We start from the raw sequence: 128,770 nt of genomic DNA, 5'->3' as shown, positions 1-128,770 counted from the left end.
CCCCGCCCCCCCGACCATCAGCTGTTCTGCTGTGCCGGGAGATTTAGATTTGCTAGAAAGCAAGAAATGAATCTAAAAGCAGAGCTGAACCTTCCTTAGGACTGAAGCTTCTGTTTTTCATTGTAGACTCAGGCAATAGATTGCAGAAAGGTAGATCTCTGAGTGAATCTGTGATTCTGTGAGCAACTCAATTTGCCTGCCTGCTTTGCCTGATTTTGGGTAAAGTTGCTCTTTTTTAATAAAAAACTGATATTTACATAAATATTTACAATATTTACACAGAAGCCACGCCCAGCCAGTCATGTGACCACCAAGCCATGCCCAGTCAGCAAGCCACACCCACAAATTAGGCCATGCCCACATAATCGGTTGTTAAGAAATTTGAATCCCACCCCTCACTGATAATTACTATAGTCTCAAAAAGTTTTTATGATAATATGTTTAGCTTTAATGTTGACAATCATTCCGTCATGCAAAAATTGGATTGCTGCTTCATAGCTACGTATATTTTTTTGAAAGATACCTGCACAGTTTTCTTATCCCAGCCCTATCAAATCAATATGTGTGCTTAAAGTTTCTTTGAAAAAAAGAGGGCTTAGAATAATTGGTTGGCATTTCAAGGCCTTTTGTCTGGTCAGCCCAGTAAAACCAGGTCTTCTGGTCTCCTCGCCCTCCCTTGTCAACACCAGTGGCCCTTTTCGCTTCCCCTCTTGAGGTGGGAAAAGGGTTTGCTGCTCCCGAGCCCAGCGTCGTTTAGTCATGCTGTATAGTCATGCTCCATACATGACTATGGAGACGTCTTTGGACAGCGCTGGCACTTCGGCTTTGTAACAGAGATGTACACCACCTCCTAAAGCCGGAAATGACTAGCATGTATGTGCGAGGAGAACCTTTACCTTTTACCTTTATAGCCTGCCTCAATAATAAGGGTGAGTTATTTCTTTGTTGGATTTGTTTGTTGGCCATATTGATAGGGCTAACTAAATCCATGATGACACTGGATCAGGGGTGGGATTCTACCAGTTCGCACCTATTCGCTAGAACCGGTTATTAACAATCTAAGCAATTCGGAGAACCGGTTGTTAGAAGAAATTACTGGCCTAATCCTGTAAAGAAGGCAGGAAGGAAACATTCTGGTGTTCCTTACAGAAACTGCCTCTCCGTTATCCCTTATTACATTATTGGCAGGACTAGACTTCCTGTCTCAGGAACTTCTCTGGAGTTTTTTCCCCCTCCTTTGCTGGTACTTTGCTTGTGTGGAGTGGCCATTCAAAGTTACAATGGCACTGAAAAAAGTGACTTATGACCATTTTTCACACTTACGACTGTTGCAGCATCCCCACAGTCATGAGAGGCCAGGCGAGGAGATGCGTGCCTCAATGTGAGTGATGTTGAGTTGGCCACACCCAGCCAATAACATGCCCACCAAACCATGCCCACCAACTAAGCCACGCCCACAGAACCGGTTGTTAAAAAATTTGAATCCCACCCCTGCACTGGATGGCACATATTAAAAAGAATTAAAAAAACACCTAATGAATGTTCCAAATGGGGGAGGGGGGAACTATTCAAACATTCAGAATCCTACAAAAGATTCATCACCCAACCTATGCCAAGGCCTAGGAAAAAAGCCAGCTTTTTAGAAACCTTTCTAAGCAGTCAAGATAGCAGCCAGATTTTTAAATAGTTTTTAAACAGTCAATATAGCAGCCATAGCAACTCTTTTCCGGATGGCAGGCATAACGACAGAAAAGGCCTCCTTCCTGAGTTCTGACAGATGACTTTGTTTAATTAGTGAATTTGGCTCAAACCAAGTTTATCTGATGGCATAGAAACTATCGGAGAGTATTTGCAGAGACTGTTGGTTTGCAAATAATACTGTCCATATTGCTCTAAGTCAGATAATTTAAAGGCAATGATTAGTTGAGTCCCCTTGATACATTTCCCCTCCCACAAGATCATCGGCCCCTACGACAATCAACCACCAATTGCTTTCCTTAATGCACAATAAAGTGGGGATGAATGTGACTGTGTGCCTATTCCAGAAGCTTCAGCCAGTTTTCAAGTTGCTTGGTGATGCCCACATTCAGAAAGAGCCTTCATAGTAGGCACTTTGCAAAGTGGGTTAGCCATTATGCGTCCAGCCTTTCTTCCAGCCCAAGCAAAATTGACCAGAGAAGACAGAGCCTTCTCAATTGCAATGATGAGAGGGTGACCCCAATATGAGCTGGGTAGCCACTGCTCCATCATCACCAACATTATCGATGAAATGTTGCAAACTGTCCATACAGCAAAAACTTGTGTTATAAGAGGGAGAATATTATTTTAAGACTGGAATGGCTAAAGCAAATGGCTGCCTCTACCGTAGACTAGGCATGAGGCAAAGGCAATATTCTTATTTACACATATTAGTAACAGGGTGGGTGAATGATGGACAAATGTGTCATTCCACCATTGCTGGTAGAAGAATCTGAGTATGTTTATCCATTCACTCTCTATACATTGCTTTCCTTGATTTAAAGTCAGCCTTCCTTCCCCGTAGGAAGACTCTGGTCAAAACTCATTCTTCTATAGATCAAGGATTCATTTACCCAATTAGGATGCTACATTTGATCACTGTTATATCAGTTATATGTGGTGGTAGTGATCATTTCCCTGCAGATATCACAATCTGGAAACTGGCAAAACAGTTGTATTCTGATCTCTTTTGTATTTTCAACATCATTATGAATTCAGTGGTCATCCCTTAACCAAGGCAGAATTTATTTATTTTACTTATTAATCAAATTTATATAGCAACACATCTCACAAAAAGCAACTCTTTTCTCTAACCCAAGTTGACCTTAGAAGTCTACAAGTCTGCCAGCTTACTCTATGGGAGAAAGGTTCACAATTTTTCCAAAACCCAAATTATGATCTTTTCAAAGGAATGGAAATGTTGCAAATACCGTTGGGAGATAAATAATGATCTCATACAACAGCTTTAAATAGCACAGTCCAGGGGAATCTGGCCTGAACAAATTAAATCTATTTCTTATAAGTCTAAAAAAATGTGCTAGGGCCTTCTTGGGTTTCTTTCCTATCAAAGGAGAGGCAAGAACATACACACATTTCCCAGTACTTATAAAGCTCTCCTGTATATGTATGTAATAACCTAAAGCAGGCATACCCAACCCATAGCCCATGGGCTGCATGAGGCCTTGGTTGGCTAGTAATGTGATCCCACAAGATTGTAAACTTTTATTATGCAATTTATATACATTAACTATATGATACATTTTCTATACAGCTGAAGACTTCACTCAATAAGGCCCAGGCAAGCCAAAAGGTTGGATACCCAGGACCTAAAACTTAGATATCATCCAGATCCCTAAGAGTGCTATTCCTATTACCTGGTTGCACCTCAAATGAAGCACTTTGCTTCGAAACTGGGATGATTCTGCAGTTGGAGCTGGAGCTTCCAGCTTTATTTTGGTCTCAAGTTCCATTTTTCTAGAGACTCCATGGCTGCTGTGGTCCTTCTTGGTAAACGTTCTTCTTCCTGGAAATCATGAAAGTGATCTGTGACAGCAGGTGTTTAACAAACATCTCTAGAGTACCGTAGGGTTGATTTAGCCATGGATACTGACCACATATGAATAGGAAACCTTTCGCATCAGTGAATATTCCATACTGCAGAGCCTTTTCTGTAGCTCGCTTAGCTGCTTGCAATTTTGGAGATGTATAAATAATACTTCTTTTGCAGAATGAACTGGCCCCAGAGATCTAGACTCCAAAGGAACCTGAAATTCCAGCAAGTGTGCCTCTTGAATGTTTGTTATATAACATCTTATGTTTTCTTCTTACAGTTCCACTTGCTAATAGTTGTCCCAGTAATTCTGAGAACTTAATTTCCTTCCTATTGTTTAACAGGAACCTTAATATATCGCAAGAGCTGTACAATTTCTTTGGGAACATTGTTTTACACAGGAAATTGCTCCCTAAACTTTTAGGACCCAATTAGCACTATTTCCAATTCTTTCCTTTTTCCTTTCCAAATGTGTTATCTGCTGTCTTATGTTTTGGGTCTTTATATTTTACTGATCACTCATCCTTGTAATACTTATACATGCATACATACATGCATACATACATACATACATACATACATACATACATATGAATATTTGCACAGACTTGCTCAGCAGTTTGGTATTAAGTGTGTAAGTATTTAGTTTTTTATTCATATTTAGATTCTTCAGTATCATCTGTGTGTATGGCATTTTAGTTTGTTATTTTACACATTTTTATTGATTTTAGAAAATGTACTTTTTAGCTTGCACTTTGTATATCTTATTAAAAACTGCACATAATATTGGTAAATTATTATAATCAAATTAACTAACTGACTAACTAACTAACTAAGCAAATAACTAAGTATTATCATGAGGATACGTCTTCCCGAAATGGTTAGCCAATTGTTTTAAATTGGATGGTTAATAAGTTGAAGAAATAAATGAAATATAGATTTATATACCAGCTTCACATGAGGATTGCCCAATGTCTAGCTTTAATGACTATACATTACCAATGGATATTTATGATTATTCTCTGATCTTTGTTGTTAAAGAAATACGACAGAAATACTATTTATTTTTCACAATCCTATCAGTTATTGCCTTCTTCCAAAGAGTTGATTCATAGCTCCCTCTGGTGGTCAAATTCATTTAAAACACAGAGTGAATTTTGTACTTTTCCCATTTTATCATGGACTGGAAATAAATCTGGCCCTGACATAAAACAATCAAACTCTTGTTATTATATGGTCAACTTTTGCATAAGTTGAATTTGTGGCAGACCCGTGGGGGTGGCGGTGGATTGGGCTGATGATTTTCTCAGCCCTGCTCTATTAGGTTATTAGCTATTAGAAAAGAATAGAAATAGAAATAGAAATAATAGAAATAGAAATAGAAATGAAATGGAATAGAATAGAATCAGAAATAGAAATAGAAATAGAAATAGAAATTGAAATAGAATAGATTAGAATACTTTATTAGCCAAGTGTGATTAGACACACACGGAATTTGTTTCCAGTACAGAAGCTTTGGGTGTACACGCAAAATAAGAAGTACTGTATTTTGGGGGTATAAGACGCACTCACCTGCCCCAAAGTAGGTGGAAATGTCTGTGTGTCTTATACAGCAAATGTTGCTGAAGCCCCACGCACCCGCCAGCCCCCACCCCTCGGCCTCTGCCTCCCAGCAATTTGTGCCCTGTTTTCAGCCTCCACGCCCCCCGTTTTCAGCTTCTGCCCACCCCATGGGATGCACGGAGGCCAAAAATGGGGTGCACTGAGGCCAAAAATGGAGCACACGGGGGCTGTGATAGATGATAGTGATCCCTGCAGACTGGAACAGCTGACCTTCATTATTCTGGGAGGCAGATCCAATCGACAATCAGTTGCTCATGCTAAATCTGAAGCTGACCAGGCTCAGAGGTGGTATTCAGCAGGTTCTGACCAGTTCTGGAGAACTGGTAGCAGAAATTTTGAGTAGTTTGGAAAACCAGGAAATACCACCTCTCACTGGAGGTTTTACAGCATCTTTCCCCTGCCCACCAAGCCATGCCCACAGAACCAGTAATAAAAAAATTTGAATCCCACCACTGACCAGGCTGTTTGCTGCAAGGAGGCAAATTTTTGGGAGGCAGACTTTCCCCCCTTGTTTTCTCCCCAAAAGCTAGGTGCATCCAGGGGTGGGATTCTACCAGTTCTGACCGGTTCTATAGAACCTGTCAGACTGTGCTCCTTCTAGATCCCAAGAAAGAAATACTCAAACTCCATGGTGTAGAGCAGAATTTATCTTTACTGGAAAATGAATGGTAGCAAACAGAATCAATTCCAAACTAAAATATTGGTGGGTAAAATGCATCTACAAAGGGATAGAATTGCTCCCCCTCCAGAGATCAAATGATTCTTCCAATTAAAACTTCTGAATAGGATCATGTGGTCATCTCTAGGTGATGATGAGGCTACTGTCAGTGACCTTGACATATTTTGATAAAAGTTCGCAGTTGCGCATATAAGAGGACAGAGGTTAGTGAGAGATGGAAAGTTACAACAAAGAATCCCCCTCCCTTTCCTTACTCAGCAAAGGAATGCAAAACACCTCCTGCCTTCTTCCCTTCGAAGATTCCCCCTCCCACCGTTTCATGACAGCCGAAAGAGAAGTAAAAAGCATAGCAACAAATGAGCCATAATTAGGAGCGGAGATATCTTGATAGGTAGGGATGGATATCTCTTGAGGCTGACATTCGGACCCCCTAGAAGAAGGACATTAGTCCCTATAAGAGAAAAACAATCATGTATTAACATTGGCATACATTCCTAGGGTTTATCAGGGTATTTGGCATAAAACTTTTTAGCAAATCAGGGCCCTAATGTCCTTTTCATTAACCCATTCAGCTTGGGAAGGAGGAAAATGTTTCCACGCTACAAGATATTGGACACGACCCCTCCATTTCCTAGAATCTAGAATTTCTTTAATCTCGAAATGTTGTTCCCTCGATTAACAGGGGTACGGGAGGATCAGACTGGGTCGGCCGCAAAGTACTGGTATGTTCTGGTTTCAACAAACTAACGTGGAAAACAGGATGAATACGACGAAGAGTCTTTGGTAAAGTCAGTTGAACAGTCACCGGTTTACAATCCTCTCAATGGGAAAAGGTCCCACGTACTTAGGACCCAACTTTTTCGACTTCTGAGTAGTCTGCAAATATCTGGTCGAGAGGAAAACTTTATCGCCCACCTTATACATCATCTGTGGGGCTCGCTTTCTGTCAGCAAATTTCTTATGAGATTGGTGTGCCTCGTCCAGAGCTTTACGAACGACCGGCCAATTTTGTTGAAGCTTAGATATCCAATTGTCCAACGATTGGATAGTGGGGTTTTCTCGAGGCAGTTCAGGTATGGGCACAAAATCTTGTCCCGTGGCTACTTTGAAAGGGGTAAATCCCGTACTACTGTGTACAGAATTATTATACGCCACCTCCGCAAAAGGCAGTAAATCCACCCAATTATCTTGCTGATAGTTTATATAACATCTGAGGTACTGTTCTAACACCCGTTTGTCCTCTCACAGGCCCCATTAGTTTGGGGATGATGGGCGGAGCTTAGGCTCTGGGCGGAGCCTATCAATTTCAAGAATTCTCTCCAAAAGTTCGAGGTAAATTGGACCCCCGATCAGAAACTACACGCTCAGGAACGCCATGCAACCTGTAGACATGTATAATGAACATTCTGGCCAATGATTTCGCTGAAGGAATCTTAGAGCAAGGGATGAAATGAGCTTGTTTGGAAAACAAATCAGTCACTACCCAAATGACAGTGTGTCCAATACTCTCGGGTAGATCTACTATAAAGTCCATGGAAATTTCCTTCCAAGGTGCCGTTGGCCTGGCCACATTCTGCAACAAACCTGGTGGTTTACCAGGCGGCCTTTTCGCTGAAGCACAAACTGGACAGCTCGCCACATAAGTCTCAATGTCCTTTTTCAGTGAAGGCCACCAGAACTGTCGTTTCACCAAATGTAGAGTCTTCACAAACCCAAAATGACCAGCCGCTTTAGAATCATGAGTTTGTTGTAAAACTTGGCTTCTCAGGATTTGGGGTACATACAATTTTGCACCTATCCAGGCTAGACCATTTCGAATAGTGCAATTATTCGCATTTGCTAGGAACCACTCATCTGTTTTCAAAGCCTCTTTAAATCGTTCCATCAGGTCAGTGGACAGATCCCTCTCCTGGTCTCTTTTTGTGCTCTGGTAATTACAGGAGCAGCCAACTGTGTAGTGGACACGATTGGTCTTACCACTTCTTTTCGGATACTGTTGTATTGAGGCATTCTAGACAAAGCATCCGCCATAAAATTTTTTCCCCTGGGATATACTTCAACGAGAAATTGAATCGCTTGAAAAACTGAGCCCACCTAACCTGCTTAGGAGATAGCTTTCGAGGAGTCTTTAAAGCTTCCAGATTTTTATGGTCCGTCCATACCTCAAATGGATGTTTCGCTCCTTCCAAAAATTGTCTCCAGGTTAGAAGAGCCCAACGGACTGCAAAAGCTTCCTTCTCCCAGACGGCCCATCTCCTTTCAGTGTCAGTCAATTTACGGGAGGCATAAGCACACGGCTGTAGTGTCCCCTTCTCGTTTAATTGAAGTAGAACCGCCCCATCGCCACATCGCTTGCATCAGCTTGGATCACGAAAGGGGCATCCATGTCGGGTGTTTCAATACTGGTTCTGCAGCGAAAAGTCTTTTAGCTTTTCAAATGCGGCTTGGCATTCCATGGACCAGTTCAACGGTTGGCTGGGTTTTGGTTTCGCTTCCCCTTTGTCTTCAGAAGGTTGGTGATGGGCATTGCTATTTTTGCAAAAGACGGGATGAATTGCCGATAGAAGTTGGCAAACCCAAGAAAACTTTGAAGTTGCTTCTGGGTTCTCGGGGGCCCATTCCAATACAGCTCGCACTTTCTCTGGATCCATCTCGATGCCCTTGGGAGAGATACGATATCCCAAGTAGTCGATTTTTTCTTGATGGAACTCACACTTGGACAGTTTGGCGTACAGTTTGGCTGCCCTCAGCTTGTGCAAAACCGAGCGTACGAGTTTCACATGTTCGTCTTTATTCTCCGTGTAGATGAGAATATCATCAAGGTAGACCAGAACCCCTTGTATAGATGTTCGTGAAGCACTTGATTTATCATTTGCATGAAAACAGCGGGCGCCCCTGTAGGCCGAAAGGAAGAACGTTGAACTGGAAGCAACCCATCGGGCAGTTGAACGCAGTCTTCCACTCATCGCTTTCTTAATTCGGATCCTGTAGTATGCCTCCCTCAAGTCCAACTTTGTGAAAATCTTCCCTTCGCCAGGTGGGCTATCATGTCCTTCATCAGGGGAGGGGGTACATATTCTCCACCGACACGGCGTTAAATTTCTATAGTCCACTACGAGACGTTTTGAGCCATCTTTCTTCTCGCGGAACATTACAGGGGCCGCCACTCGAGGTCTGGCAGGCGTGATGAAGCCACGTTTCAGGTTTTGTCGATGAACGCTCTCAGTTCTTCCAGCTCCCCGGTGTCATCGGATACAGCCGGTTTCGGGAGCGTTACCCGGTAGAAATTGATGCTGCAATCAGTTGATCGATGGGGAGGGAGCTCGTCAGAGGCTTTTCACTAAACACTTCTCTTAAGTCCCAGTATTCCTTCGGGTTTTCTCCTCCCCTCCACTCGTTCGACACCTGCGAAGCTACCTCGGCCGGAACTTGGGGCTTCGGATGGGGCTTCTCCTCCCCTCCCAAGAGTGGGGCTCCTCCCCTTCCGGTGGGCGATCGGTGCGGATGCGTATCCACCCTTCCCTCCAGTTTATGTGGGGTTCCATTTCCGAAGCCAAGGTAGTCCCAGTATTAAAGGCTGTTCCATCCCAGGGCCACAATAAAGCACAAAATCTCGCGGTGAGTTCCCATGGTCATTTCTAAGGGTTCTGTTATAAAGCTTGCCGGGCTACCTCCCGCCACAGATCCGTCCAATTGACAGAAAGCTATGGGCGTTTTCAAAGTTCTCAGTCCGATGCCCATGTCTTTAACTACTTTCATATTAATTACACACCTCGTGCACCCCGAGTCCAACAAGGCTAACATCTCTCCTCGGTCCCCGATGTAGGATCCCTTAACTTTATTGGGATGGTCATGGGCCCCTGGGTAGGACTTACCGAGGCGTCATCCTCCGAATCGGTCTCTCGGTAAGGTTGAAGGTCCCAGCTCCTCCCCGCCGGAAGGGCGACCTCTACAACCTCCCCGCCTTCAGTCCGGTCTCGCGGGCTTGGTTGGGGTTTACCGGGCTTCGTCCCTGGACCCTGCGGCTTTGGTGGGACCAACTTGCTCGGCACTCCGCCATCCGGTGGCCCTCTTTCCCGCAACGGAAGCAGGCTGTGGTCTTGGCTCTTGCTGCCATCCCTCCTCTTTGGGGAGTGGAGGCCTCTTGGGGGCGTGGGGGGTTTAGATTTCTCCAGCCAGGACCCTTCTGCGCCTGTTTCGAGCCAGATCAATATCCACCTCTTCCGCCAGCAAGTACCACGACTGCAAATCACGTGGATCCTTCCGGGAGATGCACATGTGGTATACATCTTCATTTAAGCCGTCTTTGTAGGTTTCCACCAGGGCCTCTTGGGGCCAGCCTCGGAGACAGGAGACCAACTGCCTGAACTCCTGGGTGTAATCTGCCACCGATCTCCCCCTTGGGTCAAGGTTTTCATTTTGATTCTAGCCCTTCTCTCTGCCAGGGGTCTTCAAATCTTCTCCTCAATGCAATCATGAAAACATCGAGGTTTCGCAGTTGGGGGAGTTATCATTGAACAAAGACACCACCCAGTCTGCTGCCATCCCTTCCAGGGTCCTGGTGACACATCTCACTTTGGCTGCTTCAGAAGTGAACTCCCTTTCAAATTCTGCCATGTAGCTTCCCACTTGCACCAGGAAAAACCCCAAGTCTCTGGGATTTCCTCCAAATTTCACATCTAAGGGAGGCAGGGGCGCCTTCCAGGAAGCACACCTATTGCTGGGGCTCCCCAGGCGGCAGCGGTGGCTGCACTGGCGCAGGTTGGGCTAGGGGGTGGGGTTTGCTTGACTTCTCCGGGCTGACTTCGCTCCCTCTTCCCCTCATACCTTTGAGCCGTGCCAGGCTTTTCAGAAGCATCCATAAGGAATCTGCCGCCTTGATCCAGCCTGCATTCCATCTCCTCCCCCTCCTGCCACAGCCGTTCCTTCGCACCTCTTCGTCTTACAGTGATTCTGGGAGGAGGGGGTCGTCCCGATCTCTCCAACCAACCCCCAACGACCATCTGGGCATCTCAGCTGGGGTTTCTTCCAGAGTCAGGTCGGCCAGTAAATCAGCAGCCGGCATCTCTGGCAGCAATAAAGGCTGCCCCCCACAGCTCCCTGGTCCTCTTCATCGCTGGCTGAAGACGACATGAGAGGAAGCCCCTCGGAAGAAAAGTTGCTGTTTTCTCTGGGTGGGTTGATGTATTTAGAGTTTGAATAATGTCAGACTGTGCTCCTTCTAGATCCCAAGAAAGAAATACTCAAACTCCATGGTGTAGAGCAGAATTTATCTTTTACTGGAAAATGAATGGTAGCAAACAGAATCAATTCCGAAACTAAAATATTGGTGGGTAAAATGCATCTACAAAGGGATAGAATTGCTCCCCCCCTCCAGAGATCAAATGATTCTTCCAATTAAAACTTCTGAATAGGATCATGTGGTCATCTCTAGGTGATGATGAGGCTACTGTCAGTGACCTTGACATATTTTGATAAAAGTTCGCAGTTGCGCATATAAGAGGACAGAGGTTAGTGAGAGATGGAAAGTTACAACAAAGAATCCCCCTCCCTTTCCTTACTCAGCAAAGGAATGCAAAACACCTCCTGCCTTCTTCCCTTCGAAGATTCCCCCTCCCACCGTTTCATGACAGCCGAAAGAGAAGTAAAAAGCATAGCAACAAATGAGCCATAATTAGGAGCGGAGATATCTTGATAGGTAGGGATGGATATCTCTTGAGGCTGACAGAACCCCTTGTTAACTTTCTAAGCAGTTCGGAGAACCGGTAAGCAATCTCTTTTTGTTTGTTTCCACCCTTATTACATTCTTGCCACTACGCCTAGACTTCCTATCTCTGGAGCTTCTGGGGCTTGACTTTCTTACTCCTCACAAAGAACACTTAAGAAGAAGCTGTGAGGGGTTAGTCTTTACCAGAAATAATTGTTGGCTTTGGCTTACACTCCCCTGGCTTTGACTGGTGCCTTGACTTGCTCTTTGCCTTGCCGTGGGGAGTTTGGGGTGTTGGAAGTCCACAAGTCTTAAAGTTGCCAAGGTTGGAGACCCCTGCTCTAGAGGCCTGCTTTCCTTGACCACCTGGGTCATATTCAGTGGTGGCATTCAGCAGGTTCTGACTAGTTCTGAAGAACCGGTAACGGAAATTTTGAGTAGTTCGGAGAACCGGCAAATACCATCTCTGTCTGGAGATTTTACAGTATCTTTCCCCTCCCACACCCACCAAGCCACGCCCGCAGAACCGGTAGTAAAAAAAAAAATTGAATCCCACCACTGGTCATAACAGAGACACACAATTTAGAGCTATAATAAAGCATTTCCCTAATTCAGAGGTGGGGAAAGGTGGTGATAATGCTTCAGCACAATTTATATTGGATAAACTGACTGACCTCTAGAGAAAAAAGTATGCAAATCCTACACAAATTGTTAACTGATTATGCCATTGAGTTGGTGTCAACTCTTAATGACCATGTAGATAAACCTTTTCCAGGATGATCTGACTCCAATCTGGCGCTTTAGGTCTTATAATGTTGCACCCATCAGTACTGTAATTAAAATCCACCCACTTTGATGCCAGGGGTCTCTTCTCTTTCCTTTTACCTTTCCCAGCATTATACACTTCTAAAGGGGATTAGGTTTTAACATAACAGTCCTGGACATGATAATTTGAACCTGGTAATTGTGCCTCAAATGAGAACTCTGAATTGATTTATTTTTATGAACCATTTATTTTCCTGGCCATCCATGGTATTTTCAGGAGCTTTCTCCAATACCAAAACATCAATAATCTCTCTGTCCTATTTCTTCAAAATCCAACTGTTGTGTCTATGGAGTGTCACAAAAACCACCACCATTGACTGCACAATTCAGATCATTATAGATATAAACATGTTATTTTCCATTGCTATCAGATGCTAGTCGGTGATTGTCTGCTTATTCTTTTACTTATGATATTGATCCTAAAAGACAGAAATTCTTTACCACTCCGAACTGTCAATTCTTGTGGTTCTTGCTAGTTTGATCTTTATATTTAATCTTAGTCCCATTTCTTATTATACTATTTGGCTTTAATCAATACAACTTGAAGATCCTTTGAATTTTCAGCTATCAGATAAAAGCTTTAGCATAGCTTGTTTCTGGTGTTTTTTCCTGTCATTTTAAAACCATGCCATTCCTAAGAGGTCTGTAAGGGGTGTGCGTAAGTGCACAATCATGCCTACCATCCCTGTCCTATTGTCCCATTTATTTGTATCTATTTCCTGTATTCATACTCATGTTTATTCTTATACCTATTACCTTGTAAGTGATTGACAAATCAATTAAATTTTTTTAAAAAATGTTCACCTTCTTCCATTGCAACTTCCCTCAATATATAGTACATTCAAGGGAGGACATGTAATCTTGTATCTGTCAACTCATAAAACGTTTTCTATGGTTCCGGGACAATTGACACATCTTAACAAAGAGATGACCTAGCGTGGAAAGGGACAAAACTCTACGTCCCAGAATCCCTATGCAACTTTCTCTTGCCAAACAATTGTTCTATTCAGACAATAGTTCTCCTGTCTTTTATATATAGATTTTTCATGAGCACATTGAGAGATTCTAGAGTTCCGTTTTCCTAAGTACAGTTGAGATAAGGCACAATCAAAAGTCGGTTTAAAATCAATGAATAAAGTAATATAATTAAATAAATATTGTATTATAAATATAATAACATAAATAAGTAAGGATTTAGGAAACAAGTTATAGATTTAGTTGTAGTAAATTACTTTAATTGACACTAATAGAAATGTACACTATGAAAATGTTGCAAAATGTGAGAACGTTTCTCTTTTTAAAGAAAATATTTTTTGTTTTTAAACTTTGAATAAACATTATTAAAAAATTAAAATCAATGAAGAACATACTGACTTTTTTTTGGCATTCTCGGTTATCCAGTATGCATCAGTAATTGTTTTTTCTTTTTTCTTTTGCCTTTTCTAAAATAAAGTTGGACATCAAGCATTTCCTTTTCCATGTATGGCTGTAATCCATGTTAAATGATCTATACATTGTTTTGCTACAATGTGAAAGTAAAGGGTATATAAATGCTCTCCTTTCTTTTGATATGTAGACAGACCTCTTCCAATGTGTTGGCCATTGTGTTGTTCTCCAGCTTTGTTGGCAGAGTTTGATTAGAATATTTACTGATTCTTCCATGAGTTCCTTTAGCCTTCAGACATACTAATAACCAGAATACTTATTTAAGTCAGGCATGATATTTCCCTCAGAAAAAAAAATCGGGGCCGGCCAAAGAAATCACCCGCCCGCCGCGCGCTCCGCTGCGCCCTCCCGCACCGACCGCCTGCGGCGTGCTGCCCGCCGCCGCCCGCCCCTCGCACCGACCGCCCGACCGCCGTCACCCGACCGCCGCGCGCCCGCTGCTCGCCCGCCCCTCGCACCGACCGCCGCTCACACCGACCGCCCGACCACTGCTCGCACCGACCGCCGCGGCTGCGCGCCGCCCCGCCGCCGCACCGACCGCCCCTCACACTGACCGCCCCACGCCACGCGCGCTCCCACCTCCCCTTGCACCGACCGCCGCGCCGCCCGCCCCCGCCCGCCGCTCGCCCGGGCAATTCCGAAAAAAATCGGAATTCCGATTTTAATCGGAAAAATATCATGCCTGTTAAGTTCACCTTCTTCTATTAAATGTTCTCATAAACAGAGAACATCTTCTGGGTATCTTGAACAATGAGATCTCTACTACACATTACATACTCTACATACACATCTTCCATTCTGGTTGAGCGTTTTTGAATTTGTTACTATCTGTTCATTGGCAATTTTAGGATAAGAATTCAACGTTAGACCCTTCTTCTGAGTTTTCAAAAACTGTATTTTTCCATCTTCACATATATTGTTTGTTTCTTTCTAACTATTCTCAGGTTCTTCCCGAGATCTTTGCATCTTTCTTGGGTTTGGCTTCTCTTGCAATTTCTACCATTTGTTCTGATTTCCAGTTTGCTTTTTTTCTGTTTTTTGATCTTTTAACAGTCTCTTTTCACATTCATCCTTAAAATGTGTTTGATTTCATGCAGCAATTTCACTGTTCCCTATCAGCAAGGTTCAAAATAAGCCCTGATGTTCTCCTTGAAAATGGTGGATATATGCTTCAGATCATATTATGGTAACTGCTTAGTTTTTTTTCTCCCATTTTAGCTTGACTTGGAACTTGTACATAAAGAGTTTGTAATTTGCTTCACAATTGGCCCCTGGAAAGATCTTCGTTGTTATAATTGAGTTCTTTCACTTCCTTGTATCAATAATATAGTCGATTTGATTTATCGTACACTATCTGGTGACCACCTTGTGTATACTTGTCCTTTTAGTTAGCAATAGATTAGCAATAAAGAAAGCACTGTTTCAGATCTCGTGTGTGGCCTTCCAAAGCTCCATTTTCACTGGCAAGAGGGTTGCAGGAGGCTATCCCAGCCAAAAATGGAGCTCACAAGGGCCACACGCAGCCCCCTCCCACCTGAGCTTCTTTTTTGCTGGCAGAGGGTTGCAGGAGGTCGTCCCAGCCGAAAATGGAGCTCGGGAGCCCGTTTTCATTGGCAGAGCACTCGGGCTATCACAGGCACCCCCAACATGAGTGACATCATGCTGGCTGTTAAGTCCGCCGATCGGAAAGAAAGGCGCGAGTCTCAGTGATTTTCAGCTCTTTATTCATTCCGAGATCAGCTTGGCTCGGCTAGGGTGTGTGGCGGCTTATATTGAACTTGCCGGCCAAGCCGCAGCCAATGACACCACTTTGAATCTCCCGCGATCGGTTTCCTCCAATCGCGGGGGATTCGCAGCGGGCCAATCAGTGCAGCTCGCTCAGCCAATCGAGTCGCCGCGCGCCCTAGCCAATCAGAACAGTTATTTACAAGAATGCTAATGTACAATACAGAACACCCCTCCCCTCTTGGTATGGTCCTACGTGACGTAGTCCCGTAGGTAGGCGGGGCTCCGTACTTGCCTACTGGACCTGCGCAGGTTAGTTGTTGTCTGGTCTTCGAGCGGTTCGGTCGGGTTCTGTGTTGCTCCTTGCTTCATCGATGGAACCGCCTGGAAGGGTGAGCCGGGCCTTTCGCCGTAGCTCCCTCCCGGTCTACTCGGGTTGGTCGAGCTGCTGGCTTTGTTGCTCCCGCCCGGTCTTTCCGGGCTGGTTGAGCTGGCTTGGCTGTTTCTTCCAGGCGAGGCTTCGAGTTGTTCGTCTGCTCCTGTTTCGGTTGGTGAGTATTCTTGGATTCTTTCTTGTTGGGTTTGTTTATTTTGGTTCCCGGGGTTTTCCCTCCCCTCTTGGCTGGTATTGGGGTTTCCCCTTCCCCCTGTGGTTTCTTTTTCCGTGTGTGCTTGCGTGTCGGTTGTCTTTCCCAGTGTTAGTTCTTGATCTTAACTGATCGATGTGTCTCTTCCATGCTCGTCTGTTGGTTGTTTGCAGCTGGTACGAGCGGGGACCTGTTACCTGGGTTATGGTTGCTGGTACCCAGAGTGGGTCCCCTGTGAGGTTTTTTGCGTATACTGAGTCGCCCGGTGCGAATGTTCGGTGCTTGCTAGATGAGTCGGGGTTTTTTTCTGGGTTGTATGTGGGGTGCAGCCTGTCAAGTGGGGACATTAATTTTCTCCCCATTAATAGTTCTGCCGGGCTTTTGTTGGTTGTCGTGTTTGGGGTTATGTGTTGTATGAGTAGCATTTTATTAATCTTTTCTTGTATTTCCCCGGTTTCCATTTTTTGGATTGTTTTTTTTGTAAATTGGACCATTTGTTCCGCCCTCCCATTTGCCGCCGGATGTGCTGGCGGTCAGCGCATGCCGTATTCCCCGTTCCGCTAGGAATTTTTCGAATTCCAGCGAGGTAAATTGGGGCCCATTATCTGATACAATGACATCTGGGAGGCCGTGGGTTGAGAATAGTCTGTTGAGTTCTTTGGTTACGGCCTCCGTGGTGGTGGTTTTCATGTTGCTTACCTCCAGCCAGTTGGAGTAAGCATCTACTGTAACGAGGAAGGTGTGTCCCTTTGTAGGTTCGGCGAAGTCTATATGAATCCTGGACCAAGGTCCCCTGGGGGTCTCCCATTCCAGGATGGGGGCGGCGGGAGGGCTTGGCCTGGATGCTTGGCATTGTCTGCATGTCGCCACCGAAGCCTCGATTTGTCTGTCCATCCCTGGCCACCAGGCGTAACTCCTGGCCAGGGCTTTAGTCTTAACAATGCCCGGGTGCCCTTCATGCAATAATTCCAAGACCCTTTCTTGTAGTTTTCCCGGGATGACAACCCTATCCCCCCATAGTAAACAACCCTTTTGTATGGAAAGTTCTGTTTGCCGGTTCTGAAATGTCCTGAATCGTCGTCTTTTTCCGGCCACTCTTTTTCTACCCAATGCAAAACCCGCGCCAGATGTTTGTCTTTATTGGTTTCGCGGGCAATGTCTGACGCGGTTACGGGGAGATTGGGTAGTCTCTATGCTCAGGGTGGACGTTGTGGGTGCTGGTTCGGCATCCAGGTCGGGCAGCGGTGTGGGGCTCAAGGCGTCTGCGTGGGCAATGGTCTTACCGGGGCGGTAGGTTAGCCGGTAAGTGTAGGCGGCAAGGAATTCGGACCACCTTGTCATTCTTGGGGATAGAATGTTCGGGGTGGCCTTGTTCCCTGCCAGGATTCCCAGCAGCGGCTTGTGGTCGGTGTTAATGGTAAAGGTCCTGCCATAGAGGTACTCGTGGAACCTCTTTACAGCGGCGACGATTGCCAGGGCTTCCTTATCCAGCTGGCTGTAGTTTCTTTCTGGTTTTAAGAGGGTTCTTGAAAAGAAGGCTATGGGTGCCTCTTTTCCGTCCGGGAGAGTGTGGCTGAGGACGGCTCCGACGCCGAAAGGTGATGCATCGCATGTGACCGCTAGTGGTAGGGTCTCGCTGTATTGAATGAGGACAGCGTCTGATGTGAGTAGGTCTTTTGTCCGGTTGAATGCGCTTTCCTCTCGCCTTCCCCAGTTCCAAGTGGCCATTTTGTCGAGTAGCCTATGCAAAGGCTCCGCCGCAGTCGCCTTTTGGGGCAGGAAAACATTATAGAAGTTAATCAGCCCAAGAAATGCTTGCAGTTCGGTTTTATTATTTGGCCTGGGGGCTTCTTTGATGGCTCTGATTTTTTTTCTGTGGGGTGGATTCCGTGCTGGTCCAGGAGGTACCCTAGGAATTCGACTTTCTCGGTGCACAGCTGACATTTTTCTTTTTTGACTTTCAGCCCCGAGTCTTTGAATTTTTGTAGTACCTCCCTTAGGTGGCTTTCTAATTGTTTCATGTTGGCCGCTGATACCAGCACATCATCAAAGTAGCGCACTACCCCCTTGATGCCTTGGAGTAGCCTTTCCATAAGGCTCTGGAAAATTCCTGGTGCCACGCTGACTCCGAACTGGAGTCTCTTGCAGCGGAAAGCCCTCCGGTGGGTCACTATGGTCTGCGCCTCGGCGGTTTCTGCGTTGACTGGCAGCTGCTGGTAGGCTTGTGCTAGGTCGAGCTTCACGAAAACCGTGCCCCCCCCCCAGTGAGTGCAGTAGGTGCTGTACTACCGGGATGGGGTAGGCGCTTTGCTGTAGGGTGCAGTTTAGGGTGGCCTTATAGTCCCCGCAGATTCTCACCGACCCATCGGGCTTGACCGGGGTGACTATGGGGGTCTCCCATCTGGCGTGGTCGATCGGTTCTAGCACTCCCTGTTTGATGAGCTTGTCTATCTGCTCATCGATCTTGGGTCTGAGTGCGAAAGGCACTCGCCGCGGCTTAAGGCGGATCGGGGGGATGCTGGGATCTAGGCTGAAGGAAATAGGGGGCCCTCGGTACTTGCCTAGGCTGCCGTCGAAGACCTCCTGGAAGTCCCTCGCGAGTTGTTCCTCCCAGTCTGCTTCGGTGATGTGGTCGATGCCCGTCACTCCGATTCCGAGTGGCGTGAACCACTGTAGTCCCAAAAGGCTGGGTCGGTCTCGGTCCACGATTGTTAGGGGAAGTGCTTCTGTTCACCCTTTGAAGGTGATTTTAAATTGTCCGGTTCCGACTACGGGGATGCAGTTCCCTTGGTCGTCCTTTAGAATTAACTTTTGGCTTTCCAGTTCCCTTTTGTGGATGTTGGGCACCAGGCGCTTGATTTCCCGCCATGCAACCATGGAGAGGTAGGACCCGGAGTCCACCTCCATTTTGCATGGCTGGCCCTCGATGCCCACTTCCACGTGTACCTTGCGGGCGTCCCAGCTAGATGAATGGCCAATGATGACCGTCTGATGGGTCTCCTCTCTTTGTCGGTTCTCGCCATTTCGACGGTTCCGTCCATCTCGGCTCCACTGGCTCTCGGCTTGGCGGTCTCTTGCCTGGGGGTGCTGTCTCGTCTTCGGCTGCTGCTGTTTGGCTGTCGGGGGCTGTAGTTTCGTTTGAAATGGCAGACTCGAGCGATGTGCCCCCTTTTGTCACAATGTCGGCAGATCGCATCAAGAAAACGGCAGTCTGCCTGAGGATGGTCACCCCCGCACCCGGCGCACTGTAGCCCTGACTTACGACTCCGCCGCTCACGCCGGTCTCTTTCCGCTTGGAGTCGGTGGATGTCCTCTTCTTCATCGGTGGTGTCGGAAGGGGAGTCTAGGTCGCCATGATGGGTGGTGGTGGTCGCTTGGCGGGTCGCCTCTGGAATTGTCTCAGGTGTTTGGGTTGTCTCGGTGGCCGCGGGTCGATCTGCCCTGTCGATTTGTCGCATTCGGGCTGCGGACTTCCGGGTTGCCTCAGCAAGGGCGTCTGAGAGGGAAATGTCGCTCCTCGCCATCAGCCGGCTCTGTAGAACGGGGTGTTTGAGCCCAAGGACGACGCGGTCTCGTAGTGCCTCGTCCATGTCTGTGAAGCCGCACATGCCCCCCAGGTTCCGCAGATCCGCCACGAAATCGCCGATGCTCTCACCCTCTCTCTGGTCCCAGTGGTAGAAATCGTGTCGCCTGATGACTGTGGGCATGGCGGGGGCATAGTGGCCCCGCAGCAGAGGCTCGAGGTCGGCCCAGTCCATCGCCTTAACATCTTCAGGTTTCGCGAGGGCTTTCGCCATCTTAAACACTGCGGGCCCGCAGTGTGTTAGGAAAACGGCCCTTTTTTTCTGCCCATTTGCATCCTTGAGGTTGCTACTTTCCAGGAACATTAGGAATCGATCTATATACGATTCCCAGTCCTCAGTAGCTTGGTTGAAGGGTGCGGGTGGCGCGATGTTGGCCATCTTGCTGGCTGCCTCTATCTTGGTGCCACGTGCTTGGTGGGTATCAGTTCCACGATCCCATCCTCGTCGCCAGTGTTAAGTCCACCGATCGGAAAGGAAGACGCGAGGCTCAGTGACTTTCAACTCTTTATTCATTCCGAGATCGGCTTGCCTTGGCTAGGGTGTGCGGCGGCTTATATTGAACTTGCCGGCCGAGCCACAGCCAATGACACCGCTTTGAATCTCCCGCGATCGGTTTCCTCCAATCGTGGGGGATTTGCAGCGGGCCAATCAGTGCGGCTCGCTCGGCCAATCGGGTCGCCGCGCGCCCTAGCCAATCAGAACGGTTATTTACAAGAATGCTAATGTACAATACAGAACACTGGCCATGCCCATCCCACCCCGCGGAGGTCAAACACAATCCTGATGCAGCCCTCAATGAAATTGAGATCAGCACCCCTGGACTAGATTGTATCCAAATTTGTATTATTTATTTATGTATCATATTTAAGAATTTCTCTCATAAGGGACCTGTCTTTGCTATATTCTGCTTTATGAAAGCATTCCATTCCTTGTTTTTCATGTCTTGAGTAGTAAATGATATGATTCTCTGATTAAAGCAGCATCAGTTGTGATATCTTTGTTCTGCATAGTAGTATTAGGGGAAGGGTATCAGGTGTGGCACCTCCTAGGAAACTGGTAGTGGCAGGGGGAACTATCAAGTTGCTATTCCAAAGCAGGTGGTGGGCCAAGACCACTTGTGAAGACTCATATGACCACTTGTGAAGATTCATACGGTTTGGGGAAAATTTTGAAACCTCCAGGTTTCCATTTTATTGGCTCAGCTGTTCTGCTACAATGATTTACATGGTTTATTGCACCAGGTTTTTTTAAGGAGTTGATCAGTAGTTGGATTTGAAAGAGACTGAGAACTTCATTTTTTCCCTTTGTAATGGTATGTGGGAAAGACCTTGAGACTGGACAAAGAGACACTGCCAAGAAAACAGTCTGATAAGAGACAGCGTAACTTGCAGCCAGATAATGAGCAAAGCAAGAGGCTCAGTACCATCCTAGTTTCTTGGTCTGTAAGGAGATGAGGGAGAGGGAATCTTCTTTCATACAGAAGATTAATGTTGGCCTCATGAGGTGAACTAGGTAGGAATCACAACTATATGAACTAATAATACTGTATTATACAGAAGATTTATATTGACCTTATGGGTATATCAGACAGGAATCAGATAAACTAATTTTGTTATTGTAAAACTACATTGACAGAAACTTGCAAGTATGAAAATATAATGTTCTCCCCACCCACTCTCCAGCTCCTTTACAGCCCGAGAAACTAGGGTTTCTTCTGAGTCTCTTGCCTTGCTCATTGTGTAGCCAAAAATTATATTGCCTCTTATCTGCCTGTTCCATGGCAACATCTCTTCCCATATACTATTACATCCTATGAATAATGCAATTCTGTGTTTATGGCATTTTCACAAAATGGCTGTCATGATTGTTGTGGCCAATCACAAAGCATTCTCTTATTAGGAGTCAATCGGATGAGATTGCTCAATGTTATTCCCTCTAACATATTAGGCCATTCTGTGGAAACTCAGGCTTTAGTTGTGATATTAGATTATTGTGAGCTACTGTATTAATTTGATGCACTGTATTTTATAATGGCTTAAACTACTATTATTACCTCACCTTATTTGTTTTTTAACTTGGATAGGTGGGCATACTTCCAATTACTCACTACTGCAATTACTCACTATTTTATTTTCTAAGAATGCTTCTGGGAATTTTTGGAATATACATTATGAGAAAGATTGGAACTTTTCTCAGAAGCAGATAAATCCACAAGCGTGCTAATAAAGCTGGTAAGCGAAAATTGTTTTAATTTATATAAGAAAAGATGCCTATAAAATAGAAAATAGGTATCTATACCTGCATATTGTAAGCAACCTTACTGATTATAACTGAGGCTGAGACCACTGATCACAGTAGTATGGTCATACTGTTATGTATAGAGAAAATGAATATACAAAACGTTTGGAGAACCAGGAAGCTACTGTAGCTCCTCTGTTTCTACTAAACTTCCATAATAAACTGGCACAGAATAGTAGATATGTCGTTATAAATACTATTGAATAGACTGATATTGGTTCATATCAATAAAATTACTTTTAGCACCTTATGACCAAAAATTACATAAAATGTCTGTACCTCTTCATAGAATTTATATTTTGTCAAACTTAGTTTAAAAAATCTGCATTCAAATAAGCAAACAAAAACCCTATCCTTAAACATAAGACTTTCACTGTTGCAATACAAGAAATTCCTATTGCTAGTTAATAGATCTACAACTGAAAAATTCTCGAAAACACAAGCACCCATTTCTTTGAATCAAAATGGAAAATTCTTCTGCCCCAAATGTTGTGGCAAAAAAATAATGTAATAGCAAAGGACCTTTAAAATCTTTTTTTAAGGGCCATAAATAAATCATTACCTATAAAAATGTTCTAAATATGAACATGGAATATATAAAATGGTTATATTCTTAAAATCACATTTGTATGAATACAAACATAAATATGCATATTCCCAAGTTTTTCTCGATTTGCTTTTTCATCTTGATATTCTTTATATGTTTACACATACACAAAAAAGATTAAGTCTACATTTCAGGAGTCTTGACAAATTGACTTTTATCTGAATAAAAAAAATATGAAGAATACATCTGAGTAATTCTATGTATATGAATGTTATGGTTAAACACCTAGGCATAGCACCTGCTGTTTGTTTTTCCTTTGCAGGAGTATGAACATTTTTCAGAAGTTACACTGCTGCTTTTCGACTGATTGAGAGAAAAAAGATCCATTCTCAGTGGGCCAAATCTTCTCTTTTTGGTCAAACATGTTAATCTTCATTCTAATCATAGCTGTCATTTTTTTTTATTACGCTGCTTTGTTAATCGCATTGCTATTTTCTCTACCAGAACGAAATCAAACGCAATGCTACCCTTCCAAAATGTCCGTGGCCTTTTCTACCTCCATCACTTGGCTTTCCTTGTTGCCTGGAACTATCCTGTCACCAATCAGTCACCCAGTATTGTTCTCTGGAACAGTTACAGCCATTGCTGAAAGAACACTGCAAGCAGCACATCAGGGTGGATAAAAGAAAGAAATAAAGCAAGCCTTCCCGACTGAAATACAAACAAATATATTTGACGCCGGCAGGTCGATCGCGTCATCTTTTCCCTTTAAATTTGCATTTACAATCAATCGTCTGGCCGTTATTGTCTTTGCAAACCTCCGAAAAAGCTGTTCTCGATTGGGGCCATCAGATCGGGTAATCTGCGCCCATAATATTATTTTGTTGTGGCGGCGGCTGGCTCCCGGCCGGCTGAGAGATGCGGCGAAGAGGGAAGCAGCAGGCGAAGCCGAAGTGAACACCTCTGAAGGCTCCAGACATTGCAGAATGAGTGCGTCAGACCCGGAGAACAGAGAGGGAAAGCAGATGGGGAGGGAGGGAGGGAGGGCGGTGATCAGATCAGGCGCCTGCCTGACAGAAGCCGCGAGGGTAGCAGGAGGAGGAGGAGGAGGAGGTGAGCCTAGGTGGACTTAAACCGGGGCAGCCCCTCTCCAGTCAAGAGCTCCACTTTTCTTTGCAGATCGAGCAGAAAGCGGCTTGGTCAAAGTGAGTGGTTGGTTGCACTAAAGGGCCGTTAGAGAAGCCAGCTCGCTTTGGGCTGATGATAACCTGCGGATGCCGAGGCATACCCAGTCTCCTCCCCCTCTTTCCCCCCCGCCCTCCTCTTCTGGGGAGCCAGGCCGACTCCGAGGCTGGCGAGGCGTAGCAGCACCCAGGCGCGCGGGGAGGCGGAACAGCCCCTTGGTAGAAAAATCCCCGACTCGGCACTGTGGAGTAACGCAAGAGTTTCGGTCCCCTCACTTGCAGGGAGGCCGCTGCGCCAGTCCTCAAGACAAGCCAGGTGGTGGGCGGGGGCACCGGGCGCTGAGGCGAACTCTTCGCTCGCTCGTGCTTCTCCCTCCCTCCCTCCCTTCCCCACCCCCTTTTTTTTACGCGCGCTTACGCCCGCCTCTCCCAAGGCTCTGGGCCAGTCTGCTGCTGGCAGGTAGGCTGCGAGCGCCGGAGGTGCGCGCCTGTTACACTAGGAGTGCTGGTCTCCCGTCTCGCCCTCCCCCTCTTCCCGTAGGACTCCGCCCGGCGCGCCTCCGACCTTCCCAGGAAAGGGCCAAAAGTGCGCGCTTGGGGCTTTCACGCCCCTTCCCCGCCTGGGTGTTTTTTTCCTTGCACGCCCACCTCTCCTGTGCGAGGGCAGCGGTAGGACGCGGCGCGCGCTTGGGGAGGTCTTGGCGTCGGCTTCAGCTGTGGAGAATGAATTAAAGCGGCTTCCCCGGGAGCAGCGGCGGCGGCGGGGCGCGTCTCCGGTTACGGTGCGTCTTTCTGATTGAATGAAAGGTAACGGCTCTCCCACGTAATTTGGGGGAGGCGAGGCGTTGTCTGGGGCGAAATTGCGACACCCCCGCCTCCCCCCCTCCCCAGGTCGCTTTTGGATCAACCCTCCGCCTCTGTTCCCTCTGTAGCGCGATCCTATCGGGTAGGCCAATGAATGTAGTTAAAGGCCGGGCGGCGCTTGTGGTCCGATAAGGCTCCGGGCGGGGAGAGGGGGAAATATGTGCACTACTCCGTTTGCAGAACAGGATGTGCAATGCCTACGTTGGAGGGACGGTAGAAGGGTTTGCCGGTGCTCGGTGGGTCTTCCATAGCGACCTTTTGCAGGCTGGTGATGCCTTCCGCCCCTGTAATTGACAATGCCATCTTGGCTGGGAATTCTGGGAGTTGAAACCCAATACATGGGGAAGGGGATTCCAGTTGGAGAAGGCTTCTTTTATAAGAAAATTGTTGTTTAATTCTTAACACGTTAATTACGTTTATTGTACTAAATTAAGGAGGGTTTGATCCACATGGCTGTATTGTTGTCCAAATCTAAGCACGTTATATAATAGACTATATGGGTGTACCTATTAGATTCTTGCACAATTTATGCAAATTCATATCAGGAATGAGGGACAAGCTTTTTTTTTGCATAATACCTGTTAAGTAGCAAACACCCCCCCCCCCCAATTTGTTAGGCCTAATAATAAGGACAGTAACTTTTACTATCTTTTGGGGAATTTATATTTGGCTCATGAGACATTAACATACTCAATCTGACTTACACAGGGGCCTTGATGGTTTTGTGAATTATTGCAATGGAAAGAGGCCCTGTACTTTACCAAAATTAATACTTTTACTTTTGTTACTTATACAGTGGCAGCTACTAACACTATCTTTCAAGAATGTGAGTAGTGTTAGACTATCTCCGTAAAATTACTGTTCAGAAAGTCCTATTTGGGGTCGTTTCTCTTCTAAAAATCTATAACTGATATAGAAGGAGGAGAGAGTATTTATTGCAGAGTAAGGAACACTTTTTAAATTTATTTTACTTTTAAAAATAAAAATATCCAAAGGTTCTACTAAAACTTTTGTGCAGTGTCAAGAGCTATTAAAAATCCAAATTTTCACCCAACGGAGTGAAAGCTCTTCAGCTTATTGAGCTCTTTTCAGTTTTCTTAAATCCTTTCTGTTGAAAATATAGAACATTGCTTTTTTGGAAGTTTTATGTTGATGGAAGTACCAATGTTACTGCTTGGCATCATTGCTTAAAAAACAAATATTGATTTGTTCTGAAATACTTGAATTTTGCAAATAATGTTGAGCTGCATTCCATATTTACTTATTTAGTTGCAGTGGGCAACTGGGGAAGCGTATTACAATTATGTCAATATTTTGCAAGGCAGGGAGGTTTTTTTTTCCCCCCCAGTGACAAAATTAGAAGTTCTGGATAAAATCTGGAAAAAAAAAATCCTATCGAGTACTTTCTCCTTTAGAATAGTTGAAATGTTTTTAACGCACATTCAAAATATATCATGTAAAATTTCTCGTACATAAAAATTGAGAGAATTAAAGGATAACCATTTTAAGAACAGTCAGAAAGACTGAGAGGGGAATCTAAATACTTTTAAAAAATTTGTTGAAAATTTGGGAAAATAGATTTTAATTTTATCTAGATTATGTTTGTGGAGAATCTTTATTAAAATATTTTTTGTGAATTATCTACCAAGATCACTACAATTCCTCTGACATTTTCATGAGCGAATAAAAAAGGAATCAGTGTCTTGTCTGTGAGTGATCTTGATCACATTTGTAATCAAGTGTATAGCGGTTCTGTTGTTTTCTAGAAATATGGCAGGCTCAAATTACTGAAAGTGCTCTGGAATAAGCAGTAGTGCATTATTCCAGTGGAGATTAGATAGAAAGAAGGAACTTTTGATCTTGATTACCTAGTCCTAGACAGAACAAGTCTAGAGCTTTGGATGTTGGAAGGAACTTCTCTTGATGTTGTAAGTTTATTTTGAGAGCCACAGATAGAGCTAAATAGAGCTGAAATACATCATTGTTGCAAGCAAGAGTTCTGAAATCCTTATAATAAGTTCTAATAAGACTATTTTATGATATTCAATGGGAAACCACTGAACACCTTTACCATTTAATTGTACATAATACATTGAATTTCTCCAAATTATGCTAAAAACAAAGGATCGCCTGGATTTAAAAAAAAATCTAGAAATTTTATATCTTTATTTAGATCTAGCAGGACCTTGAATCCTGGTTTTCATGCTTTTCATACCTGGACCAGATTCTTACCTTTTTGATCATGACTTTACAGTACTGTCATTGCTACCATTCATATTTAAAGCTGTGAGTCAAAAATACAGTCTTTGGTCAGATATCATTCAGATGAACTACAATTTAAAGAATTTTCAGTCATTGTGAGCACTGATTTTTTTAAAAAAAATTCTGGAAAATCTTATGCCTTGAGCTGAGATTGGCTCCCACCCTCCTGATGTGTCAAAAGAGCCTTAAGACCTGGCTCTGCCAGATGGCTGGAGAGTCAGTGGGGGAGAGCTTCATACTAAAGGTGGTTGACTAATTAAAATTCAACCCCCCTCACCCCCATGTGTCCAGCTCTCTTCTTTGACATCTTGTGTCCTTGAGTTTACCTGTTAATGTTTTTATTTGCTGTGTTTTGGTAATAGATGATTTCAATGTTTTGATGTTGTTAGCTGCCTAGAGTTGCTGGATACAAGATGGATGGCAAATGATTTTTGAGGGAGGGAGAGGGAAGAGGGAGATCTCTGAAGGACTGATATATAGGAGGAAGAGTTAACTTGTTCATTGTTGTCCAGAAGACAGAACAAGAAATAGTGGGATTAAATTACAAGATATCAGATATCAGAAACAATTTCCTAACGGTAAGAACTGTTGAACAATGGAACAGTCTGACTTGGAAGATGGTAGACATGTGGATGGCTCTCTAATAGTGGATTCCTATACCTATGCACAAGGTGTCATGAAAGCTATCTAAGCTATTTAGTTGTCACGTTATTTAATTTTAAGATCCTGTAGTCTAGAGAGATTTTTCAGAGGTGCAGATGAGGAGATGATAGTTTTTCTTCTATATATTCATGTAGAGGGTAAGAAGAATGACCTTGATGGAGATATGCAAGATCTGTTGCCAGTGCAATGGGAGATAACTTATTTTAAACCCAAAATAAACAGATAATATTCAGGAGTGACCTGGGCAGCCATCTTTCTAATTTACTGAACAATAATCAATAAGTACAGCACAACAGACTTGCAAAATTCTTTTTATAGACAATCTCAATGAAAGCAGTTTTCATTGAATAGTTCATCCATCCAGTAGGCTGACAAATTCTTAACTTTACACTCAAACCCAGACAATGGGTTTTGAGGTAGAAATGCATATGGCATTTATAAATCAGTATAAAAATCGAATGAGATACATGCTAGAAATATGAAGAAAAGAACAGTAGTTAATGTTCAGGCAATTGATATGTCTGTGTTTGGGAAAAAAACCAAGTTTACTCTACAGTTTTGGTATCTGCTTTGAAGTCTTCCAGTATTCCTTTTTTGTTTGTTTTATTAAAATGTTCAACAAAAATAATGCATTTATAAATTCATTGAAAGAAAACAATTGTCAAGTTTTCCTGGTGTCATTTGAATAGAATGGGACTACTTGCTGGTAGTTGTAATTGCTGATGCAGTGAAAAACCCAAATGATCCAGTTTGGGATATGAGAGATTGGCAATAAGGACAGTATCATTTTTTTAAGATAACTGGTATTAGCAATATGTACCAGCTGCAGTAACTAATATTTTTGAACAATTTTTTTTTTCAGAGAATATCTAGCAACATTAGGTTTAGCTGTTCCTGGCATTTCTTGAAGAACTCTTCTTTTATTTAGTAGTTTCTTGTAGCAAATGGTTTTCAAAGGGATTTATATAACTACACACTTTAAATTTTTTTTAAAAAAAAACATATCGGTAAATTTAGCACCAGATATAGTTAAGCATTATAAGCAAGAATCACTAAATAATTTAAAGCTTTGAAGGTCACTTTAATTAGGAACAAGTCATACCAAAACTTCCATGTGGATGATTGGACGGGAAGGGTTCAAATTCCATTCCCCTTTTTTTTTTTTTTTTTGCTTTGTGGGAGGGCAACTTGTACCGTAAATACCTATGATAATAACTATCAGTAGTTACAGTGGGTATTAAGTAGAACTATCATTTACCTGGGAGAGTTTTGGGACATTGCATGAATAAGGTAGAGAGTTTAGATTGGAACAGAAGGAAATGATTGATCTGTAGAAGAGCCTTAATGTTATTCTCCATATTTTTTTCCTATGGATTTTAATTGGGAGTTTGACCTTGGTTGTTTTAAAAAAATAAATTTAGCCTGATTGAAATCTCTTTCTACTTGGTATTTGGTTGTGAAGTAACCAATTTATTTTGTTAATATGGCTTGATTGTACTGTTATAGTTGAAAAAAAATCTTTTTACTGAATTATTTATTTTCAGGTGCTAAAGAAAACATAATTATTCAGTTGCTTTTGATTCTTCATGACCTGACGGACATTTTTCTGGCTGGCTTATCAAACAGTAACTGCTGTTTGAGTTCCTTGTAAGCTTTTCCACTGACTCTTGCTAGTTTGCATTATGTGCCCACAGTATTTTACTTTTATTTACAGAATTACTGCATTTGGGTGAGCAGCCTGGTTTTACTTCAGTTAGTATTGAATTGTTTGTTCTTTAGGAGGGCTACAGTACACTAAAAAGATTTTTCTAGCACTACTGTTCAAAGACATTGATTTTTCTCCATTCATCATTTCTGATCATCCAGCTGTCATAATCATGTACTACAGTTGAAAAAACCATGGAAGTGACAATATATTTTGTTTATTTATTTGTCCAATTTATATAGCTGTGCATTTCACCAAACAAGCGGCTTAGATAAGCCAGCCAGTGTCAATTAACAAAGCTAAAGTTAAAGCAATCAATAGGTATCTAAAGCCATTAGCATTACTGATTATATAAAAACATTAAAAACTAGAGAAACTAAAAAAAATCTGTACTCTATAGATTTATAAATCTCTCTATATAAAAACGAAATACCACTCATGCATCATCACAAAATCTCCACAACCGTAAAGCCTTCAAACTTGAAATTTGGCACGTATGTTCCTCTTGGCTTCTAGGTGCTCACTTAGAAAGGATTTTTTGAAATTACCATCAGAGTATTAGTATTTTGTATATTATTATTAACACGCTCTGATGCGAAGAAGTTCTACTCCCCCGCCCCACCTGAAAAGAAATCTGTTCCAAATGCAAAACACAAGCAGAGGAGAGGAGTTTCAGTTTTAGTTTCACAGCAGCAACCAGCTTTAGTACAGAACAGTCAAGCTAAACCATGCCCAGGCTCCTTGCTATCTCCTTCTTGCTCACACAGCAAATAACTATTTCAGTTTTCAGTTTCAGTTTCCAAACAGTCCTCAGCTCTCACACTGATAGGACGCTAGCCAGATGAATACTGATAGATGCTGGTAGGCAGAGACACAATCCCCTCCTTATTTTCCTCCCCCCAAATTAAGCCTGGTCGCATAGTTTCGTAGCGAAGCACGGGTATAGAGCTAGTCTAATAGATAACTAGTATAACTTGTTACTAGTATAATGTATGTTTCTAATCTAATCTCTTCTGGAATAAAAGAAATACCAGCATATTTAATATCCTAGTGTTTTTTGAGCAATTGTTATTCTAATTTCCATTTCCAGCAGTACTTATTATATATTTTGCATAGAAGTTAAATAATGGGACATTCTTGGTGGTACTCTTTTCCTAATGTTTAACCATTTAGTTTCTCTATATCACACAAATTCTTCAATGGTCTAATGAGATGACCTCATGTACTCACATTTTTAACAGGTATCTGTAAAACCACCGTATATATCTCACTGTTCTTATTCCATGTATTGTTGAAGAATTGCAAAATCTTAAGTGTTGTCTTGCTAGCATTTGAAATAAGTACAATTGCTTAGTAGTTTGAGTATTCCCTAGCATTGGCATTGTGTATTACTATGTTTTCTATACCTGTTTACCAACCACAAACTGCACTGTATGTTTGTAAACCTTAATTGTAAAAACCTTTCTCAGTACTATGAATGTGCTAGGATTGTATAATTTCCCAGTAAGCACAAATGGTCAAGAAAGTAAAATTTTAAAATGCTATTTTGGCAATAATTTAAAATATGTTAGAACTACTAACACAGTGAGAAAAAACATTGGCTGCCTGGCAGCTCCTTTTTGCATTCAGATTGAAAGTTCTGAATTGTGTCTCTTGCTAATCTATAAAAGCATAAGCTTCTTCTGGAAGATTATCCAAAATATGGCAGGTATGTTAATCCGAGCTGCTTGGTTGATGCTTACAGCCTATTTTTATACCAGGCGACCAATATTTTACTCCTTTTGTACCATTTGGCTGGCTACATTGAGGACCAGAAAATATTTTAAATCATTTCTGTTCTGCTCAACATCTACAGAAAATTGTTGGGGGAAAAACCTTGTACCTTCTAAATGTTAGAGTTAGATTACAGTTCTTAGCCTAAAAAGTGGTTGACCATGCTAACTGGGAATTTTGAAATGTAGGGAGGACATTCAATTGTATAACAATAGGTTATACAATTGTTAGACTACATAGTCTGTTTTTATTTTTAATTTAAAAAGCTGTTTTACGAAAAGATATGCTCCCTGAGCAATCTGTAGTGTAGCTCTACAGATACTGTTGAATCCACATTCCCATTAGGCCTACTCAGCTAAGCTAGTGATAAGATTTGATGAAATTTTTCCTCAGATTTATGATTCTTTTTGTAAGTATTCTAAATTGTTCCTAGGAACTTCTGATATTTATATTCAGTCTTTCGTGCCGAAGCTAAGTTAAATTCCTATATTAATTCTGGAGCTAGGGAATCATATAAGAATCTCCCTGTCATGCTAAATACTTTTATTATCATAACTATCCCATGCTTGGTACACCAGGTTATAGGCAGATGATTATGGAATAAATATTGGTGGGAGTGTGGTTTTCTTCCTGGTAGTTTCTTTTTTCTTTTTTGTAAATTTTATTTGAGTTTTCACAAAAAAAAATACAAATAAAACATCTTTTCTGAAAGTAGCATAATCCTGGGTTACATTTCTTCATACAGACACAAATTCAATTTCATGCTCATTTTTATGTTCTATTCCATATCTTATTACTGTTTTACATTTTCTGCATAGCTTCTCCCATCTTTTAATTTTCTCAATTTTATTTTAATTATCTCGTCTCAATTCAAATCATTGTATTTATATTTTTTATCTGTCCTGTTTCAATTATCTATTATCTTTTCTCATTAAACAAAGTTTCTCCTGTAGTTACTGATTGGAGTATGATGCCTTTATATCTTTTAAGTTTATCGATTTAACTCTTATTTAGGCTTCAATATATACCCTAAAGTTATAACATTCAATGTAATACATAACTTCCATTCGGATTTTGCTTGGTACATTCTTAAAATACAAACTATATTCTTAAAAAAAGAAAAAAATATAAATATATGTAATTAAAACAACACATTCCATTCCAATTCAATTCTATCATTAATATTCATTAAAATCTTAACTTCTTTAACATTACTTTTCAATTAAATATCATACTTCTATGGGAACAATTATAAGCTTTCCATAATTAATTCCCCCCCTCTTCACTTATATTTTATAAAACATTAACTAATTAAAATGTTCCCATCCCTTCCTGATTCAGTTTTCTCATTTATTTTATTTCACTTATTTTATTAACAAACATTTCACTAAATTACACTAACTATTTTCCCCTCATTTTAATCATACATTATTTCCAATTTTCTAAAGTTATTTCTATTACTAATATAACAATACAATCTTATGTACTTTTACAGAATTCCTTTTTCAGTTAAATTTTCACCCATTATCTCTAAATAGGTCCTGTTTCTCTATATCTTGTTCCGGTCCTTTGTAGCTTCTTTTCCTTTCCTTCTTCCCTCTCTTCTCTCTCCCCTTTTTACCCCCTTGTCTCTCTACCTCTATTTCTCTCTTCTGTATTCCCCACTTCTGTTGCTTTCCAGTATTATACTTATTTTTCGAATTATTTTTCTTTTCTTTGGTTGTTTTTTTAAGTCTTAAATTCTTTATTCTCTTTCCCCCCCTTTCCTTTTTCTTCCCCACATAGAATCACTTGTTCATTAAAGATGGCTTCTTCTTTGTCCCAGTCTTCTTGTTTTGAAGACGTTTCTTGTTGTTTCTCATAGTTCCAAATCTCCATTTCTAAGAATTGAAAAACGAAGCCAAAAGAACCCTTCCCTTCTTGTGCATCTTCTTTGTACTTTTTAAGTTCCATTTTCAATTCATCCAGAAGTAGTGCCATTGTATAAATTTTTAAACAACCACCCGATTAATTTTAGTCATTCAAATGCAATAAACAAGAACCCAAAGATCGCCAAGTAATCCAAATACACGCAAGTTGTTTCTTTTTGCTCTTTTTTTTCACTTTCTCTTCCTGGGGTTCTACTGTTTAGTTACAAAGTTTCAGTAAAAATGTATCTTTTAGAAGTCTTGTTGAACTTTTACTGTAGATTCTTTTTAATTCCAGGCAGTCTCCTCCCTCTTTCCAGATCCTGCCCTTTTATTCTTTTTCTCTCCCTTCCTGCTTATGAAAAAAAAAATTAGTGTCCAGAAATCTTTATTATCCCTTTGACATTTTGTTTTATTTTCAGCTTAATTGCCTGTTGATATCACAGTGGATTTTTCCGATTTCTTATTTAAGTCTCTTAGTTGTCAGTATAGGGAAAGGGAGAGAAGAAAAAAACAACCCCGAACCTTTCCCTTTTCACTTTCCTTCGCTGCTTCTGACTCTTCTTTGGGAGCGATGTTATTTTTTTGTAAGTTTAAATTCCAGGGTACCTTAGTTGTTGCTTTTGCAATTTAACCCAGTCAGCCAAAACTTTCACTTCTTATCTTCCTCCTGCACATTCTTTTCCGGTCGAGTTCTTCTTTGAGTTAGCCATTTCTGACCACCGCTGCAACCGCCTTTGGGAAAGGGAGTAATGGCCAGCTGAGGAGGAGAGATGCGGCTCTCCTCAACCCTGCTGGCAGTCTCCCCCCTCTTCACCACCTCTACGGGGTGTCTTAGCCCCAAAACCAGCCGGCTCAGGGCGCTCCAGCGGTGAGCCCGGACCGAAACCGCGCACGATCGCGGATTTCTGTCTGTCGCCGAAGGAACTCAAACCGGAAGACCTTCCTGGTAGTTTCTTGATTAGGACATTGCTTTTTGCTTGGTTATTTGTCTGATGTTAATCCCTGTTTATCTTGGTTGGTTGCTGGAGAAGATGTTTTCTGATCTTTTTGTTTCCTTTGTAGATTTTTTTATTGTCTCTTATGAATGGCTTTTAAATGTACTTTATCTCTGTGTGCCTATAGATGGTGATTTTTCTGAATGCTAAGCTTCCAGGAATTCCCTAGGAATTTTGGATTTAGCTTGGTCTAGGATGCTCACACTCTAACAGTTAAAATTATGGTTGGGTCTGTCCATCTTTTATGAGATCAAGGAATTTTTTGTGTGCGTCATCTGACTGCTAGTTGGTATTCGTGGATGCACTCTGTTAATCGTCTGCATTTCTGTCCTACACTGTGCCTATAACAGCCTTTACATTTCATATTGTAGATGACTTTGTTTTCTTGGGGCTATTTGGTCTTTTGGTTTATGTAAGATACTTTGGAGGAATTGAGTTGGTTTGTGTGCTACAGTGATGCTATGTGATTGTAACAGACTGTTGGTTGTTTCTGTGATGTTTTGATATATGGCCGTGTTGCCCTTTTCATAGCTTGTCTTGAGCAATGAGGCATTTTTTGATAAAAGTTGTGTTGCTATCCATTTTGTTAGAATATTTTGTATTAGATAGTCTGTTTCCTGCATAATAACACTACCGTATATGAAAAACATCTTGGAAGCAACCAAAAGGCTACTACAATCAAATGGCATCACTGTAGCACATGTACATAACTAGAAAAAATAGTTTTTATTATCAGCTGTACTGACATCTAAACTAATAAAAGAATTTAAGCTAATGATGCTCATTTATCTTATAATACATTTCGGTTCTGTATTGGAACAGACAACAGTAGCTTATTCACTGACCATTGGACATGCTTTTTGTAGCATGGGCAATTTGGATAGTTGGTAGAGAGGATGACAATTCAGTTGCTGTCACAGAGGGAAGCAGCCCTGTCTGCTGAATCTTAGTACAAAGGAACTTTTATATAACCCTCTGTTTTGTAATCTCTCCCTCCCTCCACCCTGTTATGATTAACTGAGAATGCAGCCTTGCTTCAGTGACAAGTATAATGTGTTTACTAATTTTAAAAGATTTAAAAAAAACCACTTCTATCTTCCTACTTGCATTTTTTGTTTACTGTTTTGTATAGGTAGCCACAATAACAGTGGCAGGATGTTTAACGCTACATTGCATTATTCAGTGAGCCAGAATATTAACTGAGTAATCAGATGGTTATCTTATAAACAGGGCATAGCCCAGAGTGTGATACGATGAGGATTTGACTTGACGTTTTATTGGGTAATGTGCGGAAGCTTAAAAGGAAAAGAAGAAAGATACTTTCCCCTTCTCCTTTGGAAGAGGAACCAAAGAAGAAATCTTGTTGCTGGTTTCTTCCCCTGCAAAGCTTTGAGTACACAAGGAATATACCACACAAACAGCTGCTCTTCCACATGTGTGGTGGAGCTGAGTTAGGGCGATGGCTCATGTGCCCACAGAGAGGGCTCTGCGTGCCACCTGTGGCACACATGCCATAGGTTCACCATCACAGACCTAGGATCTCAAAGGCTTTCCTAAGGAACGAGCATCTCCAAAGCAAAGAGCCTGCTCAATCTGTAAGTCTTCCTCTTCATCCAAGGACAGTGAACATTCCTCCATAATCAGACTTTTCTTAAAAGGAAGATATTGCAAGTTGGGGGCAACAGAGGATGGCGACTGGGTGTGTCTCCCTCATTTGGGGCTCTACCCCTTTTGCAATTCAGACTATGTGATTTTGGAAGTTCTGAGAACAGTTCTGGGACAGTGAGGGCTATCATCTCTCTGAAACCCAAACTCTTATTTCCTTCTCTGGATGATTGAATTAGTCCACCCGCCCTCCCCTTCCATTGCTGGGCCAAACATTTAACTGAATCGCTCCCTCCAGAGTAAAGAGAGCCTAGGCCAGATCACTGCCTTCCTGGCAAATACTAATCTGGAGAATGCTCAGTTGTCAGCCAGAGGCCTTGGTGGCTGGTGTGGACACCAGGAGGCAGTCATACTTCAAGAAATGAATATAGATCCTAAATCCGAATCTGGCAAACTCTAGGGAAAGTGCCTAGATGAGATCTAGGTTTAACGAAAGCCCCTCTCTAACAGCCACAACAAAACATTAAGGCAAAGGTAGCAGAACACCAGGCTGTCCTTCTCATTTCCAGCTGCGTACAAAGTAGATTATGTGACCCGGGAGCATCGACTGGACTGGGGAGAGGCAAAGACCTCAAATATCTCAGACTCATCTGAAGGTCAGTCCAGAAAGTCTTGTCACAGCAAATCATTTCCAGGGAGTCTAGAAAGTGTCATACTGCCTTAACTGGTTCCTTAACTGGAACATCAACTCCGGTGTGTTTGAGCAGATTACATTGACATTTGGAGGACCAGAAAGTTCCCTACTAGCCACGAGGCTATGTGATTAATCTCGTGCATGAGAACTCTTTCGAGAAACGGCCCAATGGATCTAGACCTCTTACACGTCGTTCCAGCGATCCCTGAAGTAGAGCCAGAATCTGACTCTAGTAGCGTTCAGTTGGTCCAGGAGATTCTGTCCTTGAAAATTCCTGGTATCATCAGACCTGCAGGGCTAGAGGGAAGTTAAACCATCCCTATTCCATCCAAACAGTTATAAATACAGGTAACCCTCAACTTACGACCACTATTGAGCTCAGATTTTCCGTTGCTAAGTAAGAAATTTGTTAAGTGAGTCTTGCCCCATTTTAGGACTTTCCTGGCCACATTTGTTACACGAATCACTGCAGTTGTTAAAAACTAGTAACACGGTTGTTAAGTGAATCTGGCCTCCCTGTTGACTTTGCTTCTCAGAAGGTGGCCAAAGGTGATCACGTGACCTTGGGACACTGCAACCGTCATAAATGTGAGTCAGTTGTCAAGCATCCAAATGTAAATCGCATGCCCATGGGGATGCTGCAATGGTCATAAGTGTGAAAAATGGTCAGAAGTCACTCTTTTCTGTGCTGTTGCAACTTCAAATGGTCACTAAGGGACCTGTTGTAAATCGAGGACTACCTGCATACGTTTGGAGATTGAGTGGGGCTATCTTTTCAGCCAAGGGTGCTGTAGCCAAACCATACAGACCATGAGCCACCGTGGTGCAGTGGTTAGAATGCAGTACTGCAGGCTACTTCTTCTGCCTGCCGGCTGCCTGGAATTTGGCAGTTCAAATCTTACCAGGCTCAAGGTTGACTCAGCCTTCCATCCTTCTGAGGTGGGTAAAACGAGGACCCAGATTATTGGGGGCAATCAGCAATCTGTCAACCGCTTAGAGAGGGCTATAAAGCACTGTATATAAGTGTGTAAAGTGGTATATGAGTCTAAATCCTATTGCTATTATAGCTTCCTCAAGACTTCAATTCAGATAATAAGAATTCACCTGGACCAAAAGGGAGAAACCGTCAACAATGAGTTTCTGCAGATGGGCCAAGGAAAAGAAATTTCACCTCAGCTTCTACTACTATAGAAAAGCCTCAGCAAGGGACTCCAATCAAACACCCTCAATTTATTAAGTCTCAGCCCTCTCCTAGACTTCAGTAGTGGGAATCAAGGCAGTTATCTTCTGTCAGGATCTTCCTGAGCAGTGATCTCCTTATTCAAAGACTCACTATCTACTGGTATCTGTTATGGGAACTTCAGCTAGTACTTCAAACTCTAACTTAAGACTTGTTTGAAATTTTAGACAGGTTAATCTTAGAGCAGGGATGTCAAATTCGATATCATTGAGGGCCGCATCACCATTGTGTTTGGCCTCAGGAGGTGGGGGTGGCCAGGGTGGGTGTGGTCAGCTCAACATGACTCCTGTCGGCGCCTGTGGGGGCGCCAAGCTCCATTTTTGGGTGCCACAGCCTCCTGTAACCCTGTGCCACTGGCAGAGGGTTGCAGGAGGCTGTGGCAGGTGAAAACGGAGCTTGGGAACCCATTTTCGCTGGCAGAAGCACTGCAAGCCATCCTTCACTGTTTCCAGAGCAGCCCCGCGGGTTAGATCTAAGTACCCCACAGGCTGGATCCAGGCCCCGGGCCTTGAGTTTGACATCCCCCTCTTAGAGCATCTGACCTACAAAGTACTGTTTCTGGTAGCCAGAACCCTGTCAAGTGGGTGTCAGAAATCATGGGCGCTCTCAGCAAAGAAAGTGTTCAGCATCATCCAGCTGGACACCGTCATTCTGTGTTAGACCCAACCTTCATAACTAAAGTGAAGTTGTTTTTCACCAGGAATCTACCCTTCTGCCCTCTGATATCCCTACTTAGGCTTGAAGTCTTAATCTCCAAATGGATCAGGGTTTGCATCAAACTAACATATGAGACTCCAAATAAGTCCACCCCACCAAAAACTCTTCATTTTAGACTAGGACAACCACATTAGGTATCCCCCACTTAAATACCTCTGGCAGACAGTAACTACGTTAGTCCTCCATATTCTCCTTTATAAAGCATATAAATTTAACTTTCATAACTTGGCTGCAGGTTCCATTTAGCCAGGGAGAATATTACAGAAAATAGTTCCCAGTGGAGATTAGAGGCCTTATGATTGTAAGATTCCACCCTTTGGAATAGCTTTGGTATGTCCCACTATAGAATTTCCTGGCTCCACTGTATGAAAACAGCACATTTTTCTAGCTTTGCCTCCAGGGCTATTAAGAGGGAGATACCGATGCTCTCTTTAAACAAAGAACCATTGCAATAGTCCAATGGATAATTTTGTTTTTTGAAATTGTATTTTTGCCTTTTTTTGAGGGGGTGGTCCATGAAAGAAACAGCAAAGGGGAAGATCTTTAAACTGAGCTCCTGGAAAATAGATGGGTAACTTCTATTTTATTTCTTCTTCCTGAGCATTTCAGTAATTGAAAATGATTGTAAGTCATTCTCATTCTCATTCATATTCATTCATTCTCATTCTCTCTCTCTCTTTCTCTCTCTCTCTCTCTCTCTCTCTCTCTCTCCCTCTCCCCTCCCTCCCTCCCTCCCTCTCCCCCCCCCTCTCTCTCTCTCCTCCCTCCCCCCTCTCATATTCTGGGTTCTGTTTTCTGTTTTATTAAAATAAGAATGACTAGAAACTTTATGTAGTGACAGATGATTGCTCTTTTTTGAGGCAGTCAAACATCACCATAGAAACTTCAGCTGTGATATTCTCCTTTTTGTTAAAATGCTAATTTTTATTTCTTGTGTTTTAATCACAAATCATGTATAAACATGTTTTATCTTTAAATTGGTTTCTGTTCCTTAATTTGTTAACTATTTTAGGGAACTTTAATTAATAGAGAATACCTTTAAAATATATGATGGCTAGATGAAAAGATACTTGTGAATTGTACTTTAGCTGTAAGCTGTTTGGGAGTAGACCCACATATTTGTGTGTGTGCATGTGTGTCTTTGTCTATGTGTGTCAAAGTTCATCCAGTTTACTCTTTAATCCTAGCTTAGTAACTTTTTTAGAAATGACGTGTGTATCCTCTGGAACATTGTTGGCACATTTTTTTTTTAAATTATGGCAAAAAGTCCCATTGCATTTTCTGTCTCTAGATTAACTGGCTCATATTTTGAAATGCTGTCCTGGTATCTGTGAACCCAGCCTTTTGTATCTCTACTGAAGTGCTTTAGGTGTTAGTTCAAGGCTCAGGCAATTAATCCAACAGGTGTGCCTTTTCCCTTATGGTGGACTTTTTCAAACTCTGATTTTGGAAGTCCCTGCCTTAGATTGCATTTCTTAACAGCAATAGCACTTAGACCTATACACCGCTTCATAGTGCTTTAAAGCCCTCTCTAAGCAGTTTACAAACTCAGCATATTGCCCTCAACAATCTTGGTCTTCTTTTTACCCACCTCAGAAGGATGGAAGGCTGACTCAACTTTGAGCTGGTCAGGATAAAAGGAATTGAACTCCTGGCGATGCGCGCAGAGCTAGCCTGCAGCAATACTGCATTCTAAGCACAGCGCTACCACGGCTCTTAATTTTTTAGGCTTCACCCTTTATGCAGGCATTTTTATCTTTTGTGCGTTTGCTGGTAACTGCTATTTGTGTTGTTGCACATTCTGTTTGTTTGTTTTTTGTTTTTTTTTTGTTTCTAAGAAAACAGAGTACATAAAATACTGTAATGTAATTCAAATAAGCAATGATGGAGAGCAAGAGGATATGGATGTTGCTTCTTCACCTGAAACAATAATTACTTTGCTGGGAAATTTGAGCCTTAATCCATTTTTTGTTAAATTATCAAATTTCAGGAAATTATTTTAAGAAAATATCTAGATGGAAAATTGCAAAATAGGGCGGTGTTACTTTTGATTTTTCATGGATACCATCCCCAATCTCCATAGGTATAGATTGTTATAACCAAATTTATATACAGAATAATAAAATATGGTGCAGTAATTAAAATGTTGTACTGGGACTGGAAAGACCCTGAAAAATATCTCCAATTAATTGTGGAACTCATTGGAAGGCTTTTTGCAAAACATTGTCAGCTGGCATTGTTGGTGGTGGTGAGGTTAAAGTGAAAGACAATTTCATATAAGTTGCTATGAGCTCCTTAGAGGAAAGGCAGGATCTAAGAGGGCTCCAGAAAAGATGGAGTGGATTAACTGAAAGCATGTAGATCTGGCTGCAATATCTTAAAGCAGGGCAGAGGTTTTTTTAAATGCCCTCTTTCAGAGCGTGCAAATTAAATAAACACAGTAACTAATTTTGCAATATAATTCTTGGGCATTAAGGGAAACATTTGATTTTTCTTTTCAAGTCATGAAATGGAAGTAGGGAGAATATAGATTTAAATAAAGATTATTATCAATTGCATAATAACAAAAGAACTGACTTTCCCCCAAACTTAAATTATGTTTAATTTAAGTTATTAATTTGTTTAAAGGCAACAAATGCATTTTTATATAGAGGATATTTTCTTTCTCTTGTATTAATGAAGCTTAGTATAATTTTTTCAGCTCAACATTTGCATTTTTCATTGGCTTCAGTTGGTAATTTTGATCTTATTGTCCTTGTTATATAGATACATGTTGGTTGAAAATTTGGTTGGATAATGTGAGTTAAATGCTTTCTCTGCCTGATATAGAAATACATTCTGATAATAAGAATGTTTAATTCCTTGCGCAAGGAGAATTAAAGAGTTAAGAATTTATTTCAAGTGTTTTCCCATTTCATAAATGCAGGTTAAATGAAAATGAAGTTAATATGGTAAAGATGGAATATGTGGTTCAGAGTAGTAGGATCAAGCATGGAGTTACTGATGTAGTTAATTATTTAGTCTTTATCAAGATACAATTCTACCATAGCTAGTCCTCGGCTTATGCCCATTCATTCAGTGACTGTTCAAAAAGGCAGTCGTGCTGAATGAGCAGACTTATAGTCCTTGGAGTTCCGGGCTATCACAGCATTCCCATGGTTGTATGATTGCAATTTCTGACATTCCTTGCTGGCTTTCCACAGTCAAAGTCAATGGGGAAGCTGGCAGGAAGTTGGATGTTGGTCATGTGAGGTCCTCGCTTAATGATAGTAACCAGCGCTGCTGAAACTCCTGTCCCTAAGTGGTATGATAATGTGATGTGTTTTATGATCATGTTACTTAGCAATGGCCATTCCAGTTCCAATTGCTTTTGTAAACTGAGGACTACGTGTATATTCACATGGGAATTCTGAGCTGCTGCATGTATACTTTAGATAACATGTTCTAAGTGGGTACAAAAAGTGAGTGGGATAGTATGCAGTTTTTTTTTAAATTTCTAAGTAGTTTTCTCCAATTTCACACCTTGAGGATGTGTTAGAACTAAGTTGCAAAACCTAGCCTGTCATTGCTAAATGCGTTGCAGTTCCTAGACATCCGGAGACTATCAGTTTGGAGAGGGCTATCCTGATATACATACAAATTTTAAAAACTCAGTTTGGATTCCCAGGATGTAATGATTACAGCAATAATCCTGTATGTGTTTGTGAACTCTCCCAAAGGGATGGCCTTCCCTGTGGATCTCCTGGATAAGTACAGTCATGAAGATCTTGAGAGTTCTGGAGAGGATTATCTATCTGAACTTAGATGCGGAGATCCAGAAAATCCAGAATATCTCTCTCTTGTTGATAATATCAAGGTAAGGTTGGAATAATTGTTATTTCATTTTAATGTTTACAGATACTCTTTATTTCTGTAATTTAAGATGGTTTTCAAAATTCCCTTCCAGATTCCTGAAACTGTAGAAATGAGCACTAACTGCAGGCTCGCTAGTCACCATCTAGACTAGGAAGAAAAAATCAACAAATAATCTCCAGTAAAAGAAAGTATAGCACTGAATTGTGAAATCCTTGGTGCACTCTGAGCTTGGTTGTTTGCTTGCAGACATTTCATTACCTTACCTGATAACATTATCAGTGCTATTGAATATGTGGTTTGCCCCGTTTATATGCAGTAGCTTGCCCTGCTGGTGTTGGTGAGGAGGTCTTAAACCATTTTTACATGCCATTCAAAAGAAAACTAAGAAGGAAGTAGAAAGACTAGAACACATCCTCTCCAGCAGCCAATATCTTGATGAGCAGGGATCAACTCCAGGCAAAACAAACAAACAAACAAACAAATAAATGCTCTAATTAAGAAACTGAGTACTTTCCTAAACCAGGGGTCACCTGGTTTAATACATTTTTTTAAAAAAAGATAATATATTTAATATAAAATATTTTTATATTAAATTTAAATTTAATATTTAAAAATTAATTTATATATATATATGTGTGTGTGTGTGTATAGATAGATAGATAGATAGGTAGATAGATAGATAGATATAGTATTCAGCTTTGTTCGGGTATTTTCCCACGTCATTATAGTTGTGCTTTTAGAGTTGTAGCAACGTTTCGGCAGAATCTCATCTGCCATCATCAGGCTTCTGTATTGTGTTCGTCTGTGAGTCAGACTTTTACAGTTGTTTCAGTTTTAAATTTGGGGATATATTTATTTATTTATTTATAACAAAATTGTAAATGCTTAATTATAACTGTGGGGCAGAGCAAAGGGAAAGAAAGGACTTCTCTCATCCTTACTGCTGGGATTCAAAAGAAACCACATGGTGCCTGGAGGCTGGGAAGTAACCGGTTCTCCCTCAAATGGAAGAAAACCAGAGCCCCCACAAATCTTGTCTCCTGTCATTTCATATCTCCCCCTCTCACATTACCAGGGTCTGTGGCCAGCCACGCAGATGAAGCAATAATCACAGAATCCAAAGAAATAACAGTGGTTTATTCCATCACAGCTGTAGCGGTAGGAAGAAGCAGTGAGCATATGTAAATATGTTCATCGATCCCAGCGTTCTATTTATCCCACCCGGTAATCGCATCCCCACTTCCGGCAGCCCCGCCCCACAGGTAGCCAGCATCCCGCTCCTAATTGGTGACAGCTAACTCTGCTGTCCCACATCACAATGTGCCATCACTAGGCTGTGCTACAATAAGTGGACCTCTGATTCCCTCCACCAAGTTAACACGCTGCCTGCCCTCCGTATCGGCTCAGCGATCTTCAGTCAGCTCGGATCCATCGTGATGATGCAATCAGCTGGGTGTTGCATCATGGCTAGCTGATGCCGTGCTGACATATATTGTTACCGCCTGCTGCTGCTGTGGGACAAGAAGGGGACCTGAAAATTTGTAATGAGCTGAAATCATAGCTGGCCTGGAGAGTTTGTGGCAGGGTTCACTTGCGGCTATCCTTCACCAGCCGGTACACGTGATGGTGTCGAGCTGCGGCTTGAGCTGAACACGACACGGGAAGGAAAGGAGGTGAAACAAAGCTCGCTTTCACCGAGACCTACAAAACGCCAATCTACCACATTATAGGAATTTTTTGAAACCATCAAACACTCCCACTCGTTCTTGTGCCTCCTGCCTCTTCGAGCGACCGTGGAGTCAGGTCCCTGAAATGCACGCGCCAACCAGCTCCCACACATGGCAGTAGCAGCAACAGAATTAATGGTGAGAAATGACAGTGGGCACCGGGGGAGGGGACTGTTGTTGCCACCGCCACCATGTGTGAGAGTTGGTTGGCACGTGCATTTCAGGGACCTGACTCTGTGGTTGCTTGAAGAGCTGGGAGACGCAAGAACTGCACGGCTCAGATTAATTGCTTTTGGGGGCCATTTCTTCTGTGGCTCACCACAATTTTTCTGTGGCCCACCAGTTGACAACCGCTGTCCTAACCTACTTGTGGTGAAAATATCCCTTCAACACTACCATAGGAGGGCAAGCAACTGAATATAAATAAGGAGCAATCTACACACCTTCTAGCACTGATGAAGTAACCTAGTTGGGTAATGAAATGTCTGCAAACAATCAATCTCAGATAGCATCAAGAATTCCACAGTCTTCTGTTATTGCTGTTTCAGCAGTTTAACACTGGACTTTTATTTTTAGATTGCAGCTTCGATAATTGATTCAGCAAAACAAAAGGCCAATGCTTAGTATTTTGTGTGTTCTTTTCCCATTTAATCTTGGCCTTTAAATGCTGGAAGGTTGGGGCAAATGAAATTATTATTGTTTCTATTATTTGTCTGAATGATTTGTTTTACTTATTTAAATCAATTTATTTAATATTTAATAATATGTATGCCAGCCCACTACAACTCGAGGAAGCTTACAATAAATATCAAATATTTACATAAACAAAACCAGTTAAAACTACTAAACACTGTTAATAAATTATTGCTAGCGTTAAGCATATTTTTTTTTTTTTTGGAAAAATACTTTATTAGTTTTACCTTTAAAAGAACAACACAACTACAAATTATGTACAACAAAAAGAAAAATAGGCCTTGGCATAGACCAAGAGGGAGAGAGAGGAAAGCCTAAGAGAGGGGAAAGGGAAGAGTAAGGGAGGGGAAGGATAGAGTAGGGAAAACAGTTAAAATAAAACCATATTTTGTGACTGTCTGTAAGATCCTTTCTTCTTCAAAAGTATCATCGGCGGTGCTTTTCTTAAGCATATTTTAATGGACTGATTTCACCATTCTGTGAAAAGTCATCAGAGTGGGAATGCATCTGATCTCTGCAGGGAAGCTTTTCCCCACAAAGGGGCTACTGCTCAGCATGTCATTCTTGGATCCCAGCTGCCCTCCAGTCCTTTCGGGATGGGTAACCAGAGCATTCTTTCCCTGTTAGATTGTATAGGGTGGGCATATCGTTGCTCCTGAAGGGAACAATGCTCTAAGTCAGGGGTGTCAAATTGGTGGGCTGTTGGACGGATGCATCACGCGCAGGCCACGCCCACCCCGGCTTCGCAAAGGCAAAAAACCTTGTGATGTGTCACATGACGTCATGTAACACGATAGAGTTTGACACCCATGCTCTAAGTCAGGGGTGTCCAACCTTGGCAACTTTAAGACTTGTGGACTTCAACTCCCAGAATTCCTCAGCCAACAAAACACCCCTGCTCTAAGTAAAAGTGGATCATACATATGATGACCAGTTCAGCATAGAAGCCTATGGGAGCCAACATAGGTAATATTCTTCTAAATTGACTAATGCCACTCCAAAAGCAAGCTACTGTACTATGCTACCACTTCCTTCAAGGACAACTCCACATATAAAGAATTGCATTAGTGTGATAACCAGGGCATGAGTCCCTGTCTTCAGTGTCTCTTGGTTCAAGAATGTACTGTGTCAGCAATTTACAGATCCAAATGAATAGAAGTAACAATGATGAACTTTTTCTCTCTTTCTCTTAGGTTCCAATTTGTTTGTCAACTGTAGGCTTCATCCCCCTTTATGGCGGAGAAGAAAGACACAAAGTCCTTGCTTTATTTGCACCGGAGGATTCACTTGCAGGTTTCTCTTACCTTTTGAATTGAAGCATTGTAGTATTCTGATCTGAGTTATTCCTTTTTCGTTTCCCAATGTTGTATGTTGTTTTTGATATGAAAGATTTAGAAATACTGTAGAAATCATGATAAAATGGGGACGCAATTGAAACTGGGCAAAAAGCCAGTTTGGTGTGAATAGCTTCTCCCTTCCAGTTTTATAATGTTTGAAAGACTTGATTCAATCATTTTCTCAACCTTTGATTGAACAGGTGAAAATAAGCCTGGAACTGAAGATTCAGGGTTCCGAAGGTTCTCGTACATGAAAAAAGTAAATGGTGTGAATCCAAGGTTACTTGTTCTTACAAGAACAGACTGTCATTTTTTGCCATTTTGTTGCTATCATAGTATTGTACTTTTTCCTGGGGTATATTCCTTTCCTTAATTTTAGTTAGAGAGCAATAGTTGATGAGGGCTTCCTTTGATTCAAGTAAGTACAGTGGTTACTTATTCAAATAAGTAGTTTCTTTAAGTTGATAATTTAGAAGTTGAGGTGGAACACAATGTTTCAGCTTCCATTCTGTTCAGAAGAAGTCTCTTGCATGTAGAACCCACAGATCTTTTGAAAATGAACATATGATGGGATAACCTAGCTGGAAGTGACTGCTTCTAAAATGGAACTGATCTCAGCTTTTTAAGAAACACATTTACCGAACGTGCATTTAGTATTATAATTAAGAACAAAACTAATAATTATATATCTCTACAACCAATGATATTTACTAGGCATAATTAGAATTGAAACACTGAACACATTCTTAGTTTAAATTCTTTTCCTTTTTGAGCTGTTGCCTTGTTTCTGGCTGATCAATGGTGGACTATCGATGATATTTTGAGAACATCATCTCCTTCTAGAGAAGGTCTTCTACGGGTAAGTTGTACCTCTAGTAAAGTGTTTGATAATGCAACCTAAACTTAATATAAATAAAAGAAATTTCTGGCTTATTCAAGTGTGCAGTCTGATTTACTTGGAATAGAATTGCCTGTCTATACAGTGACGTTGTGTCAAGCATTTTGAATTGTAGTGATGAGTAGTTTATAATATGGACAATGCTTTGAATAAGGATTTATGACTGCAGTTGTTATTCTTAGCATCTCTCATAATTGGTCAGGCTGGCTAGGGCTGCTGGGATTAGCAGTTCAGCTGTGGGTTTCTTATTGTTTTACTGTATAATCCAAGATAACTTCGTTCAAATTATTGTATTTCAATGAATTCCAAGCACTGAAGTATTAGCAGTCTTATCCCAACATTATAGGATTTATAAGGTTTTCTTTCTAGTTACTGTTTCCTCACTTTTGAGCCACTTTAAATCAAGTTCATAATATAGGATTGCCCTACTGGGATTTTAATCATTTCCTCATTTTGATTTTATTAATAGACATGTATATCTACTTTCTCCTAAACTGTTTCAGGTGCTTTAGAAATGGAAGCAAATTAACTAATAGTTAAAACCATAATCAAAAATAAAACCCCATTCTGCTTTCATTCTTTTGGAAGTATAAATATGGATTTTAGTTATATGAGACTTCTGGCTATGTTTTCTAATTCATATGTGTTTTTGTAGGCGAAATCAATTGGGGAGAGAGTGGTTCTTTATGTGCTGAACAGAATAATTTATCGTAAACAAGAAATTGAGAAAAATGAGGTCCCATTCCTTTGCCATGGTAGCCATGATTATGCAAAAATTCTGTGGAAGAAAGGAATGGCTATTGGTTTTTATTCTATTAAACTGCCAGGTAAGAGTATTCTTTCAAATGGAAAAAGTAATTTAATGTGAGGAAAAACAACAACAAGCCCATGTTTTAACTTCACTTGCAAAGAACTAGTCTATGTCCACAATTTCCTTGCATTTTTATTTTGGAAATGGCAAGGAACACTTTTACCTATCCAGTAGAATACAGAAAAGTAAATTTGTCTTTATAGAAATCACATACTGTAGTTCTAGGAACCTAGGGAATGGCTTTATAACAAAATAAATTGATAGAAAGAGGTGATCCTTAAAGTTTTCTAGTTCAGAAAAAATGTTTACACCTATCTTGATGAGTTTCATTTTATTGGCCCCAACCCAAGCTTTTACTGCAGCTGTGCATTGATAACAGTATTTGTCATACAATCTGACAGAAGTTTATGGAAGGTTTTGGGCTCCCATTCATGATTCTACATCTTCAGATTGTATGTCAGCATGGATGTCAAGCTTCTCAGCATTGTATCTGTGATTAATCATGTTGGTTCAGACTGAGATATACTGGTAGCATTATGCACATTATGAGAATATAAGTTTATATTTATAAATGTATTTCCATTCTCAGTGCCAAATATAGATACTCGAAGTTGGAAATCAATGAAAACAGGAAATTAGAAAAGTAAATCAAATTCTTACAGATTAAGCCAGCGTTACCGCCTCAGTTCTCAAATCTACTTAACCCAGATTTTAATGCAGTTGAGTGACATTGATGTCACCAAACTCTTAAAAATTAAATCTGATTTAAAGTTATAGGCTCATTTGCCTGTCTTTGCAGATTGCTAAGAGATAGGACAGATCACCAGTGTCTTTGTTCCTTTATTGCTATTCTCACATGGACTTTAAACTAATCTATTTTAATTGAGGGCCTCAATGCAGACTTCCTTTTCTTCTTTCTTATTGTAAGCAGAAAACAATCCTCCTTTGTTCAGTTTAAAATTGCAATAGTTTTAAAAAGGCCATGTAATGAATGTCTAAAGAACCTTGGTGGATTAGTAATGATCGCTTGTTCTCTCTCTCTCTCTCCCCTCCCTCCCTCTCTCTTAATTTCCAAGGAAATAAGTTGCCAAGTGCAACAAATTATATGGCCTTGACAGCTCTTAGAAACTTGATATTTGGCCAGATGGTCCTCCCTTCTGCCATGACTTGCCAAACCTTGGGGGAGGGTAAAAAGCAGAGGGCAAGGGATTCTTTTGTTTTTGTTGCTGATATTTGGACCTTCTTGAATAATTTCGTGCAGGGTTTTTAGACTGATTAGAGGACGGGTTGCCTATTTTTGGAATTGTACATTCCTATTAGTAGAGAACAGTTTTGCCTAACCTGCTCCATTGTTACTTGCAGGCTGGAGCAATGAGGATCAAATTCCATAGTGCAGGTTGCTTTCATACTACTTGCTCCTAGTTTGCCAACCCTGATTGCATCTAGGATTGTCATCTGTATTCATGTCATCACTTTGATAATGCCTGGTCTGGAGTAGCTGTGGTAGCAATAAGAAGATAAACCCACCCTGATTCTTGACAAAGTTTAGGGAAGACTAAGGTTTTGTTCCTGGGTATAAAAGGAGATTTTTTTAAAAAAACCAGACTGTATGATTTCATAATGTATAACCGGACCTATTAGCTTATTCTAATTTGAAAAATGTGAAGAGCCAGCTAAAAACTAATAGGCTCATTGTGCCTACAAACTGTTAATTTGGATTTTGCTTGAGTTACATGCACAATAGGACAGGTCCAGTGGAAAAGACAAAAGATCTAAAATGTGATGGACTTTAGAGCAGGGTGATTGATTGCATGGCCAATATTATGGAGCCAACTATTGTTATTAAAGTTCAAAAACATATTTTCATAAATCTTTTAGAGTTTAAAGCTTTTATAGATTTTATGTATTTTATTATTGTTGCCCAGAGTCCTTGATATGTATATTTGAAAACTTAGGGAAATAAGATGCCTCTGGTATGTAAAGATTACTCCTTCTGAAGTACTAATTAGAATTGACTGTTGTGTTTGCAGGGAGCATTTGTAGTGCCTTTCTTACTCAGAGCTACCAGCTTCCTGTTCTGGACACAATGTTTGTGAGGAAAAAGCATCAGAGCAAAGACTTTGGTCTTCTGATGCTGGAAGATTTTGTGGATTCTTTCACAGAAGATGCCCTTGGTTTGCGTTTCCCTCTGACATCTTTCATGCGTACTGGTAAGACCTGAAAGATACTTCAGAATGTTCAATGTTTGCAATTTAGGAATAGACTAGAGTTTGATATTCTGAACGGATATTGCATTTCAGTTATCAGAACATTTTTTTTTTGCATTCTTGCTACTATCGCTAATTTTAACTTCAAGTCCATCCTTATACACACAAGAAACAAATATCTGAGAAATGTAGGTACGGCCTGTAATCTTTTAAGAACATTTTAAAAGGATTCCCTGAGTTTTAACATCCTAGATATTGAATTGCTTAGATTCAGCACTGCTTTCATTGGTATATTATGCAAGGCAAACATTTAGCAGTCCAAGAGCTCTCTGTGGCTTTTAAAGCAGTTCTACACAGCTAAGATAGGTGTACTGTATGTACCTGTTCTCTACAAATTGAAGAGTGCTCTTGTGCTTCTGTTTGTGACGCAGTTAGGTTTTTAATGCTCCCTTTAAAGCAAATGCTAAAATAAAAGTGTTGCCATATTTGGGGGTAGAGAGTGGGAAGCTTGTAAAATAAAATAAAAACAAATCTGGATGGTTTACTGAATGAGTTCTATTTCTCTTGCTCAGCTTGCCAGAAGTACTTTGAAAGGTATCCAGGGGATCGTGACCTTCTGTGGGAGGTTGAAGGCATAGGCCACTGGCACCAGAGAACACCTATAGCTACTGTTTTGCAGAGAGAAAGTTTAAAACTCAAAGGTAGGAGGTATTGACATATAATGCAGTTGGGCAAAAATAGAGACTGAGATTTTTTTACCGGCTTGTGGGTGTTTTCTTGAGGTTCTAGAAAAAAATGTTTTTTTAAGAACATCAAAACAAAAACAAAAAAACCCTACCTTGCTAACCAAGTTGTTGAACTGAAGGAATATTGTTTGGGGTAAGGGAACCAGAGCAGATTTGTCGGTGGAAGATTATTGTGCTGCCGTAAAAAGTCCCAGCTTCTAGGTCTTGGATAACCTGCTGTGGTTAACTCACCATAGGACTACTTGCCAGGGGAACCTTCGATGAGGTGTCCTGTAGAGCAGTGGCCCCCAACCTTTTTTGTGCCACGGCCCGGTACCGGCATCACAAAATGATCCGCGGCCTGGTACCAGCATCAGCACGCATGACAAGGCAAGGTGAGCTGAGCGACCGGCCAGCCAGCCGTCCCCCGCTTCTCCCCTCCACCTTCAACTCCTCCTTTGTACCTTTGTTGATGGGCTTCGCTTCGGGACGGCTTTGGGACGGTCGCTCGGCTCGCCTTGCCTTGGATGCTGAAAGAATCCTCGCGCCTTAGTTTTGTTCGAAGCCGCCCCCTCCCTTCGATGAAACTAAGGCGCGAGGATTCCTTCAGGACCCAAACGCCACTTTCCAACCGGAAAAGCTCACCCGGAAGCACTTTCTCGTCAAACAAGATGGCGGCGCCCAGCAAACCGGCGGCCCGGTAGGAAATGTTCCACGGCCCGGTACCGGTCCGCGGCCCGGTGGTTGGGGACCCCTGCTGTAGAGAGTTGTCCCGTGGCAAGAGGGCCGCAGCGAGTTGTCCCATTCCGCCCACCAGATGGGCTCAGAGTTCTGTGCCTGTAAGGACTATTGTACACCTTTGTATAGTTGACCAAATGGGGGTTTCCGTAATGGTTGTAGCGGAAAAGAAAACCGAGCCTGCTCTTTTAGTTAGCTTAAATAAGCTCACAGAAAAAGGCATAAAAGAATTTTATTATTAGCAGATACTAGGGGATAATATTTTGAAGTGGTTGCATTTTTAATTTTTTTCCCTATGAACAAGAAGCCCTGCAAATAGAAGCTAACACTTCCCAGAATGAGGAACGTTTTCTGCACTCTTCCACGGATAACAGCCCATCGCGTGAACAGGCAGTTGACCCCAGTGAAACACACTTAAGTGTAGGTATAAAATAGCTTCCTTTGAATTATTTAGTACCTGCTCTGTGTTTTATAAGTACACATAAGATTTTATTAAATTTGCCTTTTCAAAATCCTCAAGGTTTTTACTGAAGTGGAAAAATGGGAAACTTCCTACAGTATCCAATTTAACTTGCATTGCTTTGTCCGCTCCCTAGAGTTTATAATATTCTTGAGTAAATAAATTAGATTTGAAGCAGTCATGTTTAAGGCTGCTTCTCTTTACAGGCTGCAAAGAAGGCCTCAGATTGTGTAGCACTGTGGTAAGCAGGCATAAAAAGGCAGAAGACAACTGCAGGTATATCCTGACTTTAATTCAGTTTCAACAGTGTATGACATTTCTCCAAATTACACTGTTGGAAATCATCAGCAAATTGCAATTTTATAGATGTGGTTTTTCAATTTGCAGCAGTAAAAATGGGATCAAAGACTTTAATCCTCCCCACCATTCAAGTCTATAAAAACCATAGTGGAAAAGGAATTGAACCTCATTTAGCTATAGTAACAATTCCTAATAGATTATCTCAGCTTGTACAGATGAGGGTACTGGTGGCGTATAGTTTTAACATTTTGTATTTCTCCTTCAGTTCTCTCATATATGTTAAATTTCCTGGTCTTTTTTCCCTTTTTCTTTTCCCTTTAACTTCTGTATTTATTTTAACTTTTCATATTGATGTTTTGTTTAATAAACTAAAACTCAGTATGGATATGTAACTGAATGAATGGAAGAAATCTATTAGCAGTGGTTTACTTTAAAGAATTTTGGTTTTATATTATGGATTTATAAACTTAAGTCTTCCTGTTTTTAGGTTGATGTCCATAAAAATAAAGATGGCTTTGATGTATATGAAGGTACCTCTGAAGGTAAAAAAATGCATTATGCATATTTTTGGGAAAAGATTTTTCTTCTGTTATTCACTTTGTTCATGAATGCATATGATCAGAGGAGGTACTTCAAAAGGAAACTTATTAATAGAGGAGCCCTCAATTATGTGTATGTGTTTTATAAAATATTCATTTATCGTCTCCCTCAGTTTGGGATTTTACACACACACACACACACACACACACACACATACACTTTATTATGATACTACAACTGCAGAAAGCTTCAGTATATGGATGGAAAAATTCAAACCAAAGAGTAAGGTTCATGTCATGTCTGTAAGGCTGGAGACAGCTGGACTGCCTGGTTGAGCATGAGATGGAAGGAAGCCTCACTGTCTCTGCACTCCAGAGTTCTCTGACACTTCCTTCCTGGTATAGTACGGTTGATAGATAGGTTATTGGACTGCCCTTCTATCTCCTTGGGAGATTCTATTATCTGGCTTCTTACCTTTCTTCCAGCCCTGTATAAGTAGTGATAGGACTATTACAGCCTGCATCTTGTCTTCTGGAGAACATTGATGATGATGATGAAGACAAGTCTGCAAGTCCGCCTTTTGACCCTTACACATTTGAAGCATGTGGTCAGAAAAAACACTACTCCCCCTCCTTTGGATGGGTTGGAACAAAAACAATGTAATTTAAAAATCAACTGTGTTAAAAATAAGAAGAAAGAAAATGTAAAATTATATATTTTGGTAGTCACATGCATACCGGTAGATGAAGTAAGGACCATACGGTTGATAAAATCACAAATCGCTTCTTAAAAATCAGTCTTCTATAAAATGCTGTTAGCAGGTAGCACAGATTTGCAGTTCAAAGATGGAACAAAAATATAAGAACTGATTTATTTTACATAAATGCAGTGGACTTCAGAAACAAATGTTAGTAGAAATGATAAAGCCAGTCAAATTCACAGGAAATGAAACATAAAATATAATGAAAAAATAATAACCTAATCAACAAAATAGAAACTGCCCTCCCAATCTTTTGAATAGAATAGAATTCTTTATTGGCCAAGTGTGATTGGACACACAAGGAATTTGTCTTGTTGCATATGCTCTCAGTGTACATAAAAGAAAAGATACATTCATCAAGAGTCAAGAATCATAAGGTACAACACTTAATAATAGGTATAGGGTACAATAAGCAATCAACTCATACTAGGAAACAGTCAATAAAAATTGTTAGGATACAAGCAACAATATTACAGTTGTACAGTCGTAAGTGGCAGGAGATGGGTGAAAGGAAGGATGGGAAGATTAATAATAATAGTAATGCAGACTTAGTAAATAGTTGGACAGTGTGGAGGGAATTATTTGTTTAGCAGAGTGATGGCATTTGGGAAAAAACTGTTCTTGTGTCCAGTTGTTCTGGTGTGCAGTGCTCTATAGTGTCATTTTGAGGGTAAGAGTTGAAACAGTTTATGTCCAGGATGTGAGGGGTCTGTAAATATTTTCACAGCCCTCTTTTTGGCTCATGTATATGACCAAAGTCAAACCCAACTCCTTTCTTTGCTTAATCCCATTAGATCCAAGTTGACCTCCCTATCCCAGATAACCTCAATCGCTGCAATCCCATCTAGACCTATACTAGAAGTCTTCCCACCAGCTCCAGCCCAGCCCAAGGGCAGTCCTTACAGAGAATTGCAAGCTAGAGAAATCCCAACATTCCATCCTTTATCAGCTGATGACCTAAACATTCCTTTAACAAAGGACTTTCCCAGTTTTGCCCTCTCCAAGAGCCACTTTGCCTAATAATAGAAATAGTCCTGGTAACAGGAAAAAGGACCTGCTTAGCTTCTCCAAACTGGCCAGCAAATCATATCCCTAAAATTTCCTCCCTCACATTCCTCAATTTCCATTTAAAAAATTCATTTTTCATTATACTTTCTTCTAAAGTAGGCACCCAGTTGTTGCAATAAACATGTTTTTTTCTCAGTGTTTTTTGCTTCTTCAGCAAAAATTAAAGGGCAAAACTGGCGTAAAATTTGTACTTGTGCAAAGGTCCTCCCAGCTACAGCTGCCACTTGTTTTTTAGCAAAGTTGTGCATGGGCATGACCCAGGTAAAGGACCGGGGGACGCACACCCCCTTAATCTAAATGCTTTAGAGCCCTGCAACACAGCCAAAGGCATAAGACCCCAAAGTTGTGCATGGGGAAGTGCAGTCCTATTCAAGACCAAGGAATGTGACATCCCTGATACTGAGGGCCAAACAGGCACATCAGTTTTGAATCAAAATCTGTTCCACTCCATCCAGATCCAAACAGCTTCCAGACATCGGATTGAAATACTTCAAAATTGGCACATCAGATGTTTAAGTGTTTACAGAGTGCGGTAAAAATATCTCCAAGACATTAGTAACACATTGTTAAAGCAATTATATATTTTGAATTTGTCATATATCTTGGTATTATTCATATATAAAGTTACGTTTTGAAGTGGTTTTTCCTTCTCCAGAACTTACTGCTTTACCAATTCCTACTCGATCACGAAGCAATAATCTGAAACGTCCAAAATTGGGAAAAAGAATGCAAGAACCTGGGATTTCTGAAACTGAAGACGTAAATACTTCTCAAACATCGGGAAACAGGTACAGTATGTGATTCAATAAAATTACAAATGAAAAATATCTGAATATGCCTTGCACATATTTATAGAGAAAGACTGTATGTCATTTCACACTGAATAATATATATTTATTATTGTTAAACTGTGAAATTCAGCAAATGAATGTAAAGCTGCATAAAACTTAGCATCAGTAGCAGGGCGATACCTTTTGTCAAGTTCAATCAAAGTAGTAAAAAGCAGTCTTGCAAGCTTTAAAGTTCTTCAGAACTCTTCACCAGGAAAGATGTTACAAAAAGTTCCGATTGGGAAGAAAAACAAAAAGAGTTTAAATATTAGACTAGATATTTCACTTGTGATGACTGTAAGTCATAATCCATCCCAAGTTGAGAATGGAAGACACTATCTGGAAAAGATAATAAAAAAACAGATCTGCCAACATCTAGAAACAAGTAAAGTAATAACTAGCAGTCAGCATGGGTTTGTTAAGAACCGATCATGCCAAACCAATCTTATTTCATTCTTCAACACAGTGACTAAATTAGTAAAATACTGTGGACATAATATATTTAGATTTCAGCAAGGCATTCGACAAAGTAGACCACAACCTACTTCTTAGTAAGCTAGAAAAGAGTGGAATAGATAGCACCACCACTAGATGGACTCGCAACTGGCTGGCAAACCGTACTCAACGAGTAGTCCTTAATGGGTCTAAGTCTACATGAAGGGAAGTAAGCAGTGGGGTGCCACAAGGTTCCGTCTTAGGCCCAGTACTCTTCAATATCTTCATTAATGACTTAGATGAGGGAATAGAAGGGGAACTTACCAAATTTGCAGATGATACTAAGCTGGCAGGAATAGCTAACACCCAAGAAGATAGGCTCAAGATCCAGATGGATCTTGACAGATTAGAACACTGGGCCATATCTAACAAAATGAAATTCAGTGTAGAGAAAAGTAAAGCCCTACACTTAGGCAAGAAAAACCAAAAGTACACATATAGACTGGGTGAAACCAGGCTCAATAGCAGTAACTGGGAGAGGGATCTTGGAGTCTTAGTGGACAACCAGCTAAATATGAGCCAGCAGTGTGCAGCAGCAGCCAAAAAAGCGAATGCAATCCTAAATTGTATTAACAGAGGGATACAATCAAGATCAAGGGAAGTACTAATACCACTCTATAAAGTCTTAGTAAGACCACACCTAGAGTACTGCATCCAGTTTTGTTCACCACATTATAAAAAAGATGTTGAGATTCTAGAAAAAGTACAGAGAAGAGCAACCAGGATGATTAGGGGACTGGAGGCTAAAACATACAACGAATGGTTACAGGAACTGGACTTGGTTAGTCTAGTAAAGAGAAGGACCAGGGGAGACATGATGGTGGTCTTCCAATATTTGAGGGGCTGCCACAGAGAGGAAGGGGTCAAGCTATTTTCTAAAGCTCCTGTAGGCCAGACAAGGAATAATGGATGGAAACTGAACAAGGAACCTGGAAATAAGGAGAAACTTTCTGACAGTGAGAACAATCAACCAATGGAACAGCTTGCGCTCGGAAGTTGTGGGAGCGCCATCACTTGAAACTTTCAAGAAGAGATTGGACTGCCATTTGTCAGAAATGATGTAGGGTCTCCCGCTTGGGCAGGGGGTTGGATTAGATGACCTACAAGGTCCCTGCCAACTCTGATTATCTGTATTATTATCTGTATCTGTATTAGGTAGGTATTGTCAGTGTTGTTTTACAAATAGCATTCTTGGATTTCCTGGTCTCCAAATAATTTGTTCCCAATATTTTTCCTGAATAATGCTTGTATAACCCAGCAGATCTGAAGGTGCCAACAATTGTTCTTTGCCAGTAAATAATGTATCTAACTTAATACAGTATTAAAAATCAAGTTGTGCATATTTCAGTATAATTCAGTTGCTATTGGCTGTTTTACATTTATTTTTGTTGTTTCTCCTGTTGCATAGATTGGATCCTATTGCTCATGTATCCGAACATTCAGAAGAATTGATAGACGAGATGGAAGAAAAAGTAATGGACAGCGAGCAGGAAAAGTTAGTGGAGAATTCAAAACAATCAGCCCAAGAAACACTCCAGCAGTGTATTCCATCAGAAAAGCAAGATGATAGAGAGGTACATCTTTAAAAGTACAGATTATTTATTACTAATATTTTTAATCCTGCCTCTATGACAGTTGTCTTCCATAAAACCACACACCATTTTTAAAAAGTGAGATTCCTTGCCATAAAGTTTAGCAACTAGAGGAGTATAAAGATACAGGATGGAGAGGAGGCGGGGGAAGAGGGGACTGACTTACAAAGAAAATTGGAAGAAAGATACAAATAATAATACTCAGTTTTGCCAAGTGTGATCTTTCTTTGTTGACATCCTTTTTGAATAGTGGTTAAAGTTCAAGTAACTACACAGATACACCAATCAGCAGGAGAGTCCCACTTAAAAATGTTTGAGTCAGTTGGGTACACTGGAAAGAGCCTTTGCATGGATTGCTATGCAACCAGAAGATATACTCCATCAGAAGTTCTGTTTATTCCCCACATTCCAAATTTAGAAAAGGAATCAAGCCATTTTTCTTTAGCCACGTTTTTTCACTTGAAGTTAATTATTTTCACTAATTATGTTTTGTTTTTTGTTTTTTTAATTTTTTCAGTGCCTTAGGAGCAAAAATGTAAGAACTCAGTTAAAATGAGTGATAACTAGGATCAAGTCAACAAATTGTTGGAGAAACTGATACCGTATATACTTGAGTATAAGCCGAGTTTTTCAGCACATTTTTTGTGCTGAAAAAAACCCCCTCGGCTTATACTCGAGTGAGATTCCCCTCTGGGAAAAAAATGGTGTGGAGCTCCGGAGCTGGGCTCTAGGCTCGCGGGCTCAGAAAACAACGCGAGCCGCCACCACCTCCTCCTCCTCCCGAGCAGACTGAAAGCAGCTGGGGCTGAGGAAATGAAGCCAAGCAGAGCCGAAGCCACCTCGGCTTGCATTGTTTTCTGAGCCCGCGAGCCTAGAGCCAGGGCGCTTTCATTGCACGGCAAAGCTTCTTGTCTCGGGAAACGCCGGGTGTCGTTGCTGCCCCCTGAGGGGAGGGTGATTCTGGGCTGCGTGATTGGGGGACTTCGTGGCTTTGGGTGGGTGAGTGGGAGCGAGGACGTTGACTTTAAGCGCTGCTGACCGAGTGTTTCACAAATACCAGTGGGACCTCCGTCCACCACCCCCTCCCTCTTTTGCCTCCTTCCTTCTGATCAATCAGGTTTTCCCAGTATTTGCTCACAGTTGCGTTTTCTCTTCTGCTGTGCTAGGCGTTGAACACGGGGATTTCTGATTCCCCTTACACGCGCGTGGATATGCCGCGGGCGTTTCTTCCAAATGCCCCACGGGCAGAGAACACTGACTTTCATGATAGTGAGATCGTTTCCCAAATTAATTGATTCACTAACCCAAAAGAAGAAGATGATGATGACAGTGGGAGGCAGGAGTCACTCCCTCCCTTGCAAGCCCCCAGTGCCCGGCGCTGGCGAAAAAAGCAAGAGCTTGCAAATGCAAAAACCCCGGGATTTTGCATTTGCAAGGTGCAAAGCGGCGGCGGCGGCGGATCGCGCGTGCTGGAAAGGGCTTGACTGTATTACGGGGAGAGAGAGAGAGAGATCATAAGAATGGCTCTTGCTTTTTTCTTGCAAGGGAGAGAGTGACTCCTGCCTCCCACTGTCATCATCATCATCTTCTTTTGGGTTAGTGAATCAATTAAACTTTTCATGATAGTGAGATCGTTTCCCAAATTTCCCTTAAATCAGGGAAGAAATCAGAAACAAACCTTTGGACTGAGAATAAGCCTGTTCCTATGATGCCATTTTTGTTCACTGCAGTGTGAAAAGTGTGAAAAAACACACTTCTTTTTCTTCATCTTCTTGTTCCCTATTTACTGGTCTCTTTCAAAGAGGAAATTGTGAACATCAAACTTATTCTCAACTGTCCTAGTGAAAGTTTTAATTGGTATCTATTTTTATTTTTGAAATTTACCAGTAGCTGCTGCATTTCCCACCCTAGGCTTATACTCGAGTCAATAAGTTTTCCCAGTTTTTTGTGGTAAAATTAGGTGCCTCGGCTTATATTCGGGTCGACGTATACTCGAGTATATACGGTAATTCTTCCTGGCATAGAAATAGGTCATATACTGTACTCTTTCTTTAGTTTATGGTTATCTCTCATTCACCTGGATGATGTTCCTAACAGTCACAGGATATAGTCTTTCTCTGGCTCATAGCAGAAGCCAGATTGATTAATAAACCTATTTCTATCCATTATTAGAAATAAAGTATTATGATAGCTTTTATTTAACATTGGCATTGGCCGCCTATACAGAAAGTAATAGTTGAGAAGACTTTACAAAAATCTTAAGATTCAAAAAGGGCTTAGGTACAGAGCTGCATCCATGAAATTGTTTTCACCTCTCTCATTTTGGATATAGTGGAAATAAGAGAGTACATTAAGAAAATAATTATTCAGTACTACAGTGTGAATGTCCGGTTGTGTCTGAATTCTTCTGGTTGATTCTGTATGGATGCATCACTTCAATGTGCTCATGTGATATTTTTTTTTAGGAAACAGATATGGAGCCAATTAATGGAGAAATAATGGAAAATGCTATCAAGGTATCAATAGTGACTGAAGGATCAACAACAAATGAAGTTCTGGATGGAGAGTCAAAGTTACAATCAGACAGTTCAGAAGAAACAACTTTAACTTTACTCGTCCCACTAATCCTTGATTCTTCAGGAAAATCCACTGAAGACAGTGATGACAATATTTCAGATAAGGTGAGGGAATGTTAAAACAATGTTTTCATACTATTTTACACTTGGCCCCTAATTTAATAGCTTTTAAAACCAGGCAGTGGATTTTCTTTTTCTTCCAATACTTTGAATTTTACGTTCTTATTTAGGTTGCAGTGTGATCTTCCAATTATCTTTATCACTGTTTTCCTTGTCTCTCTTCACTTTTCTTGTTTATCTGCTTTTCTTCTTATGTACTCATTTTAACCATTGCAGTATGTTGAATGGAAGTTCATTTGGGAAATGTTCTGCTTTAACAAATGAAACAGTGTTTGCATTTCAGTTTTCCCAACATTAAACAATTCCATTTGAAAATGACTGCTTCTGTCCCTCTCTGCCTCTTCATCCGTGCTGGTTTTTATATAGAGACTTCAGACTTGCATCATCTTTACTATTGACCTGATTTTTCTCTGGTCAAGCCTTAAAGTGAACATTTTAGATAACATATTTTAGCTTTAAGCTAATATACCTAATAATAGAAATCTATGGCAGAAACATTGTGAGAATGAAGTGAAGAAGTATTCTTTGGATTAAAAGCAACATCTATGATATTTCATTTCTTACGAGTTTTGTAGTGCTCTATATATATATTTGACTTTACAGTGGTTTTTTCTTTCTTCCTTAGGTTGAGAATTTAGCAGATTCTGAGTTGCCTGCAGAAGAGGAGCAGGTTACACAAAGGAAAAGAGGAAATGCCGATCCTGTTTCAGGAACAGAAAAAGAATATTCTAATAACGGTCTTTCAAACTCAGTAGCAGGGGACGCTCCAGAAGATGCCATTTCTGAAAATGTGTCTCCCAACACATCCTCTTCCTTGGAAGAGCAAAGTGAAGAGGGCGGATCTGATTCACCAGAAGCCCCCATTACTCTGGGTCAGGGGGCTCTGATGATGGTTGAATTGGAGGACATCTCTTACCAACAACATTCTGAGGTACAAAAGAACCAAATGGATGAACAGTCTGAAGAGTCAGCTGAGCCAGTGTCTGAGAGAGCTGCTGACAGCAGTTCAGAAGAAGCAGAAATTGAGGTGCCCGTAGTAGACAGGCGGACCTTACGAAGAAAGGCTAAAGGATACAAAGGCCCACCTAAGAAAAAAGGAAAACTAATTTGAACAGAATTGTAGTCAACCTGAGTGGGAATGATTGCCATTTTCATTGTGTTTCTTTCTTCACAGAAAAAGCTGCAAAATTACAAACCACTTTAGGACACACATGTATTTAAATACTGGAATCATTCCCAGTTTTTTATAGTTACTTTATGTTACTTATTTTGTTGTTTAACCACTACATAAAAGGAATTGAACTGATATGGAAGTAAATGTCTACTTTTGCTAAACAATAATAAAGACACCAGAAGTTAAAGTGGGGACAGTAAATTATTTTAGAGATGTTGAAGGTCCAAACAGATGCCACCTTAACAATTGTATTGTTAAGCTGCCTCAAGTGGTTATTTGTAATCCCTTGTGTACAATAACACATAATCTGTGAAGTGTCAGGCATTTTCTTCATCCCATAGTAGTTAATTGCACACCTTGATGTTTTTTCATGCTTAGCAGGGATAGGTATATATAATTATAGTTTCCCGCCCCTCCCCCCCAAAAAATCCTTTTACTGTTATTTTGTAGTAAATTTACAAGCCTGCTTTAAACAGAAATATAAAATACTTGATATTATTTGTGCTTAGTTTAAAATACCCTTCAAATTTTCTATGGATACTATATACCCATGTTAAAAAAAACCCAAGATTATATGATCCTAGCTAAACCTGAATCTTCAATCTGTGTTGAAGTATTCTGATTATTTTGCGAGTGAATAAAGCTCCTAATATATACATAGTAAAGTGAACTCCTTCAGAGTAATTATAGATTAGACCTTCATAAGAACGTACGGTTATCATTTTCTAAGTATTACCAGTTGGACAGATTCAGTCTTCGGTTTGAAGCATATTCAGTCTTCGGTTTGAGTATATGCTAGTATAAATATTCATTTGCAAATATGTGAAAATGTTCATTTTATTCTTTTCAGAATTGGTCTGTTCTGGTTGTACAAGCTCTCAGGCTTCTCAGTAATAACTCAGTTGATTGCTTTTTTAAAAAATAACTCCTTGGCATAGAGATTTAGGTGTTTTTTTTTAAGAGCGTTATGAAGTTTTGGCTTTGAGGTTTATGGAGTTGCCAAGTTGTTTGGCTTTTCAGCACGATACATGTTTTTCTACCAGTATACATTTTGTATATTGTGTATTAGAATTTGTGCAGAAATCTTGGTTCTGATATAAAAAACCAAGTACTCTATGAAGTACATAAAGCAGCTTTTATCTTGTACTCCCCCCTTTTTTTGGTAAAATAAGACATTTTGACCATTTTAAGATTAGGTCAGGTTTTTTGCTACTTAGTGCTAAAGTTTTCGAGATGGACAAGGTTAGATAAATTTTTTGAAAGGAACCATAGGTATGAATGTTAGATGTATTGACCTAGATAAACATGGCAAGGGGCTTGATAATTCTCATTCTGTAAAACAAAAGAATATTTTGTGAAGTGGTTAAGTGTGTATTTCTATTATGGCTTCTGGATTGGTGGTGATTTACTATACTAAATGTCTTTTAAATCAGTGTTTTCCCCAAATCATAAATTTGATTTGTACATTTAAATAAAAAATTTATTCTCCATCTGTAAATTAAATTGGTCTATATAACATCTAATTGCAAAGTTACTTCTTACATGAGAGCTGAGCTTAACTATTCTAGGATATTCAGTTATAAAATATTAAGGAAATGTAATTTTGACATTTGTGGTCACCCTAGATAACTTTTTCATTGTTTTGTCTATAAACCAGAAGGATATTTTCCCTTGTATGCACAAGAAAAACATTCTGCAGAAAGCAACCTAATAATTGAAATTATTCAAAAAAATCTCTTGGAGCACATATTGTTCATAAAAATGTACAATGCCTGTAGCAAGGGCTCAAAACATTAAATTAAATACTGATTTGTTATGATAGCAAATATTTATATGTATCATGCAACTAAAACTTTTTTCCCCCCTCACTGGAATTAGGTAACCTTGCTTCAGCAATGTGCTATTGGTATCTTATCAATTATTGTCTTGTAACTTTTTTTTACATTGCAGCAGTTATTGAAGTAAAACACTTAAATTAGGCTGAGAAATTAGTTAAAAACAAATTTGTAAAGCCAAGTTAAAATGTGCAGTTTTGTGCAGCTTCACAAAGGAACATGTTTTCAAGAGAATTATTATATTGTTTAGCTTAAATAAGTGAAAATGATTATTGGATCTGCAAAGAACAAAATAGACCAGTTTTTGATAAAAGTTCATAGTAGAAGTGAAAAAGATACTGTACAAAACAAAATTAAAAAGCAGTATTATGTTTTTAGTTTATAAATATTTAAAGAAAGCATGTGAACTCAACTTTGTTTTTAACAATATAGTTTTCTAGGATCTCATTTATTCAGGTTCTTACTGCTTCCAGTGTCAAGGTGTATTTTACATTTCATGCACCTTATCATTTTCAAGTATGATTTCATGAACTGTTTTACTGTACCTATTGCATGAAGTATGTAGAATCTCTTCTACATAAATTTAATAAAATGTTTACCTTTTAGTTCAATAGAAATGTTGTGGTTTATTTTTGTTTATTCACATCACTTAGTCATGAAATTGTAACGCAGTGTAAACTAGCAGTAGAACATTAATTTTTCATCATCATTACAGCCTATGCTTTTAAAGAAATTATCTGAAGAGTTGTATTGTTGCAGAATCCAATCTGGGTTGGTCACTGGAACCAGAGGATTTGTCTTCAGAGCTTTTCTTGAAATGGGTTCCAGCATGAGCCCGAAAGCTTGGAAGACAAAACCTCCAGTCCTGGTGACCGACCCACATTGGATCCTGCAACATTAACCTGGGACACATGTATTTGCCTTCATTCATGAGTTGTGTATTGTTGATAAAATGTTTTAATACAATTCTGTCTTAAATTAATATGTTGTTTCTCCTTTATGGTGTGTATTGTTTCTAATTGGTTAAACTTACACTTGCAGTTTTCTTATAGTACTTATTAGCTTGAAAAATTCCTTTCTTCCTACTCAGAATGGGTGAGCATTTATCCAGACGCCCATTGCCCAATACAACTTGATGGAACCTAACTAGACATAGTAGACCAATAGAACAAGGGATCAGTGATGTTTACCTTGTAGCTGGGAAAACCAATCCCTTAGGTTCAATAGAAACTTTGCTCCAAGTCTTGAATGACTGAGAGATTATATGCAGCAAAAGTCTTCCCATAGTCACTGGGAATAATAGATTTGAATGCCCCGTTTCTATAAACCATCAGAAATATGTGGAAAGCAGAAAAGCAGCAGAAAAGCGAATCCTAGTCTCTTGATCACAAAATGAAATTAATACAACGTAACATGTTATGCATACTGGACATAAAAAAGAATGTTAAGATTTGTTGCAGAAGCATTACTGGTAGACATGCAGTTCAATAATTGTTCTACTAATCTATATTATTAATATTCCAGGCTTTTGATCTTACCTAACCTATCCAATCTTGAGTAGGTCAACCCTCCTTGTATTCTGAAGATTTGGGGAACTCTGCAATGGTAATAGGATTGACATTAATCCCAGATTACAGAGGAAAGTGTAAGATTCTAACCACACTTCCTCTCAGAGGGAATTCTGATTCTGCATTGATAGCAGCAAACATAGTAACTTCAGCATTTCATTAACACTATATGCAAAGAAAGAAACATTTTAATTAAAACTCTTAGAAAGTGGAAGTATGCACTAGGCTAATACAGAATATATTTTAACATGTCAAATGAGGTTCAGTCACCCACACATTCCCAGGTTAAGAATATTTTGTATGTATCGATAATTTTCTAATAAAACCAATGACCTGCAATATACTATGAATATGCTTTCTCACTACAAAGATGCTCCTTGATATTTGCTAAATTGGAATATTCTTATATTTCAACTTGTGTTCCATGTATGTGAAATTTGGTGCAAAAAGTTAGTTTCAGCTATTACCTGTCCATACGTACCCTACTTTCTTAATACTGGAAAAACTGACAGTAAAGAATGTTACTGTATGCAAGAAATAAGGAATACAGATACTCTGTTTTCTAATATAAGTTCGGGTTTTGTAAGTCTATTTACGATGCTAATCAAGAAATTTGATCAAGAAATAATATTTTATTTTTGGTAATATTTGGAGAAAAGCCAGTTCTGCAATAGTCCTTTGTCTTCAGAGATGGCTGTTTTGAAACAAATTCTTTTATCTGAAGTCTGCAGAGACACATATGTGTGTAAAAAGCTTCCATATCCATAGCGGCAAATGTCACTATACAAGTAGAACTGCATTAATGCACCCATCATTTTCTGGATTATTGGTTACTTGTGCATATTTTCCTGAAAAAAAACAAGTTTTATTGAAACAATATTTATAATGGCAGATTCTTAATGACTCAGTCTACTACTGCAGTACTTTTTTTAAAAAAGCACCCCTCCATAGCTGACATTTAAATACATCATGACAAAACAACCACTTAACGAGTCAGAGGAATAGAGAATAATGGGCCTTTATTTTTCCCAACTGAAAAGTTACTTCTGTGGGACTGGACAAACCAACATTAACATTTGTTACAATAAAGTTGCATAAGGTAACTTTTGAATGAACTGCATAATTTCCTCTGATGTTGATTAGATGGAGACTATTAATTTTGCTAATGAAATGGAGAAAAATCAGAACAGAACATCAAGAGAGAGTGCTGGTATATGAGACATATTAAATATATATGGATGTTGACTAGGAATCAAATGTATTACTGGAGCAGGAAGGAAGCATTAAATATAACAAATTAATGAGATTTTTTAAATCATAAGATACACTTGAACTGCTGCTGGGCAAATTTAGACAAACGCCATCTGATTATCAAGATCCAAGCAAATTGTGATTTTTTAAAAATCTTGCTAAGCAAGAAATACTTATTTACTCATTAGATTTGTGTGCCACCCATCTCATTTAGAGGTGACTAGATATCCTGTAGTTTTCATCCTGAAAACCTGCAATTTCATACAATTCTGACATAATATCTAATTGCTTAAATGCTTCTTTCATCAGCATTGTTATTCATTAGCATTAATAGGAGCCTTTGTGGTACAATGGTTAGAATGCAGTACGGAGGCTAACTCTGCCCATAGCGGCGATTTCCAATTCAGATCAACTCAAGGTTTACTCAGCCTTTCATCCTTCTGAGGTCAGTAAAACAAAGACCCAGACTGTTGGGGACAATATGCAAATAATGTTTACATTATAAATCGCCCAGAGAATGCCATAAAGCACTATGGGCCTTATATAAGCCTTATTCCTATTGCTATTCATTCTTATTAATAAAAGTATTTGGTTACTTACCCCAGATAACTTTTCCCCCTTGGGTGACGAGACCAAGCTCACTCACGTTTACCTCGATTACTGTACCTCTTGTGATTACTCCCAAAGAAGTATAGAGGGGGGAAGACGGATTCTTTTTTACACCAAGAATAGGTAGGCAAAATGTAGCTTTAAGTTCTGGATGTGTTACATGGGCTTTCTTAAATCGCAAACCCTGTTATTCAACAAAATAAATACAAGTCTTCATAAGCAACCACAGAAAAAAAGAGAATTAAAACTAACACATGCATTTATTTTTTAATCCCAATCCCACATAAATGGGCTCAGTTTTAAACCCCAAAAAGTTAACAGCGGTTTATTTAGTTTCTTTTACTTTATTGTCATTGCACCTCATATAACGAAATCAACCACCATCTTCAGTGCATATCATGACCATGACCATGAAAATAAACACAAACACACATCCTTCACCCTTCACACATTGAACTGGAAACCCCAGCACCACACCAACACTGCACTATACAGCAGAATTCAAAAGAGCTACTACCCTGGGATAGAAGCTGTTTTTCAGCCTATTTGCCCTTGTTTTTATTATTCTGTACTGTCTGCCAGATGGTAATAGTTCCAAAAAAGGGTTCCCAGGATGAGATGGATCTTTGAGAATGTTTTAAACTTTCTTAAGGCAGTGGGAGCTATAAAGTTCTTCCAAAGAGGGGAGAGGGCAACCAATGATCTGGGCAATGACATTAACCCTCTGGAGTGCTTTCCTATCTGCCACTGTGCAATTGGCAAACCATACAGAGGTGCAGTATGTTAAAATGCTCTCTATGGTGCAGCAGTAGAAGGTCACCAGCAGTTTCTCATTCAGTTGTTGTTTCCTGAGAAGTCTCAGGTAGTATAATCTCTGCTAGGCCCTTTTGACCAGGGCTGCAACGTGGGCATTGATATGAGCTTTCATGACTGATTCCCACCAGCTTGGTGGACTACAATTGTGACCAGTTCCAGGTAGTTTTTCCCTTTTTTTCACGATCGCTAAATGTACCATTATGTTTTTCTCATTTATTTTACTTATTTATTTATTAAATTTATTGGCTGCCCATTTTATCACAGGGTAATTCTGGCTGATTTACAATATTAAAAAGATAAAACTATAGAAAATTTCTAGACAATATAAATTAAATACTATAAAAATATTCAGCTCTAACTAAAAGATGGGGATGGAGAGATTAGGATAAGCAGGGTGGGAGGTGGGATCTATTTTTCATCTATCAACCATCTCAATGTAAAACCCCTCCATTGAAACTCTAAGCCAATTGGCAGAGCCAGGTCTTCAAGCTCTTGTGGAAGATGAGGAAGGTTGGAGCTGACTTCAATCTGGGTGGCAAGATGTTCCAAAGAGCAGGTGCAATGGCAGAGAAGGCTGCCATCCTGGATCCTGCCAGCCAGAACACCCTGGCCAATGGGACCCACAGCATGCTTCTTTTGCTGCTATGGGCAGAGCATCTTTACTGAAGATTGAACATGAAAAAGCAAATTAACTATTAACCTACTACAAAAAAATATTTACCATTGGTCGAATGAAGCGCTCGTATTTTGGAGGTTTTCTGGTAAAGCCGTCCCCTACAAAACACACTTTGGTAACCATTCTTTTCCAAGCCTTCTTCTTTCGTTTTCCTGTGCGAATCACTTTGAGCACTTCCGTTTCTCCCTGGGCCCGGACTTTGGGCACAGGAACCTCCCATTTCCCCTAAAAATAATTTGTAATGTTAGGGAGCAAAAGATCGGAAAGGACATGGACACACACAGCTTCAATAATTTTGTAACATACTAGTTTGTCTGACACAATAATAATTGTATCTGTATCACAAGCCATTGAGGAAGTGTAGACAGTGTCCCAAATATTGAGGCTTTTTGCTAATGGTTTGTTTGATTATAAACTGTATGTCCCTTTCAGGTTTATTTAACAGTCCTACTTGAAAGAACAGCTCACTGGGAATTGAATCACAGATTGTCCCATTTCCTTCTGGGCTGTAAAATATACACTGTAAGCAGAAATACTAAGGTTAGAGTCAGGATAATCCAGCTAAGAACCATATATTGAACAGATTGGGGTATCATGAAAATGTATTTATCTGATTCATTGCATTTACCACATATTTTATTATTGTATTTTCTTTTTATCTATTTTAACCTGGAATTAGAACTTCTATTTTATTTTCTTTGAAAGGATTATCAATTAATAATCTACTACTACTCAAGTTGGATTTTATCTGTGTGGGTAATCTGTAAAGTGTGGTTTGATTGCATAGACAACTGTTATTTGTTCTTCCTATCAAGAGAATGTTAAGACTGGAAAATTGTGTCCAAATAGGTTTTGCAACAGGCAGAGGAAATCTTCCAATACTCAGAATGACATAAAATTCCTAGCATTTATACTGGATAGTGGAGCAATAGGAATTTATATTAAATATTGTACTGCACGTTTGAAAAAGCCAGAAATGGTTATTTTTCCCACGAAGGGGAACAATACAGAAAATACATAAGTATTTCTTCCCAGCAAAAGCTAATTTCTTGTTTTCTAGCCATTTCCTGTATACCAATTTAATTTTGCTTAATACAAGTAATCAGGTGTTTTAAAAAGATATATTCATATTTCAAAGTTGGAGATTTAAAAGTACAGTACAAAGCAAATTAAAACATTTCCTCAGATTTTTGGACAAATCCAGTAACTCCCCATCATATGTGCAAACTAGAATGGATACTAGAACCATTATTTTGCAAATCAGTATTTTAAAGCAACAGCAAATTTTCTGGCAAATTATATTAATTTAAGCATATGCATGACTTACAGCCTTTTCTTTTCGTTTTTGTTTGATCATGTTGGAAAGAACTTTTGCTCGAGACTGGCTCTCCCTATCCAGCAAATATGCTGGTACAGCGCCTTCTGGGGTTTTGTCTTCATTCTTCTGTTTGGTATTTCTCTTTTCGTGCATTTTAATACTAGAGAGATAGATACAAGAAGATGCTTTTCATATTTTTTTCAAAATTAATCTAGCATTAAATCAGCAACACTGCCAAATGAAAATAGCTTTAGTAATAGAGATCTTAAATTGCTTCCAAAGCTTTTTCAATAAATACAATATAATATGGAATCATACTACTTATAGGCAAAATATGCAACATTACTGTGAACTGTAACATGAAGCACATTTCCTAATAGGTACCTTAAAAAAACTATTAATGTCATTGTATCTAATGTCTGAGCAATGGATATACACAAAAATAATCAGCATACATTCTAATAAGTCTAGATCACAGCAGTACAATATTATATCAAAGTCTTTATCATAAAAGTTGTCTCACGTCTTTTTTATCTGTATTTTCTCTGCATGGCGCTGTTTATGATACAGTTTAGCTTTTAATCCTATCATTTTCTTGGCTTTCTTTGAACGCTCATGAGCCTCACGCCCTTCTTTCTTCCTTTTCTTCTCATGGTAATCCAAGCGGTAGCCATATCGCTTCCGATGTAACTCTATATATTCGTTTTGTGGCTGTGAATTAGATAAAAGTTTAGAAATTAAACTGTTAAAATTATACCGATCACTACATATTGCCATTCATATTTAGTCTCTAAGTAACAAATTTAAATCTATTTTAAAAAGCCACTTTAAAATACCCTCAGCTATGCATCCATTTTATTTCCACAGTTTTCATTCTGGCTATTTTAAACAAACAGGCGCAAAAATATTTCAAAGTGAAACTCCAGTACGAAACATTTGACTATCACTGGATAAGTGAAAAATAGTTTATGCTATTGCAAGTGTTAATTAGCTTACGAATAGCAGTTGCCTGTATTCGGCTGAAGATTCTTAACAAATTTGTGTACGGTATCATTTTGCATTTCGTACCTCATATATTTATTCCATTTTGTAATGCATTATGCAATTAAAGACACGAACTTTAATTCATGAAAGCATACAATTCTGCACAAATACGAAATGCAGCCCAGGAGAAATACACACATACAAAAAAGAAAGAATAGATTATTTCTAGTAAAAAATGTAGGAGTCTGCGATCCACTGAACAGCCGGCGTTGCTGGAAAAGATAGTTCATCAACAGCTAAAGAGTCCCTAACTGCCTAGTTCTGCTTTAATTTGTTTCTGCTTTTGAATTAGCCAGAGAGTAAGCAGGCACCTTGTGCTGTAAAATGACGTCAGTTGTTAACAGGGAAGTACAATGCAATGCAGAATGACGTTTGTTGATGTAATAGTGAACTACAATGCAATGCAGAATGCAAGACTACCCAGATGTCTGAGATCAATAGAGATCAGCTGCAGCAGAGGCCTCCAAACTTGGCAACTTTAAAACTTGTGGATTTCAATTCCCAGAATTCTCCAGCCAGCTGTGCTGGCTGGAGAATTCTGGGAGTTGAAGTTCACAAGTCTTAAAGTTGCCAAGTTTGGGGACCCCTGAGCTGCAGCCTCCTCAGCGATGCGTAGGATGAGACTGAAGTCCGAGCTACCACCAGCCCGGATTATAAACGACGAATAACAAGCGGGGACTTCCGAGGACCGGCTTCTCCTCTTTCTCTTGGTCCTCCCCATGGCAGCTCCCTGGCTCCCTCCAAAGCCTCCCCTCCCCCATCCCGTTCAAAAAAGCCCACGGTCAGTCGACCAACCATTGTAGATCAGCGCCCGAAGCCCAAGCAGACGCCGGCAGAGAACCACCCTGCTTTCCAGCCAGAAAGAAAAAGGAAGAGCAGCAGTCAAACCAGTCCGGGTTGATATCCAGTTCCACTTTCGCCCCGTTCCGCCGACAAAAGAAGGAGCTCTGATGTTGTTTGGCTATTCCGCTTCTCTCCCGCCGCTCCGGACCGTCTGAAACGGAAAGATGAACGGCTGAGGGAAAACGAAACGAAACTGTTGCGGACTTTTTTTTTTTTTTGGATACTTCCCGGAACGCATGGAGGGAGAGGGGAAAGAAAAGACGCAGGCCCACCGCGAAGGAAGTGAGGCCTTCCACGTGGGGAGTAAAGCGGAAGCTTCTCAGGCGGACTGGAGGACCCTTGGTTGTCAAAGGGCATCTGGTTACGACCAATAGCCGTGGCGTTGTCGTATGGTTTGTTTGGTGCATCGATTTCCATAGCACGAAGTGCTTTCTATCGACACTATAAGCCTTTTTTTTTTTTTTGGTAGCAGCGATTTACATGGTTAGGCTGGTCGGTGAATATGCTACGCAGTACAAGAAAAATGATCGTGCCCCCGCTGCAAGGGGTACGTTTATACGGCATGGTTTTTCAATATGCGTATGAAATTGAAAACTATTAATTCATGTTGCATGGATGAAATAGCGGTTCATGGTACGTGTGTGTGTGCAGCAATGTAATTGTCAGCTCTGAGATCAGCTGCCACAAGAAAATATGGGAACAACGAAGGGGGGTGAGGGAGTTGAACAGTTCAAGGTTATTATGTTGCATTAAAAAATTCCAGCTGCAGTTAATTGGTTCTCCTGATTTATCAAGTGTAGTATGTGGGAGGAGATAGGGTGAAATTTGTGAGACTCGCTGGGAATGAGTTTCAGTTTTGGAAATTTCCATAGACGTAGTAGAGCTGTTCCTAATAAATCAAATGGAGATTATGCTTGTCTCGGAGTGATTGATTACTATGGATAATTTCTGGGTGCCTAACAGTAATCACAAAAGAGCCCCCATATAATCTAGATAGAATAAATTAGTATTCTCTTTAGTGACATGTGATATGCTGTTAATGCTTTAACAAAAAGATTTCAAAGTAATGACTGTTTTGATGGGTATTTTGTCTTCAAAGTGTACACGTTGCAGAAAAGCAAGAATTATCACCATAAAATGCTTCAAAGACTTTTTGAATCTTCAAAGAAATTACATTCATCCAGCAGGTAATTTCTTGACAAAGGTAATTCTAAATCTATATTGCTTATAACACTGCTATAAAGATAAAGAAATAGTAGTACCAGTTCGAATATTGCCTTCCTTTCACTCAGACATATTGTATGGTTAGTGCTTTCTTTTAACAGTGGAATTCTGCAGTCAGAAGAAGATAAAAAGTTCCTAATTTTTCAAGTTATTTCCTGATATTCTGTGAAATATTTTAAAAAATATTTAACATGATCCTGTAAAAATATTATTTTATCCAGAATACATGCTGCACAATATCTACACATCTACACATGCACTGTTGATAGGGGATAAATCCTCTGTGAGCCTGTTATATATGTAGTCAATTTGCTAAATAGCTAAGTGGATTATCAAGTCTAATTGCTGATATTTTTTGTGATAAAATGAATTTAGACATTCTTACATTCCAGATTAAGTACCATTTTTAGAGTAGACAGTGTTGTTTTTAATGAAAAAAAGAGCACTCTGGTTGGAGCCTGCATGTACTGTAAACATGATGCTTTGTATTTATTAAGAAAACTACAAATGTAAATGTCAACAACTTTTCTATTTCACAGGTGAAGTAAAATCTTTACGTTCTGTTTTAACTCCACCAATATCTAAGTAAGTAATAATTTTTTTAAATATAATATGTAAAATCTAGCAAGACTACTTGGTTATATGACTGGAAAACTCATTTGGCAACAAATGATTAAGTTACATTCAATTTTTCTTTGTTTTTGTTTTTATGCCAATCTTTAAAGGAAATTTTAAAAAATGATAAACTGATTCTTTGGACTTTACTTTATCCACTTTATGGAGTATAAGGGGCAATATATACTACTTCCCCCCCAAATTAGTTCTCATTAATCATTATCAAACCAGGGATAGCTGATCATTTGTGCTATCCTTCCCTTCTGAAGGTGAACATCACCATGCAAGATGATTTATAGTAAAGCCAACAATTTCCTGAAAGAAAAAATTGGTAGTTTGTCTTCCACCAGATGCCTGTTGATATTATTTAATTAACAATTAATTAAGGTTCCTCGCCATTTTCTGTTTCTTTGCAAGCTCTTCTATGGGTTTGTAGAAAGTATCATTCACACTTTTTAAATCAGACAAGTCATAGTCACCACTAACAAAAATACTGTTTTAATTCTTCAATTTTTAACTCAAAACGTTCTCTATGTTCATTTATCAGAGTTTATATAGGTAAAGTCTTTCATTTTGGTTTTAATATTGACATTAAATGGACAATTTAACTTTGAAGTTCTTGGATAGGAGTTAAGATGCTCATCAAGAAATAAACCTTGCACACTGGTTTTAACTTGCTGATTTTTAAAAAATATAAATGTTTGCATTTTAAAAGAAGGAAGAGAGAGGATGCTTTCATCAAAACATTTCATGTATTTCAAATTATTTCCATCATTCACTTATACATGTATTTATTTATTTGTTAATTAGATTTCTATGCTGCCTAAATTATTACTACAGCAACACTGGGCAGCCTACAATATAATAAAAGGTAAAAAATAGCTAAAAAACAATTAGAAAAATTAGATTAAATAGAAAAGGTAAATCCAGGATGATGGGTGGTCTGGGAGTAGAGATCTTTTTTATCCAGTCAGTCACCCCTGACATAATAGGCCTCTTTTGAGGTTCCAGGCCTCTGTTGGGGCCCTCAAACCAAGCAGCAAAGACAGTTTTTTAGGCTGTTCCAGAAGGCTAGGGGTGTAGTAGTGGATCTTGTGTCCAGAGGGAGAATATCCCAGAGGGTGAGGACCACAACAGAAAAGACTCAGCCAAAATTCTTACATAGTTCATGACATAATATTTCAACATGCTATGCTATAACTAAAATGGGTTTAATTGTTATTTTATTCTCTACTTATTTTATTTCCCTTTAAGAATTATGAATAGTGAGATGCGCTTAGATTGTGATGAAAAGTTTCTTTGTATATTTCTCGGTATATATAGTTTCTTTGTATATGTATGTAAAATTGTAATAATGTTATATTTAAAAATGATAACTTGATGCTAAATGAAAAAAAAAAAACATTGTCTTTTTCTTCAGGATCCGCAACATAGGTATAATGGCCCACATAGATGCAGGAAAAACAACAACTACAGAGAGAATGCTCTATTATTCTGGTTACACAAGGACCCTTGGAGGTTAGTGGTGTGAGAGATAAGAAAAAAATAAGTGCAATAATTATTTTTTGTATCAGTTAAAATCTATTTTATTTTCTTCATTTATTTTATTTAAACTTTCTGTTTAAGCATTTTCAACAAAATCCCACATCTCAGGTAAACTAGATATAATTGCACTTAATTTATTGCCATCTTTGCTATCCCTTTCAAGAGTTCAGCTGGCCAGCTCCCCCTTCCTATACCTTAGAGGTGAACTTTTTTTTAAAGAGGGGAGGCAGCTATCAACACTAAGACAAAGTGCTATTTCTGTGAACTTACAAAGTTCCTTTCATAGGCTTTGAAAACTATGAGACAGAGAAAGTTGGAATGCAAGACTGTTGTTTTTGGAGATTTGCTAAGACAAGTATCTGACCTGAGCAAATAGCATTATGAGTTAGCATGATCTGTGAACTCATTTTTGTTTGTTTTTTGCAAATAAAAATGAACATTTTACTTGGCTTTCTGTCATCTTTCCCTGTTTTCTTCCCCTCTGGGTTGTGTTTTTTGGCTTGTAATTCTCATGCTTTTAAAATATGAAATACTGACAAATATTACCGCTGTAGTTACTTTTTCAATCTTCCCCACCCTCCCCCCCAGCCCCATAGCAATTAAAAAGGCCCTTTCAATATTTATTTATTTATAGTTGTAGTTATAGTCACCCTAAATTTCTTGCATTAGTCCAAGAGATAGGTAGTGGTGAGGCTGATGTCATTGTTTTGTAAATAAAAACCATATTATAGTAATCAATTGATCACCAGGTATTATATTCTATAACACTTACTATATTACCAAGCGCTCAAGTTATTTGATTAAAAACATGCTCTTTCTTTTAAACAGATGTTGATGATGGTGATACAGTAACAGATTTCATGGCACAGGAAAGGGAACGTGGCATTACCATTCAATCTGCTGCTGTCACATTTGATTGGAAAGGCCATCGAATCAACCTGATAGATACACCAGGTACCATGTCGTCTTTAATGTTAAGAGCATGACAAGTTTAAGAAACAACGGCAAAGTGATTTCATTTTCTTCAATTATTTTATTGGGGGTTTTATTATGCAAGTAAAATTTATACAGCTACAAAAAATATACATTAAAAAAATAAAAGGGGCTTAAAAGGAAAAAAAGGAAGAAAAGAAAAAGATAGGAAAAAAAACTCTATCTCTTTCATTGCCAGCAAGTATAATCAACATTTATCACTATTTCTTACAATAAAACCATTTCTTCGTTCCATATTTTCACCAGTTTCTATAAACCTATCTTTAAAACCTCATTACTCTTTATTAAACAGCAAAAGTGCAGTAGAACATTAGAAATAACAGCATAAGCATTGCATGTTATATATCTAGTCCAGTTCCATGTTTTCCCAAACAACAACTGATTCCCTCTCTTTAAATAATCAAAATTCAATTCCACCACAAAAGTTCTTGCTTTCTATGAAAAAGCAATTACATGGAGCACATAAGGGTGATTTGACAATTTCTCTTTGACTTCAGAGAGATTCCTGCAATTGGGCACTTTGTCAACCACAATGTGCTCCTCACTCCTCTCTTTTTAGAGGAATGTCAGTTTGGCCTTAGGCTCACAGCAAGTATCATGCCAAAGTGATTCCAGATGGTAACGAACAGCATAGATGATTCTTCAGGAGGAGAGCAGTCAGCTCAGCACATCATTATTATTTTTTTTGGCCTTGCCACCTCCCAAGGGCTATGTGCATCCTTAAATAATGTGCTTTTTTAAAAAAAACATTTTTATTAAATAGTTTTACAATGGTAAAAGATAATATTACAAAACAAAACACTTTACCTTCCTGTGTGGACTAAACTTTAGGTCATGTGGACTTTACTGTGGAGGTGGAACGTTCCTTGCGAGTGTTGGATGGGGCAGTGGCTGTTTTTGATGCTTCAGCTGGTGTGGAGGTAAAAATGACTCTTTGGTGGCTTTGCTTCATGTCTTGGGTATGCTTAAGGACGAGAATTTAAGACTTATTCCCACTAGCAAATGGCTTCCTTTGCTTGCATCTCTGCAAGATATATATGTTGGAGAGAAAAATGTTGTGGCCAAAATTTGGCTTACCTAAAACAACCAAATCCCTTTGAAGATATAACATAAAATTATTAAATTCGAAACAATAAACAATGTATACTGAGCTTCTAGCAAAGCATTGCCACGTAGTTTGGCAGTGCTGAGCAAAAGTAGATCCATAGCTTATTTACCTTTGGTCTATTACATTTTAAGACAAGACAAAAGAAAAGGTAAACATAATGTAAACTACAGCATAATGAATTGTTTTTGATAAACCCATCTGGACAGCCTTATTATTTATCCATTCCCAGGTCAGCATGGCAGCTATATTATCTCCTGAGGTATGGTCAGTGAATATAAACAATTTGGTTTACTGGACCTTTGGTTCCTACCTGATTCCTCCCACTGTCATCCTAAATATACGCACAAATATGAGTAGTAACACATCCTAATGGCTGGATACATGGGGGGGGTGTACAGCCTGTGTCCAAAAATTCACATTAAAAAACAAAAAGAAAATATAGTTCAAGTGTTGGAAGAAGTGCAGCATGTAATTGGCAGAAATGGTGAAATTGACAGTTTTTATTAAAGAAAAGACTTTGACCAATTTTCTGCTTGGAAGCCACTTTTGGACTTTTTGAGAGAAACTGCATGGTAAAATCTTGATTTTGGGATTTTATGATTAGAATTATATGTGATTATAGTAATAATATAGACTATTGCTAAGTTTAAACTAAGAGTTACATGTATTTTTATATCTACTGATGAAAGTAAGGCTATTCTGTTTTTCTTTACTTTTCCTTTGCTCTTATTTATTGTAGCTGTATCTTGCTTTCTGTTAGACTTTTCTTTCTTTTCAATCCCTTCTTTTTGCTTGTTTACTTTATATTCATGTTTTGAAATTTAATAAAAATATATTAAAAAACAAGGAAGAAGCACAGTGTGGCCACACCTCTGGAATTTCAAGTATCCTAAGTATTCCCTTTCCATGGAGAGATTCAGCTTTCATGGGGACCAACTTGTGTTACTTTTAACTTTTTCTCTCCAGTTCAAAACGGGTGTTCAGGCTGGATTTTTCTTTTTCTTTTTTTGTGGTGGAGATGATACACATGTACACATGCACAAAGACCATGTAGTTATAGAGAGTTAGGTGAAACAACTTACATATCATCCACTTCCCTCAACAAGTACTGACAAAACTTTCCTTTGTACGGAACAGTATCTTTTAGGAACTGTTATGAGGCTTAACTAGCATGCCTAAGCAGTTCCAATTTCTGCAGACAACTGTGCTGTAAGCCTCACAGAATGGGTAATTTATACTCAGATCTAAGAGGGCATTATCTATGTGACAGCAGAAGAAACGCTTTCCTGGATTTAATCACAGCCTTTTAAGCCCAGTAATAGCTATAATTTTAAGACTCCTCTTGGAATTTGCCAGCAGGACATAATCTATCTTTGTGTGTTTCCACAGTATTTGGAAACTATACATCTCTGAATGTTGTATTTAGATAAGCAGTGCTATTGATAAGGCATGGCTTTTTTAAAAAAGTAACAAATTCCTAAGCTTTAGTTTAGTACTACCAATGACCTAATTTGTTACAATTTATCTTTGCTGTCTTAACTTCTAATATGATGGGAAATATATTCCTTCTTTCTATCTCATTTATGCTTAAGTTTTGTATTGTATTGCCTGTTCCCTTAAAAAATATTTTGCAGCCTTTTCTCAAAGTTGGGATTCTTTAACTGCAGTTATTCATTTTTAATTCTTTGCATCTACTTGTCTACTGCAGTCTATTTCCTGCTTTCCTTATGTTTTCTAGGTTGTCTATTAAATTCATCTTATTGCAAATTTCAAGGGTAACAAACAGTTTTTTTTTTTCATTTGTATCTCATGGAAATAAATATTTACATGTTTGTAATGGACAGAAAATTGCCACTGAACAGAAATGTACATTTTTGATTAGGCACAATCTCTGACAGTCTGGAGGCAAGCAGACAAACACCATATACCCAGAATTTGCTTTTTAAACAAGATGGACAAACTTGGAGCAAGGTACAAAATGCCTATTATTTTTCAGGGCAGAGAAACAAAGAAGGACTACAACAATGTAGAGTGATAGGCTATTACTGAGTTTTATAACTTAATAACTAATTAGTCTTATAATCAATAATTAAAGAGCCTTGGTGGTGCAGTGGTTAGAATGCAGTATTGCAGGGTAACTCTGCCCACAGCCATATTGTTACAATATATTTCACTTCTGAACCGAACTGGAGCTTCTTGGATGAGAAGCGAAACATTTTCAAAGGGAAAAACATGGCATTCCGATTGTCTTTTGGAAAAAGCACATTTGGGGCAAATCTTGTGCAAGCATTATGGCCAAATAACAGTTTCTTATTTTTGTAGCTGTTGTATTACTTTGGAAGTTTATAGAGAAGAGAATAATTTAATGATTAAAGAAATGTAACTGTTCTCTCTAAAACAGTAATATTTTGTCTTTAGTTTCATCCATTCAGTTGAGAGTATCAAGCAAAAGTTGAAAGTGAAGCCTTTACTTCTACAGGTAATTTTGGAAAGTGATTAATATTTATTAATTATATATAGGTAGACCTAGTTTAGCAACTGCCTTGTTTAATTACTATTTGCAGTTACACAATGATGGAAAAGTAACTTTGTGACTGATCCTAATGTTTATGACCTTTGGTGGTCCAAAGGAAAGCTGAATAAAATCATAAGTACAGTCATGGTTACATTTAGCGACCACTTCACTTAAGTGAGTTGCCAATCCCAGTTGTAATACTAAATGAGGTCTACCTATTACTGCTTTATAGTTTGCATACTGCTGGATTATAAAGTTTGTGGGATGATACCCAATTGTACATCTCAACACTATGCTGAGTGATGCCATCAATATACTGTCCAAATGTCTGGAAATTCTCTGGGTCTTTATGGGCTTCTGCCAAGATTGAATGTCTGTGCATTTTTGGGTCCTTTAAATGTGGGAATTCCACCTGACACTTGGATGAGGTTTACTCTCCCATTTAGAGTTGGTATGCAGTTTGGGGGTTGCCTTGGATTGACAGCTCCTGCTCAAGGAATTGTGTCTGCTCCCCTGGATTGACAGTTACTTCAGACAATCAAGCTCTGTTTACCTCAGAGTTCTGTTTACATGGGGCTGCCCTTAAAACCTATTTGGAAGCTACCGTTGGTCCAGAATGTGTGAACATGCCTCTGTATTTGGGGGACCACTTGCCTTCCATAGTTTCTGCGTGTCTGTTAGGATCAGGCAATTGATGTGTTTTGGGTCCTTTCAGTTAAACAATGCCATCTATAGACTCAGGAAGCATTCCTTCTCGGATGCTGTGCCTGCCTTTGGGAATGGTGTTTCTGCAGAGAACCATATACCTCTTTAAAAATGTAATTGATGGAGAAATGTGGAGGCCTAATTATGTTTTTTTTAATAGGACATTAAAGCAGACATTGTCTGTTGACTTCAGATACTTAATAAATAATATTTAGTGTTACTTTGGTGCTACTGTGCCTTATCTTATTGACACTGGTAGTTTTTAATACGTTTTTTTGTAGTTGCCAATTGGAGAAGCGAAGTCTTTTAGAGGAATCATTGATGTGGTGACCAAGGACCAAGTTATCTGGAATGCTGTCGCTGGATTGGATGATGGAAAGACCTTTAAGCAGAAATCCTTGGAAGAAGCTGGCGATCTTAACTTATTAAAAAATGCCAATGATGCAAGACATACCTTAATAGAACAAGTAAAGTTCTAAAGTAAATACATGAAACATGTGAGAATTTAATTTAAAAGTACTGGATACCCTTCAGATGTGTGGACTTTAGCTCCGAGAATTCTCAGCAAAAGCCTTGTTGATTAGAGAATTTGGGAAATTGGTGCACACATTTGGAGAATAAATAAATCAGGAAAAGCCGACCTGGAAATAATGAAATACAAGCCAGAGAGGATGGGCTAAGTTTAATTGAGCTTGCTGTACAATGTCAGATGTACAGCTGTTTGAGAAAATAAATATGGGTAGTTGGTGATAAGCAGTACATTGAGAACTACATGCATTTGCTGCAATCAAATAATGAAAAGGGATGTGTTCTGGGATGTGTATTGTTAAATTCTTAATTCTATGATGGTGGCAAGCTCTTGCAATGCCTTTAATGCAAATTAAGATTGAATTAGCACAAGTTGTTCTGAATGGCATAAAAGGACTTTTCATCCTTGTTCAGCTAGATGAATGCTACACTTAACGATTGAAGAGGTTTCAATCTCAATTCCTCTAGTCCTGGTCCATTATTAATTCTTGTATCATATTGACTCTGCAGCATTATTTTAATCTAAATTGATCGTTGTGAGTTGCCCAACTTCACTAACAGTTGTTTATAATATAATATACAATAATATACATGTTTCATTTATTTTTCAGTGTAAACATTAGCTCTGGTTAATATGATATGTGCTGCTTCGGTATGTGCCTGTCCATTATGGTTGCAAGTTGTGATGGTGGTTAAATGAGGCAGCCGTATGATTGCCTTGCCTAACAGTCCCCATCCCTGCTCTGCCAGATGTGGTCATGAAGGGAGCATGGAGTGCCTCAGGGGTCGCGGAGGCCCTGAGAGGCCTAGTGCAGATTTGGGCCTTCTGCTCCGGGCATCCCAAGCCTTCTCCGTCTCCAGAGGCTTTCCGCCCCTTAGGGTCCTTGCAGGCCTTGGACTCTTTCTTACCCTACTGGGTCCTCACAGGCCTTGGGCCTGATTTCCCACCCCACTGGGTCTCTGGAGGCCTTGGGGCTGTTTCCTACCCCATTGGACCAGTGGTGGGATTCCATTTTTTTTACTACTGGTTCTGTGGGCGTGGCTTGGTGGGCGTGGCAGGGGAAGGATACTGTAAAATTTCCAGTCAGAGGTGGTATTTGCTGGTTCTCCTAACTACTCAAAATTTCCACTACCGATTCTCTTGAACTGGTCAGAACCTGCTGAATACCACCTCTGCATTGGATGCTACATCCTCCTCTTTGCCTCCTCATCACCACTCGCCTTCTGCAGATCTTCTGGAAATTCTGGAGATTGTGTTGGGGAAGAAGAGCAGACTGCTCCAACCCCTGACATCTCCAGGCCGCATGGCTTTGTCCTGGAAGTAGGTATCATTTTCAGAGCGGCTGCAGTGATCCAATTTTTTTCCTTCACATTGTTTTTAGCCCGCATCAGACTAAGATTATGATGCCGTTCAGGGATGTCTCCAATAAAAAATGCCCCCTGGCCCCTTGTGAAACTAATCCTGAGATAGGTTATTATTTTGGTCATTTTATTTATTTATTTTAATTGAATCAATTTTGGCTGCTGTGTGTGTCTTTGAGGCATAATAGATTCCCATTTAGGTGCATTGGTGCTGACCTCTGGTGTAAGTGATGTGTAACTGCATAAGCTTAAATAAGATATTTTTAGGCTAGCAATTATGGGAATTCATATTTTCATATTGTTAGATTAATTACATGACCTTTATTTCTTAATTTCATTGAGAAGCAAGCAGACCTAACATAAATAATATGAAATGTTAACCATTTGGAAATGCATTATCTTTTAAAGGTTGCAGACCTGGATGATGAGTTTGCTGAATTGGTCCTTGGAGAATTCAGTGAAAGTTTTGATTCATTACCAGCTGATGAGGTCTGTGCCTTGACTCATTCATCATGTAAACTGGATTTTATACATGAAAATATACTTGTGTTGAAAAAAGAAGCCACTGGCCTCTTTTCCAGTAGAATTGATCATAGATTAAAAGAAAATACTTCCTTTGAATAATATTGCTCAAGTTTGAGGTAACCATAATGATTAGTGAGAAATAATAGGGAATTGAATCAGATTGGATTGCAGAATATGCTATGGCAAAAGGAAATCTAAGTTACATTTTCTGTGTCAATTAAATGCTTAAGCCACCTTTCTGGATCAAATCACCTGAAGTGGCTATTAAACTATTTTAAACTAGCTGGTATATGAAATGTAGCAAATATTTTAGAATTATTACAAAAGATAAAACATACTATCCACTCTTCTTTCAAATTGACCAATTGTTATCAGTATTTCAGTCTTGTTAAAAAATTAAATTCAAACAACACAAAATGATTCACGGAAAGCTCGGATTTGCAATATGTCAAACAGCCCATGTCATTTGAACAGAAGGAGAGATTCGCAAGCAGTTTGGGAGCTGGTTAGCCTTGCTAGAGGAGTGATACAAAGTTTGTTGACAACTAGTCAGTTATTTTAAGGCATGTGAGCATCCTTAAAAGGAGCAAGTTACAGGTATAATAGTGTAAAGCACAGGTATCAAACTCTCCACATCATGTGGCCATCACATAATGCATTGGAACGTTTTCTCCACAGAGCATCCAGGCATGGGCTGCACATGATGCATTCGGCCTGCGGGCCGCTAGTTTGACATCCCTGGTGTAAAGGGTGTGTGACATTAAGTATAAAGCACTTCTAGCTGAATTCATAAAAAAGGGTCTTTTCTTGAATTTGATTCATTGTGTGGTGGCCTTCATTGTAAAATGTATTTGCTATTATCCTCCTGGGAAATTTTTCACATTTCATGAAGCGCTCAATGGTTTGCTTCTTCATGTACAAGGGGAAGATTTGGAAGGAGAGATGCAGTGATCCCATATGTCTGAATGTGGAAGAGGTTGATTGTGGGTTTAGTGTCACTTTCCACAAAAGTTAGTTCAGAATAACTCTGAATAAAGAAGCCAATTTATAATTTTGTTGCTGACCTGTTTAAAAAGGATCAGTCACTTTTAAATCATAGTTTCTACTTCTTACATAAGAAACAAACCACCGGAGAAGAGAGGACTGATTTTGCTGCTAGTTTTGTTCCTGTTGTCTCAGTGGCTAGCAAACTGAGCCATCCATTTCCTAGCAGCTGTTACTACTATCAAGCTGATAGCTTGAGAAGAAATAAATCTAGGACAGAGGTGTCAAACTTGCGGCGTCACATCACGTGACATATTGAAAATTTCCCCCCCTTCACTGAAACCGGTGGGTGGGTGGGCGTGGCAAGCGCATGATGCATCTGGCCCACGGGCCGCAGGTTTGACACTCCTGGTCTAGGAGAAGTGTTCAGTGATTCTAATAAATTAATAAAATCATATCAAGTTGTTTTGAGTGCCCATGAACATAATATAGATTGAAATAACAAACAATAATCCAAGCAAAAACCAATTAATGTAACTAACAGGTGGAATATGCAGATGCCCACTTGCAATTGCACCTACTTTGTTGTTAACTTTTCGGGTCAATCAGTGTAGCCAGCCACATGTTTTTCATATTGTATTGAATTGTAAGTATGCATTTGTTTAAAATAATTGTGTCTTCTCGATTTTCTGTAGCTACAGGCTGCAATACGAAGAGTAACCCTGGCTCATAAGGCAGTGCCTGTCTTTTGCGGAAGTGCATTGAAAAATAAGGGTGTTCAGCCCTTGTTAGATGCGATCACCAAGTATTTGCCTGCACCAGATGAACGCAGCTATGATTTCTTGTGAGTAAGGAGTGAAGATGTCATTTCATTTGATGAAAAGTAAGCAAAAATTGTATGGCAAAGAAAATTTAATATCTTACAGGGTGGGCAAGTAAACTGAATTTTAGAGAATCAGGAATATGGAAGGAATGCTACAAACACAATGTACTGCAGAGACACACACACAGCCGAGGAATCCAGGAAGCCTGATCTATTCAAAGATAAATCATGTCTTTAGGGTTTTTCTCTCCGCTTAGTATTTCAGCCTGATTAAGGAAATACAAATAATATGTCTACAAATGCAGCAGAAACCCCATAATTATTAGTAATTATGGTGCTTTCAGTGAATGTATCTGCTGCTAAATGCTAAGTATTTTTTTATGTCATGATTCCTAAGTTGAATAGGTGGGCTGGCTGGTTTATTGATTGATTGATTTGATTGATTTCTCCAGGCCGTGGTATAAAGATGATCTATGTGCTCTGGCATTTAAAGTTCTTCATGACAAACAGCGTGGACCCTTGGTTTTTCTGCGCATTTACTCTGGCACAATGAAGCCTCAATCGGCAGTTTATAATATTAACAAAAATTGCACGTGAGTTTTGTTTTTTTTTAAATTGGATTGGTGGTGAGAAAAGGCGAATGAGCTTAAATAAAAGGGCATCTCTTGAGGGGACTGAAGCCTAACCCGAGACAATTGTTGCAGAGAGAGAATGAGCCGCTTGCTCCTGCCTTTTGCTGATCAGCAAATAGAAATCTCTTCACTAACCGCTGGCAACATTGCCCTGACTGTGGGGTTGAAACAGGTAAAAAAAAAACTTCTGTGGTCTTTCAAACTTTGTATTTTGTAAAAAAAAGGGGGGGGAAAGCCTGCATCAGGATTAGTTTATGGAATCAAAATCATTTTGCTGATTTAAATGTCTGGAGAGTTTCAGTCATCCAGGCCATGGTTGCCTCAAAGGTGTTTTTTCAAGAGGCAACTGGACTTTCTGACCAATTTGCTGGTATAAGTTTTCTCATGAGTAAATTTGCAAAGTGATCTAGTCAAGATTTCCTGAATGTGGTGCCCTTCAAACGTATGGAGACTGCAGCTCCCAAAATCTTTGGCATATATATTCTTTGAGGCTATGGAAAATGTCTAATCATACATGGAATAGCATTCGATTTATTTTTATAGAGAGGAATAATATGTGGAAATCTTCACAAAAATTTTCTTCTATTTTTAAAAAGTGCTTTTATTGTCCAAAACATAATTATAGCTGGTGGTAGTACAAAACAAAGGATCAGATGTGCTTGTCCTTTAATTGGGGGGAAAACAATGTTGGCTAGCCAATTAACGTTCAATCCTTTTTAATGATGGAAACCAATTGTATGCTGGCCATTCATCATATATTGTTATTTGGCTTGCACTAGAGTGCCACTGGTGACACCATTGTTACTTCAAAAGCGTCTGCAGTGGCTGCAGCTCGTCGAGCTGGAAGAAATGTGGAATCAGCACATGGTCAAGCTAAAGAGGTACAGAACCTCCTGTTAGCTGGCATTGAGGTTCCAGAACCGGTCTTCTTTTGTACAATAGAGCCACCTTCCATGGCCAAACAACCAGGTACAATTCAGTTTCTGAAATAGGAGAGTTGTGCTTGTAATCTATGCATGGCGATAAAGCAATGGGATTATTTGTTGTTTATTAATAGGCACAAAAATATATTACAGATGACTATTATTCTCTAGACCAGGAGTGTCAAACTCACGGCCCGTGGACCGAATGCGTCACAAGCTGGCCCCGCCCCCACCCAGTTTAGTGAAGGGGGAAAAGTCCTGATATGTCACGTGACGACGCTGTGACGACGCAAGTTTTACACCCTTGCTCTAGACCATGTCTCCAGTTGTGAGATGATTTGAGAGGGCATGCAATCCTGTTATGGTTCTCTAGCTTAGCTATCTGCTAAGCTAGAGAACCATAACAGGATTGCATGCCCTCTCAAATCATTAATTCAGATTTTAGGATAAATATCCAAAGGTAACTACTTGCATTGCACACCTGAGGGGATCGAAATCAGCCACTGTCTCTGCTGGTCAAAAAAACTTTTCGGAACTAGGAGATTTTGAAGATCAGGAGCGTGAGATTATTTTGTACTGATTTTGTACCGATGAAGAAGAAAAGGGGGCAAGGAGGAAGAAAAATCCTAGACACAGTTTTGTAAGTGATGATTGACAGAACAGCTTTATGGTTTTTAAAAAGAAAAGAGAGGGAAACAATGGAAGAGATAAGCCTAATGTAACTGTTTCTCCCTGGCCTGCTTTTCAGTCTCTTAAATTTTGAAACATTATCTTCTCTTCCATGTAGGTTATAGTCTGTAGTTTGGCAATCAGAATATTTTAAAAGAATAGAATTAAGACGATTAGTTATTGCTTTGGCTAGGAAACCCCAGTCTAGCATGCTGCTACATTAATTTTGGAAGAGTTGAATAACTTATGGGTAATATCACATCTTTTCTTCAGAGCTGTGTTTTCGTAACTGCAATTATTCTCCCCCGAGGGCACAAGAGTCAGTTTCACTACAATAGAACTGCATGCCAGGATTCCTCACCAGTGACCCTTGCTGAGGCCTTGGGAAACTGTAGTACAGAAGAAGGGAAGAGGACCATGGTTATGTTCTCTGTACCTATTCTAATCAATTATTTGCTCCAGATCTAGATCATGCATTGATTTGTCTGCAGCGTGAGGATCCAAGTCTGAAAGTTAAGATCGATGCCAATACGGGGCAGGTAAGGTTTACAATGCTTAAACTTATTGCTGTACTCTGAGACAGTGAAGGATGAGCCCTATGTAGGCCCCCTCTCCTTTTTTATGGTACTCCTACCTCTCAGATGACACTGCTCAAATCAACGGAATTACTTTTGGGAAGGTTTTCTGAACTACAAAGCATCTTTTTATTGTAAACTGCCCAGAATCACTTAAGTGAGATGGGCAATGTGGAAATATGAATGATCACATGAACCAATGAGATCACTTTGTGCTGTTTTTCTGTTAACTATTTTATACCCCACCCGCCACCATCCCAAAATAGGACCTAGAGCTCCTAGTGTCATTGCCATGTATCATTTGCATTTCCTGCAGCCTTTGGAAGGAGCAGAAGTTTCGTCTCTAGCTGCAGAGTTTGCCCGCCCATTCTAACATTTATAATTCATTGTTTGTGTTTATACTAGCATCCATATTGGCATATGCAGCTGAATTGGAAGAAGGAGGTTCCCAGCTTGCCTTCTCTTTTCAGCTGCAATTATTCCCAGCAAATCTGCTATGAAGCAAGGATCTTTGAAAAATGGATAGAGGCCATTTAGCTGCGGGATGTCAAACTCAGTTTCATTGAGGACAGCCTTAGGGTTGTGTTTGACCTCAGGGGGCTGGGGTGGGTGTGGTCAACTTGACGTTACTCGTGTTGGTGGCGCCTGGGGTGGCCCGAGAGCTCTGCCAGTGAAAACAGGCTCCTGATCTCCAGTTTTGGCTGTGACGGCCTTCTGCAACCCTCTGCCACCAAAAACGGAGCTCAGGAGGGCTGCGGGCAGTCCTCCCCAGCTCTGTTTTCACTAGAAGAGGCACTGCGGTCTAGTTCTTCGCTGTTTCCAGGGCAGCCCCATGGGCCAGATCTAAGCACCCCGCGGGCCGGATCCGGGCCTTAAGTTTGATACCCCTGCTTTACCTCAAAATGCATTTTGCTGCCTGTATTGCACTCCTCTCTTGTCTGCCTGGCTTTAAAATCACTTTGAAAAATGAACAGTATGCACCATGCTTTGATGATACTACTTTTATGAATATTTTTGCTAGACAATTCTTTGTGGCATGGGAGAACTACACATTGACATCATTCATGACCGAATCAAACGCGAACACAAACTGGAGACTTACCTTGGACCTCTTCAAGTTGCTTATCGAGAAACAATCCAAAACTCGGTTGAAGCTGCAGGTACATTAAATGTCATAGACCTGCAAATGAAGGACTTAGTGGCTAGTAAATACTGTGCTAATTTTATGACTTGAACTTTGTGCTTGATATGTTACTTGATTTTGTTACAGATACACTGGACAGGACAATAGGAGAAAAGCGGCATCAAGTGACGGTTGAGTTGGGAGTTAAGCCATGGGAGGGAGAGATGCCAGCAACAGCACCAGTCATTGAATATGTTGAAAGTATCAATGACTTACTTCACCCTGATCTTCGTGAAGCTATAGAAAATGGAATATCAACCTCATACCTTCAAGGTAAAGCGTTATTTCAGTAAATGTTTTGAATTGTTTGAAGAAATAGAGACTTCGTTGTTAAGTGTGCCTACAAAAGAGCAAGGCTGTCAGGCAGAAATTAGCATCTGTCCTCCTTTCTCTTTTTTAACTGAAGATGCAAATGAATGAAACTGCTAGAAAGAATAGTTGCAGCTTTTCTCTGTTTTTATTCGTAGTGACTCGGCTGGAGATATTTAATCTGCAGTCTGCAAAATATCTTTGAAAAGAAACAGGACGATGCCATTTGAACAGATTGAATTGTCATCTGCATGGTTGATTTCAATGTAGATGTTTAATGTGTTATTGATACTTCATCTTGTAGGACCACTTATGGGCTATCCAGTTCAAGATGTGGCAATCACTGTCCGGGCAGTAGCTACAAATGCTGATACATCACTAACTATGGTTTCTGCATGTGCTTCTCGTTGCCTGCAAAAGGTACGAATCAAATAATCTTATCCAGGCCAGGTAGTACATTTTTTGACCTTCTGTAGTTCTCTTTGAATTGGCATCATAACAAAGTTGTTTACGATATTTATTTTCCTACATTCAGAAATGGTGAGACTGGGATCATGATGAAGATGCATATTTTCTGTTTTAAGTTGCTGTTTTAAATTAAAATATTTTGTAAGCTGCATTGGGAATGCTTATGTTTTGGAAAATTGGCATTTCATTAATCATGTTTTTACTTCTGCTGTTGTTCATAATTTGTTTATATGAAATTTTCTGATTTTTGAATTCATACGGAATAAGTATAGACTTCATTTCAGCCTGATTTTCCTGATGCAAATTAATACTGTATTAAGCAGATTGATATTTGGATTGAAGATTTTTCTTGTAATTTTGTTTCTTAGGCTTTAAAGAATGCTAATAAACAACTCCTGGAGCCTGTCATGAAGTTGGAAGTGACCGTGCCTGGAAACTATGTTGGTGTAGTACTTGCTGACCTTGCACAGAGGAGAGGCAACATAAATGACATTCAAGGTCGCCTAGATAACCAGGTTGTGATTGCAGCTGTCCCCCTCGCAGAAATGATGGTATGTGCTGTAATTGGCAGGAAACTAAAGTTGCATGTTCTGGATACTGTGAATATTGTGGAGTACTTTAAAACAAACCTGAAAAATTGAGTACAACTTACGGCCACAATTAAGCCCAAACTTTATGTTGTTAAGCAAGACATTTGTTAAGTGGGTTTTGCCCCATTTTATGACTTTTCTTGCCACATTTGTTAAGTGAATCACTGCAGTTCAATTAGTAACAGGGTTGTTAAGTGAATCTGGTTTCCCCATTGACTTTGCTTGTCAGAAGGTCACAAGACGATCACATGACTCCGGGACACTGCAACCGTCATAAAGTCGAGTCAGTTATCAAGCATCTGAATGTAAATTGTGACCATGGGGATGCTACAACGATCATAAGTGTGAAAAACGGTCATAAGTCACTTTTTTTCAGTGATGTAACTTTGAACTGTCACTCCATGAATTGTTGTAAGTGGAGGACTACCTGTATAGATGGCAACGTGTGTTGGTGCCTGGAGGCTGTGGTGGTTTGGATGGGGGACGCTTCAGCTCAACCATGGCAAGACTGAGTGGTTTTGGGTTAGGGGCTACCTTTAGTTCTGGATGGGCTGGTGCTGCCCCAGACTGACCTGATGTGCCATCTGGGGGTCTTTCTAGACTCATGACTGTTGTTGGATGAGCAGGTGGTGATCATGGGTCTTAGCAGAATTTTGGGTTGTGTGCCAGTTGCATCCATTCCTAGACCCGAAGGCCCTATGCTCAATTACTCATACCCTGACCACCTCCTGCATGAATTACTATAAGACGTTGTGTCTGGGACTGCTCTTGAAGACCATCCAGAAACTTCAGCTGGTGCAAAATGTGATGGTGTAGGGAGTTATTTGCTGTTAGATTATGATATATTACACCTCTGCTCCGTGAGTTGCATTGGTTACCAGTTTGCCTCTGGGTTCAGTTTAAAGTGCTGGTGATGACTCATAAAGCCCTACATAGCCTGGAGTCAGATTATTTGAGGGACTGCCTTTCCCAATCCCATTTACCTGTCCCACATGTTTTTAGTGTTTTAAACAATTTTTGCTGTTGGTTTTGGTTATTTTGCTGGATTCCTTTAATTTTTTTAAACTTTGTATGCTGCTCAGAGACACATGAAACAAGTGGGCTATATAGATAGCATTTTGCATTCAAAGAATACGTGCTGTTGTGCAATTCATCTGTGAGCACAGAGGGGACTCTGCAGACCCAGTCCAGAAGTGCAGAATCTAGCACAATTGGAAGTTTATTGTTACAATATCTGTCAGTATTGAACTGTGATGCCATTCACTGTTTTTGGCAGTGCCTCTGTCTTCAAAGCTGGTGTAGGCTTTATAGCACAGGGCTGGCCAGCAGATTCTGGCAGCAAGCACAGCTTCGAGTTTCCTTGGCTGGATGTCACAGTGGCAGAGACACAGTGGCATTCCCTTCACAGTATCTTTGTAGTGCTTGTGTAGATGACCTCAAGGTCTCTTTCCTGTTTCCATTTCACTCTAGCGCAACTGGTGAAGCGTGGGGTGGTCATGCATTCTGATACATAAAATTACCAAGTAAATAAATAAGCAAATTTTTACTTTGAAATAGTAATTGCTAGGTCTCAAAGTCAGAACAAAGCATTCTCTTTTGCTCCAGAATTGGCTGTTTTGAGCATCATCCTTTCAGTCATAAGTAATCATGACAAGTCAGGGCATTTCAGCAAAGCCAGCTTTTTGTTAAACTCCTTTATAGAAATGAAACTTTATCTTATTCCATGTATTTGTTATCGGAACATTTTGAGGAAGCCCGGGGGGGGGGGGGGGGAGATGGTATTTTTTTGGGGAATTTAAGGGGGAAGGAAAGGAAGGGGGGTTTTTAAAAGAAAAAAAAAAATTTAAAAAAAAATATATAAAAAAAAAATTTAAAAAAAAAAAATTGGAAAATAGCTCAGACAGGCAAACTGGTGGCCGGAGGTATCACCCCGCAGGTCACACCCACCCAGCTCCTTGAAGAAGAAAAATACGTCATGTGATGGCTATGTGATGGCACGGATTTGACACCCGTGCGCTAGAGCATTATACTGTCTGGCCCATCTTGTATGCTATCGTATCAGATAGTTCACTCAGCACTGTTTTTTCTCTACTGAGCTAACAATATTGAGTATGATAAAAAATCTGCAAGAAAATATAGTTAAATCACACTTCCTTAGTATATAGAGGAGCCTCATTTCATATCAATTTCACTTGCAGATACATTTGGTGAAAATTTTTGCACAGTTAAATAAATTTAAATTTGAAACTGCAGACGAAATACACTGTATTGTATTGAATTGCAGCTTTTCTAGCAATAAAAAAGAATTTCAATTAAATGTAAAATTTATTTTTTCTGTCTTTGAAATAGCTTCATCTTATAATCCCTTGTGATACATATTTCCTCCCCGCAGGGCTACTCAACAGTTTTACGTTCTTTGACATCTGGGACTGCTACATTTACACTGGAATTGGCAAACTACCATCCAATGAGCCTTTATGAGCAAAATGCTTTGCTTAATAAGAAGACCGGTTTGGCATGATGTCATGGAGGACTGTGGACTTGTTTCAATCCTTTGTTAGGAAGCAGTTTATATTGAAATTACAGTGATCAAAAGTAAATCTTGCTGCTGCAGCCTGTTTATATGTCAATAGAAACTATAAGATATAAATTATAATTCATCTTCAGAAAAACTGACGTTTTGTGACTGTTGTAAGTTATTCCACTGAAGAGCTACAACTGCCTTTTCCCGAACTGTTATATTGTTATATACAAAATACGCACTAGTATATTTCTGGTCCGAGTGGTTATGTTTTGTAGAGTTCTGCTGTGGTACATATCTCTTTTCCTATATAGTTCACACTGATATATATATGTCTCACATTAAAATGAAGAATAGGCACTTTTGCTACGATCCCTGTTCAGAGGAAGTCATGGTTGCAATGTCCAACAAACAAAGGCTGTGCTGCAATTCCACGCCTATGGAGAAGAGGAAAGGGAATTAATCTGTGGCCAATAAATACTGAAAAAGGAGAGTTTATGTTGTACAATTTAAAGACTAAGAAAGCAATTAGAGATGATTCCAAGACTAAAATCTGTTTTTTAACATTAACAAAAATCCTTATCGTTTGCATAACTTCAATTTCATGGCAGGGTCTAATACTGTTCTTGGTTTTTTTTAAAAGGCAAATAGCTGAGGAAGGATAATCAGGTTTTTAAATAATTTTTTCCAGCATTAAGAAAAAACACAAGATCAGAAAAATATAATTCAGTTTGTATCCTGTCTTTCTGCATGCCTCAATTAATACAAAATATAGCTGTAAAATACAAAAAAGTTAGAAGCTTGGTGAAAGATAGCTCACTCATGCCATTTTGCTATATAGTGGGAGAATATTAATCTTACATGTGTCAGTTTTAAAGTTGTGAGGTTTATATGCACCAAATTATACTCTTGTACTTCCACAAATGCAAAGAATGCAAATATGCATTTGAAGCTCCACAGATTGTTTTCTCAGGAAAATGTAAATATCAAGTTACACCTATCCATTTGAACATGGCATTTAAAAGATATTTAAGCCAAAGGCATATGTGTGGGGCCATAGCAAACCTTGAATTTGGCTGAATTAAATTTAACACAATGTAACATAATTAAATGTATTTCATGTTCATTTATACATTTCCATATCCTTGCAAATATTGTGTAGCCTTCAAGCTACCTACATTAAGCTAAAATCTTATCTTTTTGCTCCGTGAAGAAGAGAGACTGCTACGATATACTCATTTAGTAACAGAAGAGATACAAGAAATTTATAAGGAACTTTGCTAGCACTTTACTTCTTTATTAAACTATAATATAATATTAGAATATATGTATCTTACCTAAGCATGTGACAACGATGTTGAGTAAGTCTTTTAGAAGCATCTGAAATATCGGTTACATTTTCACTGCTCCAAAGTCTCTCACCAACAGCACTTGCCCGTGGCCTGGAATTACAAGGTCAATGCAATTTTATTTAAATCTTTTTAAAAAATCAAATGGTTAGTATTTATTTAAAAATAATAGGACATTACCTGCAGCATTTAAAAGCTTTTACCCACTTGCTTTCAAAATGGAATATGTACTTTTTGCTTAGCCAATTCTGAATTACAAGATTTCAGATATAGCATTACAAAAAAATGTCACTCTGTCTTAGGGGTTCAATGAAAGTTGAATGAAAGTTCAATATCACTTTCAAAATATAGTCAGACTACCACAGATATTTCTGTGTGCAAATGGAAATGTGCCTTAAACATACCTAAGTTCTTTTATACAAGTCAAATTTAAATTAGGAAAGTGTGCATTGGTAGAATAAACATTTTAGATTCTATATATATTTTGTTATGAGTGAGCAAACAGAGAGAACCTTACAATTAAATCAAATAGGAGTTAAATGTTCCCCAGTGATAGAATAGTACCATGAAGCTGACTGAACATTCTGGATGATGCTGGAAAATTCAGCATGTAATCCATAAACTGGCTATAACTATGCTTTTTTGTATAAAAGAAGTCAGACAGATTTGCCTCTTCTGTATTGTCTCCCATCTGTAATGGCAATTTCTTATATTGAACTCATTAGTGCTTCCTGTAAGGGTGAATACAGGTAATCCTCATGATCAAAATTTATGTTACTAAGCAAGACAGCGGTTACAACATTTTTTGTCTGCAGTGTGAGGATCCAAGTCTGGAAATTAAGATACATTCCAAAACAGGGAAAGTAAGGTTTATGTTCTTTTTTGCCAGAGCTAAGAGAATCACGGCAAGTTGTTAAAAGAGTCACACAGTCATTAAGTGAGTTGGCTTTCCCTATTGACTTTTCCTGTTAGAAGCTTGCAAATGTGATCACGTGTGCAATGATGTTGAGAAAGTCTTTTATGAGCATCTGAAACTTTGGTTACATTTTCACTGCTCCAAACTTCAACAGCACTCGCCCATGGCCTAGAATTACAAAGGGACTATCATGTGACTATCATAAATACGGTATATGCTGGTTGCCAAGCAGCCAAAATTTGAACACGTCTGTGGGGATGCTACTAGAGGAGTAAGTGTGAGGACAGCTTTAAGCTACTTTTGTAACTGAACGATTGAAAAACAAACGATTGTAAGTAGAGAACCCACCTATTTATAAGGAAGAGGAGAAAAAACAAATGGAAAATAGAGATCTGCAATCCTCTGATGCAAGGAAAGTATATACACACATTTTAATCTCCATTATTAAAGCAGAAAGAAAAAGATTGGATGTTTAAATTTATGAAAGAAGAAACAAGCTAGGCAAGTGAGGTATACCAGAGTCTTGGTGTAAGATTAGTTGCATCCACATATTCTCCCCAAAGACAAGCCTCTCCACCAAGCACCAGCTCCTTCTGTGATTTGCTTCCTGTGTTTAAAGGGATAAAAAAAGCATTTGTTCGTTTCCTATTTGTCATTGAAAAGAGTGTTTAAAATTCAACCTTAACATAAGTTAAACCAGTGTTGATAATAACTTTAAATGAAGTATATGCTTACACAAACCATGGAATGGGATGCGTTCATATACAGGTAGACCTCGACTTACAACATTTCATTTAGTGACTGTTCAAAGTTGCCTCACTGAAAAAGTGACCTATGACCATTTTTCACATTTACGACCATTGCAGAACCTCCATGTTGGCATAATCAAAATTCAGATGCTTGGCAACTGACTCACATTTATGATGGTTGCAGTATTTGGGATCACGTGATCCCCTTTTGCGACCTTCTGACAAGCAAAGTCAGTGTCATGCCCTTGTTGGAGTCTAATTCTGAGGGGGAGATTGAGCAGCTGGCAGGGAGTGTGAGTGTGGCTCTGGTGGCTGTGGAAGAAACGGGGGAAAGGCACAGTCCGGCTGGGCATTCAGAGGAAGACCCAGGGCCACCCCCTCTTCATCCTAGGGCATGCAGGGAGGAATGGAGAAGGGAGCAATGTGGCTTACGGGAGAGAAAAAGGCCTGATCCCTTTCATTAGTTGCAGCTGGGAGAACAGGATATAAGAAGGGCGTTTGCACACAGCACCTTGCTGGAAGCAAAGTGTGCATTATCTGTCGAGGCTTATTTGGGTTTTGGCGCCTTCTCAAATGTGTGTGCTTTGTCATCTTTTGGAAGTCTGCAATTTATTATCCTGGCCTGTCATGTTAATTACTTCAGCGTGATTTGTGTTGTTGTTTTTATTTCTACTTTATCTGTACTTTGAGTTCGGACTGCATTTCCTCCCTTTGTAGACTGTTTTTGGAAGAGTTTGATCTCCGGTCAAGGATAACTGGACATTGGGAGCCAAGTTGGAGGTATTAAAGGGATTTTACCTATTTTTGTGACTTTGTTATTTTTGTGTCACGCCCTGGGTCATCACAGTCAATAGGGAAGCTAGATTCATTTAACCAATATGTTATTAACAACTGCAATGATTCACTTAATTGGGGCAAGAAAAGTCGTAAAATGGGCAAAATTCACTTAACTCTCTCAGTTAGCACTAAAAATTTGGGCTCAGTTATGGTTGTAAGTCAAGAACTATCTATACTCTTATTTATTTTTTTTAGGCTACAAAAAATATAACTTTCACACAAACTACAAAAAAGGAAACTTTCCTGTAATCTAGCATAAGAAAATACATGAATCTGAGCACAACTAGTTTATTTAAATGGGAATATGGCCCTCACACACTGGAATCCAAAGGTATTAAAAAATGCCCAACTCCCACAGAAAAAAGGCAAATGCAAGCTATTGACAAACCAGTAAAGTCCAGAGGTTCAACACTGTAGTAGCTCTTCCAATCCTCGCCATAACTGATGAGGTCTAGGTACCAAGGTGCAGCAAGGATTGCCTGATAGCCTTGTTTTGTTACTCTTGCTAGTTCAAATTGATACAAATATTTCTTCCACACTTCAACTATTGTGTCTGGCTGGAGCTGAAAAGACAAAAGTATAGGTTTTTTTTTTTTTTTGGAACAGCATGCATATGATTCATTCCAGCATGGTATGGTGTTTGAGCAGTTCTACAAATTCAGGACAACGTATTGTATTTATAGCCCATCTTTTCCTCAGAACCCATAATAATTACCCTTTCATTTTATTTTACAGTATTTTTATCTATGAGAAGTACATCGGACTGAGAGAATGACTATCTCATAGTTGCCCAATGAGTTTGCAGAAGGAATCTTACCAATCCGAATCTGTCAGTCTACCTACTATGCTGTGATGGTTTGTCTTTCTGAACTTTTCTAAATACATGCAGAAAAAGATCACATCAAAACTGCCAAAGATAGGGTTATCTTTATGTCTCATATCACACCAATCCTACTGGCTCTATATCGTTTTCTAATATTCAGAAATTCCTGTCACATGGAAAGGATGTTGAGAGACAGATTATTTTCCAGGGATGTGTTTGCAGCCTTCACCATCATGATATGCCTGATGCACAATAACATACAGAATGATTATTCAATAATTCAGGAATTGTAGTCCTAATTAATTTGGAGGGTACCGATTGAAAAAGTCTGGACCTTGGACAGAAGCAGCAACTGCCCTGGTCTTACTCATTTTTACACTTGTTAAAACCTTTCTTGATTTTGTAAACGAATAAAAGGGATATTCACTTCTACATACATTTTCTGATGTATTTCTGCAGCGGAGAATTAGTCTCAAAATTATGATGGAACATTTCACATAATTTCTCAGACCTTACCTTTGCTCCATCATCGAATACTTCCTGCCAGATTATGGATTTCTTGTTAAGAGAAGTCACTATATCCAATATTCTAGGTGCAAAACAAAACACTCATGTATTTGACACACATTCAATTGTATGTTTCCCTTTCAAACACACAATTTCAGCAAAAAACAGAATATCCAGCAGTTTACAATAACTGGATACAACAGAAGAGTACATATTGCCTGCAAAACTGCTTTTGAACTTTCCAAATATTTATGGACACTTATCTCAAGGTAATAACCAATCTTGATGGGATTTAGATTATTTAGATAAAGAAAATGAAGTAATTCTGGTATATTTGCAAATAGGCACTATTCCTTTGTGGTTGTTTGAATGTTGCTATATCCTGAGTATGAAAAAGAGACCTTTTTCTGGTTTAGGTTTTATTGAGAGGTCTTCCTGATAAAATATTATTAACTGCTAAAAAGCACTGTTTTTTGCTGCAAATTTTGAATGCAATTGACATATTATATTAAGATTTTGTGTTTTAAGAAACAGCTGGTCTACCTATTGAATTTTCTAATCAGAAGAAGCGACTGTTGAGATTGCAAAATACAGCATCTTCAGAAGAAATTATGAACTAGAATCTGCAACTACACTGGGTTAATGAATAAGGCAGATTTTACTTCAAAACTTCTGAAAGTATCCAATTATTTAATTAATTCAAATGTACTAGATATAGAACTGAGCCAAATGTTCTACACTATCTTCTTTGTCATCTGCAGACTCCAACCCCATCTTCTCCATCTCTTCCAGGATAGAAAATGGACAAGAAGCAAGGAGAATAAAAAATAAATAAATAAAGTTCCAGGCCACAGCCAATAATGTGGATCCCAGACCATACTGCTAAAATTAGGTAAGTAAACTACTGGCTTTCAGTAGCTTGTTGTTTTCTTTTGTTAAGTTACAAAGGTACCCTTTCAAGCTCTCAAAAAGTCACTTATATGCACTCCAGTGACATTGTTATGACATTCATTCCAATCCCTGCAATGCTCAGCTGCAAGACACCAGTCTACCACTGCCCTTTAGGAAGTTTTGCTAGCAGCAGTATAAATACAATTTAGGGGATTAAAGCAATCAATAAAAGAAGCTGCAAATACATGATGTAATCTTTCTGAAAAAGAAACAGACTCACTTTTCAACATAATAGGATTCCAGTTTAGAATACCAGTACCCAAATCCTTCCTTTTTCATGAACTCAGTTACATCAGGATTGGAATTCCTAAGGAAAAAAGAAAAATGAAAGCAACAAATTACATTTCTTATAATATAGTATGCTACTAAAGTAGCAATGGAATAGAATGGATTTTGTGCTCTAATGTTCTTTTTAATCATACAGGAATGGGAATCTAAACAAAATAATGCTGATGTGAAGAATGCCTTCTCTGACTTGTGATATAAGTCAGCTTGGGCCAATGTCTAGGAAGAATAAAGCATCTGCAAGTCCCATTAATTTTTTGGCATGGCAATCTTAAGATCAGGATATTCAATGCATAAGCAATTGTCGTATACAATACAATAACCATGTAATTGTTTTTTATTTCTCCCTCCAAAAGATTTCAGTTTGTTTTTCAATTGAATTGTACAGCTTCTATGTTGTGATAAAGGTGGAAAATATTCTGAAATGATTTATCTTAGTCTGATTTTTTTTACATCTCAAAAACCTGGCATTTTAACTGGGGTATATAGACTTTCTATATCCACTTAAATATTTTGGTAATGTAAAATTGTACATTTTGGATTCTATTAGGAAGAAATACTTTGAAATATTCTGCATTCAGGGAAGCATTTCCATCTCATTAAAGCTACTGCCTATTTCTAGGGTCATATGGCTGAGGTGGAAGTCTTCCTTCAGTGGCTGTGTAAACCTGGATATTGACAGGGCTACATTAATGAGATGCAGTTAAACGATGTGCTTATACTACTATATTTTCTACAATATCTCTTCTTAATCAAGTCTGGAGAATTGTATAATGGTCATATCTTTTTAGTTGTGGTGTTATGCCATACCAACAACTGAAGTCCACTTCATCTCCTCCTAAATGGATATAGTCATCAGGAAATACATTGCCAACTTCTTCAAATAATTTCATCATAAAATCATAAGTTGCATTCAAAATGGGGTTTATAGGTCCATAAGAGCCACTTGGATGTTTTCCACTGTAGCAGGGTGTGAGGATATCTTTTTCCCAGTATATAAAATAAAGACAAAAATAAAAGATGTATGCTATTTGTTATACATGAACTTGCATTTCTTACGTTCATTTTAAAAGTGTTTCCAAGAACTCAAATGCTTTTTTCTTTGTAATGGCCCAGGACATAATCCTTTCAAGTGGGATATGATGGTTAATTATCAGATTTGGAAAATAATGAGTCATAAAACCTTTGTATTCACATGATATGATTTAGCTATTTATTCAATACTTTTGTCTTGAATTCAATTTGTTTCCATTTTCTGAATCACTTAATGATAATCACTGACATTGGCGCAGAAACATGTATTATAGAAATATCTTATTAAACCTCTAGAATTAATAATCTTTTGTTGACTGGATGGTTATAATACTTTCTGGAGGATAAGGGCAACATATTTAAGTACAGGGACTTATGCCAATAAGGCTGGATGTTAAAGGTTCTTATTGGGTAAGGGAGAATGATTAGGAATATTTATTTTTAAAACCATGTTAATCTTATTTAATGGCACATGCTACAGTTTATATGTGTTCCTGCTTCAAAATGACAGGGAAGCATTACATGCTAACAATTTCAATAAATGACTCTCTGTGTTGAACTGGGTTGCCTGCCAGGACCACAGGGCAATTATCCTGACCTTGCTTAATACTGCAGTGCCAAATCCAGTCTAAACATTCTGGATGACTATGCAAACACAATGTATTAAATTTGTATGCTGCCCAAATCTCAAGTACAAAAAAATCAATAAAACATAGAAAATAAATAAAAGTAGTTGAAACCCCACCTCCTCTCTTTATTAGAAGACATTTAAAATCTGAACATATCTGAATTATATGTAGTCAGCGAGACCAGAATTATGTAACAACTTAAATTTAAATAACATTTAATAATAAATGTATATTTGTATTTAGCTACCAATCTTCTCTCTCTCTTTTTTGATTCCTATTGTAAGCATATAGTTATTTTTAGTTCGCCTTTCAGAATGATATACATTTTACCTTTTCTCCAAGACTGAGTATGTCCTGGGGTGTCAAATTCTGGAATAACTCTAATCCCTCGCAACCGAGCATATTCTATGACATTATGGACATCTGTGGGAGTATAAACATGGTTGGGAGTATAAGCACCCTGTGGAAATAAACAAGAGATAACATTTTTTTCCAATACTCTAGGAAAATGTCAACAAGTGAGAAGTGGTTAAATCTAGGAGAAATATAATATTACAATAGTTTTTGAATGAAATTAAGCACAAACCGTGTTTGTACCTTTTACTGACGATCAGTACTTTGAGTAATACTAAGAAGAATGGACCATCCAAGATAATTCTCTTTGAAATCCTAGGAGAAATTAATCTTGCTTCCCTATGTATTATTTTTCTAAGTGACCATGCAACTTTTGAGGCGTTGGCAAATGACGGATCATCCATCAGTTTTTCATGATGGATGAAAAACGGAACATGGTTGCAGTATCTCTGAAGATCTAGCCCATGAAACTTGAAGTTGGTAATTGAAAAAAGCAGGAAAGAAGATGGCTATATGTACTCTTTATAGAGTTATTTTTATGCTTAACCTTTGTGTCAATGGGAATAAATCCCCTGCTCTACCATTGAGATAACCCATGTCAAATAAAAAAACTTACAACCAAAGGCCGGCACCAAAGCAGCACAAACAGATACATACAAAAAGAAAGAAAACAATAAATATAGGAGTAATACATACAAAAAGAAAGACAAACAATAAATATAGGAGTAATTGAGTCTTCAGGAAGCATCATATGCCAATTCACGGAACTCAGTGACATTATATAAGCCACCCAGAGGTCCTTATTACGGTAGCTAAGACGAACACTGAACACTATATAGAAATCTTTTGATCACTTTGGCATTATTACTAAAAAAAGGAGAAATTAAATGTTGGCTTAACGCCAAATAAAATTTACAGTGCAAAATCACATTATAACAAGGAACCAGGTGGTAGGTTATAGGAGTTTTGTGATGCCTGTCCAATAGCAGGGCCCTAATATAACTGAAGTATGTGAGAAATAGGTCTCTGAATTTTATTTTTTAAATACTGTATTTTTTGCACTATAAGATGCTCTGGAACTTAGCTTTTGGGGAGGAAAACAAGAAAAAAAATCTGCCTCTGCCTCCTAGCAACCATCTGGTATTCATCTGGCTAGCATATTTGCAGCAAACAGCACACAGCCTGGTTAGCTTCAGCACATTATTGCAGCCCCAGCACATGGCTCCTCCATTGCGTCCACTACTGGTCAACTGAACTGAGCTGAGCTGAGCTGAGCTGCCGCTGCCGCCAAGGAATACTGGAGCTTTTGTTGCTTAGCAGCTGATTGGTGGTTGGATCGTCTGGAATACTGCTGATCAGCTGTTCTAGGTAGCGGGGATCCCTGCCACCACTGCCTATTGCCGCTGTTGCCTATTGCCATCGATCGCCGCCACTGCTACTATTTGCCTTCGCTGCCACTGTTCACTGTCTATTGCTGCCCCCAATCAGGTGTTTGGCAGCAAAGGCTCCAGCGTTCCCTGGAGGCAGCAAACAGTGGCAGTGGTGACAGTGATCTCCCTTCCCCCGCCGCAATATTCACTCTATAAGCTGCACAAACATTTCCAGACACTATTTTTGGGAGAAAAGTGTGTCTTATAGTGCAAAAAATACGCACATGATTCCGTATGTTCTTACTTACCTGGCCATTCAATTCTGGAAAAGTGGTACTTTCATAAGGAAAGGAAGGGTCATCTACAATGTGCCAATGCAGGACGTTGAACTTGTTAAAGGCCATGGCATCCTGTGATAGGAAAGACAAGATGGCAGGGGTGGGATTCAACCAGTTCGCACCTATTCGCTAGAACCATTTGTTAACATTCTAAGCAGTTCAGAGAACTGGTTGTTAGAAGAAATTACTGGCCTAATCCTGTAAGGAAAGGCAGGAAGGAAACATTCTGGTGTTGCTTACAGAAACTGCCTCTCCGTTAACCCTTATTACATTCTTGGTAGGACTAGACTTCCTGTCTCTGGAACTTCTCTGGAGTCTTTTTCCCTTCTTTGCTGGTACTTTGCTTTTGTGGAGTGACCATTTAAAGTTACAGTGGCACTGAAAAAATTAATAATAACCATTTTTCACACTTACAACTGTTGCAGCATCCCCACAGTCATGAGAGGCCAAGCAAGGAGAAGCGTGCCTCGATGTGAGTGATGTTGAGTTGGCCATGCCCAGCCAAGCCATGCCCACCAACTAAGCCATGCCCACAGAACTGGTTGTTAAAAAATTTGAATCCCACCCCTGCAAGATAGTATTTTAGTGACACACTCTACATCCCAAAATTACTTTATATATGTGGGAATTTAAAATCTTATTTCTACCATGCTCTCTATTAGAACAATCTCATCATTATTTCTATAACTACTAAATTATTTATAGGCCTGAGAGAACTCAATGGAGGAAAGCAGTGGTGGGATTCAAATTGTTTTTACTACCGGTTCTGTGGGCATGGCTTGGTGGGCGTGGCAGGAAAAGGATACTGTAAAATCTCCAGTCAGAGGTGGTATTTGCTGGTTCTCTGAACTACTCAAAATTTCTGCTACTGGTTCTCCAGAACTGGTCAGAATCTGCTGAATACCACCTCTGGAGGAAAGCTTTACATACAAATACTATAAATGTTTACAAGATATTTAATTTTATGTAACTGATTTCAAGAAGCAGTCACAGAACCCAAATATTATGACCTAAATAAGATAGCTGCCAAAGAAGGTATTTCCACATGTTGCCAAAATGCATAGGTATATATTGACTATGTAAATGTCTTCACAGTATAAAATTTAGGCCTTATGCGTGTTCCTCAAAACTACATGAGTTCTTGTCTGTATGTTGTAGGTCCCACTGATTAGGGATTGCCATCTGGTAGAACCACCAAAAAAGGTCTTCTCAGTGGTGACTCCTTCTTAATGAAAATCATTCCCCTGAGGTACAGTAACTTAGTCCCAGAGGTGGCATTCAACAGGTTCTGACCAGTTCTGGAGAACCAGTAGCGGAAATTTTGAGTAGTTCGTAGAACTGGCAATTGCCACCCCTGACTGGAGATTTTACAGTATCCTTCCCCTGCCATGCCTGTAGCGTTTGAAATGGACTAAGCCGAAGTCCACTCCGGTCCGTGTTTCCAGTGGAACACGGACCGTTCCTATGGGCTGATGCCGTTTGACAGCCGGCTATAAAAGGAGCTGTCAAACGGCATCAGCTGTTGTCCGCCAGCTGGCTGCCTTGTTAGCGCGGCAGCCGCAGCAACCCTTTATTGTTTCAATAAAGTAACAGCTGAAGACTTCGCTCTGAGTTTTGCCTCAGGTTATTCCGCCGCTTTACAACAATGCCCACTAAGCCACTCTCACAGAACAGGTAATAAAAAAAAATTGAATCCCACCACTGCTTAGCCCGCAACCTGCTGCTTTACTGTAAGGCCCTAAAAATGGTTTTGTCAACAGGCCTGGGGACCAGGAATGGAAACTGACCCAATGAAATGATTAATGGGAAGAGGTTATTTAGGCCAGCAAGTTCTCCCTGCTCAGTAAAGAAATCTAGATTAACAGATTCTTGACAGGTAGCTGTCTAGATTACACTTAAATGTATAGCAAGAGGAGCTCACCACTTTCCTCAGTAATTAGGCCTACCAATTCTTATCTTTATGAAGTTCTTCCTAATTCTAAAGAATCTGCCTTCTGTAACTAAACACATTCTGCATCTTATACTCTGAAGGAAAGATCTTCTGCTATTTCCCCATCCCTTTCCCCTTTTCTCATAGGCAGTTTCTTGTATTTTATTATTCTGTCAAATCTATTCTTACACTGAATATACCAGTATGGAGCCAACTGTTTCATGCCATGGCCTCATTTCATTGGCCTTTTTCCTTTGCCAAAATCCAATAGCTATTCACTCTTCAGTTTTCTAGGTCATCCTTTCACTGAATGAAAACCTGTCTATGAATCTTGGATTTTGCCTTCAGATCATTATGTGCAAAATGGTTTTACTGGTACATCTTGTTCATGTTTACCCAGAATTTTTAGGCTTTATTATTATAGCATTCTAAAAGGGTGACATTAGCATTTTTAACATGGAAGTTGAAGCCTCTTCTCTAACTTTAAGAAAGCACGTTTTTCTCTTCTCAGCCAAGTTCATTTCATTTGGTCTGTGAGAACTTGCTTTTTCAACAACTATACAATAGAAAGTGCATTCTGGAAGACTTGGGATACACATGCAAGTATTAAGAATCAAACTCGACTGGGAAAGGAAATTTATGTAACCCATAAATTTTAGGCTTGAGCAATAGAAAACATTGATTCTACATAACATTTTATAAGTAGCAAATTTATGGGTTGCATAGTCCCTGTCCCAGTCGTTAGATTCCTGAGTTTTGCCTGAATTTCAAATTTTTAAATGGATGCCATTTAAATTAAGGTCAGTAGGGAAGCCCCTCTTAAATATAATTTGTTATCCAAGTCTGTTATTATACATATAGAAAAGTGTGTTCTCTGTTATAACCAAGCTATGGAACCTGTTCCCTTTGAAGCTGTACTCAGTTTCCAATCTTTCTGCTTTCTTTAATTAATCAATATGTTTTAATCTGATTTAAATTAGAGGTAGTTCTTGACTTACAATCCCAATTGGGACCAGAATTTCCATCGCTAAGTAATACAGTTATAAAGGGAGATGTCACATGACCACACAGCGATCAAAATCCCACCTTTTCTGGTTGCCATCATAACTCTAGAGGTGGGATTTGTTAAGCAGAGGGAATCCCAGGTAAGGAGCTCAGGGGTGGGGAAGAGCCTGGGAGCCTTCTACAGGCCACATACAAATTGGGAGGGTGCTGCGGTGTGGTAAGAATGCAGAGAGGCCAGAAAAGAATATGCTGTGGCTCAGGGGATTCTTGGTGTGCCACGGCTCTAGAGTTACAACAAGTCCCTGAGTTACAGCAAAATTCAAAGCTGCAGTCATCCTGGGAAGTCTCAGCTGCCCTAGCCTGGCCCAATACACCACAGCCCTGGGAAGCCTCAGCCACCACAGCCCATCCCAGCAGCACAATGCAGCATGCCTCAGTCTCTGTGCGTCCTGCATGCCTCGCTGATCTTTGCTGGTTTTCTCCTGCTGTTGGTGAGGCACTCGCAGCCTGGCCCTATTGTAAGAGAGGAAGTTGTTGGCCATGGTTGGACTTTTTCCTGAGGCAACTTTTTTGCTTCATTATCTCGATCCTTTGGAAAAGTTGTGAGGCTTTTTGGAAGCATTGTGAGAAAAGGGCATCTGCCATTCTCTAAATAGTGCATATGTTCCCACAACACCCGAGGAAGACCTCAGAAGCAGTGGTGGGATTCAAATTTTTTTACTGCTGGTTCTGTGGGTGTGGCATGGTGGGCATGGTAGGTGTGGCTTGGTGGGCGTGGCAGGGGAAGGCTACTGCAAAATCTCCATTCCCTCCCCATTCCTGGGGGAAGGTTATGCAAAATCCCCATTCCCTCCCCACCCCACTAACCTGCTTTCCAGCTCTGTTCTCCTGTGCAGGGCAATAAAAGAAGACCCAGCCGATTAGCTGGGACTTGGGAGGCAGAGAATAGATGGGGCGGGGCCAGTCACAGGTGGCATTTTCCGGTTCTCCAAACTACTCAAAATTTCCACTACCTGTTCTCCAGAACTGGTCAGAACCTGCTGAATACCACCACTACTCAGAAGCTTTCTAAGAAGACCTTTGAAGCATTGCAAGAATGGGGCAGACTATTTGGAATGATGTGCCCAATTTGAAGAATTGAGGATGAATAAACAAACCATAGGTTCCCGTGGGCTGCCAAGTGCCTAAATTTTGATCACATGATCATAGGGGTGCTATAACAGCTGTAACTTCATTTAGTGCCCTGGTAACTTTGAATAGTCACGAAACAAATGGCCATAAATGGAAGACTACAAGTACTTAAGATTTCTAAAATTATAACATGCATTGAATGCCCTCTGGGAAGGTGGGCAAGATATAAATTGAATAAGGAATAACAACGGTAAATACTGGAAATTTTAAGTAAAAACTCACCCACCACATGCGGAGATTAATACAACTAGCTTACTCATCTATAGTGATTTGTTTTAAATGCCTACTAGAATCTTCTCAACTTGGATGGCAACTACAGCTTTATATACCAAGATGACTCAGCACATAATCTGGATCACTTACCAAATTAGTTAGAATAACTTTCAGTGGCAGGAAATGTCGTGATGTATCAAGCAAGATTCCTCGATATGCAAATCTTGGAAAGTCACTTATGACAGACTCGTTAACAAAATACTGTTGAAACAAACAAAAGAGCCATATGCATGTAAAAAATGTGGCAGATAATCAAATTTGACTTTTTGTGGTAAGATACATTTATTCAGGTATTAAATTTGACTTCCCAGCATATAAAAGTTATCAAATATCTTGCAATGCATTTAGCCATAGATTTGAAAAATTATGTATTTATGCAAATGAAATTACTACTATTCCTACTGCTTGGAAGGCTATATTTTATTACCTGAAAACTAAACATTAATGTATATGTTATATTCAAATATAAATACTGCTTAGTGTAAACTTCAATAAAATATTGACATACAGTTCCAAAGAGTATAAGCAAATAAATAATTTGTAATTGTGCCTACTGCTTTTTTTTGATGCTATCCCTTCAAGCTATTATCCAGAATTTTTCTGGACATCAACTCCCATCATAACTGAACTGATGTGGTCACTGCCTATGTAATGGTGAGAGTTGTCTGAACAATCAGTGAAATAAAGGACTCCCAGTTTAACCCTACTAAAATATAAGTAATAATAGACCAATAAGGAGAATATTGGAAGTTCGAGATTGAAATGATCTATTATAGATGATAGATAAGTTACTAAATAGAGGTAACAGAATTTCAGCAGAAAAATTACAGTGCATTCAGAAAGTATCCTCTTCACTTTTGTCAATTTTGTTATGCTGCAGTCTAATACTATAGTTGTTAACATTCTTTTTTTCCTTATTAATCTACACTCAATACCCCATAATGACAAAGTGAAACAAAATTTTAGACCTGAAAATGGCTGTCTTTAAAGAAATATGATATTTAATTGAAAAGAAGTGTTAAAGATGTTAAGATTTTAATGATTATTAATGATAGAACTGAATTGGAATGGAATGAGGGTTTATAATTACATATATTTATAATCTTTTTTTAAGAATATAGTGTGTATTATAAGAATGTACCAAGCAGAATTTGATTGGAAGTTATGTATTATGTATTATATTGAAGGTCATAACCTTAAGGTATATATTGAAGTTTAAATAAGAGTTGAATGGATGTAATTAAAAGATATAAAGGTGTCATACTCCAATTAGTAACTACAGGAGAAAATTGGTTTAATGAGAAAAGATAATATGAAATTGAAACAGAACAGACAAAAGTATAAATATAATGATTTGAATTGAGATGAGATAATCAAAATAAAATTGAGAAAATTAAAAGAGGGGAAAAACTGTATAGAAAATGAAGAATAGTATAAGATATGGAATAGAACACAAAAAGGAGCATGAAATTGAGTTTTGTGTCTGTATAAAGAAGTTCAACCTGGGACCATGCTATTTTCAAAAAAGATGTTTTACTTGTATTTTGTATGTGTGAAAACCCAAATAAAACTTTATTTTTTAAAAAAATGGCTGTCCACTAAAGGTTGCCATCTAACCGGACTGAGCTGGAGAGGATTTGCAAGGAAGAATGGCAGAAAATACCTAATCCAGGTGTGCAAAGCTTGTCACAGCAAAGACTCAAGGCTATAATTGCCACCAAAGGTGCTTCAACAAAGTACTGAATGTAGGGTCTGAATACTTATGACTATGTGATATTTCAGTTTTTTTTCTTTTTAATAAATTTACAGACATTTCTAAAATTCTGTTTTCACCTTGTCATTATGGGGTACTGAATGTAGATTAATGAGAAAAAAATAAATTTCAACAACTGTAGAATCAGACTGAAACATAACAGAATTGACAAAGTGAAGGGGGTCTGAATACTTTCTGAATGCACTGTATAAGAAGCCAGTGCAGATTCTGCCGTATTGGTTTATTGTATTAAAAATATTGTTCTCAATAAATAAACATTATAACATTACCTCTCAAAATAACCTCAAATCACAGAACAGCAACATCTGGAAGTGTTAAACCCAAACCCAAAGAAAATAATGTATCATCTGAGATACTCACACTTCCACAATCATCTTCATATAATAACTGGCTGAAAGTTTCCAAACCTGGAAAGAGAGAGAGAGAGAGAGAGAGAGAGAGAGAGAGAGAGAGAGAGAGGGAGAGAGGAGGGAGAGAGAGAGAGAGAGAGAGAGAGAGATGGAACTTTATTCCTGAACCGCCAAGTAATATTGTTTTGAAGCCAGATATTCCAAAGATGTTTAACTAAACAGTGGGTCTTGTTCCTAAATTTCTAAACTTTCTTTTAAAGAGAGAAAATGGATAGATGTTTGGGAACTCTACAATGTAGAGTTCAAATGGGATTTATTTGTGGCACAGTCCACATCTTATTTGCAGGGAATATGAGCTTTTCTTTTGAAAAGGTTGAGAAATGAGAGATGAAGATCACTTATATTTTCTGTCTCGAGATGAAGTTCACTTATATTTTCTGTCTCATCATTTCCTCTAAATATTTTCAGGAACAGCAAAGCCAACCCAATAGTAAGTACTAGATGGGCTATTAATCCTTACGTGTTGTACCTTGTGATTCTTGACTCTTGATGAATATATCTTTTCTTTTATGTACACTGAGAGCATATGAACCAAGACAAACTCCTTGTGTGTCTAACTACACTTGGCCAATAAAGAATTCTATTCTATTCTATTCTATTCTATTCTATTCTATTCTATTCTATTCTATTCTGGATGGGCTATTAATGTTTTGCAACCTAATTTAAATTTGCATGTTCCTAATTGATTATAGTATAGTATGGACCTCATCATAGATAGATTACAACTGTCTACATCAGTTTTTAACATGACCCGTATTAAAAAAAATACCTTACTGTTTGGGAGAAAAATCAATAGAATAAAAGTTTTAAAATAATATAAGAGTTGGGATTATATGAGAAACTGGAATTTGGGTCACCTAATAAAGCTAATTTACAATAGATTTAGGAAAAATAAATTAGAGGTTTTGTTTTTTTAATGCAATGCATAATTTGCAAATGTAAGGACCTGCCCCAGCTGGTCTCTCAGGAAAGCAAAACTCTTGAATCGCTGAGTTGAATCAAAAGAACTTTTACTGAGAGAATATGGTTGCAGTAAAGTCAGGCGGAATCTAAAAGAGTCCATGCAAAACACAAAGCAATTATTTCATGTCCCTAAACACAACCCCCCTGACTGGTTCACCAGCAGCCAGTGTGATGCTGCAAGGTTGTTTTGAGAACACTGAGATACTAGGCAGATAACAGTTCATTCTCAGGGTATGATAGCCTTGGAACCAGGCTGCAACTAACTGGGAGGGCGTCTGCTCTGTCTCTGAAAGCAGTCCCTCTCCCTAACTCCCAAGCAGTTACAGCAAAAACAAAACTATGCGAAAAATGCCAGCGAGCCATTTCCCCCGCGCACTTTCCTACAGAATGGCAGGACATGATAGTAGACCTGACAGCAATATCCATTGCTACAGACTGTGTTGACACTGTCAACCGAACCGATAGTTTTCAAAACAGAGTAGACATTTGAAAGGGCATAGGTTTATATCAGTATTAACCGTGATTGCTAAATAGAATATCTATGCAGAAAGATGACTTTTCCAAGTGATGCTTGGACCATCCTAAAGTTCATTATGATAATTAATCATTAGGATACCTCATTAAATATTATTACGATAATAATAATTATCATGATGATAAGAGCATGCTGGGTGAATAGAAAATTTTCATCCTCTGTTATTTTGAGACTCACCTCTTAATATTCCCCAGACTTTGTTTGCTTTTAGCACAGATGTGGGCTTTGATACTTGAAGATGATCTTAAAAGGGAAAAAATATTTAACACGGAATTATTATTCAGTAAAGCAAACCATGAAACAACCACTTAGAAAATTAGCACTCAGTTGCACACTGACTGCACATATGTGCAAACCAAACATGGAAGCAGATATTCTACAGGTTTAGTGAAAGGAAACTAAGCAAATCACTCTCCCACTACAGGAATAAACATTTCTTGATATCAGGTCTTATATTACTTGTGATTTCCCAAACTGAAGGAAGTTGCTCAGGGGACAGGTTTGTCAACCTGATTCACACTTCATCTGTTTTGCAGTGGGTAGGGAAATCAGCAAACATTTCTAAGAAGCTCACAGTATTGCATATGATTACAACAGTTTTCTCCATGGATGGGATCAATAGGTGTTATAGTACTCTAATGCCTTTCGTATGTACTAAGGTTTCTAGCTAAAGTGCAAAGACAAAGCACAAACAGAAATGTGTGCAGTATTTCACTATTTATGTCCATTTGCACATACATTGCTCAGAAAAGGAAATGAAATTTTCTCCAGTTTAGAAAATGTTCAAGACATTTACAGACACCCACATCCCTGAATAAATTAGGGGGGGAAAAAAGTAATGTTAACAGGATCAGAATTCCTTCTATTGAAATTCAGAATCCTTATGAATTCAGGATTACGTCATCCTCACTTCACAGAGAAACTTTAGTTAGTTAACTTTATTGTCATTGCACCTCGTACAACGAAATCAAACACCATCTTCAATGCACATCATGACCATGACCATGAAAATAAACACAAACACACATCCTTCACCCTCCACACATTGAACCAAAAAACCCCAACACCGGACCAATACTGCACTATACAGCTGAATGCAAAAGAGTTACTGCCCTGGGTAGAAGCTGTTTTTCAGCCTATTTGTCCTTGTTTTTATTATTCTGTACTGTCTGCCAGATGGTAATAGTTCAAAAAAAGGATTCCCAGGATGAGATGGATCTTTGAAAATGTTTTGAACTTTCTTAAGGCAGCAGGAGCTATAAAGCTCTTCCAAAGAGGGGAGAGGGAAACCAATGATCTTCTGGACAATGACGTTAACCCTCTGGAGTGCTTTCCTATCTGCCACTGTGCAATTGGCAAACCATACAGAGGTGCAGTAAGTTAAAATACTCTCTCTGGTGCAGCGGTAGAAGGTCACCAGCAGTTTTTTATTCAGTTGTTTTCTGAGAAGTCTCAGGTAGTATAATCTCTGCTGGGCCCTTTTGATGAGAGCTGAAATGTGAGCACCCCAGGTCAGGTCCTCTTTTAGGGTAACACCCAGAAACTTAAAACTGGCCACTTGCTCCACTAGGTCTCCATTGATAAGCAAGGGCTGGATGTCTGATCTGATCCTTCTATAGTCCACTATAAGCTCCTTGGTCTTATTGGTGTTGAGGACCAAGTTATTGTCTCCACACCACGAAAGCAACTGGTCCACTTCATCTCGGTAGGCACCTCATCCCACCACTGTTGTATTATCTGCAAATTTAGTAATAGTATTACTAGCATAAGTGGGAATGCAGTCATGCACATAAAGAATATAGAGTAAAAGACTCAACACGCAACCCTGTGGTGTACCAGTGTTAAGAATAAGGGCTGAAGAGGTATGATTACCTAATCTGACCCTCTGAGTGGCCAGATAGGAAATCCATAATCCAAAGGCAGATTGAATAAGAAAGTCCAAGGTCCAGAAGTTTAGACACTAGTCTATGTGGAAGAATTGTGTTAAACGCAGAACTAAAATCCACAAAAAGCATCCTCACATAGCCCTTCCGCTGTTCTAGATGAGTCAGAGCAGTGTGAAGAGTGATGGCTATAGCGTCCTCTGTAGATCTATTTTTTCTGTATACAAACTGGTGTTTATCAAATGTACGCGGAAGATCAGAAATGATGTGTCGGCAGGCCAATTTCTCAAAGCATTTCATGATGATAGGAGTGAGTGCCACTGGTCTGTAATCGTTGAGGTTATTGATAGGGAACTTCTTTGGCAGCGGAACAATGGTGGAAGCCTTCAAAGAAGATGGAATAGTGGATTGGGATAAAGACCGATTGAAGATCCTGGTAAAGACTCCAGCCAACTAATCAGCACAGTCTTTAAGCACTTGGCCAGAGATACTGTCAGGACCAGCAGCTTTTCTAGGGTCCACAGCCCTCAGAATGCTCCTTACCTCCTGTTCCTCCACAATGAGGTGGGGGCTACAATTGGCTGGTGGTTGTATTTTATCTGTCTCTGATGTCTCCACTTCAAAGTGAGCAAAGAAATGATTCAGTTCCTCTGCCAATGAAGCATCTCCCTCAGCAGCGATGACATTGGTCGGTTGATGGTTTGTAATTTGTTGAATCCCTCGCCACACCTGCCTCATCTTATTGCTATAAAAATTATCCTCAATCTTCCCGTTATAATCAATCTTGGCCTTCCGAATACCTTTCTTCAGATTAGCTCTGGCCACACTGTATCTTGCCCCATCACTGGACCTAAAGGCCTTGGTCCTGTCGTGCAAGAGGCGCTGGACTTCCTTGGTCATCCAGGGTTTAGTATTTTATTAAAAGTAAAGCCTTTAATGAGGAAAAAAATTGGGAATTTTTTTTCCTAAATCAGGGCATTGATTCCTGAGCATGTGGAATACTAATGAATTGTATGGGGAAGGAGATGAAAAAAGATTCAGAATGAGGAACTGAACCGGGTATCTTTGAGAAGGACCCATCTGGTAGAACACTGGATTGTGCTGCAGTCCCATTTGCGTTCATCAAATATTTCAATTATCAAAATATATACATCTAATTTGCAGTGAATTATTTGATGAAATACCATTCATCTACATTCATTTTTATAACTAGATAACCCATGAGTAATGGGTTGTGAAAATAACCTTGGGAGCCTTCAGGCCACAGGTCAGACAAAAGATATATCAAGTTAGAAGGAATGGGAGTGTGGGAAATGTCTCAGAAGGGATCCTCCCTAGTTCTTTGGAAAGTAAAGGCAGGGAAAGGCAGAAGTGCTTTCATATGCAAAATTCTGATACTGTAACTTAGTGAAGTTCATGATTTTGGTTTCTGATCTGAACTACCTCAAAGGGCTGACATTATATAACCAGGGGTGGGATTCTACCAGTTCGCACCTATTCGCTAGGACCACTTGTTAACATTCTAAGCAGTTTGGAGAACCGGTTGTTAGAAGAAATTACTGGCCTAATCCTGTAAGGAAGGCAGGAAGGAAACATTCTGGTGTTGCTTACAGAAACTGCATCTCCGTTAATCCTTATTACATTCTTGGCAGGACTAGACTTCCTGTCTCTGGAACTTCTCTGGAGTTTTTCCCCCCTCCTTTGCTGGTACTTTGCTTGTGTGGAGTGACCATTCAAAGTTACAATGGCACTGAAAAAAGTGACTTATGACCATTTTTCACACTTACAACTGTCGCAGCATCCCCACAGTCATGAGAGGCCAGGCGAGGAGATGCATGTCTCAATGTGAATGATATTGAGTTGGCCGCGCCCAGCTAATAACATGACCACCAAGCCACGCCCACCAACTAAGCCATGCCCACAGATGCAGTTGTTAAAAAATTTGAATCCCACCCCTGTATATAACTGTATCATAAAGACAAGTATGATGAGTCTTATTAAAGAAATGTTGACCTGTAATATTGCAATATTTTATTCAATTACTCACCAGATAAAATTATTAGATAAGAAGGTGATTATTACAGGTGATTAAAATAGCATCCAATAACATACCCAAAAGATGTAAGAAAATAAGGAAGACAGAACATAGGCACACTTATATTGTCAGATACTCACAGGCTTCATCTGATGTAATACTAGGAAATTTATCGCATTCGGAATCCTTTGAAGTGATAATCACCTGAAGCAAGGACAATTCTGTTTCACATAAGGATTTTTTCTCATCTTGATTCTGCCATTTGGAATATCCAAATATATATTCATAATACCTGGAAGTAAATTCAGTGGCACAGAAAAATGTATTCAAAATTTGCTTTCTAGCAAGATTGTCAGAAACTAAAGAAAACCCAAATCTAATAATAATAATAATAAAAGACAAGCTATTGTTTATTTTTTCATAATAGAGAAAGTACATAGTGTTAATATTTTGTGTTCTTTTAACAACTTTTTGAATTATTTCTGGTCAGAAATACTTTCCTTGAAGCTTGATTCCCACAGCAATATGTGATTCAACAATGGTTGATTCTAACCATAATGGCTGAGTTCAAACATTGAACTAAACTGAAAGTCAATAAGACAAGAAATAGCTCAGCATAACTGTATAACGCCCAATTACTGAAACAGAACTTTTAAGTAGATCTGAATATACCAATTCTTTGTTAAACTTTGGGTTTTGAAATTCAGAAAAAATTGTATTTTTAAGATCCTCTCTCAACACGCACTCACAATTTCCAGCCAACATGGAACTAGTTGCAGAAAAAGCCTTTGGACTGATAATTGATAATGTCATAACATTGCTGCACAAATTATGTGAATTCTGTAATCTGGTTACTTTATGACATTAATATCTCATTTGTGTGATTATTTCTTTATTAAATTTACATGCCACTTGCAGTGATTCTGAGTAATCATTGTGTTTATGGTGTTACTTGTTTTCAGCTGCAGATACTTTATGTTGGCCAATGGTATTTTCTGAAGGTACCACCTTGGGAAAGTTTGTTCTAAGTTGAAAGGAAGTTGTCTCTGAGATCACTTCAATGTAATTATCCTACCTATAATGGAAGGGAGCATTAACCATGTATTTCCTTCTGTCTGTTGCTTCACTGAAGTATGCTGAGAATCTTCACCATCACCATTTAAATTTATTGGTAAAAATGCATATTTTTATACATTTGGGTGCTAAATGTTATGCAATAGTCAGTGCATTCTTTTATTGGTAACAGACCTACAACCATCCCAAGTTAGTAAGTACCAGACAGACAAGAATCACACGCTTTCAAAAATAATGAGAACACAGCCTTCCAGTGTGAGTCTTGGCTGAGTAAATAATGAACAAAGATGACAACCACTGTGCGGAATAAAAGACCAGTTAGTAAACAAGCCCTTCAAATTTCTCCGGAGAGGCAGAGATTGGGTTGGGAGGTTTTCAGTGAGTGCTGATAGGCAGCTCATTGTAGAAAGACTCTAAAACGCTTCTGTCCTATGGGTTTGAGAGCTAAGAGTCAAGGGAGAAGACATTTTTGCTCTCAGCAGTGGTGGAGCCTTTCATAAGGACACAAAGACAGTCAAACTTATTTTCTAATCACCTTCAAAATGGTGAACTTAATTTGATAAGTGAGGTGTTTTATCTTCTTTGGATTTAAGAAATTTTAAATAGAGTCTCAAAAATTTTAAATAATATACAATTGGCAAAAAGCAAGAAAAAAGGGTTTTGATTTATGAAAGTTTGAAATGGATCAGAAAACCAGAAATATTGGTCGTTTTTGCTGTAAAACTTGAAAAACAAATATATAACTAAATAATATGCTAGAATGGAATTAAACTCAAATAGGAAGCAAGGTTGATTAAAGTTGAAAGTGGATACTGGAAGGAACCAAAGCACCAGGCGGAAAAGAGTTCAAACGAATGAAAATAATTTTAAAAACAACACCTCCCCCCCTCTACCTAGACTTTCAGAATTTCAAGACATGGAAGACAATACAATTGAGATTATCAAAATGGGAACACACAAGCCAATTCAGAAAAGGATCTGGATCTTGATGCTCTGTAGACAGAAGCTTTTCGGCAACCAATGCAATCAGAAGGCCAGCTTAACAGTCATTCAGTCCATGCCTCTCCAGGGTGTGTAATAGTTGGTTTGAACTGAACTGAACTTAACTGAACTCGGATCTGAACTGCTGTTTTCCTGGTGGTCTCTGATTTTTGATGTTCTCCGATTTCTGATGTTTATCTCAGACATTTTGTTGCAAGGTTAGGGTAACATCAGTGCATCAGTCTGATGTTACCCAGCCTGGCAATGAAACATTTGCAGGAAAACAATCAAGCTCATCCATAATTTAACTCCTTAAGTATTTTTGGACTTTGGCTCCTAGCAACCTCAGCCAGACTAGATCTGAGGTGAGAGTTGCTGGGAATCGTCGTTCGATAACATCTCGTGATAAAACAGCCTCTCTTCCCCGTCCAACTACAGATCACATAAAACAGTGCAGGATGTAAATTCAGCACCCCCATGTGATGGCTAAGCAGCTTCTGCTTAAATGTACCCAGAAGACGAAAACTCCCCACGCTCAAGATAGTCTCTTTCGCTAAGGCTTCATTAGGAGAAAAACTTATCTTGAGGTTCTGCAAGCATCATCCCGGAGTTCCTTCTATGCCGAGGTTGCCATGCTGATCACACACACACACCCCCACCGCTCTATTCCGCTGCAACTCATCCCAAAGAGAAAAAAGGCGCTCACCTGCGGAAAGCGTCCTGCAACAAGGAGCAATCCGGACCCGCGGAGGATCCCGGGCCGTGGACGATCTGGAACTGATCGGGTACTAGCCGGAACCTCTCTGGGGAGACGCGAAGCGACTGAGGCAGCGGCCAAAGCGAGCCGAAAGGGGACGAATCCGGAGGCGTCCCGGGGCTCAAGAACAGCAGCTCCTGAGGCCCCGCGGCCCACCTTGGATACCGAGATGAGGCCGCCAGGAGCCCCGAAACGGCCAGGAACAACACGAACAGTTCCATACTCCCCATCACCCGCCTGCTAACTCGGTTGCCGAGACCGACGACCGCACCCTCCGCGTCGCGGTCCCTGACCTCTCAAGAGGAAGGTCCTCCCCGGCAGCTCCCAGTCCCGCCTTCTTCATCCTTCCAGGGATGAGGGCAAAGCTGTCGCGCCGCCCGCCCGCCAATTATTTTATTTTATTTTTATTATTTTATTTTATTTTATTTTTTATTTTATTTTATTTTATTTTATTTTATTATTTTATTATTTTATTTTATTTTATGTCAAGCGATTATAAGATAACAGGTATAAGTATAAACATAATTATGAATACATGAAATGGATACATATCAGAAAAATAAAAAGAATCAATAGGACAGGATACGTAGGTGCGCTTATGCACGCCCCCTAGGAAAGGGCTGAGGTCAATAGTAGACAGTCTAAGGTTAAACTTTTTGGGGTTTGGGGAAGAAACCACAGAGTCAGGTAGAGTATTCCAGACATTGACCACTCTGTTGCTGAAGTCGTAATTCCTGCAATCAAGTTTGGTACGGTTAACCTTGAGTTTGTATCTATTGTGTGCTCTTGTGTTGTTATGGTTGAAGCTGAAGTATTCATTGACAGGTAGGACATTGCAATGTATGATTTTATATACTATACTTAGATCGGACCGAAGGCAGCGTAGTTCTAGCTTTTCTAGGTCTAGAATTTCAAGACTGGTGGCATAAAGTATTCTGCTACTAGTAGAGGAGTGGAGAACTCTTCTTGTGAAATATTTCTAGACTTTCTCAACTCTATTAATATCAGATACGTAATGTGGGTTCCAGACTGATGAGCTGTATTCAAGTATGTCACTTATATTAATAATTAAATTATATTAAATGCCACTCCAGGGAAAACCTCTGAGCTGCTGCACATTTGGACGGAAGAACCTGACTGAATCTGGCAACAGTAGAAGCGGAGAGTCCATCTGCTTCGTCCCTTCCGAGGTGTACCCTGCGTTGTCCCGCTTTCCCGCTCAGACCAATAGCCGTGACAGAACAGTGCTTGCCCTCTCCATTGGCCGTTGTTCTGCATTCTGCCCCCCCCCCCCCCGTTGCTCTGTTTCTCTTGGTTTTCTGCAACCTTTGGAGAGGGGGACTGTTAAATGCAATACAAGGAAAATAGCTGAAACAAATAAATAGGGTAGAAACTTCAATGATCCTGTTTTTGGAAACCAATCTATATTTCTGACTGCAATTGTTGATGGTTACAGTCTACATCAGAGGTCACCCAACTGTTCAGCTCAGGAGTCCCCAAACTTGGCAACTTTAAGACTTGTGGACTTCAACTCCCAGTTGGGAGTTGAAGTCCACAAGTCTTAAAGTTGCCAAGTTTGGAGACCTCTGCTCCAGCTCATCAACCACTTTATGAAGCTTCTTCATACTGTTCATCCAGGCACAAACGTTTCTTAAATAAAAAATAATTTAAGAAATACCCTTTTAACCAATAGCACTATAAACAACAACAATAATGGATAGTCTCATTACCCTTTGGGGGTCGATATTGACCACTTTGGGCACCCTGGTATAGATTTTATAGAGGCCCAGACAAACTCTTACTCTATCTGTAAATTCCCTGCTACTTTTTTATCACAAATAAACAAAACAATTGTTGATATTTCTAGTAGTCTCTGCAGAGAGCATATTAAGAAAGCAGAATTCCTACACTCAATTGCAATGTTAATCAAAATGCTGCATTCTAATAAAATGTTATTTTTCCCTTATCAGGATGTAGCATCTTGGTTGATGTCCATTTTAATTCTGCTTCTTAAAATAAAGGCAAAAGGTCTGTTGAATTGGCATGGACTAAGAAGTCCATTTTATAAATGTCTTTTCATTCCATCATATTCATCATATTGTTTCTTTTTACATTGATTTTACAGCACTGTACTAAGTAATATAAAATGTACATACAATAGATTGCTGTATAAATAATATTACCAATTATTGTAATTAGAGAGGATTGCCTGTATTCCATCACAACCTTAGTTGCTCAAATATTTGGTTAACTGTGATTTGTGTTTATTGGTAATTATTTCCTGTTGAGCAAGGTTGTGCGTCATACAGTCTAGCTGCAACTATCTGGAAAACCTTGATAGAAATAAACAAATGTACAAGATTCAGGAGGTCCGAAAGACTGCAGGATTAGCCAAATCTGTGCACATGTAATACTATCCCTTCTGACAGGGTTGTCCAGATGGGTGTGGGTGGAACATCTTTACAATGAGTGATCATCTCCAGAGTGAATTTGGTGGTTGCCTGCTTAACCCCATGATAGATGTTCCCCAGAATTTACCTGGAACTGCTATGAGACCCTACAGAGATACAGGATAAAATTGCAGTATCATCAATATGCTAATAACACCTAGGTCTTTTCAGTAATTCCAGGTGTGGCAATAAGATTGAAGAATCAACAGCTGACTAGGTGGTAATCTCTAGCCAGTTTGATACAGTTTGTAAGATGGGGTTGTTGGACATTACTGCTAAACCAAAACTCCTATTTTTCTTTATGTGCTGTGCCACATTAACTTACCTAGGCAAAGTAGGAGAAAAAAACCCAGAGCATATCTTCAAGATCAAATCCCATGTACACAAATTAGACAGCTTTGACAAGATTGTGTTCTGGTTTTTTTTTGAATAGCCAGCTTGTCTATCCAGAGTGGGGGAAAATGTGAATACAATTAACCCTAACTACACTGAAAAGATTGGGACTTAAGTAGTAATTTCAATGTACACATGTTGTGTATTGACAATAAACGTTTGATTTGATTTGATAACGAATGTAATTTCTATTGAGTCCTTTTTAGCAATCATATGCATCATTGTGATTTATGGATGTTTATTTCAATAAGAGCCTGAGCACAAAATTATTTTACATTGACCCATTTCTAAGCAATAATAGGATTTAGGATTACAGGTGATGCCTTTTAAGAAGTAAGACTTTTAAAATTGCTTAATTGTTTCTGCACAAAGTCCCTGGAAGGCAAAATCATGAAACTGTGTATCGCTTACTTTGGCCGTGTTATGCGGGGGAATTCATTGGAGAAAGCGATTATGTTTGGAAGAGTTAGTGGTAAAAGGAAACCAGTCCGCCAAAGAACATGATGGCGGGACACCATCAAAGCTGACACCAGCCACAGCATAGAAAAATTCAAAAGAAGTAGTACAAGATTAGAAGATGTGGAGAGACTGGCCATAGAATCGCCAAGAGTCAGACTTGACTGAATGGATAACATCGTCATCATTATCGTGCATTCATGCTTTCATCATCCAGGAGTATCAAACTTCTGTCTTCAGTTCTCTGAGTCATGCATACTGGACCAATCCTTCTATTATCAAAAAGTGCCATCTAAAGGCAATCTTTATACTGAAGATGATTTTCCTGACCGGCTTGCATTCCAACACCACTGCAAATCTCAAAAGGTTTCAATGTAATTTTGATTAAACTCTATTGTTTATAGTGGATGCCTTAATTTATCCTATCAAAGTGATTTCTATTTGAAATGTTAGTATTCTGTCACAACATTCTTATTGGGGTTGTGATCTGCTATGTTTTTAAAATTTCTATTGAATATAGATATTTAAAAAGATATGTTGGTATGTCCTAATCATTATATTACTTTCAGATTTGTAATTTTGAAAAGGTAACATGATAATTTATTGTTTGCACTGGGTTGTTGCCTTGATAACTGCAGGATTGGGCTCGTTAAAGGCCAACAATATGAAGTCTGATCCAAAGTTACAGTTAATAGGTGGTTTATCTGCTCAGATATATAAGTTTCAGGATGTTCTGCATGAAGTTCTCCCAAAGAATTAAAGTCATAGTTTTGGAATATTTCTAGATCCATTTTTGACATTATAGGCAGTAGAAACTTTGTAGCATGTGTTGTGTATTAAGCACCTTTCCCTCGGTCGGGGGGGGGGGGGGGGGGTTGTTTGGGGGTGGGGTTGGGGGGGGGGGGGGGGTGGGGCCCCCCCTTTTTTGTTTTTTCCCCCATTCACTAGGCTGTTTGTGCCATTTATGGTCCTGCTCTCGCAGTGAGAAACTATGCCTTGGTAATTTCTGGTGTGTGGTTGTTTGTGTTTGGTTTGTTTGTTTCTTTTATTGTGTTTTTATATAAGACGACACTTTATTTTTTTTTTGGTTTTTTATTTTTTTGTGTTGTTCTTGGTGATAAAAGTTTTCTTTTGTATTTTTTTTTAGATTACTGCAATGGGATTATGATGACTACCGGCATGGAAACAACACAGCCAGAACAAAGACTTAACTCCCCTTTATTGTTCCAACTTTCCCCCAAAAGCTCCACTGTTCACTGCAAGTCCAGGAGCAAAGCTCTAAACATGCACCTCCAATAGTTCCTCGCTGTTACTGGTCCAGAGGAGCAGCTCATTTCTGAGAGCAACCATAGTTCAAGGAAGTTGGTTCCGAGGAGTTCTGTTCAGAGGAAGAGTTCACTGGGACTGCAGCACCACCTGGAGTATAACTGTGTCACTGCAACCTCGCACATAGCCAGGCCTGGCTAGTACAGCATACAAGGCAAGCAGGGCAAGGCACAGCAAAGTGTAATAGCATATAGTGAGGCTGGAAAAAACAATGCTTGTTCCTGAAAAACACCCTTCTCAACAGCATCTCTTTAAATCTCATTCCCCAAGTGAATTTTGTGAAGAGGGGCAGGGAGCTTTTCTCCCAAGTTGTCAGGTTGCTCTGCGCTGGTCCCTCTCCATTCTCCATGCTCGGGGGTGGGGGTGGGCACTGTCTTTCCTGTCCTCCCCCCTTGCCTGGTACTCCTGTGCCCCCTCTCCCCCACTGGCAACCCTTCCCAGGCTGGAGAGACCTAAGGCTGCCTCGAGACTTAGGCTCCGAAGGGGCCATGACAATGATGTGAATAAGGTTGCCTTGGGCAATATGAACATATCACACCCATTCCTTGTGACCTTCACTGGTTCCCAGTTTGTTTCTGGTCACAGTTCAAAGTGTTGGTCTTAACTTATAAAACCCTTAATGGTTTGGACCACAGCTCCTGAAGGAAAGCCTCTTCTCATATATTCCTAGCTTCAACTTAAGGTTATCTTCAGGGGCCACCCCATGTTTAGGCATGGATGATGGCTACTGAGGAGCAGGCATTTTCAACGGTTGCGTTTCTGAGTTTGGAATGCCCTTCCCAATGAGATATACCTGGCATCATGTTTTTCTTAGCTTTTCATTACTGGGAAAGTATATTTGTTTTCTTAGGCCTTTTTAAAAAGCTGCTATACTTTAACCTTCGTTTGCTGCTGTTTTGGGTTACTGTTTTGTTATTTTATTTCTCATATTTTATATGATAGTTTAATGTATGTGATAACTGATGGAAATTATTGTTTTACTGCTAATTTTTATTTGAATTTTTGTGATGTTTTTAAATAAGCGGCTGTATACAAATATTTAAATTAATATAATTATGCAATTTTCTATAAAAATAAAATATATTTAGCTACTTAGTTTTAATGCTGAATATCGAATTGCAATAAATCTTGATTTTAAATCTAAAACTTGACAGGCACACATACACAGACACAGATATAAACACAAAATTTGTTCATAGCAATATAATTCATTTTGAAAGATGAACAAATGATTAAAAATCATCTTCAGATAGAAAGGATATAAATAGATCAGGGATGTCAAACTTATGTTGTCACGGAAGTGTCACATGACGTATTGGGACTTTTCTTCGGTTTGCTAAACTGGCCAAAGGTGTGGCCAGTGCATAACACATCTGGCTCATGGGTCGAGAGTTTGACAGCCCTGAGATAGAGAGATAGATAGATAGAGTGCATGAATGTTGCACTGAACTGAGATGTATAGGAAAAGATTATATAAACAAGGTTCAGTTATAAGCCCGAGTAATTATCCTAAAACTTACTATCCTTAAATGTAGGATGTTACAGGTACAAGACTTAAATTTGCATGGCAAAGAATCTGGAATTATTATCTGCAATTAATAGTCTAAATGTATAAACAATTAATACAATGTTAGTAAATTAAATGAGTGCCCTCATTATACCATAGTTAACGATTCCTTGTAGCATAAATTTGCCCTTCATTTTTTCAAATTTTAATCAATTGCTCAGCCACAACCAATAAAATATTTGGAAAACTAGATTAAATGGAAAAATAGTACTCTGTTAGGAGTGTCTGGCATCCATACAAATGCTCTTTAATGCACATTTTTATGGGCCAGATAGGATATTTTCTGTTATGCACAAAAGAGGCATGTTCACTCATACATTTTATTGCAGCTAAAATGTAAGATATATTTTAATAACTCAGAATGGGAATTGTATTGCTGCACTTAGAAGATGTCAATATGCCAGAGATAAATCTTCGAACAACAAATCTATCTGCTAGGAGATAATGGATAAAATTTACATTTAGGGTGAGTTGACAAAGTTGAGAGAATATTTTCAGGGGCTATTGCGGTAAAGCTAATCTCCCATACTTTGATTATTAATGGCCAGGAAAAGACCCATGTTTTGTTTATATTTATTGCTGTATAAAATAATTACTTTCCTATGTTGATTTTTTTCGTTTTTCCCATTTTACCTTCAAGATAAAAAAATTTTTGCACAAACCTGCAAAATCTCTACTTTAAAGATCTTTGTAGGATTTTCTGCATTGAACATTTAAGGAACGAAACTGAATATCTTAATTTGTGGCTGCTGTCCTCCTCTCTTGCAAGGTATTTTACAGATATCTTACAAGATATCTTACGATCAAGATATTTGCTTTTTATTTTAGTCAGTTCACTATCCAGCTAGAAGCCTGGTCAGCTTCCTACCTGATAATACAATGCTCGCCCTTAGCCTGATACAAAGTATATCAGTTCAACACATTTGGATACCACCAGTTTGGGAGAAAGCTTATCTCAGCCGGCAAATGATAAGAATTTTTGTAATTTGTCATAAAAAATAAACCAAAGCTAGATGGGCAGGGTTTTTCCCCCCGTATTTTTCATATTCAGGGGAAACAGAAATTCTCCAAAAGTTTAGTAAATCCACCTTTTTCCTTAGCATGTTACTGAAAAACCCCAGGATCTGGTCTGGGTTGGTCACTGGGACCAGAGGTTTAGCCTTCCGAGCTTTCGGACTGGTGCTGGAGTCCATCCTCAGGGAAATTTTCTCTCACCAGAATGTGTGCTTTGGACTATTCTGAGGAAGACCAGTGGATTGGACCAGTGGTGGGATTCAATTTTTTTTACTACTGGTTCTGTGGGCGTGGCTTGGTGGGCGTGGCATGTTGCAATATACAACTGTTACAATAAATGGATGCTAAAAGTTGCAGTGGTCAACCTTGTGGAATGCTGGCTGGGAGGGGCGCTGGCTGGAGAAATGAAAGTTATGGGAGAAGGAGAAACGAAAGTTATGGGAGAAGGAGAAACGAAAGTTATGTGGGAGAAGAAAGTAACTGGGCAGGGCTAAGAGCAGAGGTGATAAGACCCCAGCAATGGTATAGTTTTTGTATTAGCATAATTATGTAGGTTACCTTATAAGGAAAAATTCCTTGTTCCTGCTATGACGCTTGCAAGCAACCTAATAAAAGGAGGTACCTGCCTTTTGTTCAGGGCCTTTTCATCCCGAGTAAACATTGTGTCCGTGTGTTTATTCATTTACCATGAGAGGCCCAGGGCTCTGAACTCAGACCCTGCCCGTCGCCAGGGTGTGGGCAGCAAAAACCACAACTGGTGAACCCCGACGTGATTCGTGATTCGAGCCAGCTGCAGCCCAGGGATGCCGTTTCGTGTTACGGATCCCTCCCCAGGAATCTTCTGCAAAGAGGACATCCTCCCTTAGCAAAGCTGCATCTGGCTGCATCCACAGCACGACTTCCAGGAAGGAGTGTGCTGCCCTGATTCTCATCTTACGCACCGGAGACCGGCAAGCGCGTCGTAAGTATGGGCACCCCAATCTCCAAGCTTCTGTCCAAGCATGTGGACGAGCTTCAATCCTTAATCAGGAAGGCGAATCACTTGCAGAAAGCTAACGGACATACTATCTATCCTCTCTCTCAAAAAATTACCTCCTTTCTCCTTTATCTTCAAAAACATTGCCCGCTTATCCAGAAGGTGGCACTCTTAAACCATCTATTTGGGAAAAAATAGGAAAATACATTCACGAGCCTCCACGAGCCCCCGGAAATCCTCTATGCCTGGAGAGCTCTCGTGACTGCTATCAATATTCTTTACCCCCTCTAAATCAATCTCTGACCCAATTCCTCTGAATCAATCTCTGACCAGACTTCGGGTCAGCTTTCCCCATCTCCTAAAAATCCCCTGCCTTCTTCGGCAGAAACTCCCACACCTCCTGCTCTGTACCCTGCTGTTCCTTCCTCCCCCCTCCCCTCCCCCTACAACCCCCTCACATTCCTGATGTTAACCCTATCAAATCCACTGATTCTCCTGCCTCCTTGCCTGTTCGTAATACCTTTCAGGAGGCACTGATTAAAGGAAAAATAGATCCGGAGGACCTCTCTTGTTTTCCTATGGTCCTCCAAGCCCCGGCAGGAGGGGGAAATCCTGCCCCTCAGTATGTCCCTATGGAATGGGATCTCATGAAAGAACTCAAATCTGCCACTGCCAAATATGGCCTTAAGTCACCCTATGTTAGAACCTTGTTAGAAAACATTTCTAATAATCATAATATTCTTTTCTCTGAATGGCAAATGATGGCTTCTATGCTCCTAACATCTCTGTTACAATTCACAATCTGTAACAAAGTCTTTTCAGGTCTCTGATGTAGGTGTCCTCCGAACGGCTGAGTGGCCGGACGATTGGCCTTTGGAAACTGCCCCAGCCGTTTGGGACTGCCTACCTCCAACCCTTGGTTCTTCCATTACATACTAACCTGTGGGGCTGTGATCTTATGTCTCAACTTAACACAAAACTCATTATTGATTAATGGAATCTTTTGCTAAAACTCTACCATGTGTTAACACTATGTAAATAATGTCTTGCTACCCTATTGTTCTGCTTTTCCACAATTTCTGGTGTACTTGAGAAGACAGGAGTGAGAAGCTAAGATTGTTTGTTGCATGTAGATTTGATGATAAAGGTGGAAGAAGGAAGGAGAGAGATGGTTTGTGGATGTGTTGTTTGGAGGAAGGAAATGGAAGAAGGAAGGAGAGAGATGGTTTGTGGATGTGTTGTTTTGAGGAAGGAAAGAGGCTTTGAAGAGGCCTCTGGAGTTAGCTGAAGGGATTGATGTGACAATCTGGACTGAAGCTACAGGGGAAATAGAGCTGGTAATGGCATCAATTCCCTTGCTAGAAATAGAAGAGAATAGGATTGGAAATCTGAGGAAAAAGAGAAAGATGAGTTGGAAGAGGAAATATGTGTGTGCAAATTGAGAAGGATGTGTGTGTCTGTGAATGCAATGAGGGGAATTCTGGATGTTTGAAAAGTAAACTCTAAGAAAGCAGCAAGGAAAAAGAAATGGGAGGGCGACCCTAGTGGGCTGGCCTTTCCAGAGAACATAGATTGATTTCACCAAAATACTAGAGAAAGGGAGGGGCCATACCAGCCCATCGCTTTTCTGAGTAAAACTCTCTGTCTTTACCTTCTCAACCCACTATGGTTCACTTCAGCTCGCTCTGCTTTGTATCAAGGGACGTCACCGAGCCAAGGCTTTGCTCGGTCATGATCTTCAAGCTATACACATTCCTTTCAAACTCTCTCAATGGGACCCCCTTTTCAGGCGTCAGATGTATTGCAGGATGCTCTGGAGAATTGGATTGGTCCCATCTCTTGCCATCTCCCTTCTGACCCCCGTCTACAGCTAATTAAAACGGTACCTATTACCTTTTCCTCTCCAGTAGTTACTTTTCCACTAATTCAAGCCATCACAGTTTTTTACTGATGGCTCTAAAACTCATGGTGCTTGTGTCTGGTATGATCAAGCTAACTGGCACAAGCAACTGACAAAGCCCCAATCATCGGCACAGCAAGCTGAATTAGCTGCTTTTAACTTAGCCTTGGAGACATTTCCTGAGCAACCAATTAACATCATAACGGATAGTCTATATGTCTCCCAATTGGTCTTGCACATTTTTGAGGCATATCTGTCTCCTTCTATACAACCATCATTAATGACACTGTTGCTTCAGCTGCAAATGCTCATTCAATCTAGGACCCATCCTCTATTTGTAGCCCACATACGTAGTCATCAACACCTCCCAGGTTTCCTTTCAGAAGGGAACCAGGTAGCTGATACTGCTTGTAAAGTACTTTCCATCAGTATTAAGATGCCTCAACCTTCCCCTCTAACGGCAGGGGAAAGTCATAGTTATTTTCATCAAAACAAAAAAGCTCTGGTTAAACAATTTGGTATTTCTTTGGAAGAAGCAACTGCAATTATACAACAATGCCCCACTTGCAGTTTGCAAGCAAAAGCCCTTCCTCAAGGGACCAATCCCAGGGGCGTAGAGGCTTGTGAGACATGGCAAATGGATGTCACTCAATTCTCACCTTTTGCCCCTTGGAAATACCTTCACGTGTCTATTGACACCTATTCAAGGTTCATAATGGCAACCCCGCAAAGGGGAGAAGCCTCCAAACATGTCATCAATCATTACATTCGCACCTTTGCATCGTTGGGACGCCCAAATGAAATAAAAACAGATAATGACCCTGCATACACTAGCACAGCTAATAGTCAAGGACAAGCCCTGATAGAGAGAGCCAACTTAACGCTAAAAACAGCGTTAGAACGACATTTGATCAAAGGAAAAGAACCCTTAGCCTCCCGGCGATGCAAGACACTTTTAATCTCTGTCTTTATACTCTCAACTTCCTCAATCTCTCCAGCACCCCTGCTATGACGGCAGCGGAGCGACATTTTCCTCCCCCTTCCCCTGATTCTCCCAAACCACAGGTATACTACTACCAACTGCCAGACCCTACTTGGAAGGGCCCTGCTGGTCTCTTCACCTGGGGTCGAGGCTACGCAGCAGTCCAACTTCCTGACAGAACTCTCTGGGTTCCTGCAAGGTGTGTCCGCCCATATCACCGTCCACAACCAGCGGAGCCATCATCCGGAAAAGATGACAGCACTCTTCTTCTTCCTGCTTGGCTGTTCGCTTCGCTGGACTGATGGAACATCCACCAGCTTTAACGCCCATAGGCCATACAACATCACATGAGTCATCAAGGACGCATATGGACAGGTATTGAATTCAACACTACTATGCCCAAATTGACACTTGTTTCCCACACTTACAATTTGACTTCGCTGAAATGATCGTGGGCAGAGCAGCATATGCAAAAAAAAGGACAGGGGACTCCAACAAGCCCAGAAGTAGTGAAAAATTCCGCCTTTATGTCTGCCCAGGTCACGACACTTCTCCAAACCATCAACACACTTGTGGTGGCCTATCGGACTACTTTTGCAAATCCTGGAGCTGTGTGTCCACTGGTCACATCTGGTGGAGCCCTCCCTACAAAAATGACTTAATCACCCTTTCTCGTTCAAGGAAGCAAATGCCTTGCGCTGGGGAAGGGGGACCACCAGGTGCCCGTTGCAACATGGTCACTGTGAGATTCACTGCAAAAGGAAAGCATCTACATTATGGGACACTGGAGTAAGGTGGGAGGAAGAGTGTATGACACCGCGGGGTATGATTCTGGCAACATTTTTTACATACAACGACAAGTACACATACCCTCCTCTGGTCCTGTGGGAC

At 39.6% G+C, this 128,770-nt stretch overlaps 4 protein-coding genes across 10 annotated transcripts; 2 read left to right on the top strand and 2 right to left on the bottom strand.

Moving 5' to 3' along the window:
- Positions 1–23,712: 23,712 nt before the first annotated feature.
- FAM169A (family with sequence similarity 169 member A) lies at positions 23,713–63,559 on the top strand. 6 transcript variants are annotated; one of them, XM_087958295.1, is made up of 13 exons: positions 23,713–23,794; positions 41,921–42,057; positions 45,670–45,769; positions 46,587–46,672; positions 47,367–47,538; positions 49,553–49,732; positions 50,302–50,430; positions 51,497–51,612; positions 52,440–52,494; positions 54,976–55,108; positions 57,054–57,219; positions 59,703–59,918; positions 60,559–63,559. In XM_087958295.1, exons 2-13 carry the CDS (start codon positions 41,923–41,925, stop codon positions 61,042–61,044), a joined length of 1,974 nt encoding a protein of 657 aa, XP_087814421.1. In that variant the 5' UTR covers positions 23,713–23,794; positions 41,921–41,922; the 3' UTR covers positions 61,045–63,559. The 6 variants fall into 6 exon arrangements, with proteins under 6 accessions (XP_087814421.1, XP_087814423.1, XP_087814424.1 ...); XM_087958297.1 differs by lacking the exon at positions 23,713–23,794 and adding an exon at positions 24,174–24,233; XM_087958298.1 differs by lacking the exon at positions 23,713–23,794 and adding an exon at positions 24,181–24,253 and having other exon boundaries at positions 51,500–51,612.
- Positions 63,560–65,122: 1,563 nt separating this feature from the next.
- Positions 65,123–71,094, bottom strand: NSA2 (NSA2 ribosome biogenesis factor). Its single transcript, XM_026670625.2, has 6 exons — positions 71,020–71,094; positions 69,704–69,891; positions 69,190–69,340; positions 67,908–68,087; positions 66,362–66,554; positions 65,123–65,358 (listed from the first exon to the last, which is right to left on the bottom strand). The coding sequence occupies exons 1-6, from the start codon at positions 71,020–71,022 to the stop codon at positions 65,291–65,293; spliced, it is 783 nt and encodes a 260-aa protein (XP_026526410.1). The 5' UTR covers positions 71,023–71,094; the 3' UTR covers positions 65,123–65,290.
- Positions 71,095–71,124: 30 nt separating this feature from the next.
- Positions 71,125–92,106, top strand: GFM2 (GTP dependent ribosome recycling factor mitochondrial 2). Of its 2 annotated transcripts, XM_026670620.2 has the most exons (20): positions 71,125–71,614; positions 72,167–72,254; positions 72,831–72,876; positions 74,327–74,424; positions 75,280–75,405; positions 76,276–76,364; positions 78,435–78,523; positions 78,971–79,031; positions 80,054–80,239; positions 82,071–82,151; positions 83,867–84,015; positions 84,447–84,587; positions 84,699–84,798; positions 85,406–85,595; positions 86,681–86,757; positions 87,815–87,953; positions 88,064–88,249; positions 88,590–88,705; positions 89,122–89,304; positions 91,736–92,106. In XM_026670620.2, exons 1-20 carry the CDS (start codon positions 71,570–71,572, stop codon positions 91,862–91,864), a joined length of 2,319 nt encoding a protein of 772 aa, XP_026526405.2. In that variant the 5' UTR covers positions 71,125–71,569; the 3' UTR covers positions 91,865–92,106. The 2 variants fall into 2 exon arrangements, with proteins under 2 accessions (XP_026526405.2, XP_026526406.2); XM_026670621.2 differs by lacking the exon at positions 71,125–71,614 and having other exon boundaries at positions 72,189–72,271.
- Positions 91,650–117,164, bottom strand: HEXB (hexosaminidase subunit beta). Its single transcript, XM_026670462.2, has 14 exons — positions 116,765–117,164; positions 114,144–114,295; positions 110,263–110,328; positions 108,538–108,584; positions 106,494–106,604; positions 101,975–102,076; positions 100,273–100,402; positions 99,092–99,263; positions 98,217–98,303; positions 97,055–97,127; positions 96,104–96,278; positions 94,646–94,736; positions 93,202–93,306; positions 91,650–92,301 (listed from the first exon to the last, which is right to left on the bottom strand). The coding sequence occupies exons 1-14, from the start codon at positions 117,043–117,045 to the stop codon at positions 92,244–92,246; spliced, it is 1,650 nt and encodes a 549-aa protein (XP_026526247.2). The 5' UTR covers positions 117,046–117,164; the 3' UTR covers positions 91,650–92,243.
- Positions 117,165–128,770: the final 11,606 nt, after the last annotated feature.

The sequence above is a fragment of the Notechis scutatus genome, chromosome 2 (genome assembly GCF_049901735.1).
Source record: "Notechis scutatus isolate UNSWTSFEM ecotype Mainland chromosome 2, rNotScu1.2, whole genome shotgun sequence".
Classification (NCBI taxonomy): domain Eukaryota; kingdom Metazoa; phylum Chordata; class Lepidosauria; order Squamata; family Elapidae; genus Notechis; species Notechis scutatus.
This window is presented reverse-complemented; position numbering and strand designations above follow the sequence as displayed.

Bases quoted from the DNA above. Each gene is read 5' to 3' on its own strand.
- FAM169A (XM_026670624.2), top strand. The intron at 46,673-47,366 runs GTAAGTTGTACC...GTGTTTTTGTAG, and splicing joins CTAGAGAAGGTCTTCTACGG to GCGAAATCAATTGGGGAGAG. The intron at 55,109-57,053 runs GTACAGTATGTG...CCTGTTGCATAG, and splicing joins TCTCAAACATCGGGAAACAG to ATTGGATCCTATTGCTCATG.
- NSA2 (XM_026670625.2), bottom strand. The intron at 66,555-67,907 runs GTAAATATTTTT...GTTGAATAACAG, and splicing joins AGCGCTTCATTCGACCAATG to GGTTTGCGATTTAAGAAAGC. The intron at 65,359-66,361 runs GTAAGTAACCAA...GTTTTTTTTCAG, and splicing joins AGGGGGAAAAGTTATCTGGG to GAAAATATGCACAAGTAACC.
- HEXB (XM_026670462.2), bottom strand. From the start codon at position 117,045: ATGGGGAGTATGGAACTGTTCGTGTTGTTCCTGGCCGTTTCGGGGCTC. The intron at 106,605-108,537 runs GTGAGTATCTCA...TTGTTTCAACAG, and splicing joins ATGAAGATGATTGTGGAAGT to TATTTTGTTAACGAGTCTGT. The intron at 98,304-99,091 runs GTATGGCATAAC...TTTTTTCCTTAG, and splicing joins GAAGTGGACTTCAGTTGTTG to GAATTCCAATCCTGATGTAA.
- GFM2 (XM_026670620.2), top strand. From the start codon at position 71,570: ATGCTACGCAGTACAAGAAAAATGATCGTGCCCCCGCTGCAAGGG. The intron at 76,365-78,434 runs GTAAAAATGACT...ATTTTTGATTAG, and splicing joins ATGCTTCAGCTGGTGTGGAG to GCACAATCTCTGACAGTCTG. The intron at 86,758-87,814 runs GTAAGGTTTACA...TATTTTTGCTAG, and splicing joins TCGATGCCAATACGGGGCAG to ACAATTCTTTGTGGCATGGG.